General features: G+C 50.3%; 5 protein-coding genes, 2 long non-coding RNA genes and 1 other non-coding gene across 11 annotated transcripts; 5 read left to right on the top strand and 3 right to left on the bottom strand.

Moving 5' to 3' along the window:
* Positions 1 to 15398: 15398 nt before the first annotated feature.
* On the bottom strand, positions 15399 to 20578 carry Tmem92 (transmembrane protein 92). Of its 3 annotated transcripts, none has more exons than XM_074045992.1 (5): positions 20427 to 20578; positions 17400 to 17428; positions 16483 to 16548; positions 16156 to 16348; positions 15399 to 15939 (listed from the first exon to the last, which is right to left on the bottom strand). In XM_074045992.1, exons 1-5 carry the CDS (start codon positions 20508 to 20510, stop codon positions 15826 to 15828), a joined length of 486 nt encoding a protein of 161 aa, XP_073902093.1. In that variant the 5' UTR covers positions 20511 to 20578; the 3' UTR covers positions 15399 to 15825. The 3 variants fall into 3 exon arrangements, with proteins under 3 accessions (XP_073902093.1, XP_073902094.1, XP_073902095.1); XM_074045993.1 differs by having other exon boundaries at positions 16156 to 16270; XM_074045994.1 differs by having other exon boundaries at positions 16156 to 16267.
* A 48-nt stretch (positions 20579 to 20626) lies between these two features.
* Positions 20627 to 25332, top strand: LOC141413754 (uncharacterized). Of its 2 annotated transcripts, none has more exons than XR_012438626.1 (3): positions 20627 to 21420; positions 23002 to 23121; positions 24138 to 25332. It is a non-coding gene; the product is annotated as an uncharacterized lncRNA (long non-coding RNA). The 2 variants fall into 2 exon arrangements; XR_012438627.1 differs by having other exon boundaries at positions 20628 to 21152.
* A 22100-nt stretch (positions 25333 to 47432) lies between these two features.
* On the top strand, positions 47433 to 47596 carry LOC141414153 (U1 spliceosomal RNA). Its single transcript, XR_012439237.1, has one exon. It is a non-coding gene; the product is annotated as a U1 spliceosomal RNA (small nuclear RNA).
* A 27844-nt stretch (positions 47597 to 75440) lies between these two features.
* Positions 75441 to 92727, top strand: Col1a1 (collagen type I alpha 1 chain). Its single transcript, XM_020171384.2, has 51 exons — positions 75441 to 75672; positions 77156 to 77350; positions 77447 to 77478; positions 77577 to 77612; positions 77701 to 77802; positions 78559 to 78627; positions 78868 to 78912; positions 79062 to 79115; positions 79270 to 79323; positions 79815 to 79868; positions 79966 to 80019; positions 80346 to 80399; positions 80482 to 80526; positions 80651 to 80704; positions 80816 to 80860; positions 81017 to 81070; positions 81299 to 81397; positions 81490 to 81534; positions 81626 to 81724; positions 81853 to 81906; positions 82121 to 82228; positions 82331 to 82384; positions 82672 to 82770; positions 82924 to 82977; positions 83065 to 83163; positions 83947 to 84000; positions 84202 to 84255; positions 84356 to 84409; positions 84505 to 84558; positions 84998 to 85042; positions 85134 to 85232; positions 85474 to 85581; positions 86009 to 86116; positions 86334 to 86387; positions 86532 to 86585; positions 86817 to 86924; positions 87009 to 87062; positions 87177 to 87230; positions 87369 to 87530; positions 87632 to 87739; positions 87893 to 88000; positions 88101 to 88154; positions 88261 to 88368; positions 88691 to 88744; positions 88848 to 88955; positions 89324 to 89377; positions 89727 to 89834; positions 89925 to 90207; positions 90344 to 90534; positions 90830 to 91072; positions 91195 to 92727. Exons 1-51 carry the CDS (start codon positions 75576 to 75578, stop codon positions 91339 to 91341), a joined length of 4383 nt encoding a protein of 1460 aa, XP_020026973.1. The 5' UTR covers positions 75441 to 75575; the 3' UTR covers positions 91342 to 92727.
* A 6403-nt stretch (positions 92728 to 99130) lies between these two features.
* LOC109691406 (histone H1.9-like) lies at positions 99131 to 103949 on the top strand. Its single transcript, XM_020171383.2, has 2 exons — positions 99131 to 99269; positions 100721 to 103949. The coding sequence occupies exon 2, from the start codon at positions 103343 to 103345 to the stop codon at positions 103835 to 103837; it is 495 nt and encodes a 164-aa protein (XP_020026972.2). The 5' UTR covers positions 99131 to 99269; positions 100721 to 103342; the 3' UTR covers positions 103838 to 103949.
* On the bottom strand, positions 99254 to 108241 carry Sgca (sarcoglycan alpha). The gene is made up of 10 exons (XM_020171381.2): positions 108130 to 108241; positions 107484 to 107603; positions 107238 to 107392; positions 106958 to 107030; positions 106368 to 106566; positions 105722 to 105884; positions 104587 to 104795; positions 104284 to 104310; positions 99686 to 99878; positions 99254 to 99429 (listed from the first exon to the last, which is right to left on the bottom strand). The coding sequence occupies exons 1-9, from the start codon at positions 108164 to 108166 to the stop codon at positions 99698 to 99700; spliced, it is 1164 nt and encodes a 387-aa protein (XP_020026970.2). The 5' UTR covers positions 108167 to 108241; the 3' UTR covers positions 99254 to 99429; positions 99686 to 99697.
* Positions 108242 to 110884: 2643 nt separating this feature from the next.
* Positions 110885 to 113161, bottom strand: LOC141413752 (uncharacterized). The gene is made up of 2 exons (XR_012438625.1): positions 112660 to 113161; positions 110885 to 112402 (listed from the first exon to the last, which is right to left on the bottom strand). It is a non-coding gene; the product is annotated as an uncharacterized lncRNA (long non-coding RNA).
* Positions 113162 to 122508: 9347 nt separating this feature from the next.
* Ppp1r9b (protein phosphatase 1 regulatory subunit 9B) lies at positions 122509 to 138749 on the top strand. Its single transcript, XM_020171375.2, has 10 exons — positions 122509 to 124385; positions 128344 to 128476; positions 129715 to 129835; positions 131589 to 131693; positions 132680 to 132815; positions 133535 to 133687; positions 133771 to 133824; positions 136350 to 136579; positions 136880 to 136976; positions 137167 to 138749. The coding sequence occupies exons 1-10, from the start codon at positions 123012 to 123014 to the stop codon at positions 137218 to 137220; spliced, it is 2457 nt and encodes an 818-aa protein (XP_020026964.1). The 5' UTR covers positions 122509 to 123011; the 3' UTR covers positions 137221 to 138749.
* Positions 138750 to 138962: the final 213 nt, after the last annotated feature.

Genomic DNA, 138962 nt, shown 5'->3' with positions numbered 1-138962 from the left:
ATAGAGCGGGGGGAAATACCAAAACCATAGCTGTTAAGAACAAAATGTTACCCAGGAGGAAGGCTGACAGCTGTAGGGCTGTGTGACAGCTAACAGTGGGAGGGTGTCCCCAAGGGGGGCACAGTGCAAGGTGCCAATCCAGGCTGCAAAAGGCACAGACATCCATATGTGGCAAAGAAGGAAAAAACGCTGCCCCCCCTTGCAACAGCCCCCCCCATCCTGCTGCCTGCCTGGAGGAGGGGACCCTGAAATGTGGCTTGGAGATACATGGGAAAGGGGATATGGTGAAGCAATTCAGGCAGAGATCTAGGGACAGTGGCCCTGGACTCATTCACTGATCAACTGTGAGATTCCAGAAGTATTCCTGTGTCTGTGTGCCTGGAATCAAGATTTATTTGGCAAAGAATGCTGTCCCTGGGGAAGGAGACTGCCAGAGATGGAAAAATGAGGTGAACTCATTTCTCAGAGTCTTTGATAGGGCTGGGTTCGCCAAGGCTCTGGCATTTTTCTATAACAAATCATTGAATTGTCAGATCTGTGAATCTATCCTCCTGATAGCTGCCTCCTGAGTAGCTAGGATTACAGGTGTGTGTCACCAGCACTCAGCCCTGCACTGAAGGTATTTTAAATATTGTCACAATAAAAAAATTGTGTTAGAAGAGGTTGAACAGACCAAAGTAAAGTACACCCAAGTGGGCATGCATTGAGACACTCCTTTGAATGTTAACTTAAATATTAGTAAAGAAAAATGGGACTGTAAAATAGGCAGTATGTGGGGGGTAATAGTGTGGGGGGTACTAGTGAAGGAGATTAAGGTGAGAGTATATGGTGGATGGACTTCATATACTTATATGAAACGGAACAAAGAAACGTCTTGCAATTGCTTTAAGTGAGGCAGGGAGGGGTTTGAGGGGGAGAGACGATGGGGACAATGTACAAGATAAGTCTAATTGGAATTGTCACTATAAATACTGCCTGTATAATGAATATAGCCTAATAAAAATTTATAGGAAATTGTGGTCAGAATTTTTATAAGTACAGGAAGACACTGCTGTGATTTTCATTTGGAGATAGAAAACCTTTTTTTTTTTTTTTTTTTTTTAAGACAGAGTCTCACTGTATTGCCCAGGCTGGTCCCTAACTCCTGGGCTTAAGTGATACTTTCACCTCACCCTCTGAGTGCTGGGACTGTGCTCACTCCTAACTGTGCTCTGCTTAAGCCATCTCAACATGCCTCCCCTCCTAGAAACCTGGCAGCAGTATGTTCAAAATGAGTCCTCCACCTGGGGCCTGAAATTCAGGATGAGACATAGGTTTCTGGTGAGGCCTGATGCCCTGCATTTTGTTCCCAGGTGCCCCCGAGGCTACTGGTCTGAGGGCTTCCCTAGGATGAAGCTGGGACCTGGCTCTGGATTTAGACCTTGGAGTTCTGGGTCTGAATCCTGACTTGGTCCCCAGGATGTGACAGCCTTGGGAAAAATACCATCTGCCTTGGTCTTGGACTCCTCTTCTGTAGGAGGTGAGGCTAGAGCCACCCCTGTTAAAACGCCCCCTTTGTTCCTGAACTTTTCTGACCCTCCCCCCACCAGCACTAACCGGGGCCTGAAAACGGGCTTGTCATTTCACTCCACCTGCCTCTTCTTGAGGGGAGTTGAAAGCAGCTGTAGGTGTGCTACGCTCCATGTACCTGCAGTCCCTCTTGCTACCAGGAGATGGCAGCATAAGCCAAGGAGTCCTGGAAGGAGTCCTCCCATTGACTCAGTGACAGGTGAAGTTGTAAACTTTTTTTTTTTGTAGGACTGGGGTTTGAACTTGGGCTTCCCACTTGCAAAACAGGCTTTTTGTTGCTCGAGCCACACCTCCAGTTCATTTCCCTGTGTTTATTTTGGAGGTGAGGTCTCAAAAACCATTTGCCCTGACTGGCCTTGATCCTTGATCCTCCTGATCTCAGCCTTCCAAGGAATTAGGATTACAGGTGTGAGCCAATGGAACCTGGCTTTTTTTTTCTTTTTTTTTTTGTACTGGGAATTGAACTCAGGACCTTACACATGCGAGGCAAGCTCTCTACCACTGAGCTTTACCCCAACTCTCTCCCACCCCCTTTCTTTTTGTTTTGAATCAGAATTTTGCTGAATTGCCCGGGTTGGCCTGAATTTATGATCCTCCTGCCTCAGCCTCCCAAGTGCTGGGATTACATATGTGCCTCACTTTGCCCAGCTACTTGTAAACATTTTAAATGTCTATTTAATTGGCTACAAGACAAACTTCACCAATTCAAATTTACATTTTTATCTGTTGAGGATCTAGACACCAGTTTTTCCCCAGAAATGAAGCATTATGCCATGTGGAGAACTCAGGATTAAAAGTAGGTCGTAACTGGGTATAGTGGTACAGGCCCCATAACTCTACAACTGGGCAGGCAAAGGCAGCTGTATTGCGAGTTCCAAGCCAGCTAGTGCTACTTAGAGAGACCAGGTCTCAAAAGTTAAAATAAAATAATAACTAATGTCAGAAACCACGCAAAGATCTTGCTGGTGCTGAGCTCACTGTCAGGCACTAAATTTAGAGACTCAAGTCCATGAAGGTCACAGGAGGAGCACACTGGGCATTCAGAGCCAGGGAAGAGGCGGCCGTCATGGCCTGAGCCGGCCTGTGAGTCGGGCTGCACTGGGGCGGCACATTCCTTTTACGTCCTGTGCTCACCACCTGTGGGCTGTGACTCACCTTACCCATGTGAAACAGATTGCTGGGTGGCGCTGCCTCTCAGCTGTGAAGTGGCAGAGTCAGGACTCAAAACCTGGATTGATTCCTCCACACCCCTCTACCTCTGCTGGGTGACACGATTTTCATTTTGTGGCCCAGCTGCCATAGTCTCATTTACAGAGGAAGGGTTTTGTTTGCTTGGTTTTTTGTGGTTTGTTTTGTTTTTTCCTGAGATTGACTGATCAGTTGACTTGGTGACCGCAGGTGGGTTTATGCTAAACTACATTATAATCTGAGCAAGATAGGAGGCTTGAAATTCACTGAGAATGAGAGAAACTGGGTCAAGGCCTGTGTGTTTTTTTCTGAGCGTTCCCTTCGCTCCAACCATGCTGGCACCCTCAATGTTCCTCAAATGCACCAGGCCCACTTTTGCCATCCTGGGTTTCCTCCTGCCGTCACTCTAGTAGGGACAAACTTCCTCATACCCTTAAGACCCATTTCACCAGCACAGAGGACTTTGGAGTGGCCTCTCCCCATTTCCTTGTTCAGTTTAATCCACTCTGCCTGCCCTGGCTTATTCATGGCACTTTTCACTGGCTAACATGCTAATTTGTTTACTATACTTATTAAGCTATTTGTGTGTTTACTATATTATTATTAAGTTTATTGTCTTGAATGTGGGCTCTATGAATAACTGCTTTTTTGTCTGTTTTGTTCACTGCGGTATCCACAGAGTCTAAAATGGTGACTGCCACATAGAAGGAACTCACTAATGTATGAGTGAATGAAATATATGAGTTACCCCAATGGTTACATGTCAAATATATACCACGCACCTGCAAGGGAAATGCTAGCCATGGACAAGTGAGATTACATACAAAATTCATAACCTGACTGTGGGGACAGGGACAGAATGTGAGAGAGCACTGAAGGGAAGATGTGACATCTGAGTAATCCATGAGCAATGCAGGGGCCAAGCACAGAACCTGGGACCTCCCGTGCCCTTTTGTTACCGTGCAGAGGCATCTGTGCATCATGCCTGCCCCCAAACTTTTGCTTTCCTTAGTTTAGCAAAAAAGTTTGTGGATTTTCCCAAAAGCTGACTCATTTTCATTGATTTTTTCTTTTGTTGTTCTGTTCTCCATTTCATTTACTTCTGCTCTGATATTATTATTGCCTTCCTTCTACTAAGTTTGGCCTTAGGTTTTCTGCTTTGTTTTGTTTTTTAAGTTGCCGGTCTGGTCTCAGGACTCAAATGATCCTCCAGACTCAGCCTCTGAGCCCAGGGACTACAGACGCACTCCACTATGCTGGACTCTTAGTTTGTTCTGGTTTTTTTTTCTAGTTCCTTGAAGTGTAATATCAAGCTGTTTGAGATCTTTCTTCTTTTGTAGGCATTTATTGCTCCATAAACTACAGTTTATGGAACAATAAATTGCTTTTGCTCCATCTTTTAAGTTTTTGTTTTGTTTTGTTTTTGTTGTACAAGAATTTGAACTCAGGACTAAGCTTCCTAGATAAGGCCCTCTACCACTTGAGCAATGCCCCCAGCCCTTTTTGCTTTTGTTATTTTTTGATAGGGTCTTAAATTTATGTACAGGCCAGTCTGGACCTCAGTCCTTCCATGTACACTTCCCTAGTAGCTAGAATGACAGTTATGTGCCACCGTGCCCAGCTTTTAATGGCTGAGATACAGTCTCAAAAACTTTTGCCAGGCTGTCCTCAAACCTTGAGCCTCTGGATCTCTGCCTCTGGAGTAGCTAGGATTGCTGGTGTGAGCTACTTCACCAGGCTTCATAAGTCTTTTTGGTTGATGTTGTTATTTACAGTGCTCAGAACCAAATCCAGCACTATAAGCGTCCTACCACTGAACTACATCCAGCTCATCTCCCCAGTTTTTATCTGAGGTTTTCTTTTTTTAAGACAGGGTCTCACTATGTAGCCCAGGCTAGACACAAACTCAAAATCATCCTGCCTCAGCCTCCTGAGTGCTGGGATTACAGGCATGTACCACCACATCTGTCTTATCTGAAAAAATTTTAGAATTTTTTTTAGTATAAATTGATTGTACAAAGAGGTTTCATTGTGATATCTCCCTATGTGTATATAATGTATTTTGATCAAATTCACTCTCTCTATTACTCTTTCTTCACCCCTCCCCTTTTAAACAGCTTGAGTGGGTTTCATTATGCTATTTTCCTTCATATATATATATACATACATGGATGAATTTTATATATATAAAATACCTTCATCACATTCATCCTCCATCACCCTCTCCTTCTCCCTCCTGCTGGTTCCCCCACCAAATAGTCCCCTTTTACAATCACTTCATATACTACTGTTAATTATTACTGTTGTTACTTAGGTCAAGTTCTGCATATGGGGAAAAACATGCAATATGTGCTTTCTGAGCTTGGTTCTTCTCACTCAGCGTGATGCTCTCCAGTTCCATCTATTTTCCTGCAAGTGACATAATTTCCTTCTTCTGAAGACATCTTTAAATTTCTTTTTCAATTTCTCCTCTGGCCCACTGGTTGTTCAGGAGTATGTTGTTTAATTTCCACATAGTTGTGACTTTTCTGAAGTTCTTCCTCTAACAGATTTCTTGGTTAGCAAAGATACTCGATATGACTTTAATCTTCTTCAATTTGTTATGGCTTGTTTTGTGACCTAACGTGTGATCTAGGCTGGAGATTGTCTCCCGTGTGCCTGAGAAGAACTCTGCTGTTGTTGGGTGGAACATTCTGGGTATGTCTGGGGGGTCCGTTTGGTCTAAAGTGTAGTTCAAGTCCAATGTTTCCTTATTGATTTTCTGTCTGCTGCTGAAAATAAGGTAACAAAGTCCTCTACTCTTATCACATAGCCAATTGATTAGTATTTGCTTTATTTATTTACTTACTTATTGAGACACGGTCTTACCTTATAGCCCAGGTTGACCACAGACTCTCAATCCTCCTGCCTCAGACTAAGTGCTGGGATTACAGGTATCTGAATCATGTCTGGCTGCTTCACATATTTAGTTGTCTGAATGTTTACAATTGTTATATCTTTTTGATAAATTGGTTCTTTATCATTCTTTGTCTCTTTTTATAGGTTTTTTGGTGGTGAAAGTGATAGTAAAGTTTATTAGAAAAGGAATACACTTTCAAAAGACCGAAAGTGGTCTCTAGAGTGAAAATGAGAACCACCTGTTTACAGTGTTTGACTTAAAGTCTATTTGATCTGATGTGAGTCTCTTTACACAGTATATAGTTGGGTTTTAAAAAATCCATTTCCGGGGTGAGTGGCAGATTCCAGGAAATGGATCTAATGCCATCCATCTTGAGTCCTCTAAGATAGTTCTCACCTCCAGAATTCTATGTTCCTGTCAGATTGAGCATCCCGTCCTGGTTTGGGCTGTGGGAAATAGTGTAACTTTGCATAGGGATCACTATTGTGCTTTGGAGATGGGGACACAGTTCTTGCTGTCTTAGCACTTTTGCTAGGGTCTGGGAATTGCATTTATTGGTCCAGAACCAGGCAGAACTGCTTTGAGAAGGACCACTGCTCTCTGGGTTAGGAAAAGTGCCTTTGTGAGCATGTTGGTTTATGGAATACAGGAGGTGCAGGGTGAGAGTCAACATGCTCTTCCCAGCAGGCTGAGGCTGGATTCTGGGGTCTCCTGCCCAGCAGCATACAGGACTGGAGGAAGAGACAAGGTGGCCAGAATGGTGGCCCTGAGATGTGACTGTCTGAACAGCCTCTGCAAAGAATGGTGATGAGCTTCATCAGTTGTGGGAGGCTGAGAGGACAGTGGAGAACTGGGAGATGTCAGTGACTGTGGCTTCTTGGCTCCCCGGGGTTCCTGGGGTGGTGCCAAGGGATTCTGCCTGTCCTGGGTGAAAATGTGGTAAGTGGGACTCACCAAACCTGATGTCCCTAAGCTATCTCTCCCTGAAACCCTAGCATGATTGCCTCATGGAGTTGCAAAACCTCCTGTGGTGAGCCAGGTCACAGGGATGTACAACTGTTGTTTTGGACACCTTCTGGCATGGTCACAGACACCATCTTGCTCCCCATTTGCAGTCCAGGCTGATGGGGCTTCCATTTAGCAGAGTGGTGTGAGGGAGACCATACTGCAATCTCCACATGTTACCTGGCCAGGAGGAACCCAACCCTTGGAAACCTGCCATGGCCCCTCCCACCCTCTCCCACTATCCTGGACCTTCAGGAAGAGTCAGATACAAACAGCAGCTGGCTCAGCAGTGCAAGGGGGCAGTTGGAGCATGGGAGGGGGACTGTATCTAATATTGGGAGAGGGAACAGGAAATGTCACCTACAGGAGCTAGGGGTGCTGGCAGGGACATGAACAACTATGTGGACAGGACACCTGGCCTCTCCTGCAAGCCGTCTTATTTTATATTAAAGGGAAAGGCAAGCTCAGAGCTGGGTGATCCACAGGTCTCTGGCACTTGAGTATGCTTCTGACCTCTTTTTAGCCTTGGTTAGGAAATCTATTGGCTCAGTTTCATCTGGATCCTGCATGAGGCTTTTGCAAAAAATGGTGAAGATGTCCTTTGATCCTGCCTTCCTTGTGTGAAAGCCTAGCACTCACAGAGTGTGGTGCCTGCCAGGTCTTGCCTCTAATAAGGGGGACTTTGTTCTTCCAGCCTCGGTTTCCCGAGAGAACACCCAGGTCCCAGGTGTCTAGTTATGTTTCCATGGTCCTCTATTTTTGTCCATTCTCTTTTGTTTTGTAGATAGGAAATGGTACAGTTCCTCTTCCCTCCAACCGAGGACTTTGGAAATCTCCCACAGGCTTTGGAAATGTCACATGGCAGGACAGGAGCCGCAATTGTGCAGAAACAAATGAGAGTCACCTCTGGGAAATTTTAGTGTAGCCTAGACAGTCACTGATCTTAACCTTGAGAAAGTCATGGCTTCCTCAGAATCTGTTTCTGCTGTGGTAAAGTGAGGAGCTGGTCTATTAGGGTACTCTGAGCTCTTCGGGTTGCAAGTGACAATAAATCAATTCCAACTAGCTTGAGCAAAATGAGGGATGTGTTATTTTGATTGCTAAGGAAAGATGGAGTAGCTAGGCTACTGGAGGGTAGTTGAACCTCAGGAATGACCAGAACCAGACAGGGAGAGGCCATTAGAATGTTCTGCCTCGTACTTTCACTTTTCACTGAATGTTGCCTTTGTTCCTTCTCAACTAGGTTCACGTTCACCAAGTTCTCCATCTGACAGTTTCACTACCTGGAGACTGGACGGATTTTTAGAGTTGCAAATCTAAAAAGAGCTCATGGAAGGGCTCTGAGTGACCCAGATTGGGTCAACGCCCCACCTCTCAACCCAACCAGTCAACTATGGTTAAAGAAGCAGAGTCACACTGTGCAACATGGCTGTCCTCAGTCCCACAGTCATTAGTGATGGGGGTGGAGACAATCCCAAGAAAAGCCCGGAGTCCAGACACTGGTGACAACTTGTGCAGGAAAAAGCATCTGAATAAAATTGCTGATGAAAATTCTGCTATTGCTGAGTTCAAGCATGAAACTGTCCTCTTGAGACTCTAGTCAGAGCTGTTGACATCCTTCTTGCTGGGAAAACATTGGCAGGAAACTCAAGCAAATTTGGAGTCAAATACTGGCCAAATATCAGCTGACACAGTTTAATTTTCTCAAATGGATAAAATTAAAGCATAATCCTAGTGGGCATTGTGGTGAACACCTGTAATCCCAAACTCAGGAGGCTGAGGCAGGAGGATCTCAAGTTTGAGGCCAACCTGGGCTATATAGCAAGACCCTGTACCAAAAACATTTATATGCATATTTTTTCCTCAGGTGAGAAGACAGGAAGATCCATTGGTACATTGTCTTTCATTCATCATCATAGCTTGGCAAATTCTTACTCCCTGCTCCCAAATTACTGCAGTTTAAATATACTGCAACCCATGGAAAGCCATAAACACTGGGCACGGTGGCTCACGCCTATAATTCTAGCTACTTGGAAGGTAGAGATTGGGATCATCACAGTTTGAAGTCAGCCTAGGTAAATAGTTTGTGAGACCCTTATCTCCAAAATAAACAGAGCAAAATGGTGTAGCTCCAGTGGTAGAGCACCTGCTTGCAAGTACAAAGCCCTGAGTTCAAACTCCAGTCCCTCCAAAAATAATCATAATAAAAAAGAATGTCTAGGGATATATCCACTGTGGTGAGTCATATTGTGCTTCCCAAAAGCTCTCTCAGAACCTCAGATTGAAAATGTAGTTGGAAGAAGTGTCTTTGCAAATGTAATTTAGTGTCTCAAGATGAGGTCATGCTCGATTGGGAGCAGCCCCATATCTGATGAAGAGAGTCCTTGGCAGTTGGAAAAGTTGAGCACACAGAGACCTGGAAGAAAAGGCTGTGTGAAATCACAGGTAGAGATGGAGGGCAGCCCCCAGTCCCCAGCCTGGGGATGCCAAGGAATCCTGGCAGTCATCAGTAGCCAGGGTATGAACAGAATGTATTCCCCTCAGAGCCTACGGAGGAAGCAAACTGCCAACACTGCTGGCTGCCAGGATTGTGAGAGAACAGGTATCCGTTGTTCAAGCCACTCAGTTCCTGGTTGTTTTTATAGCAGAGCTGGGAAATGGACATATCCTCTGCTAAGAATCTTGGGGATTTTGAAGTAAGGGCGATTTCTGAAGTCTCTTGAGCCACAAAGCTGCTCCCTTCCTCAGGGCTTTTGCACATGCTGGCACCTCTGCTGAGTACCCTTTCCATGCTCCTTGCATGTCAGTCTACTTCTCACTTTTCTGGAATTAGCTCAATGTCATCTTGCAAAGAGACCATGCCCGGCCACCTCACCTCCTACAGTCACTGCCTCATGGTAGTTCTGTTTTGTCACACATGAATTTTTCTTCCTAGCACTTGGCACACAGTATACTCAAAGACTCTCTTCTTGAGTTATTTGATTAACTGTGTGTGTCTCCCATGAGGCCAAGGATGGCATCTGTTTTCAGTGGCTCCTGAACCCAGGCCTGGAAACAGTACCTGATTTCTGGAAGGGACTCACAGAGTGTTGATTGAAAAAGAAAAGGAAGAAGGCATGAGAGAGGAAAAAGGAGTACACAACACTTCCATTTGGGCTGTACACTGCTATCAGACAGAGGGCACGGGGGGTGTGTAGGGCCTGGGGCACTCACTCCTGGGCATTTTCCCTACAGGACCTTTTGGGCTCATCTTTTAAGGTAGCCATGACCACTATGGGCACAGATGGCCAGTCAGCCACCAAGCCATGATGTCTACCATGAACCCAACAAAATACTACTCTGAATGGCCTGTCTCCAAGGGAGCTTGAGTTTGGAGAGGGAAGATGGACTATAAATACATAAACACATAATAAGGTGACTTCAGGAACTTCAGAAGTGCTGTGAAGGACATAAAACAGGACAGTACATGGTTAGGGAGGGCTACTTGGAGTAGGTGACAGATGAGCTGGAGCCTGAATGATAAGAGGGCCTCCATGTGAAGCCCGATGGGCAAGAGAGAGATGTGTGTGTGTAGTGATTTCAAGCAGAAAAGCCAGCAAAGGCCATGAGCCAGGGTAAGACCTGGGAGGGTCAAGGCACAGGGAGAGAGAAGGCAACTGTGGCTGGGTTACAGGAGGAGGGAGAGAGAAGTAGGACATGGTGCTAGAGGGGAAAGGTGGGGGGCTGCCTCTATAAATCCTGCAGACTACAGGGTATTTTCTGTTTGTTCCAAGTGCCATGAGTTACCCATGAAGGATTCCAAGCAGAGTGGAAGAGTGGTTATCTTATATATGCTTTGTTTGTTTGTTTCTTTTTGTAGTATTGGGGATTGAACTCAGGGCCTTGAGTTTGCTAAGCAAGCACTCTACCACTTGAGCCATGCCTCCAGTCCCTTTGCATCTAGTTTGTTTCAGATAGGGTCTGGAGCTTTTGCCCAGGGCCAGCTACAGACCCTGACCCTCCTACCTCTGCCTCCAGAGGAGATGGGACCACACTCAACTACTCTTTTTATGTTTTAAGAAAGATCAGATCACTCCGAGTACAGTGCACAAGATGAACTGCAGGGGGCTGCAGAGAGACCAGCATGGTGGGGAAACAGCTGGAAGGCATTAGAACAGTCTGGGCTAGAGATGGGAGGCTTGGTGTGGGCTGTGACCCCAAGAATGTGGGTCTACTTTGGAGGTAGAACTGAGCAGGATGAGGGGGTAAGAGAAATAGAAACCGGTATACAGCCACACTTTAGTTTTTTGTTTTGTTTTGTTTTCCTGAACAGCTGGGAGGCTACTGGTCTAGCTACCTATGATGGCACACCTAGGAAAGGACTGGATTAAGGGGAGAGAGGAGGGAAATCAGAGCCCACTTTTGATGAGAGATGCTCCCTAGGCTTCCAAGGGGAGGCATTGGGTTGTAAAGAACACATGCCTGGAGTTCAAGAAGGAGTCTTGGCTGGGAGAGTCACCATCTATTGATGGTCTATGAAGGCCCAGAACTGGAGGACAGCCACAATGGTAATGAATGGAGATTAGGACAAGAGAGCTGAAGACCCTCACTGGGAGATGGTGGAGGAAGCGGGACAATGAAGGAGCCTGAGAGGGAGCAGCCTGTGTGTGGGAGAAGAACCAGGGAAAGTAGGGCTGGGGATGTCTGGGAAAGAAAGATTTTCAAGCAAGGGGCAGTGGCCAAATGTGTCAAATGCCAGCAAGAGCCAGAGACTGGACCTTTGGCTTCGGCAGAATTTAGGTCACTGATAATCTAGACAGCAACCATGTCATGTGACAGCGGGGGCAAAGGGCAGATGGGAGCAGCAGGAATGCAAATGGGGAGGGAGGACATGGAACAGCAGACAGCAGAGGGGCTGGGGGTACAACATGGGGTTTCAGAAAGATGGCTGGTGGTGCATTTATAGATGATGGTGAGGTTTCCAGGAGGGAAGAGAAAGGCTGCAGGAATGAGGTCTGAGACAGTGGGATCCCAGGCCCAACTGGAGAGCTCATGGAGGTATCTGCCCCTACAACCTGAGGGAAGGAGGCATAGGTGGGTCCTGACTCAGCAGATGGGGCAGTATCTTGGAGGCAGAAATTAAAGCTGCCTTTGTGTGATGGCCTCCATTTATTTTTTTCTCTGAAACAAGTGATGGTATTGCCAGCTGACCTTGAGGCTGGGGTGTAGGAGATTTGAAGACAGAAGGAGAACTGGAAGAGTTACCTCAAGGGTGAGGCAGCCAAGGAGCTAAAGTGTATCAGAGGAATGGGTACACCCCATGTGAGACTTGCAGGGTGGAGTTGGAAGCAAGTCCTGTCACAGAGGTGTGCTGGATCTAGGGCAAAGATGGATCCAACCAGAGTCTGGGGTTTTATCAGGTGAGCACAATGGATGGAGCAGGGTGTAAAGGCATTTGATTCGGTGCAGTGATTATTCTAAGAATGGCTCAAAGACATGAGTGAAGGCACTGAAAGAGATGAAGGCCTGCAGCTTGAAGGACTCAGAGACCGACTAAAAGACATACCTGAGCCAGACACTAGGAGGTGATTCCGAGCAGGAGGTGTGAGGTTGTCAGGACAAGGAGTCTGTGCACTTGATTGGGTGTGTGTGGGTAAGTGGTAGCGAAAGGCTACTGGAGTTAAGCAGGTTTTCCCATCCTCTCACTTAGTCCTTTCCAACGTGGGAGTCAGAACCACATCCTCCCAGAGCTGGAAGGGGCTAGATGCTTGTTATTTTTTTTTAAATTTAATTTTGGTGGAACCAGGGTTTGAACTCAGGGATTTGTGCTTGCTAGGCAGACACTCTATCACTTGAACCACACCAACAACCTAATTTATTTATCTATTTTTTGAGTCAGGGTCTTGCGATGTAGTCTGGTTTTGAATTCCTGATCTTCCCGCTTCAAACTCCCCAGAGGTGGGGTTTCAGAGTGTGCAACCAACCTTGGCTAGCTAACCTGTTTATTGTGCCAATGGGGAAACTGAGGCCTGAGAATGTTGGAAGCAGAAAGTAAAATGTCAGAAGCTGGCGATGTGAATCTTAGTGCAGGGTGAGGCAAGATTCTTGCTGGTATCACCCCACTTTCTCTTTCCCCAGCGGCAGCAGTTCCTTCTCCTCCCTCAGTCCCTAGAGCACCTGCCCTGAGCCCTTCAGCAGCCCTTGCACTCTCCTGTCCTCTGGGGAGCCGCTGCAATAAGAGGCACAGTTCACAGCTTGACAGGCTCTTTCATGATGCTAACCAAGCTGTGTTTCCTTACAAACACCTCACAATAGATTTCCTCTTCATTTATTCATTCATTCATTCCCTCATACACTCATTTAATCATTCTTCATTCACTCCATCTTTCATTATTATTCATGGGGGTTGAGCTGCCAAACCATACAAGGGATGAATTCTCATTTACTGGCAGACTGCTCACCCACCCACCCCACCAGCCAGACGCCAGCTCATTGCTTCTCTCATCCAATCGACACCCAGTGCCCATCACGAGTTTGGCTTCACATGTTTTTCATGTGCCTGGCAAGTGTCCAGGCTTTCCCGTACCCTCTATTTGTTTATCTCGTGGGTCACATACGTGCCATGTGTCTAAGTCCTTCTAGGCTCTTCCTCCATAGCAATGAAAATTGTCATTGATCAAAGTTCACATAATAAACACAAATGTCTAAAGCTGTCTGTAAGCAAATCCCAGTAAACAAATATCTTAAATTTACAAAAGCAAGGCTTTCTCACTGTAAAAACCACAACACCACTGTTTCTTGTTTTGGAGAAGGGGGAGTGTCAGGGTCTTTTGATGTAGCCCTGGCTGGCCTGGAACTGGTGATCCTCCTGCCTCAGCCTCCCAAGTGTCGGGTATTACCACGAAAGTGTATAAAATCACAAGTTCCCCTTACTCTTTGCCACCTCCACCTGGCTCCCGGGTGCTAACACCTGCAGTGTATGGATGGTGCGGCGTGTGGATGGTGTGGTGTGGTTCCTGTCCTAGATCTTGTCTAAATATTCACAAAGAAGAAAGTATACATACATCAAAATGTAATGACAGAGTCTGTGTCTACAAACTGAGGCTGTTGATTTGCAATTTGACTTTTCTCTGAACGCAAAACATGAGGGATGCTGTGCCGGGTCAGCGCTATAGACCCACTTGCTCTTCTTAAAGGCCACACAGCATGCACAGAGAGTGCACTTAGCTTATTTAACAGGCTCCTGTCCCCTTGGAAGGATGTTGACAATTTCCTTCTCCTCCCAGCCACAAAGTGGCAGTAAACACCTGAGGTTTGTTGTATGAGCCTTTCTGAAGGCTCATTGCTAGCAGTGGGTTTGTCATATTGTATGGTTCTGGGTACCCAGGAAAGTGGGAGATTTGGAAATATTGGTGGCATGAGCAGATGATGCCAGGTCACCTCTGGAAATGTCACATCCCCTTTGATCCTAACAATAACCAGGATAGTTATAGATCCCAGCCACTCTGGGGTTCAGGATAGCTACTGTCCTGCAGCCATGCCACTGTTGCTTGGGAAGAGAAGTTACAGGTCCTATACCATCTATGGTGACAGGAAGTTGACATTCAGGCTGAGGGCTTCTTCCTCCTCTAGGTCTCCAAAGCTCACAAGTGAGGGCAGCACCAGCTCTGGAACTCGTCTAATCATAGTCATTGACACAAAGCACCACAGATGTTCCTTCTGCCCGACCCCCCCACCCCTGAACTGTAGGGGAACTTCCACTTATGACTGGGCTCATTGCCCTAATGTCACCTCTGGCTCTTCTTGTCAGTACCCACTGCTCTCCCTCTGGGCCTTTTCTCCACCAGGAATCCCCATCTGGACAGCCCCTATTCCTGGCAACCTTGGGGGTATCTGTGCCAGCTCCTCAGATGGCCCTGCCACCTGCTGGGGTCCTGATACCTTAAGAATGAATATACTGAGAGCCCTGAAGGAGGCACCTGCCAGCACACCATACCACTTCCACCTCCAGCCTTCTCAGGAGCTCTGGCTAATACTGTGCCCTGTGCTTGGAGAGGAAGGTTGGCCTTGAGTGGACTGCAGGGCACAGTGCAAAGGTAAGAATCATATGGAAGTGCCTAGCAGCCCTGCAGGAGCCCAGAGACACTGGCACCATGGTCCCCTCACTGCATGGCCCAGGCCAGGCTCCCAGCCTGAGCTGGGAGATCCTGAGCCCAGAGAAGTCTCTCCCTGCTGCAGGGCTGAATCTTCTCCCTTTAGGGGTTAACCAGTGCAGAGCCCAGAACCCAGGCAGGCCTGGAAGAGGAGGGTGGGATCTGCCATCTCCTCTCCTCTCCAGAGGATTCCAGGGTAGGGCTAATCAAGGACCTGGGAAGCCCCACTCCACAGATGCCCAGCCACACCCATCCTGCCCCCTTCCACTTTCTCCCAAGAGGCTGTTTCCAGGTTGTCCCTGTGTTTCCTCAACACAGTGAGACAGTCACGTGTAGACTGAGCTCCATGTCTCCCGTAGACGGTAGAGTGAGGATGGGAGTGGGGAGCTCCATGACTGTCACTCACAGCCCCTTTCCAGCTCCAGGAACTGGGGGTCAAAGCATTTGCAACACACATGGGTTGTCCTCCAGGCTGACAGCCAATGACAGTACTCACAGAGGAGTCACCATTGGTGAGATTTGGGTGCAATAACATTCCACCTCACTCCCAGTGGTGTATGAGTTCATCTCCTCGGCCCCTCCTCCCAGTCACAGGCAGACTCAACAACAGTCAGCAAAACTTTAGTGAGGACATGTGTTTTGTGCATGTGTTGGAGTGTGTTTGCTTACAATGGGGTCTTCTCTGTTCAGGCAGAGCTGGAAGGTGGCTTTGTCCCCACCCAGTCCAATGACCCAGGTGTAGAATTGCCTCCATAATGTCTCAGAGCAGCTGTCCAGTCAAGACCTGTACACCTGCAGCAACAAGGCTCTGCACTTGGCAGAGGGGCGCCTCCAGCTGCTGATACTTTTCCTCCTGGCAGCCTCTAACTTGGGGTAGGGATAGACACCATCAATTCAGCCTAGCCCTCAGGACAAGAAGCAGGTGGCAGAAAAGCAGTAAGTTAAATCCAAGAAGGACCAAGATGGGTGGGGGCATTCCGAGAGTCCCAGAAGTCTCTGCCTTGCTCCAGGAGGTACTGGGGATGAGGTGGCTCAGAAGGCGGGGTTGTCAATGCCCCTCGGCATGCCAGCATGTTCTTCAGGCCTGAGGGTGTAGGGAGGGGGTGGTTCTGTGGGAGGTGGGCCCAGGGCGGGCTTTGGGATAACCTGCAGGCAAAAAAGGACATTGTGTCTGCTCAGGGCCTGGCTCTGGCCATTGCCACCCTCATGCTGGCTGCAGCCAGGGTGAGGGGTAACACAGTGCTGGTGGGAGGATTCTCCCCAGGGCTGAGTGGCCCTCCCTTTCCTAGCTGCTTTAACAATCTGGACAATAGGAAGGGAGAGCCAGTCAAAGCAAGTTAGGGTTGGGACAGAGATACTCACCTCACTGTAAGGGGGTGGGGGCCCAAAGGTGGGGGCCCAGACCCTATTTGGGGGGGCACTGGAGGGAGGATCTTGGGGCCCCTGGTCCACTGCAGGGTCTCGTTCCAGATGTCTGCTGTTGCAACAGAAGCGCTTAGCCAGGCCACAGAAGCACAAGAGGGGCAGGACAACCAGGAAGGTGATGAGGAAGATCCTGGGGTGGGGGCCATCAGCATCACCCTGAGTGCCCAGGCCACCCTACCACACTCCCCTCCCTCCTCCAACACTACCCTCAGGATAGCCAGGCCTGTCTTGGGTGGACCAGGCCACTCCGTGGACGGTACTCACTTTAAGGGGCCAGGGAAGACATCCAAGCAGCAGTCTGAGTCACAACACTTGACTCCTTTAGGACAGCTGCAAGCCAAAGACCAAGAAAGGGGACGGACAGGTTATGGGCACATGTGGCCGGGTAGAAGGATGTCAGCACCCCCAGACACCTGCATCCTGAGGACTCAAGCCTCCTCTCATGGGGCAGGGCACAGTTCCCATGCTGGCCTCAGTGGGAGGAACTGGGGCCAGGACTCAGGAGCTGGGTTCCAGGCTTGTCTTCAGATACTTGTACCAAGTTACTGCTTCTTACTGGGCCTCCCTTTTCTCATCTCTAAAATGGGAGCAATAAACACCCGCCAAGCTCACTGGCCAGGTGTGGGGCTTGAATGTTGCAGTGGTCACAACATCGCTCACTTGACTCAAAGGAGATGTGGAAAGACGGGCAATGCTGACTTGAGGAGCACCCTTGGAGTCTGAGGTGGGCAGGGAAAGGGGCTTCCAGAACATCCAGTGCTGACTTGACAGAAGTATTTTCTACCCTGACACCTCCACCCCAGCCCCTCTTCACTGTGCTCAGGCTTCTCAGGATTTATACATTAGGGTCAGCGCAGACTCTGCCCACTGCCCTCCTGGGGACCCTTCGGGGAGATGACCTGTAACTATTAAGAAGGATTCATTTACTATCCTGTCCCTAAACCTGCAACTCTTCATCATGGTTAGGTGGAGAAAGAGGACCTCTCTCTCTCTGATTGAGGTAGTAGTTTCTGGCTGGAGTAGGAGTGAGTGAGAACGATGGATGAGGTCACCATCCATTCCACCCAAGAAGACAGGCAGACATGATTTGGGTTACATGATTTGGGTTGCCCTCCCATCCACCTTCACCCCACCCCACCCTCACCCCAGATTGGAAGTTGTGGCTGAAGTCTCAGACTTACATGAAAGCACATCTAGACTTGAACGAAATCTGTGGAAGAAAAGAGACAGGTCAGGGCTCATGAGCTAGGGGGTGGCATCTCCATTCAGATGTTGCCTAGGGTAGTCACAGCCAGCAGGTCCCTAATGGACTCAGCCTCTCCCTCCCTTCCACCACCTTGTCCCCAGGTCAATGACTAGAACTCCTTGACCCCTGGCCAGCAGGCTCTCCTTCCTCCTCCCACCTCCACTAGAACATCTACTTATCCCAAGTCTGAAGTTCATCCTTCAATTCAGTTCAATTCAGTTCAATTCAGTGCCCACAATAGCTGTGGTCCAGAGACCAACAACTTTTCTTTTTCCTGCTCTGCCCTGGCCCTCTCTCTGGACACAAACTGCAGACAGGAGGACTCAGGCTATCATGTAAATCTGATCGTGTAACAACCTCATGATCAGAACCACCCCCCTACACCCAATGAGCAGCTTCAGCTCCTCTCCTCAACTTCCCCTTGTTCCCTCTCTTCCCCGGGAAAACATAACTCTGGGAGTTCCCAAATCACACCTGCTCTTTTACCCTTGCCAAGCCCTGCTCATCCTTCGATCCCTGCCAGGGATTCCTTGCTTTGCAGAGAGGCCTGGACCCCCTTTTCCCTCTGCCCACACGGCTCCTTCCTGCCTCCCTTCTTCTTCTGCACTAGCTCTGCCAGGCATTCAGGGTGGCAACAGAGAATCAATCCTGGTAATAGCAATTACAGCAAGTCCACCATATTAGCAGATTTAGTACATGTGGTTTTGATCAATGCAGCCAAGGAATAATAATAAATTTTAAGAATCAAAAGAAATTTTAAATTTCCACATGTGCATCACACATCTCACAGTTGATTCCAAGAAACAGTCAGTCCCCATCATCATCAGTTGTGTATAAATTGTCATGTGATCAGCTGAGTGTTTTCCTCTAAAAAAGCATTCCGTGGTGCCCCCAAAGTAAGGTAAAAGTCAATGTGCTTAATTGAAGTGATAAAGTGAAAATGTTAGATTTGTTGAAAGACTGCACGTCTTTAGCAGAAGTTGGGCAATGTCTGCAGTAAAGGACAGAGCTCTAGGCGTCCTGAGGATGCATGGATTTTCCTTCACAGTGATCTCTTTGGAACCATATACCCAAAGATCCCAAGGGCCTACTCTACATGTCCAAGTCTTAAATAGGACTCTCTTCTTCTGCATGTCATCAAGGCCGGCTGGGCATCTCCCTCTCCGACCACCTTATTTAGAATCACAACCGCTCCCCCAAAGCGCCCTCCCTCCCTAGCGAGTTTTACATTCCTTCACAGTGCTCACCAGTATCTAACATACTACACATTTTATGTCCTGTCAACGGCCAAGCAGAATGTAAATGCCATGTGGGCAGGGATTTTTCAGTTTTTAATCCCTGCTGAAAACCCGATGGTCAAAATATTTTCAGAATGTATGAGTTTTCAAATATTACCTAGTTTTATTTCATACTGTCTTCTTCCAGACTGTGGAGAGGGATGTAGACATGGGGACCCAGAAAGTGGGGGTGTTATCACCCCACCCTAGCCACTGGGACATTCAGGGCTCAAGAGTAAGAAGCCAGCATTGGCAAGACCACAGTTACCTTTACACCTTTAATTAAAGCAAAGTAGCATTTCACTTGCTAATCTCAACGGTAAAGATAAGAGTACCAATGATCGTAATAGTTAGGCTAATTCCCCTTTTCAAGTTTAGTCTCAGGCTGAGTACCTTCTCATCAGCTCTGTCCTTTAGTGGGGACAGGAGCAGGAAAGAACCCTGCAGTTTGGCCCAGAGAGGGTGTGAGTCTCTCAAATCACACAGCACACAAGGGTGACTACAGAGTTCAAGACAAACCAAAGGTTCCAGACACTTGGCCACACTCTTTCCCCCTCAGATCCCAAACTCTGTCCTTCTTCCTTCTTCTGGACCCCACCCAAGAAGCTGCAAATAACGAAAGGTTCAACAGTCCCCGTTCCTGCTGAGGGGGATCCCTTCTCCCAGTTTCCCTCTCCCCATTTTAACGAGTGGGTGATCTTGTCTGGGGCTGAGTTTTGTCAGAGGCTGAGTTTCCTGAAGCATCGGGGTGGTGCTGGGCAACTTGTTCACTCTGACTAGCAGTATCAACAGTGCCCGCCCCTGGGGTGTCTGGGAGAATCAACAGAGGATGCTCTGCTCAGCACTGACTCAAACTGGTGGTACAGAAGGAATGCCATGCTCTTGTGAACCTTGGTCCATGGAAGGGTTCCTCACATAGGCTTTGGCCAGGCGTGCCAGTCAGCACAATCCTGTGCTCTGTTCTGGAAGCAGGCTTGGGATTTCCCCAAGATTCCCAAAAGGAAGTGAGTTAGAAAGGTGTGTTCTGGGCCCATCTCAGCTCACAGGAGCATCTGTCATCTCAAGACTGGACAGCCCCCATCACTTGTAGAGTGTATGTTAGAGGAACAGGGGCCTGAGGCAGTGCTCAAACCCTGTCTCGCACAGTCACCCACTTCTGAGGCCACCCAGCCAGATGCTGGAACTCTACCCCCAGTTCTAGAAAGATAGAGAGCCTCCTCTCCTCTTGGGAACAAACACAGAAACAGTCGCAGAGACGGCTAGGACATTCCCAAGGTCACCCAGCCCTAAAGGAACAGAGTTGGGGAGACGCCTGACATACACCTGCAGACCTCAGTCCTGGCATTCTGATGCAGCCAGGAAGAAGCTAAAAGGACAAGCTAAGACTATACGTGGGGGTCAAAGTCCCCATTCAAGATGTTAGATGGGCCGTGGGTGGAGCAGATCCAACTAAACAGTAACACCCTCCCCCCAAAGATGAAGGGGCCTAGACTTTCCTGGGGCCTAGACTTTCCCAGGGCCCCTCTCCTCTGTCTTCACCTCTACCTCCCCGGCAAAAACAGAAAGGAAGTTGCTAACTGCATGTGGTCACAAGGAAATCCTGACAAGGGAAGGTGGTGACCAGGCTCAGAGGCAGGCCCCTGTCCCACGGCGAAGGGCGCGAAGAGCTCCACAGCCTTACTCACCTCCCGGGCGCTCACCCGTTGGAGGCCCGCCAGCAGGCTGAGTAGCAAGGCGGGCGCAAGACCGGGGACCCAGACTTCTGACATCCTGGCATTGGGGGCCGCTGGGCTTCCGTGAGTAGAAAAGCATGGGAGAGGCGGGGCCGGGACCTCTCCCTCTTCTCTCCACCTATGGGGCCCCGCCTGGGGATGGGGGCGGAGCTGGTGCACCTGGGTTGGGCCAAACTTGGGGCTGGAAAGGGCATGCGGGGGGAGGGGGCGGAGAGGAATGGGGGAAGAGGTCTTGCTTAGGTTTGGGAAATTGGGAGGCAGAAGAGATGAGCTGATTTAAAAATAAATTTGAGGGGTCAGCTCAAGACTACTGAGTTACGTCTTGCTACCCCCTCCCCAACCCTCAGTCTGTGTGTCCCAGACATAAGGGAGGTGTGCTGTGCCTGGTAGGGTGGGAGAGGGGATATTAGAGGCGGGCCTGAGTTTGGAAGTCCATTCTTATCTGGATTTCTGGAGGAGGCAGAGGTGCAGAGGTTGAGGGTGATGGGGCTAAAAGCCTGGGGCAGACCGTGAGGGTGGCATGGAGTGGCGGGGAGGGTGTTGACACCTTTTTAAAGCCAAGAAGGAAGGATTGGGGAGGGCAGCCTTCCCGGTGCGGAGAAGGAAGACTCAGAGCAAAGCGTGGGTACATTCGTGTCCCCTCCCCTTGAAACCCAGAGCGGGGTTTCAGAGCTGTTGGTAAGTTTCCTCTCTGACTAAAGGGGACCGAAAGGGTCAAGACATGTCCGCCGGGGCCTCCCGCAGCAGGCGAGCCGGGGCGCTGGTGGACAGGTCCGTAGGGATTTCGGGAAAGACCCCTTGCGGCGGCCGGGCTCTAGAGGGGCGCGGCGCTGTCGGAATCCGGCCACCAGGTGGCAGCATCGCCCAGCGCGGACCCCGCGAGTCGAGGCTCGCGATCTGGGACCTGGGATCTGGGACCCGACCCCGCAGCTGGCAGGCGAGCAGGGTAGGTGGCAGGCAGGGGTGAGAGACGAGACGTGTGGCAGCCCGACTGGAGGTGGAGAGATGAGCCGAGCCCGGGAAAGGGACTAAATGAAGGTGGCGGCTGGGCGCTGCGCTCTGGCCTCTGGGGACAGAAGGAGGTCGCCCTGGGAGGCCCAGTTGTCAACGTTTGCGCGTCTCCTGCTGCGTCTCCAGCTGACTTTGCCTCTGAGTAATATCCCTGGCTTCTTAGAGAGGAGTGTCCTCCTCGTTCTCTTGTTCTGCCTCTCACCTCTTTCCCTCTGCTTTCTTGCTCCCAGTCCTGCCATCTGTCGTGCTGAACCTCTCTGTGTCCTCCCCTTTTCTTCCAGTCTCCCTTTTCCTGTCTCGGCTTCTCCCTATCTCCATGGCCACCCCAATGTCTCCCAACTTCTTGTCTCTCTGTTTTCTTGTCTGTTTCTCCCAGCCCTCAGTGGAGTAGTCTGGTTTTTCTCTCTGCCTCCATATCCCTTGCCTACTTTGGTCCTACAAACTCCCACACCCACACATCCACACCCACCCCCCCCACACACACACCGTATCACCCTGGTCTCTCTCTTTCCTGTCTCTGTTTCTCATTATCTCTTGGCCCTTTTTGGCCCTTAAGAACAGAATATTCCACTCCCTTGAGCCAAATGCAGTTGGGATCTGGCCCTGGGAGAATTTCCTCTATTCTCAGTTCCTGGCGACTGAGCTTGGAGCAGGCAATGAGTGGGGTTGGGCACGTTTTGCCTCTTCCCCCTGTAGTTGGCAGTAGACCCAGACTAACCTCCTGCAAAGGGGACCTAGTCAGTCTAGAGAGTGCTGGAACCTTCTTTCAGCACCATGCACATTTCTGCCTCTTTAGTGAAATTGTTGCTAACTTGGACTTCTGAGTCGCAGCTGCACCAGCACCTGTGGCTTGGGATATACATATATCCCTTCCATTCCTAGTCGCCAGCCACCCTGCCCAGGCCTGGAGCCCTTAGAGGTACAGCCTGAGGGAACAGGAGCATAGCTGAATTTGGGGAGGAGTGTGTGCTGGAGACTGAGAGGGCATGGCGAGAGGTTGGCAGGGTGGAGGAAGTGAAGGGACACAGCAAGCACCAGTGCCCTTAGAAAGGAAAGGGGCAGGGAGGCTGATGTCACTGCTCTCAGGGTCTCTGTATCCACCTAACCCAGATCTAAGGTTGCCAGAAAAAAATGTCTAGCTAATTTTGAATTTCATTTAAACAACAAATAATTTTCTTTTAATTTAATATATCCCATGTGACATTTGGGATGTACTAATACTAAAATTAATTAGTTGTTTGTCTGAAATTCAAAGTTACTTGGGTGTTCTGTATTTGTATTTGTTAAGTCTGGCAGCCCTGTGCACATCCCTAAAATATCACAGAGACAGACTTTTGAGAACAGCTAATCAAACTGTCCCTATGGAGAGCTGCCCCCCACATACATCTGCCCAAAAGAGAAAGTGAGGTCCCTTGACTGGACTCACTGGGCAAGTCTAAAGTGTCCCTAGAACTTGCTTTTAGACCCCCAACTTTGTCCATGACACAAAACCGCCCCTTTGCACTCCTTCCTACAGATGGGAAGGGGATGAGGAACCTGGAAGTGAGTGGCCCTGTGCAAGGCCTTGGTGCAAGGCCAAGACTACCAGGCCCTGGTCATCATCCATCATGGTTCTGGAGCCCAGCATTCCCGATGGGTGAGGCTGGGTGGATGTGGGGCTGGGTGGGGCCCCAGGCCAAGCAGAGAGGGGCCGTTCTTGCTTATGGGGATGAAAATCCCATACAGGGACAGCACCTTCTGTTCCACACTTGACCTGACAGTGAGAAGGAGGCAAGCACATGCCTGCATGGGTGTGCTCAGGCATGCAGAGACATGGGGGTGGGAAGACCCAGAGACTTCACAGTTAGTGAGTCCCTCTGCATTCCATGCCAAATTCCATCTGGGGTTTCCCAAGAGCAGCAAAGTCAAGATGTCTCCATACGCACTCACTTCTCCACAGCCCGCTCACTAAAGAATGAGCCGATTGTCTGTGCACCCTCCAAGGGCTCAGCTGAAAGGCCTGGGAGGTCCAACTAGCCACCCACTCCTTCTCAGAGAAGGCAGCTGAAGCCAAGAGGCCAGGAAGGCCAAGGCACACAGGACACCAGGGGGTGCGTCACGACCAAGACTACACAGGCCCCGAGACCCCACACACAGTGCAGGCAGACACACCTCAGGCCATGGGACCCACTGCTCAGATGGAGGAACACTCCTCTGGGAGTTGGACTGGGAGGCCTTACCCAGACTGGCCCGACCCACCCAGGGGGAAGGGCCAGATTGAGTTCTTTCTGGTCCACTTAGCATGCCTTCATTCCTAGTACTCAGGTGCACACAGATACCTGGATACCTGTAATAGTAGCTACAGGGCTGGGGTGGGATCTCTTCTAAGGCTGCAGAATGCTTGACTTTAGCTGGGCTCTGCCTGTAGGGGCAGTATTGTGCCACGCTAGTAAGTATGTCACTTACTGTGGTATGCTGTGTGGCTTTAGACAAGAAACCACACTTCCCTGTGCCCCTCCAAACTCATCTACAAAAGGAGGGGAGAAGAGTCAGATAGCAAGATCTCCCTCTTCACACAGTCTGACACACACAATAGCAAATAAACATTAGCTAACAGTTTTTTGTTCCTGGAAAGGAAAATGGCCAATGATCCCTTCTCTCTATTCCACACAGAGGCAGAGTGAGGTGCCCAGGAATTAGGGGTCTTGCTTCCCTCAGAACACCACGCGCACTCCCATGCAGGAGACCAACCTGGACTCCCCCAGAATGTCAAGCTCACTGGCTCCCTCTGCTGTCCAGTAGATGTTCTGCACCCCACCTAAGGCCAAGTCAGGGTGCAGGGTGGGTGACCCATCTGAAAGGATGACCTGGTACCGACCACTCCTGGATATGGTGTTGGGACTGTAGGCTTGAGATTTCCACTATTCCTGGTTCCCCCAACCCATGGCCCATTGAGCATTGCATCCACCTCTCCCCAGGCTGACGGTCTCACAGAGACTGGAGACTGTCACAGTTGTCTCCTTCCTTCATCCCCATGGATGTTCCTGTGGAGTACAACCTGGTTCACCAAGGCCATCACAGTCACGTTCAGGAAGACCTCATTTCTGGTCTCCCCGTTGTCCTTATTGGGACATGTCTTTCTTGCTCCCTAACCTTCAGCTGCTCCCATGGCTGGCTTGAATAAACTTTTAGGTTCCCCTCTTTCAGTGTGCTCTCTCTGCCCCCTGCCATGTTCTAGAACCCCTCGGCCCACCCTTTCCGCTTCCCTCCTGCCCTCTGTCTGGGCAGTTTTCCCCACCTGAAATACCTTTCCCAACCCCTTTCTGAAACCTAGCAAATTCTTACCGCCTTCTCCAGAAAGCCTTCCTGGACTTGGGTCTTCTTGCAAAAGTGGTTGTCCCCTCCCCACTCCCTCCCACCCAGGCCTCTCCCTGGGCCTCTCCAACGGTCCTGGCCCCTCTCCCTTGAAGACGTGTGGACATGTCCTCATGTTCCCACCAGGCTGCGGGGGCTGACCAGCTCTGATTCAGCCTTCATTCCCCATGGCGCTTTGTTCCAAGTAAACACTGGCTGTGTTGTCACTGAGTCAAAGCTTGATGGGGGCCTCCAGGGGTCACAGTCCAGATTTCCCTAAGGAGAGAGGGAATTAATTTCTAAAAGCTGTTGGTTAAGGGGGTCCAGACTGGTTGGGCTCCCCATCCCACTGGCTGTGTTTGAGGAATCCACCTCTTCTGCTTTTGGCTCCCAAGGGTAACTGGTGCTTGTCACTCCCCCAGCAAGAAACCCCTGGACAGAGCAACTTGTGAAGGATGCTGCAAAGGATGTTGGGTACTATCTACCTCTCTGCCCAGGAAGGCAGAGAGCCAATAGGGTGCTGCTGTGGGATTTCTGAGCCATGGGATCTGGGTCTGAATCTTCTTCCCAGCATTCCTTTAGGAATGGAAGCCCACCAGCCTTCCTCCCGGGGTGATGAGAGTGCCGGTGGGGGAAATGGCTTCTGAAGTTGACCCCAAGTCAGAGCCGCCAACCTGTGGGCCAGGAGGCTGGAGGGAGGGCACACCACCTGACAATTAACATGCAGAGAGCTTATTATCCTAATGAGGGGTTGGACCCAACTAATGCTCACCTTCCCTGAGGCTTAGTAGAGACAAAAAAACGGCATTCTGGAACCATTATCCTTCCAAAGTGTAGGTTTCTGGGGTCCCAGGCCCAGGGTGGAGAAGGAAAGACCTCAAGGAGATGGGGGGCATGGGGGAAGGAAAAGTTGAACTAGTGAGCTTTGGCTTTCTAGGGTGGCAGACAAGCAGAGTCACCAAGACACAAAATGGAGAGGCTGATCTAAGACTGGGCAGAAGTTCTCAAGGACCCCCTTCTCCTCCCTCTGGGATGCCTTTCCCCCCAAAGTTTTCCTGCTCTATTTCACTGTCTGCAGCACCTCCCCCACCCCTGCCTTCACTGTTTACTCTTTGAGATAGCTGCTATAGCCAGAAAGAAGAAAGGAATTTGGGATCCCCCAGAATCCCCACTTTCCAGCTCTGCTCTTATTGATCCCTTGAAAGAAGGTTCTACTGCACCCTATTTGTGGGTCCCTCTGTCTTATATCCAAATGTTATTAGAGACCGTGGTTAGACTTAAGAGAACCTCCCAGCTCCAAACAAGCAAGGGACTCAGAGCAGCCCTTCTGTGGGTTGGGTGTTTTGAAGGGAGGGTCTTTAAATGGTCTAGGGGCTCAGAGTAAGGCAGGACGCAGAGACGGTCTGGAAACATCCAGGAAGAAAGCCCTAAGTGCAAAAAAAAAAAAAAAAAAAAAAAAGAGTGCGGAGAAGGAGGAAGAAGGAGGCAGGCAGAGACTGAATTCTTCTCAGATGCTGGCTCCTGTAAGCAGCCACATCATCTGATTCCCAGCTGAGGACAGACTTGGCATGCACACACGTGAGGGTGTGCATGCGAATACATACATGTGCTTGTGTGTGTTTTGTGCACACCAGCTGTCCTTTCCTCTGTGCTGATGTGGCCCATCTCCCCATCCCAACCCAGCTTCCTTATCTCCAGGCTGGGCTGGCTCCAGGATCCCCTCTCTGCAGTGGCCCTGTTAGCGCCTCCTCCCTCCCTTGTTAGCGCCTCACGGCCCCTCTCCCTTCCCCTGCCCCTGCTGTCCCCCACAGAGGCCCCCATGGCTTGCAGCCCAGTTCTTGCCTTCTGATTTCATTTCAGCCTCTGTTTTTTGAGGCTTGGTTCTCCTCTCGGCCCCTAAGCCCCCTACCCTCTCTGGTTCTCCCTTGTCCACATGGAGAGGATCTTTGCAGAGCAATGGAGCCTGGGGGAAAAAGTTGGTCCCTCCACAACTTACCAGCACTCATCTTCCAGGCTGTGGCTAAAAGGCTGGGGTATAGACAAAGTGACCCCCATCCCCCTTCCCTGCCTAGAGGGTGAGGAGTTACTGAAGAAGGCACACACGTTTGGGAAGCAGCCATGTGCTAGGGGCAACAAGCTAAGACCTGATGCCAGCTGCGGGGTGGGGGAGAACTTGAACCACTGAAGGCTGAATAGGGGATGGGGGTCCAGGCAGAAATGTCCCTTCCTGCCAGACTGCTGCACCCAGCCTGAGCCCAGCCTGCTGAGTGGGACAGGGTGGCCCTGTGCCCAGAGCCAGGTTGTCAGAAGGCCAGTACTGCAGGTTTCCTCTACTGAAGGACCCCTTCCCTTCGGACTTTGATGTGTCTGCAAGGTTAGTAGAGGATGTTTGACTTCAGGGCCCCAGGCCAGGATAAACTCCTTCTGCCTGCTGAGCCAAACCGCTGCCTCCTCAGCGCCTGGCTTCTGCCTCCCCCAGCCCTGTGCCTGGCCTCCTCCAAGGCCAGCTGCCAGGCCTGCCCACTGCAGTGGGCACCAACTGTCTGTTGCTGCTGCTACTGGGTATAGACCCTGTGGGCCTGTGGACGATGGATGTCCTGGCCCCAAGCTGGTACTGGGTGCTTGTCTGCTAGGGGATCGAAGTCTGCTTTATGTAAGGGTTGAGAGGTCAGACCCCAAATGCTAGTAGGAGTGGGGGCGAGATGGAGTGTGTGGCAGGGGTGTCCACGTGGAGCTGCCTGCACAGGCTGCAGTGCTTCCAGATGGGCCGGCTCCTGATGTGGGGATGACTCAGCCTGGAATGGGGAGGGGAGGGAGGTCTGTGGGGGGATGTGGAGCAGGGGGATGTGAGGCCTGGAGCCATTGCTAGCTCCTGCTGTCCATCCTCTGTAGCCCCCAGCCCCTCAAACCTCAAGAGTAGGTGAAGTGGGAGTTGCTCAGAGTTGCCCAAGGGTGCAGCCTTCAGATTTCCCACTGTGTGCCCAGAGATGAAGGAGGAGAGGAGGCCTGGGACAATGGTCCAGCTAGGAGATTGAGAGAGGGAGAAGGTGGAAGGTCAGTGAGCCAGAGAGGGGTGAGCAGAAGAGACAGGCTGGAGGACAGAGAGGAGAGAATCTGGGAGAAGCTCGGAGCAGAAGTATTGGGCTCCCCATGGGCTCACTTTGGAATGTGGCACTGGGAAGAGGGTATTGGGGTGCAAAAGACCGTGTGTATGAGTGTGTGTGTGTGTGTGGCCTCATTGCTGGAATGAATGTCACTAGTGCAGAGGGGCCACATTGGGTGAGCGTTGTGTGTCTGATGCAGGTAAGCAGTGTTTGGAGCTGGGGCCTGGAGGATGCTGTGTATGGTGGCGTGGTGGGGTTTGGAGCCTGGTCTTCAAGTCCGTATGATGGAGAAAGATCACAGAGACAGCGTCTGCATAGTCATTGATTCTAGTGGGCAGGAGGCTGTGATGAGGTGTGCTTAAGCCAAGTCACACACCGAGGGTGAGCCTTTCCTCTGGGAAGGCAGAGGCAGAGACACCAGACCAGAACCTGAAAGACCTAAGGTCCCAAGGGTCTTATCCCAGGTGTGTCACCCAGCCTCCTGCAGCAACTCCTTCAGGGCTCCTTTGGGACAGCTGGAAGCCCCGAGCTTGGCCAGTGCCCTGTGAGCTGCAGTGTGCTGTGTACCAATGGGCTGGGTGCTCCACCCCCTGCCCTCCCACCTCTGCAGAGCTCCTGTCCTGGCCTCCTCTTTGGCCTCCAGGTGGCTTGGCTGACAGGGCCACCAGCCGCTCCCTGGAGAGGCCCACCTGTGCCAGCCACCCAGGCCAGGGTAAACAAGACACTAAGTGTCTGGGCGGGTGCCTGGCAAGCTGGTCACTGCTTCTTCACACAGAGCTCGGCTGCCAGCCCGGCCGGGTTGCCTTCTCCAGCTAAATGACAGGCCTGATGCCCCAAGCCCATAAACAGTGTTTGCTGGGCAGGTGGGAGGTCATAGGGGATGCCAAGCAGACAGATAATCAACTTTAATTGGGAGACAATGTCACCTCCTCCAAGGAGGGGAAGAGATGCAATGACCTTCAACTGCCTTGCACAAACAGCCTTGCTCCTCACAGGCAGCACTGTTGAGTTCTTTATTTCCCCAAAACACACACTCTCTCATTCACTCACAATGCATCCCGAGTCCCCTCCTCCAGGTTTCCACATGGCTCTCAGCACACATCCCCGTGAGTACACATACACCCATCAGTGGCTGGGACATGGTCCGCTGCCCGGTGCTATGTGTTCCTTCTTTTTGCAATCCAGGGGTGAAGCCCAGAGAGGATGAGCCCCATCCCCTAAATCACCAGCTTGACTACAAACTTAGATATGAACATAGTCTTCCAGACCCTACGATGCCACCGCCCCGTCTTGCCTGAACACTGCCTCCGTCACTCCTCCTGGGACACAGTTCTGGGAGTGGCTTGCCAGGCTCTCCCATTTTCTTCCCTCCCTTCCTCTAGGGATACTTGATAAGCATTCCAACCACCCACTGGACTGGTGCCAGTCTTTCACCCCCCAGGGCAACCCTTCAGGGAGGACAGTGCAGAGAGAGACTAGACCTGGGGAAGCCAAGCCCACTGAGGGGGAAGTTGAGGCAGAGAGGAAGGGCAAAGCAGGGGCCAAACTGTCTGCTGCGACAGAGGTCAGAACAGAAGTTCCAGCCCAGCTGGAAAGAGCAGAAGGAAGTCCTGCTACTCCTCAGCCAGAGAGGATGGGGAACAGGAGACTGGGGCGATGAATGATCAGGAAGAGAGGTATCCCTGGGGCTACCTGCAGACAGAGGCCCTTCATCCTCATGGGGTGGTGTAGATGAGAGCAGGGGACAGTGGCCAAGGAGCCAGTGGGCAGCAGGCAGGCATCCGGGCAGATAAGGAGGGCTGCTTCCAAGCCAGGGACTCCAGTAGCCCACTCCTCACCTCTCTTCCCTGTTATTAGCCATTTCTGTTTCTGACTTTGACCCTCACTCTCTCTCCACATTCCTGTTTCCCTTCCCTCTTCACAAGGGCAGCAGCCCTAGTACAGCTACAGGGGCCAGGTTCCCAGAATGGAAGTTGACTTTGTCCAGGGAGGCCTTAACCCAAGACTATGGTTGTGGTCTCAAAATAGCCACATCAGCTCCCTGTTTTGTCTGGGCCTCCCCAGGACTCCCCTGTGCCTGGGGGTCCTTGGAGCCAGAGCCTGACCTTGCCAGGTAGTGTGGTGGGGGGCATAGCTAGATCTGCTTGTCTTGGTAATAAGGTAATAAGGCTGAAGGAAGTTTTCTCTCTCTTTTCTCTCTCTCTCTCTCTCTCTCTCTCTCTGCCCCCTTCCGCCCCCCCCATCCCCCTCAAGTCATGAACCTGGACAAGGATGTGAGTCTGGAGTCTGGACCCCATCTCTGGAAGACCAGATGCCTCTGTCTGGGAAAGTCCAAATCTGTGCCACGACCTGGGTGTAATTATTAAGTGACCTAAAGTATCCTGGTTTGGACCATAAATTATGCTCTAATCCAGTAGACCTTGAGCATCACACACGCACACACACACACACACACACACACACACACACCCTCCCTGTGGCCTCCCAGGAGAGCTGCAGAGCCTATTTGGGCCTCACCCTAGGACAACAGAGCCAGACAGCAAAGAGGGGAGCTGGAGCTGTATAAATAGCCCTTTGGGGGGAGGTCTCCCAGCATTGGGTAGGGTGAGGCTGCTTGCTGGAGGGAGAGGAAGGAAGGAAGGAGAATTGTGGTTGCCCCCAAGCAGCGTGTAATTTAGGATTTATTTTGGGGCACTCTCTCCAGCTCTGGGTGGGGCTGAGGTTAATTTAAGGGTTTAATGGGGTGGGGGTTGGATGGCAGGAGGAAAGGGAAGCCCAGCTTCTGGGAACACTGGGTGAGGCTCTGTCGACAGGTATATGTGGCTGGTGGTGCTAAGGGTGATTTCAGGAGCCAGGAGGGCAACCAGGAGCTAAGGCAGGGGGTGGCATGAAAGGCCCTTGAGAAGTTGTTGAGTCTCTGAGCAGAGAAGACAGGCAAGCACAGAGACAAAGAGCGAGGGGACATTGAGGGGCAGAGGAGAGAAGGACTGCAGCAGAGGGAGAAGAGGTTGGAGGACAGAGAGAGGCAAAGGCTTCTTGGTTGCTAGACCCCCATGTCCCTCCTCAGGCCCAGGTTGCTTCATCCCTGGCCTCTGACACTGTTGGTCATGCCTTCTTGGGGACCTCTGTGGCTCTGGTTATTCCTTCTCCAGCTCCCTTGCAGGCTGTGGTTTCTCCATCTTTTCCTGGTCTGGTCCTGGCCTCCTCTCTGCACTTTCTTTTCCTTTTCTTTTTTCTTTTCTGGAAGTACTGGAGATTGAACTCAGGGCCTCATGTTTGCTAGGCAAGCGCTCTACCCCTTGAGCCATGCCCCAGTCTTTTTGCTTTTATATTCTGTTTTTCAGATAGGTTCTTGTGCTTTTGCCCAGGCTGGTGTCAAACTTTATTCCTCCTACAACCACCTCCCAAATAGCTGAGATAACAGGCATGTACCATACCAGGTTTGTTTTTGAGATAGGGTCTCTCTAACTTTCGCCCAGGTTGACCTTGAATCTGATCCTCCTGTCTCCACCTCCCAAATAGCTCAGATTATAGGTATGCACCACAATGGCCAGCCCCTCTGTACACTTCCTCCAGGGCACCACCACATATCCAGCCACCTTTCCTCTTGAATGCCTTATACCAGACCATGTTCCACAGTGTGCTACCCTGTCAGACATTCAAACAAGAAGTTGGGAGTCAATCTTAGTGCACCCCTGTCCCTTATCCCCTGTCCCTCATCCCTCTGTCAATCAGTCAGAAAGTCCTATGGCTTCTGACTCTCAACATCTCCATCAATGTGGCCACCTCTTTCCACTTTGCTGTCACCAGCCTAGGCCACCATCACCTTTCACCTGGACCTCAGCCTCAGCCTCCGAGGAAGCCACTTTCTGTCCATGCCCGTCACCCTCCAATGAATCCTCAATCTTCCTAAGATGCTTCCTAACAGCTCCTGCAGCTGCCAGTGCTCTGGCCTCTCTACCCTGGCCTATGGTCCCATGTGCTCTGCCCTACTTCTCCCCCAGGCTGTACTGAGCCCTTAGATGCTATAACACTTTTCCTCCAGGGCTCCACCTGGTTGTCACATACTCTGGGAGGCCTCCCCGCTTCCTCACTCAAGGCTGGATCAGAGTCTCTTTGCAGGAGCTCAGTGAGATGAATGGCTCTTTACTTTCCACTTCTGGAATCTCTGCCACAGCAGAGGCCATAGGCGCCATAGTGAGGAATGGGACAGTGTAGGTGTCATGGCATCATCTTTATGGAACATTCATTCAGGGGAGACTTGTAGGGCAAGAGACAAGACAACAGATGGCTTCTGGCAAATTGGGCCTCTGAGGGTTCAAGGACTGGGGATGGAGTAGAAAGACTTGGTTGGGGGTGGCTGTGTGGTAACCCTGGGGCCAGAGTTGAGGCTACCCTGTATCCACACTGTGTGCCCTGTACCCACACTGTGTGGCACACAGGTGCTACAGAGAATCAGCAGAGTTCAACTCTGGGCCTTGTGGTGGGAGAACGCCTCTGCAGCCCATGAAGGGCCAAGGCTGCCGGCCACCTGCCCCCAGCATCTTCAGTGACAGCCGGGGCTCTGAACTGGCCACAAACAGATATGACTGCAGATGGGGGGTCAGGCCAGGGAGAAGGATGCTACTCCCTGGAGTCTGTAACAGATCCAAGTAGAAATCTTCTCCTTCTCCTTCTCCTTCTCCTCCCCCTCCTCCTCCTCCTCCTCCTCCTCCTCCTCCTCCTCCTCCTCTTTCTTCTTTTGGGAAACAGGGTTTTGCTACGTAGTCCAGGCTGGCCTCAAACTCTATGTAGTCTGGGCTAGCTTTGAATTTGCGATCCTCCTGCCTCCTCCTCCCAAGTGCTGGGATTACAAGGGTATACCACCAGGCCTGGCTGAGATCTTTGAGAATTTGTTTTCTACCTTAAAAATCCATAAGCATTTTACTTCATACCCCCTACAAGGTCCTTGTATGTTTCAATGTCAGCATAATGTTTTCAATCACTTACCATGGGGAAAAAGGGGAGGTGAGGCAAATTGTCAGGGCTATTCTTGCTCCTCCTAGGCCTAACTCTGTCCTGTGCAGACTGTGGCTAAGTCATCCAGGAAATGGGGCGGTGAGCCTGTGGTGCCTCACTTTAAGACAGTGACCACCATTAAATGGAGCAGAGGGTGTGAAGGTGACATTACTCACGCATGGGACCAGAGGTGCCAGGCTGGATGCCTGGGAGCTGGGCCTCTCTCCAGGCCCTTTCTGGCCGCAGAAGCAGGATGGAGCAGGAAGGCCAGTGCCCGGTCTATCTCCCACCAGGCTTCCCGGGAGCAGGCTGGCACTGGGGTCCTGGTGGCTGCCTCCTCTCAGGCTAGAGGAATGGGTGAACTCACACTCCAGCCCAGGCAGAGCCAGGGGGTAGGAGACATAATTAAAATGCCAGAGGTTAGGAGGTGAAGTTACAATGGAAAGAATGAAGCCCCAGCGCTGCTGCTCACCCGCCGGCTGCTTCTCCCACCCCGCTCCCTCTGCCAAGCCCACATTTGATTTTTATTTCGGGAGCCGCCAGCACAGCACTTGGAAGGGAGTGGAGAAACCTCACTCTTCTCGCCCTGCCACGTCTGGAGCTGGGACTGTGCGGGGGAGGGCTCTTGGGACCAGAGAAAGAGCCAGAGGGCCCCCACCCTAGGTCCTTCATGGATGGGGCATTAGGGAAGGGTGATACAGGGAAGCAAGAAATGGAAGACCCAGAAAGAATGAAGGCTGTTCCTCACGGTCTTCTGGACCTTTCCCCTTTCACCTCACTCCTGAGGCTGCAGAAAGAGAAGACCCGGTCTCTTCTCTGCTCCCTTGCTCTGGCTGGGAACTTACAGTGCTCACTGATGTATGTACATATATGGAACTCTGGTCTTCCTCCCCGTGATTCGCTGTGTGACCCAGGGAAAGTCACTATCCCTCTCTGAACCTCAGTCTTGTCTGTGAAATAGGAAGAGTGGTAAAATAAACAGTTTCAAACTGGGTTCTGCGGAGGTGTCCAGAGAGAGGCCTAGACCCTGCCTTGCCCAGGTCACCCTGTCCTGGGCACATCTGCCCCCCTGGGGACAAGGAGGTGGGAGCAGCTACTGGTCCATTCCCTGAAGAGCATGGAGCCCCCTCCTGTAGTCGGGACCTGCAGGGCCAACTCCCATTTTCCTGCGCTGCACTCAGCTTTCTCCTCTGCCCATAATGCAGTCCAGATGGTGCCTCCATCAGAAAGCCAGGCAGCAGATTCCAGGGAAAGTGGTTGGGCTCCTCTTTGCATCAGGCTGGGGAGGGGGCCAGGGGCTGGGGAAATGGAATGGGGGCGTTAGCTCCAGAGGAGGGAGGATGGAGGGGGACCTCTGAGGCACCTCACTGCCAAATAAGGGGTTGGAGACAGGAGAGAGGCAGAGGAACTGAGCAGAGACACAGACCCGGCTACAGGTCCTCAGGAACTCCTTCAAGGAGCTCTGCCCTTCCTGTCATGGACCCTGGGGTGGGGGAAGGACAGCCTTCCTGAGTTTCCTGTGTCAGCGAAGCAGTCAGGCACACCTGGGTTCAAATCCCAACTCTGCCTCTGAGACGCTGCACAGCCCATGATGGGGCACTTGACTTCTTAGAGCCTCAGTTTCCTCACTCAAAAAACGAAGGTGGGGGTTGGGGATTTAGCTCAGTGGAAGAGTGCTTGCCTGGCAAGTGTAAGGCCCTGAGTTCGGTCCCCAGCACCGGAAAAAAGGAAAAAATAGAAAAAAAAAAAAGCAAAACAAAAAAAAAACGAAGGTGACATTAGATAGGGTAGAGAAAAGGATTTGCATACCATGGGGTGCCCATCGGTAGCTGGGGTAGCACACAGTTTGCCTACCTGTTGAGGAAAAGCCCTGTATGGTGAGAAAGCTTGTCCTGGTCAGGCTTACAGCCCAGGACAGTTGTACCTTCGCAGGATTTCCTTCAAGGACTCCCAGGGGACTTGTAGTCACCCTCTGGAGACTGGGAAGGGAGGATGCTCTGGGCAGGGAATCAACCCAGGGCACCTGGGCGGGCCCCTCCTCCTCCCATAGGCAGGACTCATGAGTCCAGGCCTCACGCCTGGGCCTGGACAGCCACGTAGGAATTAGGAGAGGGTGCTGGGCTTGGGGCAAGCTGTGGGGGGAAGGGGAGCAGGAGGAGCCCTGGCCTTGACATCCCTGCCAGGTCGGCCTCCCAGCCACGCTCACCCGCTTCCCCTCAGCTTCGATTTTTCCACCAGAAGAGCCAAGAGCAAATGAGAAACAAATCCAGACTGAAGCTGCCAGTTCCCTTGCCTAGGCCTGTGATCAGTGAAGGGTAGTTTCTTCCTTCCTTCCTTCCTTCCTTCCTTCCTTCCTTCCTTCCTTCCTTCCTTCCTTCCTTCCTTCCTTCCTTCCTTCCTTCCCTCCTTCCTTCCTTCCCTCCTTCCTTCTTTCCTTCCTTCCTTCCTTTCTTCCCTCCTTCCTTCCATTCTTCCTTTCTTCCCTCCTTCCTTCTTTCCTTTTCTTTCTTTCTCTTTCTTTCTTTTGATGTTACTGTCTCTGCTCTCATTCCTGTCCTCCAGGACCCCAGGGGCAAGAAGCTCAGCCATGGGGCAGGAGGGAGGGACCCTCACCGCTGTCTCCCACTCCCACCATGAGGTGAAAAGTGGCCCCATAGACTTGTCACTCTCCCCACCCCCCAACTCTGGAAGAGCAAGGAGAGAAAGAGAGGCCGCTCCTCTGGGCTGGGGCCTCTTTGTCAGAGGGGAAGGAGTCACTGGTTCAGAGGGTCCCTGGCTAGATAAACTGATGGAACCTCTGAGGCCCCTTCCACTTAAGCCTCCTGTCCCTCCCCTCTAACTGATCCCTTTCTCTTAGCAAGCCCTCCCCCAGACTCCTCCCCATTCAGCCTCCCCTGACAGAGCCCTAGTCTCCACTACATCCGGTTCCTTCTCTGCTCCTCTCACACCTGGGCTGCTTCCCTGTGCTGTGACTTCCTCTCCAGCCACTCCCAGGACACAGAAGCCACACAAGGAGGCAGAAAGTTTCCCACCCATGATCCTGTACACCTGACAGACAAGTCTGATCTTTGCCCCCTCAGCCCCTCCTGTCAAATCCCACCTCTGCTAAGCTCTGGGCCCCCCTCTTCCTCCTGCCATTGACTATCCCTGTTCTCTTGGACTTACACCTCCTACTCAGTGAACTTCCTTCTTACCCACACATGAAAACACACTAGTGTCTCTCACCTCCTACCCTCCAATTCACCTTCCACTTTCTCTCCTCATCTTCGTAGTTTCCTTTTTTTCTTTCTTCTTTCTTTCTTTCTTTTGATGGTACTGAGTTTCAAACTCAGAGCTTCAACCTTATGCTTATTAGACAGGCACTCTACCACTTGAGCCACTCCACAGTCCTTTTTGTGTTGGGTATTTTCTAGATAGGGTCTCTCAAACTATTTGCATGGCTGATCTTGAACCAAGATCCACTGGATCTGCCTCCTGAGTAGCTAAGATTGCAGGCATGAGCCATTGGCTCCTGGCTACATTTCTTATAAGGGTGGTCTCAATTTCCAATTCACGGCTCAACCAGCTGGAATCTTAGAAACAACCCAAGAACAGCAACTTGGAGCTAGAGCAGTTTTGCTGCATCAAGGTGACTTACCTATACCCGTCTGGCTGCCAGAAGAAATGAAACTCTCTTTGAAAGAAAAAAACATCAATCAGAGCTTCTAGAACCTGTCACACACAATACCCAGCACACAATCAAAAATTGTCAGACAGCTCCCTTTTTCTTTCTCCTTTTCTCTTTCTTTCCCCACCTCTTCCTCCTCTTTTCCCCTACTTCTTTTCCAGCTCTTCCTTCTCCTTCTTCTTTCTCCTCCTTTTCTTCTTCTCTTCTCTTTCTTTTTCCTTTCTCTTCTCTTTCCCATCCTTACCTCCCCTCCCCTTTGCTTCCCTTCAAAGACAATCCTTTCCACACTCAAGGTGGAGCCAAGCAAGGTAGGGGTTTTCAGAGGTTGGGGTAGAGGGTGAGAGAGACACAGTGGCCCAGCACACAGTTTTGGAGCTCAAGTGAAGAAAGAAGGGCATCTTCAATGGGGGACATCCAGAGAAGACAGAGAGGGTGTATCAAAGGAGGGCGTCCAAGCAGGAAGATAGCCTGGTGTGGGGAATCAAAGTGCAAACAAGGTGAGGAGGATGTCCACTTGGGGCCCAGCTCAGCAAGGGTGATCAACTCATGAGAGAGGTGAGGAAGGCATCTGACCAGGACAGTGACCAAGCAACAAGAAGTGGAGACTGACAGGGATGAGAAGGGCAGCTTCCTTGGGGAGGTTGGTGTTGGAAGGCCACAGCCTGTTGAGGTGAAAGCGTGTGGGGGTGCCCTGGATAGGGTGTCAGAGCCCTCAGGAACTGAGGACCATTTCCCTGTGGGGACTGAGACATGGCATATGGGAGCCTGAGCAGATGAGGGCATCTAAGTGGTGGGTGGGCCCAGTGAGAGTACCAAAACCCAAGAGAGCTGAGAATGGATCTGTGTGGGGTGGGGGGCAGTGGAAATGGGTCATTGGCTAAGTAAGGTGGGACTGATCTAATAAGGATATATTATCTAATCAGTACAAGTGACACAGGTTTTTCACTGTTGGTAATAAACGTCATGAATGTGGAAGAGGAGAAGATAAGAGTGAGCCTTGTGGTGTTCCCAAATGCATTCTCATGCACCTGGATTGGAATTGGAGGTATTGGTGAGAATTTGTGATTTCAAAATAGCTATGCATAGAAATAAAGATTGAAGTAAATGTGTGTACGTGTTTATGTTGTGATCTGTTTTGGTGTATGTGGGTTCATGTATATGCACACATTTATTTCCTGGCTTCATCCTCTCAGGGGGCTGGGAGCAGTGAGGCCCTATTTAATAATATTGAGCTATAGCTACCACCCAAGTCTTCATTTCTTGATGTCCTCATCTGCTGAAGCAATCAGGACTCCTTGGGGAAATGGTTGATTACAGGGTTAGGGCAGGGAGAGTACAAGATAGGCCTGAATCATTTTGTGCCAGAAAGAAAAGCACTCAGAAATGATGAAATGGAGTCAACATATGACTCAGCAATTCCACCTCTAACTGTACTCAAAGGAAATGAAAGCGTATGCACACACAAAGACTTGTACGTGAATGTGTATAACATTACTCATAATAGCCAAAAGGTAGAAACAACTCAAATGTCCAACAACTGATGAAAAAATAAACAAAATGTGGTATATCTATACAATGGAATATTATTTAGCCATAAAAAGGAATGATATAATTATATATTAAGTAATTAAGTAATATACAATAATTATGAAGTAAATTATATAATCTGTATAAGTCTCAAAAAATTATCTAAGTGGAAGGAACCAATTGCAAAAGTCCACACATATTTTGTGATTCCATTTATATGAAACACCCAGAATAAGGAAATTTAGAGAGATAGATTAGTGATTGTCAAGGCCTAGAGTGGGGATGAAAGGAGGTTTGTTTCTGAGGTGACGGAAGTTTTAAAATTGTGATAACAGCATTCACAGTGGCACATACTGTGAATACATTTAAAATCATTGGACTATACATTCATTTTTTAATGGTACTACAGTTTGAACACAGGGCCTTGTGCTTGCTAAGTGGGCAGTCTAGCATTTGAGTCACTCCGCCTATCCTTTTTTGTGTTAAGTATTTTCGAGAGAATGTCTCACAAACTATTTTCCCAGGCTGACCTCAATCCTTGATCCTTCTGATCTCTGCCTTCTAAGTACCTAGGATTATAGGCATGAGCCACTGGCAGCGAGTGGACTATGCACTCTTAATGGGTGAATTGTATGGTATGTAAATTATGCTTCAATAAATCTGTCTTTTCAAAGACGTGCTCAAGGAACAATGGAGATCTGTCAAAAGACTACAGAAGCCAGATAAAGAAAATAAAACCCACCCTAACCACAGAGGAGCAAAGGTTGCAATTACATCTGAGTTCTCCAAAACCATGTAATGAAGACAAAGGTGGAGTAAAATATGTAAAGTGTTGAGAGAAAAGAGATAAAAGAACCCATAAATCTCGAAATCTGTGCCCTGTGGAATTATCCTTTTAAGGTAAAGAAAAAAGAAAAAGGATTCATTGTCCTCAGACAAACAAATATTGGAAGAATTTATTCCTAGTAGACCTGCCTTGCAACAAAAATGTTAAAAGAAATTCTTTAGAGATAAGGAAAACGATATAGATAAGAATCCCTGACCCACATAGAGAAAGGAAGAGCATCAGAGAAGAAAAACTAAATAGAGAGATGTCCCATGTTCATGGATGGAAAGACTCAATATTGCCAAGATGTCAGTTCTTCCCAGGTTGATCTATAGACTCAACGCAATCTATAGATTGCAATAAAATTCTCAGCAAGTTATTTGGTGGATCTTGATGAACTGACTTAAAGTTTATATGAAGAGACAAAGACTCAGAATAGTCAACATGTTCTTGAAAGAGAAGAACCAAGTCAGGACAGTAGCACTATACGACTTTCAGACCAACTATAGCAACCAAGACAATGTGGTACTGGCAAAAGAATAGATAAATAGATCAGTGGTGCAGAAGACTATGGAAGGAGTCATAAAAATATGGTCTACTGATTTTTTTTGTGTGTGTGTGGCACTGGAGTTTGAACTCTTGAGCCACTCCCTCAACCCTGGTCAACTGATTTTTGAAAAAGGAACAAAGGTAATAAAATGGATCAAAGATAATCTTTCAACAAATGGTGCTGGAATAACTAGACAACTACATGCAAAAAATGAATCTAACCCAGGTATGGTGGTACATGCCAGTAGTCCCAGCACTCAGGAAGCTGAGTAGGATCTCTTGAGTCCAAGAGTTCAAGACAGCCTGGACAACATAGAAACCCTGTCTCAAAAGGAAAGAAAAGAAAAGAAAATTCTGAGTTTCATCAGCACTAAGGAAAAAAAAATCTAGACACAGGCCTTCCACATTGCACAAAAATTAACTCAAAATACGTTATAGAACTAAATAAAAAAATAAGATGGAAAATCTAGATGACTTTGAGTATGGCAATAACTTTTTAGATACAACATCAGGGACACAATCCATGAAAGAAAAACTCTATAAACTAGATTTAACTAAATTTTAAAACTGTCTTGTGAAAGACACTGTCAAGAGAATGAGGGTCTAGAAAACTGGCTTAAGTGGTAAAGTGCCTGCCTAGTAAGTGTGAGGCTCTGAGTTCAATTCCCAGTACTGAAAGAGAGAGAGAAAGAGAATAAGAGGAAGCCAGGCATGCCTATAATCCCAGCTGCTCAGGAGGCAGAGGCAGGAGGATCCTGAGTTTGAGACAAGCCAAGGTAAAGTTAGTAAGACCCTATTTCAGAAACCATACCCAAACAAAGGAGCTGCAGGCATGGATCAAGTTGTAGAGTACTTACCTAGCAAGCATTGGACTCTGGATTCCATCCCAATACCACACACACACACACAAAAGACAAGTTATAAGAGGAAGAAAACATAGTTGCAAAAGATAATTCTGATGAAGGGCTCTGATCCAAAATATACAAAGAACTCAAACTCAACAATAAGAAAATAAATAATTCAATGTAAAAATGGGCAAAAGATCTGAACAGACACCTCACCCAGGAAGATATATAGATGTCAAATAAGCATATAAAAATATGCTTAACGTCATATGTCAGTAGATAATTACAAACTAAAACAACAGTGAGATAGCATGGCTAAAATCCAAAACACTTACAACACCAAATATTGGCAAGATGAGGAGCAAGACCTCTCGTTCATTGCCAGTAGGAATGTACAGCGATACGGCACTTTGGAAGACATCTTGGCAGGTTCCTACAAAACTAAACATATTCTCATCACACGATCGAGCAGTTGTGCTCCTTGGTGTTTACCCAAATGAGTTGAAAAGTTACTTCTACACGAAAATCTGCACATGAATGTTTATAGCAGCTTTATTTATTCTTGGCAAAAGTTGGAAGCAACCATGCCCTTCTGTGATGGATAAATAAATTTCAGTACATCCAGGCAAGGGAAATAATATTCAGTGCTGAAAAGAAATGAGCTATCAGGCCATGAAAAGACAGGCAGGAAACTGAAATGCATATTATGAAATGAAAGGAGGCGACCTGAAAATGCTGCATTCTGTATGACATTCTGGAAAAGACAAAACAATGGTGACAGTAAAAAGATCACTGGTTGCCAGGGGGAGGGGGAAGGAGACATAAATAGGCAGAACACAGAGGATTTTTTAAGAACAGAGAATTATTCTGTTTGATACTGCAATGGTGGACAGATATCCTATACATTTGTCAAAACCCATAGTAGAGCCAGGCACTGGTGGCTAACGCCTGTAATCCAAGCTACTTGACCTCCTTGAGGTCAGAAGGATCACAGTTTGAGATCTGCCAGGGTAAATAGTTTGCAAGACCCCATCTCCAAAATAACCAGAGCAAAATGGATTGCGAGTGTAGCTCAAGCTGTAGAGTGACTGCTTTGCAAGCATGAAGCTCCTGAGTTCAAATCCCAGTCTCCCCCCCACCCCCGCCAAAAAAAAAAAAAAAAAAAAACCATAGACTACACAACAGCAGCAATGACCCTAATGGAAACTATGGGCAATGGGTGACAATGATGTATCGGTGTAGGGTCATCAATTGCAACACGTACACCACCTGGTATGGGATTTTGATAGTGGAAATGTCTGCGTATGTGGGGACAGGAGGTGTGTGATAAATCCTTGTGCTTTCTGCTTGGTTTTGCTGTGATTCTAGAACTTCTCTAAAGCATAAAGTCATATTTAAAAAGGTTAGAGGCTAAGAGAGACTTAAAGACATTACAATTAAATTTAGTGGATGATTCTTGACAGTGTCTTTGGGGGAAAACAGATATAAAAACACTTTTGAGACCAGTGTAGAAATTTGAATGTGGATTGGGTAATTGGTGATATTATGGGATGATTTTCAGTTTTGTTGAGTACGGCTATGGTGCTGTGGTTACGTAGGAAGACATCTTTATGCTAACAACTTAGCGGGGAGATGTCATGATGCCTCTAATTTACTTGAAATGGTTTCAGGACATACACATCAGCGAAACAAACATGGCAAAATCTCGACAGTTCTGAATCTAGGTGATGGATATTCTTTGTTGTACTTTTACCGTCTTTATTTGTGTGTTTGGGAATTTTAATAACAAAAAGTGTGAGTTTATAACTCTGTGCGCTACTTGGAAATAAGTTAAATGAGAGTTTACTAGATTCTTGAACTCATAAGTTGATGACAACACCAACTGAATAATTAAATTATTTAAATATACATAAGTTTGTTTTTAAAAATGAAGAAAAGAGATATTTTATGGCCAGTAAAAACTGAGAGTATTCACTCATCATTAGCAACTTTGCTCTTAAAAAAAAACTTAATGGGCGGGGCAGAGGTGTCTCCCGTCTGTAGTCCTAACTTCTCAGGAGGCAGAGATCAGGAGGATCCCAGTTCGAAGCCAGCCCAGGGGGGAAATAGTTTGAGAGACCCTATCTCAAAAATACCCTTCAAAAAGAAAAAAAAAGGGCTGGTGGAGTGGCTCAAGGTATAGGTTCTGAGTTCAAACCCCAGTACTGCCAAAAAAAAAAAAAAACTTAATGTATTAGTATTTGTTTTATTCTCCAAGTAAAAGCAAAATGATCCCAGATGGAAGCAGGATAATGCAAAGAAATAAAAATCATCAAAAAGGGAAAATATATGGTGTGAAGCCGGCCTCCAAAACAGTCCCTACCTCTCCTGCCTCCTGGTATTCACATTCTTGTGTGTTCTGCTTCCACACGTGTGTAGTTTTTCATCACATGCAAAACATCTGTGATAAACAACATAAGGAAGGAAAGACTTATTTTGGTTTATGATTCAGAGGTTTTAAGTCTATGGTCACTCAGCCTAATGCCTGTGGGTTTGCAGTGAGGTAGAACATCATGGTGGGGACAGCATGGGAGAGCAAACCTGTTTATTTCATGGCAGCCAGGAAGCAGAGAGCAAGAAAGATAGGAAGGAGCCAAGGACCCCCTTTAGTGACCTACTTCCTCCAACCAAGCCCAACTTCCTAACAGCCCATTCAGTACGAACCCATCAATGAATTAACCCATTGATGAAATCGTGACCTCAGGATCCAATCACTGCCCAACACACCAGCAGGTGGGGACTAGGCCTTCCACACACAAGCCTTTTGGTGAACACTTCGCATCCAAACCACAGTGGCTAGTCTGTGTAGCCAATAAAATATGGCAGAAGTGATCACTTCTTTGCCTAGTTTATAAGATACTGTGACTTCCTATTCTCTCTCTCTCTCTCCTTCTCCTCTCTCTCTCTTTCTCTCTCCAATTTGTTCTTTCTCCACTCATTATGGGAAAAGACATATAGAACAATGAAGTCTCTAGCCAATAGCCAATGAAGAACTGAAGCCTCTTGCTTCAGGAGAATGAACTTGGAAGTAGCTTCTTCAGTAACGTTTACAGCAATTGTATTAGAAGAGAAGGAAGACTTCAAATAAGTGATCTAAGCTGCTACCTTAAGAAAATATAAAGAGTGACTTGAACCCAAGGTATGCAGAAAGAAGAAAGTAATATAGATAAGAGTGAAAAATCAAGGAAACAGAAAACATGCAAACAATACAAACAATACAGGTAGCAATGAAACCAAAAGGTAGATCTATGGAAAGATGAATAAAATTGACAGACTTTTAGTTAAATTGATCAGGGAAAATGTTTTATTAATCAGATTGCCAGGCATGATATAATCGCAGCATTTGGGAGGTGGAAGCAGGAGGATGACGACTTTTAAGACAACCTGGGCTACATAGTGAGACCTTGTCTTTATAAAAAGGGGGGTGGGTATGGCTGAGGGTGTGGTTCAAGTGGTACAGAACTGCCTAGCAAATGCAAAGCCCTGAGTTCAAATCCCAGAACCATAAAAAAAATGGGAAAAGCTTTTTTAACAGACGTGACAGTTTCAAAACAAGTAATAAGATGATAGATTTCTAACTAAATACAGCTATGATTGCCTTAAATGTAAATAAGCTTAAACAAAGATTGTCAGAACAGATTTAGAGAAAATATTATGTATTAACTGCTTCCGACAGAGGAGTTAAGCAGGGAATTAGGAAATCCAATGTTGAAAACCATGACTTGGATGTTGATTAAAAAACCCCACACATCCTGGCCCATTGACATTAATGAGATGACTTGTGACATACAGCAGGGTCTTGATGACCCGTGGCCCCTTTAGCCTTCAGATACTGACAGCCCTGGTCTGACCACCAAAGGCCAAGAACTGCCTCCCCCTTCCCCACAACATGTGGGAGGAGTCGATGATGTACTACTTTTGGTCTCCAGGAGTTAATGACACATGACCCAGCTTTCCTGGAGCGGCCATCCCCATGCACACAGACTGAAATAAAAGCTGGGGTCTTGGGGCCCTCAGTGCAGCCACTCCTTGAGCCTATGTGCCCATCCACTGGTGTGTGCTTCTGCTTTGCCTGCGTTAATAAACCTGCACCTGCTTAAATCTCTTCTAGGTCTGGCCTTAAGTTCTTTCACTGGGGAAGCCAAGAAGCTTCTGGCCTCTGACCTGATGTGAATCTGGGGACACTATGAGAGAGACACTTTAAATATAAAGACAAAGAAATACTGAAAATAAAGGATGAGAAAAGTTGCACTAGTAAGTTCTAACCAAAGGTATCATGTAAACCTTTGGGGTTTGTTTGTTTTGGTGTTTTTGAGACAGAATTTCCCTATACAGTTCTGACTGAATTCTAACTCACAGTCTTCTTACCATGGCCTCCCAAGTACAGGGATTACAGGCATGAAACACTCTACCTAGCCCATACCATGCAAATATTAACTGCTTTACTCTTGTAAATGGAGCAGGCTTTAAGTCAAGAAGTAATACTAGTAATAAAGAGTGCTCTTAAACTAAACTTGGTGGCACATGTCTGTAATCCCAGCACTAGGGAGGCTGAAGTAGGAGGATTGTGAGTTTTAGGATAACCAGGGCTAAACAGCAAGTTCAAGGAGACCCTGCCTTAAAAAAACAAAACAAAACAAAATCCACAAGCAAACAAACAAGAAAGAGTGATCTTTTCAATTTTAGAGGAATAAAATATAATAATATAAACATCCTTCATTTCTATGTCTCTAATAATGTCTTAAAATATAAAAAAAAGAAAGAGAAACCTCTATATGATTAGACAAATCCCCACTGTGGAGTAGAGATGTTAATACACCTTTCTCAGTCAATAGTATAAGTAATGGAAACCACATAGTCTTTGACAACCATGGAATTAGGCTATTAATAACAAAAGGATAACTTGAAAATCTCCCAAAGTTTCAACATTAAGTAATATTTTTTTTTTGATGGAGTCTTTAGGGCATTTTAAGTATAGGATCATACCTATCATCTGCAATAGGGATAATTACTTCTTCCTTCCCCATTTGAATTCTTTTTATTTCTTTCTCCTGTCTTATTGCTCTGGCTAGGAATCCCAGTACTATATTGAATAAGAGTGGGGAAAGTGGACACCCTTGTCTCATTCCTAACTTTAGAGGAAATGATTTTAGTATTTTTCCCATTCAGTATGATGTTGGTTATAGGTTTGGCAATACTACCAAAAGCAATCCACAGATTCAATGCAGTTCTTATCAAAATTCCAATATCATTCTTCACAGAATTAGAAAAATCAATCCTAAAATTCATAAGGAATCATAAAATACCCTGGATAGAAGTAATCCTGAACAAAAAGAGCAATACAGGAGGTATCACAATACTTGACTTTGAATTATACTACAGAGGCATAGTAACAAAGACAGACACACAGCCCAATGGAATTAAATAAAAGTCCCAGAAACAAGCCCATATAGCTAATGATTTTTGACAAAAATATGTTGAAGAAAAGGCAGCCTATTAACAAATGGTACTGGGAAAACTGGCTATCCACATGTAAAAGACTGAAACTAGACCCCTATCTCTCACCATGTACAAAAGTCAATTCAAAATGTATCAAATATCTTAATGTAAGACCAAAAACTTTGAAATCACTACAGGAAAACATGGGGAAGACTCTTGAAGATATAGGCACAGGAAACTGTTATCTGAATAGGACTTCAATTGCCCAGGAAATAAGAGCAAATGGGATTGCATCAAGTTCAAAAGCTTCTGCACATCAAAGGAAGCAATGTCCAGACTGAAGATATAACCCACAGAATGGAAGAAAATCTTTGCCAGCTATCCATCAGAAACAGGTTTAATATCCACAATCTACAAAGAGCTCAAAAAATTAAACACTAAAAGAACAAATGATCTAATTAATAAACAGGCAAATGAATTGAAAGGACAGTTCTCAGAAGAATTAAGCATGGCTAATAAATACATGAAGAAAGGTTCCACACCCTTAGCTGTAAAGGAAATGCAAATCACGACAACACTGAGTTTCCATCTCATCCCAGTCAGAAAAGCTGTCATCGAGACAGCAAACAACAGCAAATGCTGGCAAAGACGTGGGGGGAAAGGAAGCTTTACAAACTATTGGTAGGAATGCAAATTAATGCACCCACTATGGAAATCAGTTTGGGGGTTCATCAAAAAAAAAAAAGAAAAGAAAAGCTAGATCACCTTACGACCCTACTGTAACACTTTGAGGGTCATATATCTGGAGCTCAAGTTAGAGTACACTAGAGATGCCTGCACACCTATGTTTATTGCAGCACTCTTCACAATAGCCAAGCTCTGAAATCAGCCTAGGTGCCCAAAACCAATGAATGAATAAACAATATGTGTACGTATACATGATGGCGTATTATTCAGCCATAAAGAAAAATGAAATTATGTTGTGTGTAGGAAAATGAATGGAACTGGGGATCATTGTGTTGAGCGAGATAAGTCAAGCTCAAAAATACAAATACGTTTTCATGCATATACAGAATCTAGACCTAAAATGATGATGATGGTGGTGGTACACAAGTATAAAAGCGGGAATGACTGAGGGGAGAGCCAACAGGAGGGAAGAGGGAAAGCAGAGGGTGCGGGAGGAGGTGAACGTCAGCGAAATACATTACACACACAAACACACACACATGTGAATGAAGAAGCATTACGAAACCCAATAAGTACTGTTTTAAAAGGGTGCAGGAGGGAGGCAGTTGAGAGAATAATAGAAGGGTGAAGATGATCAAAGTACATTGTACACATCAATGGAAATATCACAATGAAACACCTTTGTACAATTAATATACACTAATTTAAAAAAGAAGAAATCATGCTAGAAGTCAGAAATGTTTTAAATAAATTATAATGAAATATATCAAAACTTGTGAAACATAGATAAAACAGTACTTAGAGAGAAGTTATGGACATATATGCACATATTGGAAAAGAAGAAAGGCTTAAAATCAAAATAAAAAATAGCAAAAGTAAACCAAGTAAATCAGAAAGAAGAAATAAAGTTCAAGAATTATCAAGAAAATCTGGATACTTAGCTGGCAGGGAAGATACCATGATCACAAAGGTGGTTTTCCCAGGGCGAGGCTTATCCATTACATTCCGGATGTGCTGACCCCTGCAATTTCCCCAAATGTGGGAAACTCGACTGCATAATTTGTGGTAGTGGGGGACTGCGTTCGCGCTCTCCCCAAAATATACATAAAAAAAAAAAAAAGAAAGCCTGGGTACTGGTGACTCATGCCTGTAATCCTAGCTACTCAGGAGGCAGAGATCAGGAAGATCGAGGTTCAAAGCCAGACTAGACAAATAGTTCGAGACACCCCATCTCGAAAAAGCCCATCACCAAAAAAAAAATAAATAAAGAATTACAAATGTCAGGAATGAAAAAGAGGACACCACTATACACTCTATAGACAATTAAAATATTATGTTATAATGATTTTTATGTCAATGAATTTGCAATTTTTGATGAAATGATTAGAATAAAAAAAATTAAAAAGCCTACCAAATCTTACAGAAGACAGTACATCTTCCCACAAAGAAAACTTCATGTCCAGATGGCTTGACTGCTAAAGTCTTCCAAATATTAAAGAAAGAAAAAACTCAAGCTTGACACCATCACTTACAGAGAATAGAAAAAAGAACACTTCCTAACTTTTTCAATGAGGGCAGCATAACCTTGATATTAAAACCAAACTAGAACATTTTGAGAAAGGACAACTGTGGAGTAACTTCTGTCAAAGAAAAGACACAAAATCCTAATCAAAATATTAGCAAATAAAATCCAGTGTTATATAAAAGTGATAACGCATTGTGACAAATTTGAATTCATTCCAGGAATCACTGACTTCACATTTGAAAGCCAATTATGTAACTCACCACATTAAAAGTACACTAGCAACATAGAATCATATTTAAATAGATGTTTTTAAAGCACTTGATAAAAATCTAACAATTATTCATAATAGAAATTATTAGCAAGCTAGGAATAGAAAGAAGTTTTCCTTCGTTTATATTATGCTACAGCAAATTTTACACTTAAATGGTACACAGTACTGAAATCTACTCCCTTGAGGTTGGAACAAACCAAGGAGGTCCACCACTCCCACTTCTATTCAATGTTGTGTGGGAAGTGCTCACCAGTGCAATAAGATAAGAAAAAGAAAAGGTGTGGTGGTTGGTACAAGCCTATAGTCCCAGCACTTGGTAGGCTGAGACAAGAGGATGGAAAATTTGAGGCCAGCCTGAGTGACGTAGCAAGACCTGTCTCAAAACAAAAACAAACAAAAGGCAAAAAATAAGTGAAAGGCTTAAACTATCCTTTAATGAGACTTACTGAGAAGTTGCAACACTTAAAACAGTACTTACAAACTTACAGCTAAAAAGACCAAGGTCACACAATAAAGAGTCTAGAAACAGACCCCCATCTGTACAGGCCAATGAAATAACGTGGGAAAAGGATGATCTTTTCAATAAATGATGCTGGATAAATTTAATATTCCTTAGGGAAAAATAACTTTGACTACCACCACACAGTCAATAGAAAAATTGGTCCTAGATGGATCATTAACCCAAACATGCTTTCAGTACTCTGAAGGAAGGGGCTGGGTGTGGTGGCTCACGACTGTAATCCTAGGTAGAGATCAGGAGGATGGTGGTTTGAGTTCAACCCAGGCAAAAAGACCTTCAATCAGTAAACTGGATATGATGGTGCAAGCCTGTTATCCCAGCTACATGGGAGTCCATAGGAAGAGGGATCATAGTCCAAGGATGACCAGGGCAAAAACATGTGACCCTACCTGAAAAATAACTGAAGCAAAAAATAAGGGTGGGGCATGACTCAAGTAGTACAGCTCCTGCCTAGCAAGCACGAGGCACTGAGTTCAAACCTTAGTACTGCCAAAAAAAATTTTCTGGAGGTCAATTTCTTGTTACTTAGACTTCTATACTGAGTAAAATTATCAAGTGTGAGTTAAAGACATTATCAGACGTTCAAAGTTTCAGAAATTGTACCCCAGGCATCTGTTGGAGGATGAGCTCCTAAAAGACAAGAGAGTAAAAGAAGGAAGAGGAAGACATTGGCTTCAGAAAATGAGGGAAGAAAATCTGAGAAGCAGGCGGAGGATCCCAGGAGGAGGTGGAGGAGATTCCAGCATGAGCGTTTCACCTGGGCCAGAGAACAAACCAGTCAGGACCAGGCTGAGTAAAAGATTGCTTCAAGAAGAGGAAATTAATGGGTTACCTGACATGTCTGAACATCCTGATAGGGGATTTGAAAAACAGGGTTGAAAGAGTGGTAATTAGGTAGAAAACTAAATTAATATCATCAACAACAAAACCAGACAACCATTAACTTCAGCAGAACAAAAGGCAAAATTGATCATGACCCACTACACAGCTCAGATAAGAACCACAATTATGTAGTAAGGTAAGCACTGAATACTGATCTAACCAAAATGATTATGTACCCATCCTGGGAGTTTGATGGATCTGGAAGTGACTGAGTATAGTAGAGGGGAGTAGGAAGTCAAGAGATATTGTCCAACACTGAAAAAAGTCAAGAATTCGCAACAAAAGCATAGCATGTACAGGTATGGAGAACATCTAAAAAATAAAAACAGTCAGCTGAGTTGAAAATCGCCAGCCCTGGGCAGTAGAAAGGAAGTATGAAGGAGTACAGGATCGCAGTTTTTCTGGATATGTCCTGTAGATCCTTGACCTTTTAAACCATACACATATATATCACTTTGGTAAAAATTAAAACTATATTTTTTTATGGGGCTGGGGTTTGAACTCGGGGCTTCACACTTGCAAAGCAGGTGCTCTACTGCTTAAACCACACTTTCAGTCCATTTTGCTCTGGTTATTTCAAAGATGGGGGTCTATTTGCCCATAACTATTTGCTCAGACTGGCCTTGAATTGCAATCCTCCTGATCTCAGCCTCCCATATAGCTAGGATTACAGGTGTGAGCCACAGGTGCCCCACAAAAGCTACATGTTTTTTTGAGATGGGGTTTTGCTATGTTGCCAAGGCTGACCTTGAACTTCTGGGTTCAAGTGATCTTCCTGCCTCAGCCTCCTTAGAAAGGTGTCTTACCACAGCCAGTGTTAAAAAGTAAATGCATTGGGAAGCTGAGGCAGGAAGATCCCTTGAGCCCCAAAGTTCAAGACCAGCCTGGGCAACATAGTGCAACCCTATCTGTAAAATAAAGAAATAAAAATAAAAGTAAGTGTGAATTTGAAAATAAAAAAAGAAAAATTTTGAAGGAACCAGAAGAGAATATATTTATATTCGTGATTTGAAATTAGCCAAAATATTCTGATTTGTTGTTGTTGTTTGTCTGTTTGTTGAGACAGGATCTTGCTATATAACCCAGGCTGATCTTGAACTCATGACTTTCCTGCTTCAGTTTCACAAGTGTTGGGATTATAGATGTGCATCACTATGCCCATCCAGACAAATAATTCTTAAACAAGACACACATATATATTTAGAAACACAACTAGCCATAGGGAAAATATTAATAAGTTGAATTTTGGTAAAATTAAAGATTTCTATTCATCAAAAACATAGCTGAGGCCTGGAGGTGTGGCTCAAGCAGGAAAGTGCCTGCTTTGCAAGTGCAATGCCCTGAGTTCAAATCCCAGACAACCCCCCCAAAAAAGATATTGCTGAACAAAAGGGCAAGCCTCACAGTGAGATATTTTCAGTATATATATTTGTTAAGGGGCTTATTTCCACAACCTATTAAAATATCCTACACAAAAAGAGGAAAAGACAATTCAATGACAAAAACAAGGCAAAGGATTTGGTACGCTTTTTACAAAGGAAGATATTGGAATGGCTAGTTTAGCATATGAAAAGCTAATCAACTATTCAAGCTATTCAATAATTATCACAGAGATGTAAATTATTGCCTCAATGAGATACCACACCTCATTCACCAGAATGGTTAAAATTTAAAAGACTGATAATACTAAGTATTGGTAAGAATGTGGCAAAAGGAATTCTCATACTGCTAGGAAGAATGTATTTTTGTACAACTCTAGAAAAAAAAGAAAAAGAAAAAGAAAAAACTCTAGAGCTCGTGTAGTAGTCACACCTGTAATCCCAGCAGCTTGGGAAGTGAAAGTAGAAGGACAGTTTGCAAGACCCTACCTAAAAAACAAGCTAAAAACAAAAAGACTGGGGGAGAAGCTAAAGTAGTAATGCACCTGCCGATTGCAAGGCCCTGAGTTCAACCCCCGGTACCACAAAAGAAAAAAAAAAAAACTCTAGCAATAATTATGAAAGCTGAATATCCAGCAGTTTCACCTTTGAGTTTATCAGACCTCATGAGGAAGACATCCCTACATGGGGGTGACTTGAAATGGAAGTCAGAACCTAAAGAAGGATTTTATGAGAAGGGGTGGCCAGGTATGGCATAAGTACCGAAGAAGAATGTGAAAATTTATTTGTTGCATTCTTTGTACTCATGGTAAAAAGCTGGAAATAGCTGGGTGTCGGTGGCTCACACCTGTAATCCTAGGTACTCAGGAGGCAGAGATCAGGAGGATCACAGTTTGAAGTCAACCTTGGCAAATAGTTTTCGAGACCCTATCTCGAAAAACCCATCACAAAAAATTGGGCTGGTGGAGTGGCTCAAGGTGAACTTCCTGAGTTGAAGCCCTGGTACTCCAATAAAAAGGAGGGGCTGGAAATAATGCAAATGGGCCATTGGTGACAGAATAGGTCAACAAATTGCAGTACATCCTTTCAATAAACTATGATACAATAATGCAGGCAGACGAAGTACTGCTACTTGACATGCAAAGACATGACCAAATCTCACAAATCTGGTATTGAATAAGTGAAACCAGTCACAGACAAAATGTTCCATTTACATAAAGCTTAAAATCAACCAAAGTATTCCATAGCAATAAAAGCTAGTTATCTCAAGGAGGGCAAGAATTAGAGAAAGGGGACAAAGGAGACGTCTAAGGTACCGGCAGTATTCTACATCATCTGTTCAGCTGTCACATGGGTGCGATCACTTTGTAAAAGTCACTGTGGCATGCACTTAAAATTCCTACACTTTACAGTGTGTATATTGTACAGTGTCTGCACTTATTAAATTCCTTCTTCCTTCTCTCTTCCCTTCTTTCAGCCCTGCAGCCGTTAGGTGGGCTGGAACAAGGTAGGCACCACGGTGGTAGTGGTGGGGACCACAGTGTCCAGAGCAACGTGTCTGAGCCAGAGTAGGGGAATGAGGACACTCACCCTGGGGGAGGGGCTGCTGGAACAGTCATCAGCCAGAAGGAGGGTGACCACACATTGCAACGCCCCCAGCAGTTGATCAGACCCCATGAGTAGGGCATCCTTACATGCGGGTGCCTTGGAATGGAAGTCAGAATACAAAGAAGGATTTTATGTGAAGGGGTGGCCAGGTGTGGCACATCAGAGCCCTAGGAGAATAAAGAAGACATCCACGTGAGGAGGGCAGGGAGCAGAGATAGATGGTTACAAACAGAAGTCGATCAAATATGTGGATGAATTAAGGTTAACGGAAACTGGGTTTCTCACAGTTGGAGCAGGAAGTTACCAGTAGGGAAAGGGAGAAAACTAGAAAGAACTGTGGTGTTGGATTGGAATGGGAGGTATCTAAATGAATCCATATGGGTTTGTTTGTTTTCTTTGCAGTACTGGGGTTTGAACTCGAGGGCTTACACTTGCTAGGCAGGCATTCTACCACTTTAGCCACTCCATCAGTCTTTTTTTTGTGTTGGGTATTTGTTTTCAAGATAGGGTCTCGCAAACTATTTGCCCAGGCTGACTTCGAGCCTCCATCCTCCTGATCTCTGCTTTCTGAGTAGCTGGGATTACAGGTGTGAGCCACTGGCACCCTGCTGAATCCATACTTTTTGATATGTACAGATAACTGCAGGTAGATGTGAATGAGCCCTTGCTCCTACCTCTTGGCTTCTAGGCATGTGTTCCACTAAAAAGAACCAGAACTCTGTGGAGAACTGGCTGGTTTTGTGTCTGGGGCAAGGAATGTACAAAATGAGTCTGGAACATTTTGTGCCAGAAAGCAGGGATGTACTCAAAGAACAGTGGGGACAATCTTAGTCAACTCAGGCTGCCATAACAAAGCACCACTGACTGGTCGGCTTACATGACAGACATTTAGTTTCTCACAGTTCTGGAGTCCAGAAGTCCAAGATCAAAGTGCAGACAGGGTTGATCAAAGTCTCTGCATCCTCTCTCCTTGGCTTGCAGATGGCAGCCTTCTCAGGGTGTCTGCCTGTTACCTCTTCTCTGTGTGTGCCCTCTCCTGGTGTCTCTTCCTCTTTTGAGGGCATCAGTCCTATTGGATTGGGCTCCATTTAACCTTGGTTACCTCTTGAAAGGCTTTACCTCACACACTGGCAGAGGCTCCCACCAGCTGCATCTGAACATTTTCAGCATCTAAGTCATGACCTTAATATTAGCAGAAATAAAGAAAAGAGAAAGCTTTTCCATTAAGGAGAGTGACAGGAGGAATCAGTGAATTATATCATCACCATTTAGCAACTGTCAGGCACTGAATGTATGTGTCACCCTCTTCCCAGATTCATATGTTAGAATCCCAACACACAATGTGATGACAGTAGGAGGCGGGGCCATTGGGAGGTGATTAGGTCATGAGGGTGGAGCCCTCCTGGAAGGAATTTGTCCCTTATGAAAGAGACCCCAGAGAGTTTTCTTGCTGTCTTTCTGCCATGTAAGGAGAGAATGGGAAGTTGCCTCTGGGTGAGGGAAGAGGGTCCCTACCTCAACCTGATCTGCTGGCACCCTATTCTTGACCTTCTAGCCTCCAGAACTGTAAGAAGTAAATTTCTGTTGTAGATAAATCACCCAGTCTATGGTGCAGCCCAAACTAAAACAGCAACTGGGTTAATAAAGAGCATTTTAGCCAAGAGATATTAATGGCTGAAAAGTAATGGGCACCAGATGGATAAAGAATGGGGCTGTACATATTCTCAAAGTTCCTCTCCATGACAAACATACTAACTACGATGGGAAAAAGAGTAACTGCCTAGTGGATGAAGCTGGTAGACACCATCTCAGTCAAGCAAAATTAATGCCACCAGTAACAGGACAAACTGAAATCATACACCACTCAATAAGATGCAGTAAGAACACAGCATCACTTCTGTGTTTCACAACTTGAACCTAGCCATGTGGAAATATTAGACAAATCCAAACTGAGGGCCACGCTACAAACTCAGGGCTGTAAACTGTAAGACTTGCAACATGATTGGGTCTTTTTGTTGCAAAGGACATTATTGTGGCAAATGGAAAAATGTGCACAAACTCTAGCACTGAAGCTAGTGTTATGGCTGCTTTGTGGGCATTTAGGAGAATGTCATTGTAGGTTTTACACACTAAAATACTCACAGGCGTATGGGACATCATGGATGCAATTCACTCTCAAATGCTTCAGAAAAAAACGTTTTTGCAGTATTCTTGGAACTATTCTATATATGTGAAATTATTTCCAAATAAAAAGAAAAATGGGACAAAAGAGTTAATAAAATTATGTGTATGGAAAAATGCATATATATATAATAGGCTGGCAGCCAAGGGGTGGGATGTTTGGACACCCATTGTTTCTGCTTGCCCTGGGGTTCATTCTTCTGCATTCCGGAAGCAGCATCTAGGTTTTATTTTGGAGAGCCTCCCCTCCTCCACTCTGGTCCATGTGTGGCTGGGGGAGCATGTGCAGAGTCAACCAGCATACTTTATCCCTCTGGCTGTGATCATTGGTTTCGGCGAGGGCATATGACTTAAGTCAGTTCAATATGGGTCAATCTTGAGACTTTTTTTCTGAAACTATTGTGAAAGAAGTTTTGTTTTTCTCCTGGAGTTGTTTAGCTTTTAAAAAATAGGCCAAGGTGGCGCCTGAGACCACCACATGGAGCCAAACTGCGGGGGGCAGGGGAGCCATTCAAAGAAAAGCCAAAATAAGAGACATAGAAAAAGAGCTCTCTGATAGCTCTTTAGCCCGTGGATCCTGCAATACTGGCCTATTTGGTTAAATAAACCAAACACCTTTAATTTTCTGCTTAAGCCACTTTGAGCTGGCTGTTGGCACTTGCAGCTGAAGGAATCATGACTAATATTAGGAAATTCCTAATTCGGCTGGGCTGGAGTTCAGAGGAAGGGAAGGAGGGAGAGTTGTAGCTACAGCCAGACTTGGCAGGGCCTCTGGGCATCAGGATCCAGTGTAAGTTCCTGGGGCCCTGAGAAACACTGGAAGGTGCTCTGGAGAAGTGGGAACAGGTGGCAGGGGGACAATACCAACCCGAAGCTCTGGAGTGACTTTGGACAAAGCTGGGGCCTAGGTTTATTCCCATTCAACCCCACCCTGTAACATCTTGCTGCCCAGCTGGGAGCCCAGTGGCTACACCCTTGGCATGGCTCTGAGCAGAGATGCCTGCAGGCCTGGCCCCATCCTCCCCTCCAGCACTATGGTAACCAGGCCTTGCATTTCTCCACTCTGTCTTGGTTACAAAGCACTGGCTCTCTAGCCTGCAACTGAGCATCTGGATACCCCCTAGGGAGGGAGGAGGAGCTGGGATTATTCCCATTTTACACGGATGGAAAGTGAGGCTCAGGGAGGCAAAGCAACCTGTCCAAAGTCACATGGCTATCTAGTGGCAGAGCCAGGACTGAGGGGACAGGGCTCCTCCTTGCACATTCTGGGGCTCCTTGACTGGGGTTTTCTGAGATGGGGCTGAGGGTGGCACATCTTGACTGGTTGTGGAGAATGGGGAGGAAGACAGGCCAGGCCCCTCCTCTTGGATTTTGAGACTATCCTTTTGAGTGAATGGGGAGGAGTCAGACTTTCCCTGGGAGAGGGAAGGGAGGTGAGAACAGGGCTAGGTGCCAGGATGCTGACTGAGAGGGGGGTGGGGGAGTGGCGGGGTGAGGGGGTGGGGGCTTCTCAATAGACGATTCCATTCCCAGAGCAGGACACAGGGACAGCTCACAAAAACCTGAGGGTAAGGCTCATTATACTCATTTTTAGAGAGGAGGCAACTGAGTGAGGCACAGAGAGGGGAAGTAATTTGCCCAAGATCATGCAGCAGGAGAAGGAGGAGCCAGGATTTAAAGTGGAAGTCCAACCCAGAGCCCATGTTCTGGAAAGCTCTGTGACTCTGCTCCTCCAGTCCTCTCTGAGTATCCAGTACTGGCCAGCCATTGTCCTAGGACCAGGACAAACATGACAGCAGACCTAGTGCTCCCAGGGCTGATCAGTGGGAGGTTGGCGTGGGAGGGGCAGCCCACAAGGGCACTGTCCAGGGGAGCCAAATTCGGGCCAGGGTGGCCAGGGTGGGCAGAGGTGGGACTCAGGAGAGGTGAGTCAGAAAGGCATGGGGAGAGTTGCTCTGTATAGCAGGGAGAGAGGGGAAAGGGGGCAGCTGGTGATGCCTGCCTGGGATGCAGGGTCTGCGCTGCGCTGGGTGCACCCAGCCTCGGGTTGCTAAGAGAGGGCTGTGGACAGAGGGGCCAGGCCACAAGTGCAACAACCAGACACTGCGCTCTGCATGTCGCCAGATCGGATCAGGAGGCAGGGCCTGGGGGTGGTGGGGACGTGGGTCCTCCCAGGGGGCAGAGCTTGGAGCAAAGATGAGACCTGCCTTAGGAAGACCACCCTGAGCTGGACAGGAGGGGCGGGGGACTGGGAGAAGGGAGGCTGTTGCCAGGGTTCCCAGAGACTGCGGGGGCAGAAGGAAGGAGACAGCAGCTGGATATGAGCCCACAGATGGAGAAAGTTTAGGGGAAGAACTCCAAAACCCATTTAATGGCCAAGTATGGTGGGAATTAAAAGCCCTTGCTTAGGGCTGGCGAAGGGGCTCAAGTGGTAGAGCACTTGCCTAGCAGGTCCTGAGTTCAGACCTCAGTACTGCCAAAAAAAAATAAAAAAGCTCTGTCAGACCTCAGTTTGAAACCTATGTTGCTACTTGGCAATGTGACACAGGGCAAGTTACTTAACCTTTCTGAACCTTGGTCTCTTCATTTGTAGAGTGGAACTAAGGATCCATTGGCCTCATGGAGTTTTGTCGTGAAGATTGACAGGATGTAACCAGGGACATGGTACCAAGTCCTGTGTTAACTACAGGTGTTATTACAATTCTTTAGGTTGTTTTGCAGGTACCTATAGAGACTTTGGGGACACATAAAGTCTTGATTCCTTTGGTAACCCTTCCTCTACAAGTAAGGTGGCTTGGAAGGAAAGCCTCTGGGCTCTGGGTCCTCTTATGTCAAATAGGGTCACCAGTGTCTCCTTCCATGGACTTTGAGTAGAGCCGTTGGAACCTTGTGTAAAACCTGGTGACCTACCAGGACAGCTGTGATGAGGGTCAGCCCAGCGGCTCCAATGGTACTGCTCATGGAAGAGCAGGATTGTGGGGATTTTAGGGGCCTCCCTGGATTCCCTTCAGGGACTTTCTTATCTGCTGTGGAATGCAATCCAGGCAGCTGGGAAACATTTTTCTTTTGCTAAACTCTTAACACCAGCAATCCCTTAACAGCACAGAGCTCACACATCAACCACCAAAGTCTAAGCTCATTTTAAAAGCATGAATGTCTAAAATAGTTTTAAAAAGCAACTTTGTAAAAATCCAAAGGATGATTCCTTCATATCAGTGAAGGAGATGTACATTCTGAAAAAAAGGAGCCAACAGGAGATTTTTGCTGTCAGTTGCTTTTCTTGCTCCTATTTATACTAAATTAGAAGATTCTAAACCACAATTACAGGTCATTAGAAGTGGCAGTATATGTTTGATGCCTCTGGAGTCAAACCAAACAAGAATCCAAAAATCATGGAGTCATTTGTCTCTGAAGACCACCGTCTCCCTCTTGCACACCAGGTCCAGGTACAAGGCTTCAAAAGGGAGAGTAGCAAATAGAGCCTTAATTTGTTCTTGGGTTGAATTTTACTCTGGAAAGAATTCTTTAAGTTCTGATGTAATGTTCGGATATGGTTTTTAAATAGTCTTAATAATATGTCATTTATTCCTTTCTCCTGCTCAGAAACAAAATCTCTGAATGTTAAGAAAGAATCAACATCCCATAATGGAACTGTCACACTGCAGTTGGTTTTAAAGAATTCTGCTAGGGTGGGGATATAACTCAGTGGTAGGGCCTACTTAGCATGGCCTGGGGCTCTGGGTCCAATAAAAGAAAAAAGAATCTATTAACTTGATAATTAACAAGAAACATTGTAATGGTTTGGTGAGGTCCATGCCATCCAGTTGTTGACCATATTACCTCTGCCAGCACTCAGTACTAGAGAAACCTTATCACGATATGAAGAAATGATTCTATTTCGGCAATTCTTTCAAAACTCCTGGTAGGAACCCATTTCCTCCAGAGTTAGACTATCTTACAGGGGAAACATTGAATCTGGAGCTTGCTGCCTGTGTCTTTGTATAGCATGCTGAAAGGAAGTGCGCTCAGTGAATGGGATTCCATCATGATGGCAACTCTTTCAGTATTTTCAGCTTTGTATTGGGTAGGATTTAGTCTTGGCCCTTCATTACTGAGATCCAAATTAAAATAACAGCTTTTTTTTTTTCCTTTTTTGGCATACTGGGTTTGAACTCAGGGCCTCACATGTGCTGGGCAGGCTCTTTACCACCAGCCCTTTTCTCCTTTTAGTTATTTTTCAGGTAGGGTCTTGCGTTTTTACCTGGGACCAGCCTTAGACTGAAATCCTCCTACCTACAGCTGGGATCAAGGTGGATACCACTGTACTCAGCTTATTGACTGAGTTAGGGTCTTGCTAACTTTTTGCTGGGGCGGCCCTCTAATGACAAAGAATTCTCCCAGTGTCACCTCTTGAGAAGCTGGGATTGCAGATGGAAACCACTGCTCCCAGCTAGATAGCATTTTATGTCTTTCTCATCTAAAGTTCAGAGACAGGTGTTCCAAAGCTGAAATAGTGGATCTCCATTAATTTGTCCAGAGACCTGGTCTCCTTTTATTCTATTCTTCTCCCAGCAGGTCTTGCCCTCATCTGCATTCTCAAAGGTGGCCCACATCTTTGATACACAAATTGTTAAGCAGCAATTAGAGGAAATTGGTGGGGAATGGCATGTCCTCTTCCTTAAGGACCAGAAAGTCATACTTTAGTTCATATCCCATTCCAGAACATAGTCACGTGACCCCATCTAGCTGCAAGTAAGGATGGGAAATACAGTTTTTATTCTGAAATAAGGAACACTAGTACTATGAGAGAGAAGAGGAGAAGGGATCCTGAAGGACAATAGCCAACATTACCAAAATACTGGAGGAGGACCAGTAAACAGCTGTGAATTGGCTTTCAAGACAGCCTTTCTCATCCCTGAAAGATGCAAACACAGCTGATACTCCCCCAGCCATGAGCACCAAGCCGTCTCCATTCATATCATGATTCACAAAATAATCACTGAGAAATGAATCTTTTTTTCCTGAAGCATGAGTGTTTCAAGATGGAATTACAAGTTATCAAGTCCCTTTCTCTCATACATGCACCACACATACGTCAAGCATGTCTGGGCTCTGTACACCATCAGTTTTGAACCAACGTCACACATGGGCCATGTGAGTTACTGAAAAGAGGTGTGATGAAAGCATTTCTTTAAGTCATTAATTGGGTAACTGGAGACCAGCTCCTAAGATCTTAAACAGTTCATTTAAGACAATATATCCAATATCTGTGACAGTTCATCCAATATCTTACAGGAACAAAATTTTACCATTTTCATGAACAATAGAAGATAACAGGATTTATTAAAATCAAATATTTTCTCATAATGTCTGAAATTGATGTCAACACTGTCGTATGATAAAGGAAAATTGCTAAAAGTTGGTTCTTCCTTCTCTTGGAGAGGAATGTGGGTCATTTATGACACAACTGTGTTACCAGTTCTTCAGAACACATTGCTTCATATCTGTGTTTAACTAAGAGGAATGCAATTTTAAATGCTGCCTCTGTAGTTTGTTTTTCTTTCTGCCATTAGTAGGGGGGGGGAATTCATCAATTTGTCCTGGAAAGCTTATTTTGCCCTTGTTCTTTAAAAATGCTCTGATGGTTCGCCAGTAAGGTCACTGTGCTTTGTTTGAAAATGATGTGAAAATCTTAATGGCTTTCTGCCACTATTTGACAAAGTTTCATAACATACAACACTCAGGGGATTAAAATGGAATGGGTCAGCTGTCCAACAAGGTCCAGTTTCTGATATTCAGCACCACACTCACTATTTATATTTTCCTTTTTCTGCTTCAGTGTGAAATTATCCAACAGGTTCAGTTCTTAGAGATTTACATTTTTTGGAATTAGATTCTTGTTCACTGTTTCCTTTTCTAATGCTCTTCTCAAGTCCTAGTATTTGGGTTACTATTTCCATCACTCCTCTTAAGCCTTAATGAATTACTTTAGAATCAGTGACTTATTACTTAGGTTGAAGATATTATACATCACAAAAGAAATAACCAAAAACTCTTAAGTGACATGAAAGTATATGGCCTGAGACAAACTGCCAAGATAGATAAACCAAATCCAAATTAGTGCATGCACAATGTCAAAGGATGTGACAGTTATTAAGAACATAATGGGATTACTGTGAAATTTTTAATACATTTTGCATTTTGAATTTAAGAGTAAAGTAATTCCATCCTTTCTTTTCCTTTGACAACATTCAACACCTGTGGACCACTTGTAGATTTTGAAGGACGCCCCAATGGTCCATAGAACACAATTTAAGAAAATTCTCTAGCCATTAAATCTGCTGTCTAACCCATGAAATGGTGGGGGTGGGGAGATTTTACCCTGGTCTCTGGTCACCTACGAGAAGGTTGTGTTCTTGGCTGAGTGACATGTTTAAGTGGGAGGGACACTGGTGGACACATAAGGGAGCATCATAAGGGAGCATCCAAAAAAAACCACCCAAATCCTGGGCACTTCAGTTTGAAGGAGACTCATGGAAATATGGAGGGTCTATCAGAACTGGCTCCTGATGGGCAGCTCTGGCCACATGGTCACCTGATGGTCCTGGTTATGTGTTCTGACTCCACCAGGACCCCGAAGCAGGCAAGAAGCTGTTTTATGAATAGTGTGTAATCTTTCAATGCACACAACCCTGCCCGAAAACTTCTCCCACTGGAGTGTCAAAGTCTTTTGGGGTGGGAATGGTTGGCCCAGACTGGCCTTGAACTTGCAATCCTCCTGTCTCAGTCTCCTAAGTGCTGGAATTACATACATGAGCCACCACGCTCAGTTTCAAGTCTTTTTTGATGCCACAAACATCTCTTAACACCACAGGGTTTGCAGATCTTATGGTCCAAGTGGCAGAGCCACTTCACCATTCCTGGAATTGTTGTAGGACTCTTTCCTGCTCTTGGTCTCACTCGATTTGGCATCATTTCACCTGTAAACATATTTCTGAGTGCATTTCTCCAGAGCTGGAGGATGCCAGTCGAGTGTGCTTTCTTATTGTGATGAGAAGTACAAGATGCAATCATTTCTCTTTTTCTTTGGAGGGGATATCCAGGCATACCCCAGACTACCAGACCCCTAAAAGTCTCAAGGATGTTACAAGCCTCCAAACCTTTGTCCAGTTTGTTCTTCCCACTCTCTGGAATGCCTGTGTTAAGGCTCCTGCCACTTCTTGCCCTTCTGGTGGTCAACTAACATGATGTCATCAAAACAGAAGATCGATGTGCTATTCTATAGAATGTCCAGGCGATCCAGGTCCTTTCAGACCATATTACGGACATGGGTGGAAGTTGAGATACTCTAGACCTTGCATGTATACTGCTATCCATCCCAAGTGCATACAAATCTATTTCTACTTCCTCACCTTGGCAGGGATGGAACAGAATGTATTTTCCTGATCAATGGCCACCTATCGGACACCTGAGGTATGTTAATCTGTCTTATGTGTGTGTGTTGTATGTTAATCTGTCTTACCAAAGATAGCATACCTGGCTCAGTAGCTGCCATTGCAGCTGGTCCTTGGCTATGTTTGAAACAGTCACCTATGACCCTCTAGTTGCCCTCTGGTGGATTTTTGGCTTTAGCTAAGATATCCACTCTAGCATGTGTGATCCTCTCAGGTTGTTTCTTTTTTTTTAATCCCATCCTCTATTGCCTGCTGAGACTAATCTTTCCAGAGGATGAAGCTGTAACTGAATGTTACTGAGGGTGAAGCTGACTGGTGGGTGATCCAGGTCCGAATTCCCATTGGAGGGGCTCCTTCTGTAGACTACTCCTGGCACCAACTGTCTTGGGTCAGGTCCCCAGAAGACAGGCTCTGAGATGGAGACTTGTACACTGGAAGCGGCTAGACAGCGAATGAAGAGGGACAGACAGCAGGGACTCCTCAACTGCAGTGTGTTCACACAGGAAAGGCCTCCGTGGGTCCCATCAGGAGCTCTGGAGCTGAGATCATCCTTGGGAGTTGTCCCCCTTGAGACAATGGCTTTGGGCTTTGTACCTTCATGACTGTCAAGCCTGGGATGAAGCTCCCTGAGGAGGGAGAATGACCATGGACAAAGTGACTGTCTGAGAGGGATGCTTGGAGAGGGATGAACAGCCAGCAGCCCCCAGCATTCATATCAGCTGAGGCCAAGGGGATCTCAGTCCTGAGTGGGTGTGGAGTCCTGCAGCGGTCTCTGCAGCAGAGTCTGGGGGAAGGCAGACTTCAAAGACCTTTCCAGCCATCAGCGCCTCCTGTAAAGTAGTGATGGCCCAGTCACCAGAATTATCTGAGCCTTAGTTTATAATGATCTACACAGGCTTTTATAGCATAAAATCATGTACTGAATTGGCTTTTAAACTGACTTTCCTGGCACTCTAGAACTTTCATATATTGCTCAAGACTTTCCTGTGAAGGTCATATTCAGGTCACCTGGCCCGCCTTGCATCCTCTCCCATCACTGCTGTGCCCAGGACAACTCCACTCTTACCTGTTCTTGTGGTAAGACCCTGTGGAAGATTTCATTTGAGGAAGGTTTTACTGCTTCAGAGTAAGAATGGGACAATCTACAGACTCTCCTCAAAACCATCAAGATCACAAAAAACAAGGAAAGACCAAGAAACAGTCATGAACCAGAGGAGACCAAGGAAACACAGAGCTCAAGTGCAGTGCAAGATCCTGGATGGGATCCTGGAACAGAAAGGGTCATTAATGAATAAAAAAAGTAGTGAAATAGGAAGAAAGTCTGGCATTTAGTTCATAGTAATATCTCAGGGTCTCGGTTTTGGCCACTGTACCACTGTAATGGAGAATGTTGTTAGGGCAACTGAACAAGGTATGTGGGAACTTTTTGTACTCTCTTTGCAACTTTTCTATAAATATAAAAGAATTCAAAAATTAAAAAGTCATTTTTGTTTGTTTGTTTGCTTTTTGGTACTAGGGATTGAACCCAGGGCCTCATGCACCTTAGGCAAATACCATGCCACTTGAGCCATACTTCCAGCCCATTAAAAAAAAATAGTGTTAGGAACTCATCAGACAAATAAGCCCTAAATATACCCAAGCTGACACAGACAGGCAGGCCACGTTGGTCCAGGTAGGCTTCCTAGGGGATGCCAAGCTTGGATGGCGGTAGGACTAGGATCCCTGGGCATTTCCAGTATGCCTGCTCACGATGTCTTTGTAGAATAATGGGCAGCCAAATTCCTGTCTGTCATCATCTCCAGTTGCCTCAGAGAAGTAAGGGCACCTCTGGGAAGGAGGGGATAGGACTGAAGAGAGACTTGAGGAAGGTCCCTCTTCTTGAGGAAGAGGACATTAAAGCATCAAAGTAGATCAGGCTTTGGGGACCCAACTGAGACACAGATTGGTGATGTCTGGACTGACCTTTAGACACTAGGACGCAGGGACAAGAAAAACCCAGGAGGAAGGCTGGAGGAGGAGGAGGCCTGTGGTCCTTTGTAGAGGAAAGGACAGGGTGAAGACCCCTGGGGCAGAGTTAAGTGCTTCCCCCAAGGGGAGTGGGCCCTGCTCAGACATGAATGTCCACTCTGGTTATAGGTGACCATGCCCCATAGGGAACTGAGAGCAACTAATAAGCAGTGGAGGAACATGGAAAGGCAGGAGGTAGACAAATGGACACACAGAGACAGATAGGGAGATCAGAAATGGAGCGTGTCAGTCAGACTCTCGTCTCTGAGACAAATACCTGAAAGAAATAGTGTAAAGGAAGAAGTTTATTTTGGCTCACAGTTTCAGAGGTTTCAGTGCCTGATTGACTTCCTCCATCGCTATGGGCCTGTGGTAAGGAAGAACGTCATGGCAGCAGAAGGGTGTCACGGAGCAGATCTGCTCACCTTATGGTGGCCAGGAGACAGGGAGGGGATATCTGTGCTAGTGGGCTTCCCCCTTCTTCCCCTTTTATTCTGCCTGGGCCCCCAGCCTATCAGAATGGTGCTGCCACATTCAGAAGGTGTCTTCACCCTGAGTTAATCCTTGCTGGAACCAACTTCAAATACCCCCAGAAATACACTTTACTAATCACTTGAGAGCTTTTCAATCCAATCATCTTGACAATCAAGATTAACCATCACAGAGATACAGAACAGATGAGAATGAAAGACCCAAATGGGAGGCAGAAGCAGAAAGCCATCCCTACCCCTGCCCCCCAGCCCTGCCCCCCAGCCCTGCCCCCAACTCCAGGCCAGGGATCACTCATTGCATCTCCCTGTCTCCACACCCTATTCAGGCACTTCTCAGCATTTTCCCTAGGTGTCAAGTGCAGCTGGGGCCAAAATCCACACTTTCTAGTGCAGAGGGGTGGATGGGGTGGGTGGAGGAGGCTCCTCAGGGAAAAAGGAGAGCAAGAGCAAGCATGGCCCTTCCGCTATGGAGCTTACTGAGCAGGGGCAGGTGGAGGAGGGCAAAGGCCCTGTGCCTTGTTCACCTCTGTGTGCTCACAGCCTATACAGATGAGACACAACAGGGCAGTCATAACAGTTGTTGACTGAACAGAATAGTACCCAATCAACATTAGAGGACTATAGCACAGTGGGTAGAGCCTGCATTCCAATCTCAACTCTGCAGTGTCCTAGCTGTGTGATGTCCTAGCTGTGTGACCGTGGGCAAGTTACTTAACCTTTCTGAGCCTCTCTCTTCATCTGTTAAATGAGGATACATCTAACAGATGAGAATAAGAATATGAACAGAACCTACATCAAAGGGTTGTTGTGGGACTTCAGTGAACTAACTTACAACAGTGCTTGGCACACAGAAAACACCCAGTAGCCCTTAACTTGTACCAGGGGTACTACATGGACGTGTTTTCCCTAGGATTTATCCTTGCACTTGTGCTCCTGGGGCTGCGGTGAGTGCAGCGGTGCTTCCAGCATGATAGCGAGGACAGCGGTGGGGAAGAGCAGGACGCAGGTAGGCATGGGCTCTAGGCACAGCTTCACCACTTCCTGACTGGGGAGAACCCCAGCAAGGGGCTTTCCCTCCGTCACAGAAATGGGTAGAAGACCTTCCTGGGGAATTTCAGTGAGAAGGAGCAAAGGACTGCTTGCATCACCGCTGTGAGCTGTCGTTCTCTCCAGGTGCACATAATCTGATGTGCACAGTTTTGTGGTGTGCACACAGGGGACACATGGGGCCATAGTAAGAAGGCTGCTCTGTCAGGCATCTGGGGGTCTCCCATCTTAACACTGCTGCCTCACAGCGATCCTCAGCAGATGGGAGGGAGGAGGAGCGCCGAAACCTTCCAGCTGCTGGTGGTGCCCAGGGTGGGTTTCCAAACACATTTCACCGTGGTCCTGTGTGCACAAAGATGCAGAGAGCCTGATTATGCACGTAGTCACCTCATCAGATGAGGTGGCATCCATCCTGGGTCTCTGGGACCTGCTGAGGGTGACAGTTAAGCAGGAGGGCTCTGGAGCCAGGCGGCCTGGGTTTGAATCCCAACTCAGCCACTTCCTGGCTTTGTGATTTCAGGCAGCTTACTTGACCTTCCTGTGCATGTCTTTCCTTCTCTGAATCTACAGAAGCAAGAGCCCCCACTGCGGGGTACCATGTGAGGAGCCTAGACTGTGCAGTGATGGTAGCGGAACCTGGGACAGATGTTTTTGTTAGTCCTGTGTTGGCCGCCCAGTTCCCATGCCTTTCCAGGCCAGCAGATAGCACATCCTCTGGACCATCCCATCTGAGCTCTGACTGACCTCCCTTAGGCAGAAGTTCCTAGAAGTGTGCAGCCTGGAGCAACAGCCAGGGCAAGCTTTGCCCTGATCCATGTGATCAGGTGATCACATGGAAGAGGAGGTCTCAGCAGATGGAGGGGATAGGTTTTCCTAAAAGCGAATGCTAACGATGGGGACAGAAGTGAAGGGACATGGCTTCTGCAGGGCCCTCCTGGACTCCTTCCCCCCAAAACCTCAGAGGAGCCAAGTGCCCTGAGGGGAAAGGGAGTAGTCTTTGGAGGGCCACAACCACTGTTCTGCCTTGTCTTTGCCCTGCCAGTGACCCCAGGAGGAGGAAGATGTAAAGGGATGGTAAGAGGAGTTATAACTGGAAAGACAGAAGACATGGTGGCTGTCAAAAAAGAGGAAAATGGAAACTGTGAGAAACTTTTGTATTCAAAATAGGCAGAAAGCCATGTGTGTGCAAACGTGTACATGAAAGAGTGTGCCCTGAGTGTGGCTATGTGTGTGTGTTGGGGAAGGGGTGTCCAGGCACAGATGCACACTTGGAGTCTCTCTCATTGGGAAAACACAGTCACCTGAGTGCGGGAATTTTTTCCATCCAGTTCCCTTGTTTCAGAGATGAGGAAACTGAGTCACAGGGAAAAAAAGTTAGCAAGCAAGTCAGGCACAGGACCCCTGGTCCATAGACAACTAATCCAGGGCTTAGGGGGAAAAGGTGAGTGAGGAGATAGGAGGCAGTGGGAAGACCAGGCACTTTCCTGGAGGTCTGTTCTCCTTTCATGTTGCAGGGCAGACACTGGCCTGGCACCTGGTCTGTCCTGAGGAAACACAGAGAAGAGGGGTGGGAGGCAGCCTCACAGGGTGCAGGGGCTCTGTGGGAAGGGTCCAGGCATGTGGCGTCCCCCTCTTCTGCGGACGTGGACTCTCCACCCCAGCCAGGATGTGTCATTCTTGGAGTCACTACAGGCAGTCCAGCTTTCCTGCCAGGCCTAGCCTTGAAGGTGGGGAAGGCAGTTCCTAAAGAAGTTTAGGCAGGCTCCCAAGTCAGCAGACAGCAGACCTGAGCCCTAAAATAGGGAGGCGTGGGGGGAGCCCATCAAAGTTCTCACTCTCCCCTACCTGGCCCTCCTCAGTTTTCCCACCTAGGTAATGGGAGGCAGGACAAGATATCTGCAGTGGGGGAGGTGGCATCAGGGGAGGGCCAAACTCCCTAATCCTGTCCTGACTTGTGGGGGAGCAAAGTTCAACACAGTCTTGCATTTGCTTCCTCCCCACCTTCAGGGCCCCTGCCTGGGAGAGGGTCCCTCTGCTCTGAGTTTGGGGGAGGAGGAGAAAGAGGGTCCATGGCTAGGGGTGAGAAGCTGTAACCAGAACAGACATTCCGGATGACTCAGAGGCACGGAACGCCTTGGGAGCCAGCAGGGACAGCCCCCTGTTCAGTGGAAGCAGCTGGAGACCCAGGCCTGGAGGCAGAGAGATGGAGGGAGATAGAAACCTGGAAACTCCAGCCTGGGGACAGCATTGAGAAGGTCTCTGAGGTATTGAGGGAGGGGACACCATGTCCCTCTCCTCTGTGGCTTAGCCATAAATAGAATAACCATCCTGACAAAGCAGGTTGGAGGAAGGCAAGATCTCACAGAGGGCGCTCAACTTCCTGGAACTCCCTTTCTTGTGAATGATTTGCTCCTGGCCCTTCCTGGGTCTGAGAGTAACACCCTCCTGCCTGGAGGAAGCATGGAGATGACTACAGTGATCTCCAGGAGCCCCTTTGACTCTTGTCCACTTCAATCTGCTCCAGATCCAGCTCCTCCCATAACCCCAATCTGCTCCATTTACTGAGCCTCATATTTGGGAAGGAGAAACTGAGGCCCAGAGTGGTCACAAATGCCTCTGGGCTCTTCCTCACTCAGCAGGGCTCTGTGCTCAGGATGCCTGGATCCTGTTCTTCCTCCCATGGAGGATGCTGCTCGGCCTCCAGTCTACGTGGCAGGCACTTGAGGGGGCTGTGCGGGAGGGAGCTGGGAATGAGGTCAGCGGGTTGGATGGGCCAGGCCAGCGGTGGAGGCATCTGGGCTGCAGCAGTCTGGAAGGTAGGGGCCTCCAGTGGCCACTCCCAGCCCCAACCGCCATCCACCGCCCACCATGGCCTCCTGCCCGTCTCCAGCCCCTCCCTCCCTGCAGCCCACACTCCCCGCCCAGGCCAGATGGTTCCCATCAAGCCTTTTCCATGTGGCAGCTCCTCCCTACCTACCAGGCTCCCTTCCCCCTCTGGCCACACAGCTCAGCTGAGAGTTGGGGAGTTGCTCTCTTGGACCACCCCTCAGACTTGGACTTGAATTATATGGGGGTCCCTTTGTCATGGTTCCCCACACACACTTGCTTCCCCGGTCTGTCAGCTCCTCAACCTTGACTACACAGGGTCTTAAAGTGACTACAACAGCCATCTTATCTCTGAACCCTGAATCCCAGCTATGTGACTTCAGACAATCACTTGCCTCCTCTGGACATCATTGTTCCCATCTGGGGAGGGGGGAGGGGCAGAATGATCATAAAGTTTCCTCCTATTAAATTTCCTCTTATTCTGTGATATTTCCACCTCCAGACTCTAAAATACCAGAATCCAGCAGAGGGTGAACCGCAATGTTGGAGAGGTCATCTGGTCTACCTCTTTGCCTGCTCTCCTGCTGTTTTCTTATTGATCCTTGGATCTACAAATCCTAACCACTTTCCTCAAAACTCCCACTCCTCCATGAACCCAAGCTTTTTACTTGAGTCTTTCTGCTTTCATCAAGGTAAAGGTTCTTTGGGCAAATCCTTGGCAAAGGAGTCACAACCATGCCCTGCCAAAAGCAGTCACTGGCTCTCTATGGTCACCAGGCTGAATCCAGAGACCCAAGTCTCTAGAAATTGGCCCTAGTGGACCTTTTGCTTTTCTCTCTCTCTCTCTCTCTCTCTCTCTCTCTCTCTCTCTCTTTCTCTCTCTTCTTATCTCCCATGGCATTCTCATTACCTACGGGGTCCTTCTGGACGCTTCCATTTACTGAGCAAGATATAGGCTAGCAAGGTGGATTTATCACTACCCCATTTCACAGATGAGGGAAATGCGGTTCAGAGAGACAAAGGAACTTACTCAAAATTCCACAGCCAGTGCTGCCTAGGCTGGGAGGCATTTTGGTGTGTATTTTATTGCCTGCCCTGGCTCCCCTCTCTCTGAGGGTGGGAGCTGTTGATCCAAAACCTCTCCCAGCACAGGGTTGGCCTCAGGAGGCCTACCATACTGTCCTTTCAGTTAAGTCAACTATAGTGTCCACAATAGGTGCAGAGATCACAATCCTCTGCATCAAATACGGTCCTTGCCCAACCTCCTCCCTTCCAGTCTCTCTGGACAGCACAGGAGATATCCCTGCCTCTTACCACCCTACCCCTACCCCACATCCAATCCAGTCCAATACCTGTAAATTCTCCTCCCAAAGGCTCTTGAATCCATCCTCTTCTCTGTTTCCATTGGCATCAACCTAGTGCACTCCCAGTCACCTGGTCACCACAGCAGCCTCTCAGCTGATCCTCCACCATCACACAGCCATTCTGCACATAGCACCTACCCGCCCCCCCCCAGGGACCACAGTGACCCTTCACAAACGCAGACCTTACTGTGTGACCTCCCCTACTTTGGACCCTCTACAAGAGTCTATAGCTTAAAGGAAAGACTCACACCCTGGACAATGCTTCACTGGCCTGCCTAGTCTGCTTTCTGGGCATCTGGAACATGCCATGACCCTTCCTGCCCCAGTCTTTGTGTATGTGGTACCATTCTGCGAACTCAACTCCCACCCTCATCAGCCTTTACCTAATTTAGCTCCACTCAGCCATCAGGATGCGAGGACTAAGATGGACCCTCCTTTGTAGCCTTTCAGTTTATACCCCAGTAAACCTCATGTTTATTTATAGGATTTGTTCATGTCTGTGTCTCTACCAGACATGAGCTCCACAGGATCAGTGCTGTTCATTGGATGCCCAGGGCCCAGCAAAGTGCCTGGCTCATAAGTATTGTTGAGTGACTATATTGATAAAAGAATAGGATTCCTCAGCAAAATGAGGACAACTTTGGGGCAAAAGGCAGAGTCATCTTATTGGTACTAGATTTTGTCTGCTCTTAGTCCCTTCCTGAAGAAACTTCAGGATCCCAGGCTGGCCAGGGGGAAGCACTGGAACTTGGTGCAGAAGTGGAAGACAGGAGACTGTGGCTGAGGCTCACCTGGGGACCAGAAGTCAAGGGAGTGAAGGAGGTCAATATCTGGACAGGAACCTCTGCCCAGAGACAGCCTCCTCATCCCCTCTCTTGTTTTTCAAATTTTAAATTCAGGCTTCAAAGGAATCTTTGCATTTATGTTCCTACACTTCAACCAGACATCTGGTTGTGATGCAAGCTCTGGCCCCCTTGTCCCCGCCCCTCTACTCATGTAGCCACGCATTTGCCTCTGATGGAAGCAGGGCTGGCCCTGCATTGCACCCTGATCCTGAATGGGGAGGCCGTGGGCAGAGCACCACCCCCTCAGGATGGGAGGCAGGCACCAGAGAACCAGAGACTGGGAAGCAGAGATGCCGGAAGAAAAGATGAGCGAAAAAGGAGGAGGGAGAAAAGGGAAAGGAGCATGTGGGTGGAGGGGTGGGACAAAGGGTAGAGGCAGAGGGAAAGAAAACTAGGAAAAGGAAGAAAGACACATAAAGAAGAAAGAGGATAGAGGAGAGAGGTTCAGAGTGGGGAAGAGAAAAGAGTAAAAGAATAGCAAAAAAAAAAAAAAAAGGAAGGAAGGAAAGGAGGAATCCAAACAGGATAAAACAAGCTCAGAATTGAGTCACTGAAGAAAGGAATAAATAAAAATGCAATCACCTGATTCATCGAAGTCTTAAAGTGACCCTACTTTGCCATCAGACTCTGTGAGGGACTAGAAATGCTGGGAGAAAAGTCCTGGCTGGGGACTCACCCCGGCAGGAAAGATGGGGGCTGACCCCACTTATGATGACTACAAGGATAGTGGAAGTAAAGAAAGAAAAAGAGGAGGAAGGGAAGGAAGGGAAGGAGGCCTCCTCTCCCTCTGCTCCCCTTCCCAGCCCAGTTCCTTCTCCCACTGCACTCTACCCCCAATTCCAGCCTCCCGCACACCCTCAGCCCACTGCAGCGTCGCTTCCTCACCCATCACTTCACTAAAGCATACAACACCCAACACACACCGGGGCAGTCACCATCAAGTAGCTGAGTCCAAGGAACATTTTCTGTGGAGCATCTACCTGTCTCTTCTTCTGAACCACCCCATGCCCTTCCTCCTTCCCTTCCTTCTTCTCAGTCCACTATTGTCCTGTGTCCTGTGTGGCCTTTTCTTCTAACCAGACTTCAACCTGAGGGTCTTCAAGGCTCAGCCCTCTAGGGCTTTCTCCAGAAACAACTCCATCCACACCTTCAGCATCAGTCACCTTGTCCTGGGGTCCCCAATGCCTCTCTTCTGAATGTCAGACCCAGGCAACCAAGGGCTTTCTCCACATCTCTGTCCAGAGCTCTCACAGAGACCCACTCAACATGGGCAAAACCTAATTCCTCATGTTCCCCCTAAACCTGGAAAGGAGGGATGGAGGAAGGGAGGGAGGGAAATCTCAGGAGGCTGAAGGGCTTGGGATGTGACACTGTACCAAGAGCACCAGGAAGGGCTCAGACTGGGCAATGCTCATGAAAGAGAAGAAGGGGCCACACACACCTGGGGTCTGTTCCCAGACTCTGCTCCAGAGTCCTTCTGTGATAGGGACTGAGGACAGTAGTCTTCACTTCAGCCTCAGACTTCTTCTGCTTTCTGTCCCAGGAGACCCTTTCTCTATCACTAGTCTGGTGACAAGAGTCAGGGAGAGGAGCATTCTGGAGGGCTGGAGTGAGAAGGAAAGACAACAGAACCTCAAAAGGGGACCAGAGCATCTGGCCTGATGTGCGGGGGTTAATGCTCTAGGTTTATTGACACCTGGACTGCTCCTTCATACTGCTCCTGTCCTTGTCCCAACCACACAGTCCAGACAGAGGCCTTCCCCCTCACTCTTTTGGGGGGGGGGCATTTGGGAAACTTTGAAGAGGGACAGAAGTCAGAGCTCAGCACTTTCCTCTTTCTGTTTTTCTTCTTGAGGAATTTTTTTCCCCAACTGCTGATGACTTTACCATTCTTGGGGGTGGGCGGTAGAGATTCTGGCTTTTGCTCTCCCCACACTCCAAGTGCCGGACAAAGTCCTACATTCCACAAGAAGCCAGAGCTTCAGAGTTTCCTAAAGATGAGGTGGCGTCTCCTCCCCTCTCAGCCCAAACTCCCCCTCCCCCAGTCTCCAGCCCTCAGCCCAGGCCAGGGAGGCCCAGCCAGGCTGGGAGGAGACCCCAAGCACATTCTTCCTCTCCCTGTCATGCTGCAGAAATTAAAGACACATCTTTGGGCTGGGCACCCGCCAAGTATTTCAAGTTGAGAAGTGGCAGAGGAGGCCCTGGGCTCCAGCTCTGTGCCACGTGTAAAGGATGCTTGGATCCATCTGCCTACATTTCTGGGGCAAGGGCCTGGAACTAGACAATGGGGGTGGCAACATCACACAGCACACACTCAAAGTTCCAGTCCCTGAATACCCATCAAAGCCCCAGACCCATGATGTAGCAACCCCCCATCCACACCTGTGAGGCTTCGGCTCTTCTTCCAGGTGAGCCCAAAGAGGTAGAAAGGGAGCATGTGGGGAGAGGGCTGTGGACATGAGCCCTCAAAATACAAAAACCCAATAAGTGGGGATCTGGACAGGTCACACCAACCCTCACGTCGAGTCCTGTGATACCCACCCTAGACAGCCACTCTGGGAAACAAGGCCCTTGTCCTCTGTTGGGGAGGGGGCTTCCCTTGGAACTAGTCTCAGTGGAGGGTTGGACTTTGGTGGGTCTAGGAACTGCCATCTCAGCACCTCAGCCCCCAGTCCTGCCCTGTAGTCGCTGGCACTAGGTGGGGGCAGGTCCTGGGCCACAAGTTACTGCCACATGGTTGGGATAATTGATGAAGGTCCGTCCTTCCATCACTGTCTCCAGCCCTGCCTCTCTGGAAACTCTATATTTTCCCGTTAATTATAGCCCCTTGCAGTCTCCTCCACAGCCCCACCCGCACAGCTCAGCCTAGCTGCCCACGACCCAGCCGACGTGGCTCCCTCCCCTTCTGGTCCCTTGGTCTTTTTTTTTTTTCCTTTGCCTTCGTTGCACAAAACCAGCTGGGGGAGGGCGTGGAGAGGGGTGGGGGGGGGCAGAGGCAATGGAATCTTGGATGGTTTGGAGGAGGCGGGACTCCCTGCTTCCACGTTTGCAGCTCTAGAGCAATGGGGGAGGGGGAGAGGTATAGGAGGGAGAGGAGCTGGTGAGATGCTCAAAGAAGACCCCATGGCCTTCACTCAGACCCACAGATTTTGGCAAGATGAGGGAACTGGATAGATTGGTGGGAAGGTAGAGCACTGCTGGGTGGTTGAGACATGGGGAGAGAAAGGACACTGACTTCTAGAGGCATCTTCCCCAAATATAACCTGATGTTCTTGGGGTCCCCACTCCTTTTCCTGGTGCAGATGATCCTCTCCTGATTCCAGGGGCAGAGACCAATAGCCAGAATTTTCAAGAAAGTAGTGCGGCAGTGGGAAATCCCCTCTAAAATAAGGCCACTCAATCTCCTCTGCAATTCCATCTCAAGCCCCCAAAGCATGTTTTCCCCCAACAATTCCCCTGAAAATGCTCCTTGTGTCCTCAGCCTGAAAAAGGCACAACCAGAAAAGGGACTTATGCAGCTTCTAGAAAGACATGCTCTGTGGCCAAGCACCCGCCAACTCAAGTTCTCTCTGGATTCTCTATGCTGAATAGGAGGGTCTCTAACCATTCCCCCAGGCCACAGCTATAGCAAACACAAGACCCTTTACTAAGTCATTAATGATCACAGTCCTCCCTGTACAAACTCACCCCCCCACACACACACCCAGCTCTAGGATGGAGAAGTTTAGAGGGTGAGTTTATGGGGGATGGCAGACCCCAACACACACTTCTGCTGCCCTATTACTGGATACCTAAGCTTCTTTCTGGAGAGACCATGTAGTCAAGTTCCTCACCTTGAGCCTCAGCCTCCCCATCCCATCTTTCTCAGTCATGTCTACGGGCTGGAGGAGGGCATCTGAGTCTTACAGTCATAGGTTTGGCAGAACTGACGTCCTCAGAATAAATCCCCTTGGATTTATTGTCTATAAAGGAATCTCTCATTTGGTCCCCAAATAGTCCTAACTTCCAAAACCCAGCAATACCCCAAACAGACACATCTTTTTAGTTCTCTGGTGCTTTGGAGAGGTCCTTAACTGGCCTCTTCAGGCCAGGTCCCTTAGTTCCTTCCAAGGACATCAGGAGGGTGATTAAGGCATGGCCAGAAGGACCCTCTCCCAATCATCAATAACCCTACCCCTTTGGAAGTCTCCCCACTCATCTCTCAAACTGCATTTCCTCCACATTTGAGGTCCCAGGAAGAAAGTGCAAGGGGCACCCCTACCCACTCTTTAGCCCATACTCAATATACCGAGGACCCAGACGAACACCAGCGGCAGCATCTCTGGCCCAAGCTGGTCTGGGGGGCTGGGAGACAGACCTGCAAAGGGGGGTGATGTCGGGTGGACTCCCTTCCCTTCCTTTCCCTCCTCCTCCCCATCTCTGTTCCAAATTGGGGGCCGGGCCAGGCAACTCTGATTGGCTGGGGGACGGGCAGCCGGCTCCCCCTCTCCAAGGGGCAGGGTTCCTCCTAGCTCTCCCTCAGGATGGTATAAAAGGGGCCCAGGCCAGTCGTCAGAGCAGACCGGAGTTTCTCCTCGGGGGACGGAGCAGGAGGCACGCGGAGAGTGAGGCCACGCATGAGCCGACGCTAACCCCTAACCCCAGCCGCAAAGAGTCTACATGTCTAGGGTCTAGACATGTTCAGCTTTGTGGACCTCCGGCTCCTGCTCCTCTTAGCGGCCACCGCCCTCCAGACGCACGGCCAAGAGGAAGTCTTGCGCCAACAGGAAGACAGTAAGTTCCAAACTTTTGGGAGTCCAAGGCTTCTTGGTGTCGCGTTCTGAGCTTGGCCTCCGCCGCCGTGGCTTAAATGGAAACTCGGGCTGCTGAGAAGACTCAGGAATAGAAGGGAGATGGTGGGGCTCCTCCTCGGCGCCCTGGGAGAAGAGGGAGTTCACTCTGGGATGAGGATGAGGATGAACACCTCCCTCCCAAGAGTGGGAAGTGAGGTTGAAGCGCGAGGTGAGGTGGTGCAGGAGGAAATCTCACGCATGGGAGTACAAGAGGGAAAGTGAAGATCTGTGCATGGGTGGGGGCACAGCACGTCGAAGATGGGATAGGGTCGCCGAGCTGGGGATTTGAAGCCCTAGCTCCAACATGCAAAAGCGATCAGAAGACTGTGGGATGATTCATAAGGAAAGATTGTTTGCCCTCTCTGCAGGCTAGACAGTGTTCCTGGGACCGCGGGGTGCTGGGCTGGAGGGGGGGTGGAGAACAGAGTGGGCGGGTTAAAGGATGAGAAAGTTTGGCTCAGACTTGACAGGGCGGGGTCCTTGCGCCCCCTGCTGATCAACACCGAACACTGCGTGTCCTGGTACACCACTTTACCGCGCGCGAACTGGAGCGGGAAGACCGGGATAATTGCTCGGCGTGGACTCCCACCTCTAGATCTGGAAAATAAAACCAGGGATGGGGTGATCTCTGCTTTTAAAAGAAGTAGCCAGTGCGAGGGAATTGACCCAGCTGCGTCCCCATTGCTTAGTGTTGCCCGCCACCTAGTGGCTCTCTTAGTAGATGCTAGCGCCGTGGGCGTGGTTAACTAACCATTACTATTTGTGGACTTTTTGGTCTGTGGCTGAGTGACCCAGAAGCACTGGCTGGTTTGGGGGGTGGGGGTGAGGTTAGCCCCGAGAGCAAGCTTTAAGATATATGAGACCTGGAAGTTAGTATGTATCCTGCTCTAGGGATACATTTAAACGTATGGATGGGACCCCACTCGAACCCGCCCCTCTCCATTCTGGCCTGGCTCACGCCATCCCACCTGCTCTGGGAATAGGGGCGGAACGAGGGCGGGAACCCCTAGTCTCTCCGCCCACTCCCTCTTCCCACTCTAAGCAAAACCACTGCCCTGAGCCTGCTCTCTGGATGGGGCCCCTCCTCCACGCCGCCCTCCTCCACCCCCTATTGCTTTTTATTTCACTTGGCTTCAACGCCCATGGCCTGAGGTTGAATTTGGAAGCAACCCCAGCCTAAAGCTTTGTTTAAATTCCTGAGAACTGGGAAGAGTTATAGCCTCCTTGGCCAGGAGCCGCGGCGCTGTCACTGGGGCTGATGCGGAGCAGACCAACATTTAAGAATTTGGGGAAAGAAAAAAGGAGGGAGGAGGCGGGAAGTGGAAAATCTGCGTGTTAGAGGGAAAGGGCCAGTAGGGCTGGTGCACCCCAAAATGGGGTCTCGAGCGCCGCCCAGAGCCCTCGTCTTCTCCTACTTTGCCCAGTCCCCCAAATCAGCTGCATACACGATGGCATCAGGCACCCTAACAACGAAACGTGGAAACCCGAACCCTGCCTAGTCTGTATCTGCAACAACGGCACAACGTTGTGTGATGACGTGATATGCGAAAACGTCTTTGACTGTCTGGAACCCCAAATCCTTGACGGCGAGTGCTGTCCTGTTTGTGTTGAACACTCGGGTAAATGGTTCGGGGCCGGGACCTAGGGAGGTCAGGGTCATTTCCTCGCCTGCGTCTGGCAAACCTGCCTCTAACTGCCGCCTCTTCTCTCCCCAGTAACACCAGACCAAGGAGGCCAAGGAGTTGAGGTAATCCCCTGCCCTTGACTTTTGCCATCGCGTCCCTGACGACTCACTGCCCTCCTTTCTCTAACCAGCCTCTTGTTTCTTCTCCCTCAATCACATAGGGACCCAAGGGAGACACTGGCCCCCGAGGCCCAAGGGTAAGCTTTGCACTCTCTGGGCTTTGGAAACTGGAGGTGGGCGTGGCTCCGGCCTATGCTCATCCGGCCCTGCGCTCTCCCGGTGCAGGGACCCTCCGGCCCCCCTGGACGAGATGGCATTCCTGGACAGCCTGGACTTCCCGGCCCTCCCGGACCCCCTGGACCTCCCGGACCCCCTGGCCTCGGAGGAGTAAGTGGAGTGAAGACTCATGGGGAAGGCTTTGTGTGTTCCCTCTCCCCGTTTTGATTGTTTTTTGGCAGGTGACATTATATTTTGAAATGATCTCAAACCTTCAGAAAAGTTGCAAGAGTAGTACAAAAAACTTTCATTTACCCTTAACAGTTTGTCACATCTGCTTTACCAGCCTCTGTTTACACACACATCATTTTTTTTCCTGTACCACCAGGGGTGATGGTACATTCTTTGCATCTGATACTGGTTTCCTACAAATAAGAGCATTCTCTTATGTGACCTTAGCACTGTGATTAAATTTGACATCGATCCAAGACTGTTATCTAAAATATAGTCCATATTCAAATTTCACCAATGTCCCCAAAACACCCATTATGGCATATTTTCCTCCTGATCCAAGGTCCTATCCAGGATCATGAATCATACTTAATTGTCGTAGCTCTTTAATTTCCATGAATGTACACTGTTCCCGAGACCTTCTTTGTTTTTCACAACACTGAAAGTTTTTGAAGAGTCTAGTTTTTTCACAGAGGCCAGTTATTTTGTAGACTGTCCCTTAGTTTGGCATTGTCTGATCAGATTAGATTCGGTTGATATCTTTTTGACAGGAATATCTCACAGGCAATATTGTCTTATTAGTATGTCACATCAGGAAACACATGATGTCAGCTTGTCCCATTATTGATGACGTCTTCTGCCTTCAATTTACTGTCCTGACACTGATTTCTCATGCACTCTTTCTGATTTTTCTAGAACTTCGCTCCTCAGATGTCTTATGGCTATGACGAGAAATCAGGTGGCGTTTCTGTGCCTGGCCCCATGGTGAGCCACTAGGGGGAGCAGAGAATATGGAAGAGGATGGGAATCCAAAGGAGATGGGCAGTGATGGGCATATGGGGTGGCACAGATGGCTTGGAAGGGGGTATTAAAGACTTTTGGGACCTCAGAGTCAAGAGAGGAGGCAGAACAGCTGTGGTCCCAACAGGAACCCATGGAGAATAGCAAGACACTCTCATGACACCGGTGTCACCATGACTCACCCCTTTTCTTTTCCTTCTGTAGGGTCCCTCTGGTCCTCGAGGTCTCCCTGGCCCCCCTGGCGCACCTGTAAGTATCTTCATATACCAACTTGGCCTTGGGATTGTTGGAGGGAAGGTTGGGATGAGGCCAGGGAAGGCTAGCAAAGATGTCTTGGTCAGATGGGGGCAGCTTGGCACCTGCCTTTCTGACCCCACCCTTCTCTTCTTGTTCTCCAGGGTCCCCAAGGTTTTCAAGGCCCCCCTGGTGAGCCCGGCGAGCCTGGAGCATCAGTAAGCACTGTCTATGTGGATACACCTTCCTCTATAGGCACATGGACTACTCTCCACCTGAGAACTTCCTCACCTCCTCTTTCCAACCCCAGCCTTCGCCTTCTTTTTTCCTTATCCTGGGGACTCTAACCACCTCTCCTCCTATGTCCTCTAGGGTCCCATGGGTCCCCGAGGTCCCCCAGGACCCCCTGGCAAGAACGGAGATGATGTAAGTAGCACCAGGATAGGATACTATGTGACTCCAAGGTCTTCGTGGGTTAGTGTCCCACCATCTTTGGGGCTGATACCCAGAGGAAGGAGAGAAAGTTCTCCCTGGTATATGGGACTGCCCTGAATCAATGATCTTTACCCTTAGTGGGATGCTTTCCCATTTGCCCAGCTGGGGTGACAGTTTCTTCCCTCGTCCCAGTCACCATAAGGCAGTCCACAACTACATCCCTCAGAGTAAATGATTCCTCAGGCCCAGCACCGTGAGTGTATAGATGGTGAATTAAAATGACGATGACAGAAACAGAAATTCTTTTGGGGGGACTCAAATCTCAATAAACAAGTGTTTCATGGTAGATCTAAACTGAACTCTAGATTCAAAGTAAAATTCCGAGCCCCTAAACCTGACCTTCAGCAATCCCAAGAAAACAGGGACCTTCCACTCTTTCCCAGCCCCGAGCGTGGGCACAATGGGCTTTTCTCTCCCTCTAGGGGGAAGCTGGCAAACCTGGTCGTCCTGGTGAGCGTGGACCTCCTGGGCCTCAGGTGAGCAAGAGAGTGACATTTCAGAGCTTCGCTGCATGCAGGAGCTTGTATTGGATTCTAAAGGCCTTTCCTTGACCAACTTTGCTTTTCTCTCCAGGGTGCTCGAGGATTACCTGGAACAGCTGGCCTTCCTGGGATGAAGGGACACAGAGTGAGTCCCCTTTAAGTCATCTAAAATCCTAAAGTCCCAGGCATCCCACCATGTCAGACCCTTCCCTGAAAGATCCTGGTGTGTATCATGGTGGGTAGCAGCTTTAGAAGTCCCAAGGGATATACAGAAGATATCTGAAAGAACTTCCTTCCATGGGAAAGAAGTCCATCAGGGACCAGATGAAATGTTGGGCTAGTTCCGGTCTAGTCTTAGCTCAGAGAGAGGGGTATGGTTGAGGTGACCTCCCAAGCTCCTCAGATCTGGATAGTGTCAAAGTGATGCACTCCCTCCGCAAGGTTTCACTTTGTCTCTTCTTCCTTTCTTAGGGTTTCAGTGGTTTGGATGGTGCCAAGGGAGATTCTGGTCCTGCTGGTCCCAAGGTAAAAGAACATCCTGGTCCTCCCCACCCCTTCCTAAAGACCCACTATGCACAAATTACTCACTTTGTTCTTTGTCCTGTAGGGTGAGCCTGGCAGTCCTGGTGAAAATGGAGCTCCTGGCCAAATGGTGAGTTTGCCAACTTCTAGAAGGAGTAGAAGCCAGATGTAGGGGCTAGACAGAGGCTTGGGTGCTAGGGGTTGTCTGTCCCCCCATTCCCTGCTCACCTGGCTCTTCTTGTTTTGGTTGTCAGGGCCCCCGTGGTCTTCCTGGTGAGAGAGGTCGCCCTGGAGCCCCCGGCCCTGCTGTAAGTACTCCTGGCCCCCAGGAGAATTGCTGCGGTCTGGACAGATCTCCCCAGGAGTTGCAGGGATTGGCTAGCACTCAGTGAACATAACGGCGCATCCCTCTCTTACAGGGTGCACGCGGAAACGATGGTGCTACTGGTGCTGCTGGGCCCCCCGTGAGTATGGCTTCCTACTTCAGGGCCTGGAAGCGGGGAGGGGTCTTAGCATCAGCACATGCTGCTGACACCAGCAGCGGGCCGTGTTAGTCTGACAGCTAGGACCTTTTCCGTCCTAGGATGTGCCTTGCGGCTAACTCTGCGTTTCATCCACAGGGTCCCACTGGCCCCGCTGGTCCTCCTGGCTTCCCTGGTGCTGTTGGTGCTAAGGTGAGACCCCTGTCCTCTTCTGAGCACAGCTCTCACAGGCCAAAGGCTGGATGTCTCTTTCTCCCCAAACCACAATGGCAAGAGAGAAGCTCATTCCCTAATCCTGTCCTGAGGTCCCCTTCTCAGCTCTTAAGAGTCTGCTGTCACTGTCTCTCCCTCCTCCTGCCATTTAGAGGTAAAGTTGGGCTCTCCACAATGGTTTCTGATGTGTTCTTTCCCCTAATCCAGGGTGAAGCTGGTCCCCAAGGAGCCCGAGGCTCTGAAGGTCCCCAGGGTGTGCGTGGTGAGCCTGGCCCCCCTGGCCCTGCTGGTGCTGCTGGCCCCGCTGTAAGTGTCTCCCTTCCCCTTAGTGCCCCCTGTGCCACTTTTCAACCTCAGAGTCCCTGCCTGTCACTCACCCTCCTTTCTCTGGGCTACAGGGAAACCCTGGTGCTGATGGACAGCCCGGTGCTAAAGGTGCCAATGTAAGTCTCCTGCCCTACCTCAGGCCCACCCCTGTGTGCAACTGTCCCCTGCCCTCCGCCCTGGTTCAGCTGTCTATTCTGCTTCCCATAGGGTGCTCCTGGTATTGCTGGTGCTCCTGGCTTCCCTGGTGCCCGAGGCCCCTCAGGACCCCAGGGCCCCAGCGGCCCTCCTGGTCCCAAGGGTAACAGTGTAAGTAGAAACCTCTCCTTTCTGCCTGTGCACTTCCTCCAGTGCAGCCCCTTCTAGGGAGTATGAATTTGCAGGCCAGCTGAGCACCCCAACTCTCAGTTCATCCTCTCCTCCTTCCCCCCACACAGGGTGAACCTGGTGCTCCCGGCAACAAAGGAGACACTGGTGCCAAAGGAGAGCCTGTAAGTCCCCTACCATTCTTCTTACAGCTCAGCCCCTGGGACCTGGGAACCCCTTAAGAGAGATCCAGGGAGGAAGGGAGACCTCCTCATCTGCTGGAGGAGTCCATGTCCCATGTCCTTAAGCCCTGGTGCTGGAGGCAAGCATCAGCCAGACTCTGGAGACAGCTCCAAGATAGCCCCTCACCAAGGCCACCCCCTCCTCTGCCTACTCCAGGGTCCTGTTGGTGTTCAAGGACCACCTGGCCCTGCTGGGGAAGAAGGAAAGAGAGGAGCTAGAGGTGAACCTGGACCTGCTGGCCTGCCTGGACCCCCTGGCGAGCGTGTAAGTGCCCCCTGCCACCCCTCCTCTTCTCTACCCCCAGTGTCTGCCCAGTGCCCCGGAGGTGAGTGTCTCTGAATTCACTGACCACCTCTCCTCCTGCAGGGTGGACCTGGTAGCCGTGGTTTCCCTGGCGCAGATGGTGTTGCTGGTCCCAAGGTAACTTCTCTTCATGGTGGAGAGGCTGACCCGCTACTCTCTGGCCTTCACCTACCTCTTGCAGTGCAGTCAGCCCCCTCCCAATGCTACCTCCAGTCATTAGTGCGCCCTTCTTTCTTTTCACATTTGCTCTTACTTTGGCATCCTGTCCCCACCAATGGCCCTCAAAGCCCACCTCAATGCCCACCTCCCCTATCCCCATCCCCCAGAAGGAAGAGGACACTGTCCCCTAGCAAAGAGGCCCAGGCTTAAGACCATAATTTTCTCTGTGACTTTCCTCTAACCAGGGTCCCGCTGGTGAACGTGGTTCTCCTGGTCCTGCTGGCCCCAAAGGTTCTCCTGGTGAAGCTGGTCGCCCCGGTGAAGCTGGTCTGCCTGGCGCTAAGGTGAGAGCCCCTCAGCCAAGCTTGGCCAGGACCCTGCCTGTCCTGTGGAGTCTGGGATGAGGAACGTTGGACCAGCCCATGGGTCTGCCTTTCAGAGTCCTGCCCAAATCATCTTTCTCCCTCACCCCTACTCACACCTCTGCCTCCCCTTAGGGTCTGACTGGCAGCCCTGGAAGCCCTGGTCCTGATGGCAAAACTGGCCCCCCTGTAAGTATTTCTTCCCCTGGACCCCCTACCACCGTCCTGTCTGCCCACCTCAGTCCTCACCACCTCCTTTGTGCCTCCTATCCTCAGGGTCCCGCTGGTCAAGATGGACGTCCTGGACCTGCAGGTCCCCCTGGTGCTCGTGGTCAGGCTGGTGTGATGGGATTCCCTGGACCTAAAGGTGCTGCTGTGAGTATTCAGTGTGGAATGATGCAGAACCAGGAATAGGCACACCCTGGGGATGAGAGTCCTGGGCTGTGGCTCCAGGTCTGCTGACTTGCTGTGTGACCTTGGGCCTCTCACTTCCCCTTTCTGGACCTTAGTCTTCCCATCAGTAAAAGGAGAGATTTCTCCTGGCTTCATGATCATTGCTCTGTCCCTGGAAATAAATACTTCCCACACACAGATAGGATAGGTCTTTTATGTGATAGCCCTAAATTTGGTGGGTTCTTTGAGGTTCAAGAAGAGATCCCAGAAGAGATGACAGTCCTTTGCAGTTCAGGTCACTGCAGGCGTGTAACAGGAAGAAGGAAAGGGAGAGAAAGAAGGAAAAGGAGACTGAAAAGTCATCTGATTTGGAGGGAGGCTGAAGGACCAAGCACTGGAAGCCAGCAAGGCATTCCCAAGAGGTCAAATTTGTACACAGCCTGAAGTCTTTCTGAAAAGAAAGCCCTTTGAAAAAGTTCCACTGTAGCTGGGCATGATAGTGCATACCTGTAATCCTACCTAGTCAGAGGTGGATGTAGGAGGAGCATGGTTCAAGAGCAGCCTAGGTCAAGTTAGTGCAAGACCCCATCTCGAAATAAACTAAAACGCAAAAGGCCTGGGAGCATGACTCAATGGTGGAGCACCTGCCTAGTAATCATAAGACCCTCAGGTAAATCCCTGGTAGTACCAGAAAAAGTTCCACTCAAAGTGATCAGGAGTACCCAACTTCTCCTTCGGTCCTCAGTCCCGACTCTTTCTTCACAGGGAGAGCCCGGCAAAGCTGGAGAGCGAGGTGTTCCTGGACCCCCTGGTGCTGTTGTAAGTATCTCCTTTGAGTCTCTGTCTCCTTTCTGCCCCTGTCCATGACACATGCACTGTCATGGCCCTTGCCAGGTCATCAGAAGAATCCTCTCGTGAGATCTGCTTTGTCCCGGAGCCCCAGGCCCCACCCACTGTGCCCTTTCTTGCAGTTCTTCCACCTCCTTTGCCACCCTGAGTTCTTTACCTTCCCCCACACAGGGTCCCGCTGGCAAAGATGGAGAAGCTGGAGCTCAGGGACCTCCTGGCCCTGCTGTAAGTGTCCCTGACTGTGAAGCCTGGGCAGCAGGCAAAGGGAGACCTTCCCCTCCTCTCCTGAGAATACCCATGAGCGCAGCATCCTCTCTTTTGATAGGGTCCCGCTGGTGAGAGAGGTGAACAAGGCCCTGCTGGCTCCCCCGGATTCCAGGTGAGGCCTCATGGCTGCCAGAGGATTTTCAGGGAAGTGAAATCTCTTCTAGATTCTAGACCTTACCTCTTCCCTCCTTTATTTCCCACCTACAGGGTCTCCCTGGCCCCGCTGGTCCTTCTGGTGAAGCAGGCAAACCTGGTGAACAGGTATGTGGCAACAACTGGCCAGAGAGGTGGGGGATGCAGGAAATACAGAGGGACAGGCTACAGCCCCTAGCTAACCAGCTAGAAGGATAGAGATTAGACACCAGGAAGGACTTCTTACAATGAAGGGAGTTACATGAAAGGAAGCAAGGAGCTAGCTGTATGATATGATCTGGAAGTTGCTACATGGCTGCTAGAGGTAACTTCTTTTATGAACTGCTGGAATATTCTGCCCTTCCCTCAGCCTTCTGATTATAAGTTTGGAGAAGAAGGAGGTCCTTGACTCCTCTTGAGGAGGAAGTAGAGGGGCTATTTGGGAAAATCCCTTGCTCAGAAGGGGTTATCTCTAATTATGGGCCCTGAGGGCCAGCCCTCAGAAAGAGGGACATGAGGAGGACCCAGCTATGTTTTGCTCACTGTTGCTCCTCTCCCCCATCCCCAGGGTGTTCCTGGAGACCTTGGAGCCCCTGGCCCCTCTGGAGCAAGAGTAAGTAGAGTCACTCTTGCTCCTATCACCATGTCCTGGGCTTGGGCTTGTCTCTGGAGCAGCCATCATTTGCCCTATCCTTCCCTTATAGGGCGAGAGAGGTTTTCCTGGTGAACGTGGTGTGCAAGGCCCCCCTGGTCCTGCTGGTCCCCGCGGATCCAATGGTGCTCCCGGCAATGATGGTGCCAAGGTAAGAACAATCTAGGAAAGGGGTTGATGGCTGTGACTACAGCCTTGGAGTTATGGAGGGTGGGGGATAAGACAAAGGTGGAGGCCCATAGGCAGGCTAAAGTCTGGGCTGTAAGTCTGGCCTCTCACTGGCACTTGTCTTTGGCCTTGGAACCAATCCTGGAGACACTAAGTGGGGGCTTAGAGCTTTGAGCTACTTCTGGGACTCCAGGCCTCACTCCAGTCTTTCGGTTTACACATAGGGTGATGCTGGTGCCCCTGGAGCTCCCGGTAGCCAGGGCGCCCCTGGTCTTCAGGGAATGCCTGGTGAACGTGGTGCAGCTGGTCTTCCAGGCCCTAAGGGTGACAGAGTAAGTCAAGCTTCCCTCTCAAGTGAGTCCTTTGTGGCCCCCATCTCCCTCCCTGCTTTGGATCTTCCAGTGTCTTTTCTCCCCCAAGACCTTTCCCACTTCTCTTTAACCCTCCCTTCTTCCCCTCTGTCTGCTTTGCTGGTGAATCCTCTGCCTGTGGTCCAGGCTCTTCTCACCGTGAGTTACTATGGTGATGAGGTGGGGCATTTCTTTGATGGAAGTTCCTTGATTCATCCCCCTATACAAGCCAGGGGCCTCTTAACCTACATTCTGCTGAATTCCCAGGCAGGCATCTTTTCCCCTGAAAAGATCTTGCATCCTTGGCACAGGTGGGGAGGGCCTCTCTAGGGGTTCCAGACATAAGCAGAACACTACAGGTCACTTCCTGGCCCCACACTGGAAGTCTCAGGCTTTTCCCTGTTTTTAGGGTGATGCTGGTCCCAAAGGTGCTGATGGTTCTCCTGGCAAAGATGGCGTCCGTGGTCTGACTGGCCCCATTGGTCCTCCTGGTCCTGCTGGTGCCCCTGGTGACAAGGTGAGTGGCTGTTGGCTACTTCCCCATCTTCTTCCCTAACATACAACTTCCCCAGCAAGCCCAGGTGTGGTTCTGTGGGATAGACAGCCCTGGTCTTGCCAAGCTCGTGACCCAGGAAGCGGGAGGGACCAGAAGGGAAGGGAGGCACTGCTGGTGTTGTCTGCCAGGAGTGTTCAGGGTGGCACCCTGAGCCTGAACTCTTGTCCCTCCCTCTCAGGGTGAAACTGGTCCCAGTGGCCCTGCTGGTCCCACCGGAGCCCGTGGTGCCCCTGTAAGTACAGAAGACACTATTAAGACTCACACTCAGCCTTTCTCCTCTTGCCTTCTTTTTGTCCTCCTCCCCTGCCCCTCTACCGTATCCCCTCCTCATCTTCGCAGATGTTAGGGCTCTACAACGTGCCTCCTTTTCTTCTAGGGAGACCGTGGTGAGCCTGGTCCCCCTGGCCCTGCTGGCTTCGCTGGCCCCCCTGTGAGTACCAAGATCTCTTCCAAGATCACCAACTGAGCTATAGGGGATGGGATCTTAGGTGACTAAATGAGCACAGAGATGTCAGCCTAAGTGGTGGGAGAAGGGTGGGAGGGATTGTTTTCCTCCTAAGTGTCTCCCTGTCTCTAGCTGTTTCCCCTCCCCCAGCCCAGTGGGCCCCCCTGTTCCCTGGCTGCCCTGTCCTCTTCACTCTCCACTCTCCCTCCTGCCCAGGGTGCTGATGGTCAACCTGGTGCTAAAGGCGAACCTGGTGATGCTGGTGCTAAAGGTGATGCTGGTCCTCCTGGCCCTGCTGGCCCTGCTGGGCCCCCTGGTCCCATTGTGAGTCTCTCACCTTTGTCGCCCCAACCTGCTGCAGCCTTCCCAGGGCTGGCCTGAGTCTCACATCTCCATGCTCTCCTGCAGGGAAACGTTGGTGCTCCTGGACCCAAAGGTGCTCGTGGCAGTGCTGGTCCCCCTGTGAGTACCACCCACCTCTCTGCAGAGTCTCCCCCCACCAGACATCATTCAAAGGGGGCAGGGCTAGGTAAGATGGTGCTCCCCTCTGACCACTCTTGTGTTTGCTCCTGCCAGGGTGCTACTGGTTTTCCTGGTGCTGCTGGCCGAGTCGGTCCTCCCGGCCCCTCTGTGAGTATCTGGTGGAGTCCACTGGTCTGAGTTGGGGGTGGCTGGCATGCAGTGTGAGAAAGACAGTGAGCTCACCTGAGACCTCTCTGATGTTCCAGAAGCCACTAGAGTCTGATAGTCCTTCTTGTCCCCATCCAGGGAAATGCTGGACCACCTGGTCCTCCTGGCCCTGTTGGCAAAGAAGGTGGCAAAGGTCCCCGTGGTGAGACTGGTCCCGCTGGACGTCCTGGTGAAGTTGGTCCCCCTGGTCCTCCTGGCCCTGCTGGCGAGAAAGGATCCCCTGGTTCCGATGGACCTGCTGTAAGTACCAGCTCAGATCTCTGCAGCTCTGGAGGCATCCAGAGCCGAGAAGTGGTCCCTGTGCTGCTGTAAGGCACCTCATCCCTGTCTGCCTTCCATAGGGTGCTCCTGGCACCCCCGGGCCACAAGGCATTGCTGGACAGCGTGGTGTGGTCGGTCTGCCCGGTCAGAGAGGAGAAAGAGGCTTCCCTGGTCTTCCTGGCCCCTCTGTGAGTGCTCCCTCATCTTGGGGGTCCCAAAGAATTGTTCCAGGACTTGGGGGGTGTAGAGTGGAGGTGGTGGAATCAAAGAACACAAATCTGATAGAGATGGTCCCCAGCCCCTATGCCCTGTCTCTGGTCTTCCTCATTCCTCTTTTTTAGGGTGAACCCGGCAAACAAGGTCCTTCTGGAGCAAGTGGCGAACGTGGTCCCCCAGGGCCCATGGGCCCCCCTGGATTGGCTGGACCTCCTGGTGAATCTGGACGTGAGGTGAGAAGCCCTTGGCCCTTGAGCCAGTGGCAGGGCCACGCTGGCCTGTGCCTGAGCTTCTCTCTGGACCAGCTCTGACTTCTCTTCCCTCCCTCTGCAGGGATCTCCTGGCGCTGAAGGCTCCCCTGGAAGAGATGGCTCTCCTGGCCCCAAGGTAAGAAGGCCACTTTATAGGGCTGCAGCCCTGTCTGTCACAGCCCTGCCCCAACCTAGAACCTTCAGCTGGGGCTGATCAACATTTCCTTGTCCACCCCTCCCAGGGTGACCGTGGTGAGAGTGGCCCCGCTGGACCCCCTGGTGCTCCTGGTGCCCCTGGTGCCCCTGGCCCCGTTGGTCCCGCTGGCAAGAGTGGCGATCGTGGTGAGACTGTAAGTAGCTGGACTGCACTGCTTAGAGGCCTAGGGAAGGAGCTGACATTACTCAGGCTAGGAGAAGAAAGGCCTTGTAAGATGTCTGGGCCTTCAGCCTCCCTGGAAACCCAGCCTCAAGGCTTCTCTTCCAGACAGGCCCCTATCTCTCCCAGGGAATGGGATTTGCCCCAGCTCATATGAAGTGTAGCTCTGGGGAGGTTTATCTGGGGGTCAGGAGAGAGGACCACAGTGGGAGGTATATGGGCCAAGGAAAGTGTTCAGCCTGCAGTTCTAGCTCAGCTTCGCCTGACGAGGATCTAATGTTTTCTGCTCTCCCCAGGGTCCTGCTGGTCCTGCTGGCCCCATCGGTCCCGCTGGTTCCCGCGGTCCTGCTGTAAGTGCCCCATACCAACCACATGCCATCAGAATCCTTGTCCAGATGTACAGAGTATCCCAACGAACATCGACAGAACTTCAACCTGTCTGCTCCTCTCTAGGGACCTCAAGGCCCCCGTGGTGACAAGGGTGAGACAGGCGAACAGGGCGAGAGAGGCATGAAGGGTCACCGTGGTTTCTCCGGTCTCCAGGGTCCCCCCGGCCCTCCTGTGAGTATGCTCAGCCTCCTAGTCCCCAGTTGCCATGGAGCCTTCTCTATCATCTCCCCATGCTGCAAAGTGTGATGTAAAGGCTGAGAAGAGTTTGCCTCAGTTTCCCTCTATGGATAGACATTCTGACTTCTCCCTGGTGGGGACTAAGGTCCTAAGATTTATAGACATTTCCAAGTAGTTTCTGAGAGGGCTGGGTGCACAGAGAGGGAACATGGCGTAGTCTCAGCATACAAACATCCTTGGGGCTAGATTTCCATGGAAAGAAGGGGCAGGAGTGGTGCACCCTGTCCCTTGTCTTCCCAGCCAGCATTCAGGCTGCATTGGCCCCACACTGGGCCTGAACTGCTTTTGTGTCTGTCCTTTAGGGCTCCCCTGGTGAACAAGGTCCCTCTGGAGCTTCTGGTCCTGCTGGTCCCCGTGTAAGTCACACCTTCCATCTCCTCTTCCTGGGTATGGTCCCCTGCCCAGGCTCACCCTGGGGCTTTTTGCCAGGGGCATGGGCATCCCTTAGCTCTCTGCAATGACAGGGAATGGGAGTAGGGAAGAAAAGTCCTACAGACTTATCCTCCCCATTCCTTCCTCCCACAAACTGTTTCCTGGTTCAGCTGAGGAAATAAGTGAGAGTACCTCTGGCGGACAGAGGCTGAGACTGGGTCTGTGAGGCTCTGGGAGCCAAAACCAGGAGGGAAAGTGGTGGGCTGCTCATCCAGAATCGGAGTTGTCTTGGGTTTTCTGTCAGGCTTTCTGCATCGATCTCTTCCCCTCCAGGGTCCTCCTGGCTCTGCTGGTGCTGCTGGCAAAGATGGACTCAATGGTCTTCCCGGCCCCATTGGCCCTCCTGGTCCTCGTGGTCGCACTGGTGATGCTGGTCCTGTTGTACGTAGCCTTGCCCCTCTGCCTCGTGGCCCTGCAACCCCAAGAGCGTTTGGACACCGGTAATCCCTGACCTCTTCCATCTCTGTGCAGGGTCCTCCCGGTCCTCCTGGACCTCCTGGTCCCCCTGGTCCTCCCAGCGGTGGTTACGACTTCAGCTTCTTGCCCCAGCCACCTCAAGAGAAGTCTGGCGATGGTGGCCGCTACTACCGGGCTGATGATGCCAATGTTGTCCGTGACCGTGACCTCGAGGTGGATACCACCCTCAAGAGCCTGAGCCAGCAGATCGAGAATATCCGCAGCCCTGAAGGCAGTCGCAAGAACCCTGCCCGCACCTGCCGCGACCTCAAGATGTGCCACTCTGACTGGAAGAGCGGTGAGGGCCTGCCCTGGCTGAGCCCCATTTTCCTCCTCCTGCTGTGCAGGCATCCCAAAGCCTTTATGTGCCCCACCTCCTATATGGTGCTGGGTGTTCACCTCCCCTGACTCCACCTTGTCTTATCCCACCACAGGAGAGTACTGGATTGATCCCAACCAAGGCTGCAACCTGGACGCCATCAAGGTCTTCTGTAACATGGAGACAGGTGAGACCTGCGTATATCCCACTCAGCCCACCGTCGCCCAGAAGAACTGGTATATCAGCAAGAACCCCAAGGAGAAGAAGCACGTCTGGTTTGGCGAGAGCATGACCGGTGGATTCCAGGTACCTGAGCTGGACCCTAGAGCCACTTTTAGGAGATGGGCTAGTCAGTGCTCAGAAAGCAGGTGAAGTTCTGGGGAGGATGGATCTCAGCTGAGTGTGAGGGGCAGAGCTGGGCTGGGTGGCAGGAGGACTGGGTCCTCGATAGTGGCTCAGACTCAGGGTGCCTGTAGGCAAGTGATGCCCCTCTGAGATGAAAGTTAGTTGAGAATGCTCTTAGAGGACTCTGGAGCGGGGAGGACAGGGACCAGAGGGACCACAGGATCACTCAGTCCCCATTCTCTCCCCACCTCTACAGTTCGAATATGGCGGTGAGGGCTCCGACCCTGCTGATGTGGCCATCCAGCTGACCTTCCTGCGCCTGATGTCCACTGAGGCCTCCCAGAACATCACCTACCACTGCAAGAATAGCGTGGCCTACATGGACCAGCAGACTGGCAACCTCAAGAAGTCCCTGCTCCTCCAGGGCTCCAATGAGATCGAGCTGCGGGGTGAGGGCAACAGCCGCTTCACCTATGTCACTCTAGAAGATGGCTGCAAGGTGAGTCCCCCAGGCCCTGCAGGGCCTGCCTCCCTGTGCTTTGGCTTTGGGGCAGGCTGAGTGCCCCTTGCTCCATCACCCCCATTGGTAACGCCCTCTTCCATTGTCTTCCCTCACCCCAGAGTCACACCGGAACCTGGGGCAAGACAGTCATCCAATACAAAACCACCAAGACCTCCCGCCTGCCCATCATCGATGTGGCCCCCTTGGACATTGGTGCCCCAGACCAGGAATTCGGAATCGACATTAGCCCTGTCTGCTTCGTGTAAACTCCCTCCACCCCAATCTGGCTCCCTCCCACCCAACCCGCTCTCTCCTTACTCTGGAAACAAACAACCCAATCCGAATCCCCCAAAAAGCCAAAAAATGGGAGACAATTTCACATGGACTTTGGAAAACATTTTTTTCCTTTTCATTCATCTCTCAAACTTAGTTTTTATCTTTGACCAACTGAACATGACCAAAAACCAAAAGTGCATTCAACCTTACCAAAAAGAAAAAAAAAAAAGAATAAATAAATAACTTTTTAAAAAAGGAAGCTTGGTCCACTTGCTTGAAGACCCATGTGGGGGTAAGTCCTTTTCTGCCCGCAGGGCTTCTGATACCCCAGTGCTACCCTCTCCTACTCTTTTCTCCATCCCCTCTTGGGGCCTCTCCATCGCTCCCCAAATCCAAGTCTCCCCAAAAGACACAGGAGATAATGCATTGTCTGCCCAGCAAACAAAGGCAATGCTGAAACATCCAAATAGCCCCCAAGCCCCAGTTCACCCCCCCACCCAGCACCCCCAAATTCAGGGGGACCTGGGGCTCTCAGACTGATGATGGAGCCTGGCTATCTGACATCCTTGTGGCCTCTGCGACACACCCCACTTTGTTTTCAAGGGGCCATGAATGCCAGGGAAGCCACCAGCCCCTCCGGGATGTGGAGTCAGAGAGGGTCACAGCAGAGTGGAAACATCGAATTTGGGGAAACATGTCAATCTCTCATGCGTGCGCAGGGCTGGGTGGGAGAGATTGTTCTGTGCCTTGTGTAATTGTGTTGCTGAAAGACTACCTCGTTCTTGTCTTTTTGTGTCACTGGGGCAACTGTGTGGGGACAGGGAGGGGGCAGGGGGAGCAGCGGCGCCCCATTTGATATCAAAGGTGCTACATCGATGTGATGGGTGGGGTGGGGAAGGAATCTCTGGTGCTATAGAAGTTGAGATGCCCCCCTAGACCAGCAAACTGTTCCTTTTGTTCAAAGTCCTTTTTTTTATTCTTTGGGTTTTTTTCTTTTTTTTTTTTTTTGTGGTTGGGGACTCATGTGAATTTTTTTCTAACGGTGCTATTTAACATAGGGGGCCTTGAGGGGGTGCAGGTCCCACCTGCTCACTCTCCATCCTCTCTCCACCCCTCTGACTTCTGGGCCTGTCGCTCTCTGACCGCTCTCTCTTCTGAAATCCTCCCCTCCTACAGCTGTGACCCATCCTGAGCCTCTCTCCTAGTCTCTCCTGCATTGGGGTTTCAGAGCACGACTTCCCAAAGCACAAAACAGTTTTTCCCTGTGGGGTGGGAGGAAGCAAGAGACTCTGTACCTATTTTGTATGTGTATAATAATTTGAGATGTTTTTAATTATTTTGATTGCTGGAATAAAGCATGTGGAAATGACCCAACACATCTGCAGTGGCCTCCTAATTTCCTTGCTGGGAGACAAGGGAGGGGAAGCTTGGGGAGGCGGCTTTGGGGTAGGTAGACTCACCTTGTCTCCCCTGCTCTCTCTTCCCCTTCTCGTCTGGATCCTGTCGTTGTTTCTCCCTCTTCCTCTTGCCTCTCTTGAGCCTTAACCCTTTGTCTTTCCCATTTTATTCTTCTCTTGCAATCTTTCATGCATGTTTCCAAACCCTCTTCTTGCCTGCAATGCCAAACAGGCAGCCATGTGTGCAGCGACACACGCATTCATGCACATTCGCACACACCTCTCTTTCGGTCCCAGGTTACCCAAACCTCAGGTCTACCTGCCCATCAATGAGCATCAACTGTCCGTGTTGTGGGCACCCTGCAGGATGGGGGGCTGAGGGAGGTGCTGCCCATGGGTCCTGGAAGGAGGACGGACATGGGATTGCTAAGGAGGGTCTTCTGAAGGCCTCTCCCTGGACAAACATGAATCGCCATCTGGCCCCTACCCTTCCTCTTCTCAAGAAGCAAGTAGTTCTGCATGAGAAGGAGCCTGGGAGGTGACAAGGGGAAAGGATGCTCCAGGGTCACTCTCCCTAGAGGGAGGCAATGGACCCAGCCCTCAAGAGAATCTCTTAGGGCCCTTGGAAAGTTGCAGTTAAAGTGTCTGCTGGGTGCTACCCAGAATGACAGAGACCTCAGCCCCATAGAGCCACTTGGGTCCCTCTTGGTCTTCCCATGCCCAGTACACCAGCCAGCTAGGCTTGGGGAGACCTGTGGAGGCATCCTGCCAAGCCCCTATCTCCTGTCCATTTCTTTCCTTTTCCATTTCTTATTTCCCCCAATTCTTACTTCCTCTTCCTCCTTCTTCCTGCCTTCTCTTTTCTCTCATCCTCTGCCTGTTCCTCACTGAGAACCTCAGGCCCCAGAGGAAAAGTGACTGATTGACTTCGTCATCTCAGGGAATGGTGACAGTGGTGACTGGTCGGTCAGTGGGGGGATGGAGAGCCAGAGTCAGAAGCGTGGAGCAAACTGGGTACCTGAACACAGGGAGACAGGAAGATGACAGCTGTTCCCCCTCTCATTCAAATTCTGATGGCCCAAACCACAAAAGAATGAGAGGCCTATGTTCTGTGTCCTTTGTCCCTCCCTTGGTCTACAGAGAGATAGACACATCTGCAGAGACCACACTGTGGCTGTCATTAAGTATTTCTGCTTTCTAATTATGGCCTTTAATAATTCATCATTAGCACTTCTACCACATTAGGACTGTGTAAAAAGAAATTAATAGAGAATAATAAATTATAGCATATAAATGAAGACTTACTCATATACAAATTGTCCAGCATTGTGTGGTGCCCATTCATGGACTTATCAATGCAGTGACTGCTTGGTGACATCTGCCTGCCTGATCTACTGCCCAAGACCTCTGGTCCTGGGTCTCTGAACGTCTAGGCTCCATCTCTATCCACCCCTGTGGAGATCTAGAATTATCCTAAGCTCAGCATTCAAGGTTCTACCTCATCACTGTCCACCTGTCCAGACTCACTGTCTCCTCCACATCTCTTATCTGTCATAACAGCCCCGAAGGGTAACTGCCATCCCCACATATGCACCCCACTTCCCACTTCATATACCTGATGTCCCTTCTCTCTGCCTACTCAACCCCCACCTTCCAGGCCAGGTTCAAATGTCTCATCAGCCCCCTTCCCCTGCCCAGCCCAGACTAAGCTCAGCCCACAGTTCCCAAAACTCCCAGCCCTCCACCTAGAGATGGTTACTGTGCCTTGTGGTCACGTTCCACCCTCAGGACAGAGGCCAGTGGTGCCACATAGGGCTGGAGAGACAAAAGAACAAAAAGATGAGATAAGCCACTGGGTTGGTGTGAGTGTGCATAGGTGTGGGCAAGTGTGAGAGGAAGGGTTAGTGACAACCAGCTCTGTGGGGGACCAGATGAAGGTGGCAACTCTAGGCCAATGCTTTCTGTGGTGCCAAGCAGTTCTGTATCTGTGCTGCCAGCCCTGCGCTGGCACTTGAAATGTGGCTAGTGTGACAGAGGAATGCAATTCTCACTTTTCCTATTGTAATTGATTTTAATAGCCACATTTGGTTAGTGGCAGCACAGCTCTAGGCAAGAATGAGAATGCCTCTTGCTACATATACGCGAGTGTACCCATGGGTCCATGCACCTTGTACGTGGGCTGTGGAGGTGGCAGGCCTGTTGCAGTACCACACCATGTGGTTCTGTGTCTGTATCATGTGGTACAAGGCCAATGTGTGGTTTCAGTGCAAGCACAGGACTGGAGGGGAGGGGGACAAAGGAGCCATTGTACCACACTCCCAACCCAAATCCTCGTTTCCACTGACATCACAGCTACCATAAATACAGCTGCCAGTCCCTGAGACCCTCACTGTCCCCTGCTCAGTGACACAGGGCTGCTTCCAGTGCTGCTCTGAGGGACTCGCCTTTGTCTTTGTGGAATTAGGTTCGTATGGCTGATTTTTCAGTCAAATAGAGACAAGAAATTTTAGAACTGGAAGAGCTTTGTTTGGATTTTTCACTCTTGCTGCTCTCTCAGAATCCTGGTCCCTTTGGGGACCTGAGCCCGTCTATCTCCTGGCAAGATTTGTTATATCCAGAATATGGTGAGTTTTCCCTCCTTTATTTTAGCCTCTTAACCCTCAGGTTTCCAGGTGTTGAGACATCCCCTAGAAAGACAGAGCTGGATGAGGAGCAAGAGCCAAGAACACTTCCAGCTGGAGCATGGGGGCCTTGGTGTGAGGGGGACAAGGGGGTTGTATGTGGAACGTGCAGGTGCGTGGGACTGTAAGCGGAACTATGTAGGCTGCTCACAAAACCACACTGGGAGGCCTGCATGATGGCCGAGGGAGTGAGGCAGGTTCCTCTGAGAGGTCCTCACATAGGTGAGGGGGCTTGGGTAGATGACAATGTACTCACTCTGTGCTCACCCACCCCAAGGTGTCTGTTTGCAGGTGCCCAACACACATATGAGCGTATGTATGTGGGAGGCAGCTTCCACACACAGGGACAGTGGAAGAGACCTGTATGAGGTGTAACAGGGCATGGTCTGTGGTGTTTGAAACACATGTGTCCATAGGCATAGGAGGATAGGAGGATCTGTTGGTGTGAATGTCAGAGATGAGCAGGGAGGTTTGTGGAAAGCTTAGGAGAGGCTGGATGTGGAAGGAGACCACCACCCAGAAATCCCCATACCAGTGGGAGCCCTGGTGCTGGATTAAGTCTCTGTTCCTTCCTGAGTGTGAGCTCCAGAAGGTACCCAGTTGTCCTGGGGACATGTCCACACCCCAGGAGGTAAGACCGTAGAAGAAGGCTAGCCTTGCTGGAAGGGCGATGGACCCTGACACACACACACACACACACACACACACACACACACACACACAGACACACACACAAACACACACACACACACACACACAAAGTTCAATATTGTGCAGAGGATGTACAAGGCCAGGTCAAGAGAGAAGTAGATTTGGTATGTGTGAGTGCTGGCCAAAGTGGGAATTCCCCTGCCTAAGATGGTGGAGAAATTGAGAAGGAGGACAGTTGAAAGAGGAGAACCGAGAAGAGAGAAAGAGGAAGAGGAAGATGGATCCATGAGGGGGACCAAAGCATGTTTTAGAGCAAGGTAGCTACATATTCAAGTTCAAGGGCAAACTCTTCCGTTTCACAGAACCTCTTAGATGCAAGCAGGAGGCCTGGGTGAGTTGGCGTGTTCTGTGGAAAGTAAGGAAAGGGGTGAGTTCTGGGTCAGTGAGACTCTGGAGTGGAGATACAGAAAGAGCCACAAAACTGGCAGTGCCCCATAAAAATAGAGTGTGAGCCATGTATACAGCTCCTCATTCTCTGACAGCCATGTAGAGGAGAGGGAAATAAAAAGTCAAAACAAATTTTAACAATGTCTTTTATTTCACCTAATATACTTCCAAATATCATTTCAGCCTTACACTTACAGCAAATCTTGATTTGGACCAGCTGCATTTCAGGTTCTTGATGGTCCCATGTGACCAGGGGCTGCCTGCTGAACATTTATGTAGCACAGCTATGCCAAAGAGCATGCGAACTTGAGCCTGCACCCTAAATTCACACAGAGAAATTGAACTGTTCCTAAGACTTCAATGGAAATGGAATCCATCTAGTCTGGATCTTGGGGGCAGGGAGACCCCATGAACCTCTCATCTTGGGGAGTTCATGCGAGTGCTTGTGTATAAGTGCTTGTGTTCCTATTCCTGGGAGAGGCTGGCATGCCCAGCCTTCACAAATTCTCACCACAACCCCAAGGCAGGGATGACTATCACTTTATGCCAAACCAACTCTCAACTGGTTCAGGCAACCCTGATAACATAAGAACCATGATTCAAGTTTCATCTGGGCAAGTCTGCCTCTGGAACTGAGACCAGCTGGAAGTGGTGCCCTGTGTCCCCAGGTCTGACCAATTGAAGGTGGTGAGGAAGTGTCTGGAGAGTCAGGCCACACATGAGAGCTGTGTTTAGGATGAAGGTGGAAGCTATACATCAGGCCACCAGGGCAAGGCCATCAATGGGACTGGAGGGGATCAGGGTTGAATTGGGGTAGAGGTAGGGTTTCAGGACACCACAACCTTTGTCAGGGATTGTGGGGAGCAGGGAGTAACTGTTGGGGTTGTTTCCTAGGGGGATAAGTTTGTCTGTGTTCTCCCTGTATGCGGCTGGGCAGCTGGGCATTCGAGTGTGTATGACCAGGCACAGCTCTGTGTTCTCTGAAGTCACGCCACCCTCCCAGCTACTTGTCTGGGCCACTTCCTCTCAGGCAGGCAGCCAGGCTCCTGTGTGCTCCTTGGAGCTGAGCAGGGAGGAAAGCACTGCCAAGGATCCAAAGCAAGGCGGAGAAGCAGAGGGAAGGAAGAAGTGGCCTTGTACTCTCCCGTCACAGGCCAGCACAGGAAGAGCCAGCAGGAGACTAAGGTTGCCTGAAGAGGGACAGAGATGAGGGCGCCAGCGGGCCCCTCCTCAAGGGGCCAGGGACCCAGGGCAGCCAGCCAGGCAGCAGGCTGACTGCTCTAGCCTCCAATCTGAGCAGTTGATGCACCCCAGGAGAAAAGAAGAAACAGTGAATGAGAAATCAGCGACACCTGTCTGTTTGTCAGCAAAAAGCCTGTTTGGTTAGGGGCTGGGCACTAAAGAGACATTTCCTTAATACCTGTCCATGTCAGCACTGTGCTTCTGCCAACTCAATATATGCTTATGGACTCAATGCATTAACTAACTAGCTAACAGCTATGAAGCACCCAGCACAGGAGAGCACCAGAAGCTAGTATAGAGCATTGCTTCGGCAATGGCCTTGCTCAGCCTTTTGCCCAGAGAGGAAAAGCAATCTGCTTAACAAACTTAGTAAACCCAGACAGACAGCAGTCAATCCTTCAGGTGTCTCTCCGGAATAGCTTTCCCCAGCACCTTACGTATGCAGGCGCTGCGCCTTCCAGCGCAGACAGAATCTTGCTTTCCACTGTGGGAAGAGGACTTGGAACGCCTGAGCCTGGACAGCAAGGAGGAGAGCAAGGAGGGCTTTGAAGTGGCATTGGAGGTCATGGGGCCAGGGAAGGCCTCTGTGAGGATGTCCTGTTAGGGCATAGACAAAACTGCAAAAAGGGGGAAGTTGTGTGGATTTGGGGAACTGTTGGCTCCCAGCAAAGGAAAAAAGGAGTGAAGAGGGTGAAGATCCCTAGTTTGGATTCTCTTGGAGATGCCATCTGGGCCACGTGTCCTCTGCTATCCCTCTTCCATAGAATCCTCTCTCAGGCTTAGTCTCCACCTGTCCCATGCAGGAGTGGTAATATGTGGGACTGCATGTGACTCAGAGGGCAGTGAGCAGGGGCAAAGCCAGCCAACTTTGGTGTAATCACCTGGCAAAACAACCTCTGGCAGTGCTGAGCTCTCCGGGGCACATGGGGACAAGCCACGCTGGCGACACTCAGTTCAACAAACTCCTTAGGCAGGCAGATCCTCTGGATCTCTGCCCTGTCTTTGGAGGAGCCTCCAGGAGGTAAGCGAGTGTTTACTCAGGCCTTCTAACCTCTCTCCAGTTCTAGATTGGCTTCTCTGCCAACATGGCATACAAAGGGACTCACTCTCCAGAGGATCTCAGCAGGTAAGGTCCTGGGTCCTCTACCTTGTGAACCTCTAACCCTCCAGAAGGCAGTGTGAGGTAGGCATGTCAGGCTCCAGTCCAAGCTCTGCACCCACTTGCTCTGTACCTTGGATAGTTGCTTACTCTCCATAGGCCTGTTTCCTTGTCTATAAAGTCGGGATGAGGATCTAGTCATCCCTCACTGTCAGGTTCATGTGAGGGCTGCATACAGCAGGCTCTTCCCTCTTCCAGAGAATTTGAGAAGATAGCAAAATGCCATGAGTCCAAGGGCAAGCTGGCAGCCCCTTCTGCAAAAGGGGAAATGGAGGCAGTGAGAACTGCATGGAGGCTGCTGAGAGGAAGGCGCTGGCAGCAATGAATAAGGAGAGCAGCAGGTATTTATTCTGGGGTCCTGACTCCAAACACCCTCATCCCTCCCGCCCCATCCCTCTGCTTGTTCAGTGTCTGAGGTCCGAATGGTTCAGGAGCCAGAACCCACTGGTGGATTGTGGCCATGGGTCAGCAGTTCTCTGGATGGAGAGGCTGGGTCTGGAACTAGAACAGAGTGGAAGGGCAGAGGGGAGAACTGAGGGGGCAGATCCTGCTGTTCCTGCCTTCCCCCACCCTGCCCCTCTGGCCCCAAGAGCTTAGCAGTGGGAGACATAACCCTAGCACTGCTGAGCACCCCTCCACACCACCACACAGCTGCCTTACAGGGCAGGGCAGGCCAGCATGCCCTTTCCTGACTTCCCCCGTAGATGGAGGCTACCTATTTCCAGAAATGAGGCTGGCACTGTCCATCAGGACCCACCTGGCAGAGCCCTCAATGTTGATCCAGGATGAGAGGCACCTGGGCGCTGTCCACACAGGGAGGCAGCCGCTCACCCGTGCGTACATTGAACATGGGTAGAGTGGAGAGAGGCCGGGGCACCTCGCGGCTGGCTGCCATCTGCCGCAGCTCCTCTGTGTTTCCATGAATGGTGCAGTGGTGAGCCATCTGGATGCTGGAGGCACAAGGCGAGGGGTCAGCAGCTCCCAGAACCATCACCCAGGGTCTGGCCTCTGAGCCACCCTACAGTCTGCTCCACCAGCTTTGTGTGTGTGCCCGTGTGCGTGTGAGTGTGTGTGTGTTGGGGGTACTCAAACATACCATAAGGAAGCAGAGAACAAACAGAAACTCTCATGGTGCCTGCTTATTCTCAGTGACTGAGACAGGCTTGGGGTTCAGACAGCCTGGATTCAAACCTGTATGTTCTGAGCAAGTTGCTTAACTACTTTGGACCTCGTTTTCCCCAACTGTGGGGATAATCATGACTACCATCCTAGATGGGTGTGAAGATTAAGTGAAAAAAATGTGGCTTGCAGTTTAGAACAGCAGTCAGCCAGGTTAAGAGCTCCTGAAATACTAAGACGTGTGCAGAGACCAGCATTTACTGGGCTTTAGACTCTGTTTTCTTTCTTTTGCAGTGCTGGAGTTTGAACTCAGGGCCTCACATTTGCTAGGCAGGTGCTGTACCACTTGAACCACTCCACAGCCTAGATTCTGTTTCTCTATTCTGATGCTCCTCTTGGTCCATTCTAGCACTCAGCTCTGTCCCTCAATATCGACTCGAAGCCCTGATTTTGCCTTTCCTCCCTGTCCATATATCAGTATGGTGAACCTACTTTCTCCTTGACCTTCTCTCATCTCCTAGCTTTTTCCCAAACTGTCTCCCCTTCCAGCAACACCCTCCCCATGCCCTGCCAAGCTCTGGACACCTCATCATTTGGCTCCTTGGCCTGCCCTCTGCTGCCTTTGAATTCTGACTCTCCTCATATAGACTCTTGTCTCCTGTCTCTGTTTCAGACCAGAACTCCTGGAGACCAGCACGGAGCTCCACCCTCAAGCAGCCTTGAAATCCCAGTGTCCTGAGTGGCTACACCCTTCAGAAAGTCTTTCCTAAACTCTAGCTCTAGGTCCTCTTCAGGAGGCTCAGTCTATTCTCATGTGACATTCTCATGGACTTGCTCCAGGGTTGTCCAGGGGAAAACTTGAGTTCCTTCAGAGCAACAAGATAGCACAGTAATTAAGCATGAGGACTTGCTTTGGGTTTGAATCTGGACTCTCTTGCTTACTGCTCTGTGACCTTGAGAAAATTACTTAATCTCTCTGTGCTTCAGTTTCCTCACCTGTAATTCAGTTATGTGAATTAAATGGTTAATCTAGAAAAAGCACTTAAACCATCTCCTGGCCAAGCTTGCAGCCAGCAGTAGTTATTATTATAGAATGCTACAACATCATCAATGTCGTTTTACTACAGCAAGCCCACCAATGAACTTGGCCTCTAGGAAAGGTGTTTTCAAGCCCCATTTGCACAAACCCACCAATATTTATGGGCCATGCTAGTGACATTTTCCCAGACTACCTGGTTGCCAGGTCAGACAGAGCAGGAACTTTTTCTTATAAACAATAGGAATTAGTTTTCTTAAGGAGGCTAGGGTCCTGGGCAGGCTGAAGCCACCCTACTTGCCACTGGGCAGGCTGAAGCCATCCTACTTGCCACTCCATTCCAATCAAATGGGGGAGGTGGCCCCCACCTGTGTCCGGGCCCAGTTAAAGCCCGAGAGGTTAGACTACAGAAAGACATCCAGCTTTGTGAAGAATGGGCCACACTCCTCTGGGGGAGTGGGACCGAGCACTGTCTAGCCAGGGGAAGAAGCAGTCATTGTCTAAGGCCAGGGGAGGGTCAAGATGAGCTCTTGAATCTGGAATTTAGCAAACTGGGTTGTTCAAAACACAATTTTCCATTCCCCAGCAAGACTCAGTCTTCCGGGGAGTCTGAGGGGAAGGAGCAAGAAAGCTATGGATGCTGAGTGGAGTCAGCCGGGCAGGTGATACCCCCTCAGGAGGAAGACCCTGGGCCCACATCCGGGTCTTATTACTCTGGCAACATACAGGTGGAAAAAGTGTTCTGAGGATGTTTTTCCAGGAGAAGAATAGATGCCAAACTCCAAGGTGCCTTTCTCACAGGCTTTCCACACCAGCACTTGGGCAAATGGAAGAGCAGAGAGGCATTCCTACACACGAGTACACTCACGCACATAGGCATGCATGCATGGCCCAAGGTCTCACCCACATCCACTCCACCATGACACACAGGATAGTGTCACTGAGGCCTGGAGGAACTCGAGACCAGTAAAATCATACAGGTGAAAAGCAGGCAGCAGAATCACAACTTGTGGCTAATTTGAAAAATGACTGACGTTGAAGGCTGGAGATGTAGCTCAGGGGTAGAGCACTTATCTAGCATGCTTGAGGCCCTGGGTTCTATCCCTAGCACAGCAAATAATAATGGAAATAATAATAACGACATTAATAATAATAATAAACATGGCATTGACCAAAGCAGAACCATTGAATTTTATAGGAAACCCAAACCAACGAAGGTGCATGGCAAAATTGGTTACTGACTCCAAATTGATGGGAGAAGCAGATTTTCCTGAAATTATTGGGGCTACAGAATTGACCCAGGAAAGATGGAAGTGGAGAAAATACTGGTCACAGACAAAATTCCCAATGGCAATGGATGCAACTGATCAAATTTGATCCAGTCCCCCCACGCCATTAATAAAATTCTCCTTGTGAAATTTATGTGGAAATTCTCCTTGTGAAATTTATGTGGAAAGTATTGATCTTTATGAGAGGAGTCTATAAAATGAAATAAGAAATAAAAGTGAAGTCTTGTCATGCCTTTGTGGTTTGGGTTTTTTGTTTGTTTTTCTGGTGCTAGAGATGGAACCCAGTGCCTTACTTGTGCTAGGTGAGCACTCTACCACTAAGCTACATCCACAGCCCCTGTAACTGCTTTGTATAGAAAGTTAATTGACTTACATAGATCGAGGGATTTCAATTTTGTGTACTCTGGAAAGTATATTCCCCATAAAAATTATGTTAGTATAATTCTGATATTTAAAACATATACTTTAACCCAGAGGCCCAAAGGTTTAAAATTGAAGGCTAATTGCCCTGAAATTGGCTCAGGCACACGTGTTCACATGTGTGCACGTCCCATGTGGGTCCACCTTTCTAGCCCACACAGCCACAGCCTTCCTTTGCAGGGCACCTGGCACTCTGATGCCCGGTTTGGTAACTCCTGACTTCCCCTCCCAGGAGAGGAAACAATAAGGCCACTGTGACCCCCACAGGATTCTGGTGGCCTCACAATGGCCCCCTGAGGTCACTGCAGGATAACCTCACCACCCCCTGAATCCACAGCACAAGTCTGCTGAGGCCAACCATAGGGTGATCATCCTTGGTCCTCCCTCTGGCCACTCAGGGGAGGCGTGGGTCAGACCCCTACAAGGAAGCCTCTGAAGGAAACAGAAGCCAGGACGAAGCTCGCCCAACACCAAGAGTGACCAGTGGAGACTTCCAGCTGCCACCCTGGAGGTCCTGGCACCCAACTCTCTTCAGCTACCCCTGGGAGAGATGCAGAAAGACACTTCACCGGTGCCCCCGTCTATGCCCTTGGCCTCAAACACTGCCATGGGTGGAAGTTGGGAGGCCAGCGCATCAGGGGTCTCCAACAAGAGCGAGACTGGGCCTCGCACCTGCCCCAAAGCCTGTCCGAAGCCCAGCATGTCGAAGGTGATCCTGAGAACTGTGGCAGACAAGGGGGTGCACAGCCGTGTGTCCCTGGCTGTCATAAAGAAGGCCCTGACCACCACAGGTTATAACATGGCCCGTAACACCCGGCGTTTCAAGCGTGTGCTCCAAAAGCTGGTGGAGAAGGGCTTGCTCAAGCAGGTGACTGGCAAGAGGGCCACGGGCTCCTTCCGCCTGGGCAAGAAGCAGCCCTCCAAGTCCAGACTCAAGGCCAAGAGACGGCGGCAGCAGCGACGGCAGCGTGGGCAGCGCCAGTCTGGACAGTGCCAGTCTAGACAGCGCAGGTCACTACTGGGCTCCAGACAGAGCCGCAAGTGACTTTTCAAGAGAGTCCACAGGGTGGTCAAACGCCGCCGCCATTAATAAGGCAGGCCAGGCGAAGAGGCAGGGGTGACAAGCCTGCCACCGGCTCAGTGTGGTGAGAATAAAAGGAGCCCAACTTATTGTACATCTGCCTAGTAGAATCTTTGGGGTTCAGGGTGTGGGAGAGAAAGAGAGTTATGAAGGAGCAAGGAGAGAGGAGAGGTCATGGGTAGGGGGAAGCTAGGACAAATGAGAGTGAGATGGATTTGGGAAGGGATGGTAGAATTGAGCAGTTGGAGCTTCCCTGGCTCCCAGAGCCTGCCCAGAGCCAGGGCTCAGAGAACAAAGTGGTCCCCATCAACCTAGAGGACTCTGGCTTGTATCTCTGCTCATAGAGGTGGGAGGGTCCAATGTGACAGCCTAGGAAGTTCCCACCCAGCCCCCAGGTCTTCCTTACTCACTCAGAGGTGGCCAGGTCTCTCTTCAACCTGTGGAAAAGTGGGGGAGAAGGTTGGTTCCCCTCTGTTTTTGCCCCATTGCCTCCCCACGGTTCAGATGAGTGGGGAATTTGTGTTTTCTTATTCAGCATCCCCCTGGTGCTGGGCCAGGTAGGACTCAAGACTCTAGGTTCCTAGAAAAGCCCCCCTACTCCTCTTCCTCTTGAGAACCTCACTCCCTGAGAGGTCTGGGTTCCCACACAACACAAGTGCCACCCACTGGGGGTCCCCTCGTTGCCCTCCCTGCCCTCCATCCCCCACCCTCACCTTCCTTCCCTCCTGCAGCACATGATGTAGGCCAGCAGGAGGGTGAGCAGCAGAGCCACCAGAAGGGGCACCAGGAGGGTGACCAGGGCATCTGTCAGGAAGTCTCTGGTTGTAGCCTCAGTGGGTGGGCAGAAGAATGGGTCATGCTCCAGGATTCCATCACCTGGGGTGAACACCTCATCCAGGGGTTCTGGCACTGACTTATCCACCTGCACAGAGAGCCCATGGCTGACCCGGAAGAGGCTGGCTAGACACAGAGACCCCCAGGGAACATGGCAGAGGTTCAGGGAACACCCTACCTATTGCCCCATGCAACCACTGGGTCTCCTCCTTCCCTAGTTCATGTGACCTCCCAGGACAAAGACTGAATGAGGAGCCAGGAGAGGCTAATTCCAGGAGAAGCAGGACAGTACTATAATTAGTGCCAACTCTAGGGTCTGACTCCTGAGTCAGCTTAATGCTTTGCTGGGGTGACTTGCCTCTGCATGCCTCAGTTTCCTCAGCTGTAAAGTCAGAGTGACCATAGTATACCTGCCTCCTGCAATGATTGTGAGGATAAAACCTATTGAGGGTACTGTGCCCAGCACGTGGCAAATATTCAGGATATTATCAATGGCCAGGCCCTGACTGTGCAACCCTGCACTGTTGGTCAATTCCCAGGAGTAAAGCACACCTGAAATTCCCAGCCTGGGAGTCAGGCTCTCTGGGGACACTCAAAATACATAAGAGCTGTAGGGGGCCTCTTGGATTCTTAGCTTGGAAAACTACTAATCCTTATTGCAGGTGGGTTTGCTAAAGCAGACTGAGCTATTACACCCTGACCCTTTGTGGGGAAAGGGTTTGAGAACTGCACTGTAGAGTGTGATTGGTTGGTGTAGCTGTTGGGCTGAACAGATTGAGACACCAGGTCTATCTGATAATAGAGTGTGGATTGTAGACTCTGTCGCCCTCTTGTGGGAAAAGGAGAGAGAGAGAGAGAGAGAGAGAGAGAGAGAGAGAGAGACAGAGACAGAGACAGAGACAGAAATGACAGTCTAAGACTGGAGTGGAGTGGGAAGCAGTGGGGAAGGGAGGGAGGGGAGTTGATGAGAACCATGCCCCCACCCCCAGCCCTGGATTTAGGGCTGCTCCTCACCAGGGACACATTGCACCAGTCAACACGAAAGTGGGGTGCCAAGGTGTCATAGCAAGACAGAAGTGGAGGCTGGCCATGGGCACAGCGGGCATGGCTGTCAGGAGATGCCACCATCTTCAGGCAGGTAGAGAAGGGGAAGGCAGAACCCACCTTGATATATACCCTGGGTACAGATAGAAGCCACTATAAGCAGAGTGTGGGAGGGGCACTGGACACCACTCTGCCTGGGAGTGATGAAGCTATCCTGACGGTAAGGCAGGACACTCAGGGTGTGGTATGGGGAGATGGCTTGGAGTGGGGGTTAGGGGAGACAGGTGATAAACTGGGGCCTGGCAGGAGAGGTCACAGCCTCCTTCCCCTAGTTCTGGGGCCCCCAGATCACCCCAGTCTTTATGCTCTCAAGACTGTCCTTTGACATGTGGATGGATCTCCCATGTTCTCATGGATACCAGGAAGTACAGAGTCCAGAGTAACTAGGATTGGGCTCAAGAAGGACAAGGAGATGAGAGGATGGCTGGAGGGGGGTGGACAGTGGTGTGAAGCCGAGAGGAGGTGGACATAGTAAGTGTGTGCAGTGGCGGAAAAGCCCCACCAACAAGTTAGGGAGACTTCTGTTTGATGGCCACCTCCAGGGTTGCACACCTACCCTTCCTTACGACCTTCGATGGGAAGAGGGACACGACCCCCACGGTCCAGTGCTGAAGTGATGTTAAGCAGTTGGAGTTCCCCCGGCTCCCAGAGTCCCCCCAGGGCCGTTAGGAAGCGGTTGGCAGGTGTGGAGGGCAACACCTCCTCCACATCATGGCTGCGTACCAAGAACTCCACATGGTATGGCAGCTGGGGGCCTGGGGAAACCAGGTGGGCACTCAGCGGATCCCCCACCCCTTGCTCTGGCCCCCAGATCTTATCCAAGCCTCCCCAAAGCTCCTCACCTCATCCCCCACACTCCTTCTGTCCCCAGTACCCAATAAATTACAGGTCCCAAATGCCCTTCCCCATCATCCACAGCCCAGTGATCTGCCCAGGCCCCAAGGTCTGCAGGGCAGATAGTAACAGAGCCTGACACTAGAACTACAGTCCAGAGCACATTCCCTAAAAACTGTCAATGTCACATCTTCCCTGAATCTCTGCTCTTCAGGATCCCCTGCTCCTTGCTGCTTCCCAAGCCTCTCCCTTCCAGGAGAGGTCCCCCAAGACTAGCACTGGTGGGGAAGGGTGGGGCAGGAATGGAGGTACCTTCTGGGTCCTCAATCAGCAGCACCAGCCTCTGCCTAGTGGTATCAAAGGTGTTCCGATTGTAAGCTGTGATCTGAGGAGATGGGAAGAGGGTGGAGGGGTGGGGTTAAAAGGAAGCATGGTACAGTTGGCCCTGGCAGAGAGCACCTATACAAATTAGATCTATATAAATTATATGTAAGCGGACATGCATGAACACCCAATCCTGCTGGCAGGGCTGCTCCTAGGAGGCCATAGTGACCCACCCCTTGGAGGGGGCTCTAAGGGTCCCCGCTGGCACCTCAATGACTTGGCGCCCCCGATCTTCTGGGGTGGCGGTGCCATACAGGAAGCCAGGGTTGTAGGGGCTGCGCTGAGTATAGCGGAGCCACCGGGGCAGGTCAGGATGTCCCTGGAGGTGGGCATGGTAGGTGATGTGAACGGTGGGTGGGACAGCTGGTAGAAGAGAAGAAGGAATTAGAGGCTTACAGGAGCCTTGAGCCGGGCACACTCCAGCCTGCTCAGTGACCCATCAGGCCCCTCTCACCAACACGCTCTGGAAGGCTCAGGAAGGTGGCGTGATCCAAGGTGTGCACAAAGAAACGGCCCACAAGCGGGTATAGGGTGGTCTGCTGGAATTCGGTGCCTCCCAACCCTGCCAGGAGACCTGTAGGGACCCCCACAAGCCCCAAAGACACAGATAGCCTCAGTCCTGGCAGGGATGAGCTCCTTTCCTCACCAAGTCCCCTGTGCTCCTGTAAAGGCTTAAGAGAAGGGGGCTCCTTCACTGGCTCTGGGGAACCCCCCACCTGCCTTCCTTAATATACAGGGAGGATCAGAGCCTGCACTAAAGGTCAATAGGAGCCCAACAAAGCAGACCTGCCCAAGCTGCCCTCCCCCTAACTCTTAAGGCCAAATTTAGCCTGGGCCTGACAGAAGCAGTGTCCCAGACAGCCCATTAAAGGACGCACAGCCCTAGGACATCTCCACCCTTAGAATTCCCAGCCCCCACACTCCGGAGCCCAGTTCCCAGCTATTAGATCCTTGACTGCCTGGACATTAGCACCCTGAAGCCCTTTGAGCCCCTCCCTCACCACCCCACACCCCTCCCCTGAAGATGCCCCTTTCTTCCACCTCTTCACCCCATCCCACCTCTCACTCTGGGCCTCCTGGTGAAGAAGGCCCCAACTTACCCACCAGGAGAGGAATACATATTACAGCGGCTACCATGGCTGCCCAGCCTGGCCTATGCCTGTGAGTGACAGAGACAGGGGCAGGGAGGAGAGAGGGAGGAGTGACTGGGAGGTGTCCCAGAGCAGCTGGGGCACAGCCTTGGCCAGCTGGGCCCTCCCCTTTCCCCGCCCAGATGAGGCAGTGAATCTGGAGGGAACCCTACTCCCATACAGTGTCCCTCCAATCATCCCTTCCCGGTGGCCACATCACAGTGTGTGTGTGTGTGTGTGTGCCTCTAATCACTTGGGATTATAGGCATGCACCACCAGGCCCAGCTCCATAGTACGTTTTCTAAACTATCAACCTGACTACCTGGGCCCTCCCTTAAAACTTTGATGGCTTCCACTGATGAGTTCTCAGTTCATCCCCAGTTGATGGTTTTCTGACCATTCCTATCCCCAGCCTTCCTGTCTAGAATGCCCTCAGACACACACACACACACACACACACACACACACACACACACACACACACACACACACACACACCATGCCGGGCTCCTCCGGCTTCCTCTGCTCCTCTGTAGCTTAATATGTTCTCTTAGGTCTCCTAGCTTTTGTCCAAGCCAATCCTTCCCTGGAGTTCTCTTCCTGCTTTTGTCTTTCCCACCTCCTTTCTCCTTCTAGGCCAGTTGGGTGTTCCTTAGCCCTGCCCACATCCCTATGCCAACCCAGCCTCACAGATGGGGTGGTACACATGCTCTGGGTTCCTCAGAGAATCTTCCTATCCCTGCACCTGCACAGAGGGCACAGCATCGAGTAGATACAGGGAACTGTGTGATAGCTTCCTTAACAATGAACAGAGTGCCTGTTTCCCAAGCCTGAGCCCCAGGCTAAGCATCCCCCATGGGTAGATCCGGAAGGAGAGAGCCCCGGATGGGATCAGCCAGGAGGAGACAAGTGAGCAGCGGAGCTGCCTTCTCTGGTTCACACAGCTGGGAATAACTGCACAGGACGGGAGGCCTGCCAGCCTGGACAAGAGTCCCACCTTGACGCTTCCTGGAGATGTGGCCTTGAGTGACTCATGTGCCCTTTCTATGCCTCTGTTTCCACAATTACGAGTTGCATGAATAGTGCTCACCTCTTGGGGCCATTGTGAAGAGTCCACAGAATAATTATTGCAGCACATGCATACAGAGCACCTACCTCGTGCCAGGCTGAAGATGCAGGATGCATGCGGCTTGCATGTTAGTGGGTAGGGGCAGCTGACCTGCCTGTCTCTGTGCCGAAGAGCTGACGTATACTTATGTATATCAACCTATTCCATACACATAGCAGTTCCATGAGGCAGATATGACTGTCGTCCCCATTTCCCAGATGATAACCCTGAGCACGGGTTTATGACTTCTCCAAACCATGCTGCTGATGAGTTCATTGCATCTAAAAGTGTGTAGCCCACACGTTGCTCAATAACAGCCATTGATGAACTTGCTTGTGAGCACCACAGCCCTTCCCCCACACACACACCTGTCGAAGGCCGTGGGTCCAGGTATGAAGGGGGTAGATGCCCTTCTCTCTCAGAGCCTCCCACTCAGAGGGGCTTTCTCCCCAGGTACCCTGAGGAAGAGGTGGGGCTCCAGGGCCATCAGCATTTTACAGTCTCTGCTGTCTTTGTGAACAACCATGGGTCTTATGCTGAGGGTGCAGCCCACCTCACCCCACAACTAAACACCTGGGCAAAAGCATGTGGGATCAGGGATCAGGATCATGGGTCAGGCTGAGAGTGTGGGCCTGCAGATGGGATAACTGGCAGGCAGCTTACTTAGTTCTTGTTCCTTCCTCTCTCTCTCCCCACCTGACCACCCCACATCTCCTTGAAGAGCCACCAAATTCCAGAGTCAGCATCTATGGGGCCTCTCAGGCAGGTGCTTGTCCCTAATTCACCTTCTCAGAAATGGAGAAGAAAAGAAGAGAGGTTTTGGAGGTAGAAGGAGAACTGAAGGCCCTGGAAGTAGGTGGAGGTGCAGAGCAAGCAGCTGCCCAGGCCCAGCCCCTGAGGTTCTCCATGTGACTCCCTGCATCCCCTGCTGCCTCCTCTGCTATTTTTGGAGCCACCTACTCACATCCTCAGCCATCTGAAGGCCACAGTGCCTGTGCCCAGTGTCATGAGGCCCATAATGTCACCAGGCCCACCTCAATGGAAAAGACACAGCTACTTCCCCTCTGATCCTCTCCCAAAAACCATCCCCATTCAGGAGAGCCAGGGACTGTCCCAGGAGCCAGCTGGAGTCCCTGAAAGTATCCTCAGGCTCTTGGTCACCAAAGGATGGTCCCTGCCTGAGAGCTGTGTGTGTTACAACCTGTGCTGTAACACACAGCACTTCTGTCTCTTGGGACCTAGGGCTTTGGGAGGAGGGGTTCACAGGACCCTTAAACTTCCTATTCTTGAAACTGTTGAAATATATACAGAATAATATAATGAGGCCCTATGTATCTATCACTCAGCTTCAACAACGATCAACTCCTGGTCACACTAGTGTGATCTAGGCTCTCCCAATCTCCCTCCCTCATTTAATTTCATCTGTCAGTGTCTCAGTGACTTGCCTCACTGAGTCAATTGTCCCTTCCTCTCTCTCCCAACTCCACATCTCACTGGAGAGCCACCAAATTCCAGAGTCAGCATCCTCAGGGGCTCTCAGGCAGCTGTTTGTCCCCTAATCACCTTGGCATCTCTCAGCCGTCTCAGAGATAAAGGAGAGAAGAAGGGACTCTTGAATCAATGACTTGATGACTCTTTTTTAATATAATCACAAAGCACAATCAATTATTAACATCATCACTAATTCTTCAGTATCAAACTTCCTGTATTCAAATGTCCAATTTCTGCCGGGCGGGTGGCTGGTGACTCATGCATGTAATCCTAGCTACTTGGGAGGCTGAAATCAGAAGGACAGAGGTTTGAGCCATTGGAGGCCAGCCTGGGCACATAGTTCTAGAGTGAGTCCTCTGTCTCTGAAATAATCAAGCAAAATGGACTGGAGGTGTGGTAGAGCCCCTACTTTGCAAGTAGGAAGCCCTGAGTTCAAACCCCAGTCCTGTCCCACCCCCCAGAAACAAAGAAAAAGAAACCTTCTGGGTTCTTTTTTTGGGGGGATGGTACTGGGGTTTGAACTCAGAGCTTCATACTTGCAAGGCAGGTCCTCCAAGTTTTGAACCATGTCCCCAGCCCGAATTTCAATTTCCTTTTTCCTTCCTTCCATCTTCCTTCCTTCCACCCTCTTTTCTTTCTTTTCTTAAGAAATAGAAGTCTAGTTCTGTGGTTCAAGTGGTGGAGCACCTGCCTAGCAAGTACAAGGCCCTGAGTTCAAACCCCAGAACTACCAAAATAAAAAATAAAATAAAATTTTTCTTTCTCTACAAATACAACAGAGATGGTCACACGAGTATAGTTGAAAGAAAAGAAATATTTAAAATAAAATTAAAAAAATGGAACCAGGCACTGTTGTCCTGCCTATAATCCTAGCTACTTGAGAGACTGAGATCTGGAAGATCAAAGTTCAAGGCCAGCCTGAGCAAGTAATTCGTGAACGCCCATCTCCAAAAAGAACCAGAGCAAAATGGACTGGAGGCATGGTAGAGCACTTGAGTTCAAACCCTAGTCCCATCAAAAAAGAAAAAAATTAATAAAATGGAGTCTCACTATGTTGTCCTCCAATTCTTGAGCTCAAGTTATCCTCCTATCTCAGCCTCTAGAGTACTTCCTTCTCTTCCTCCCTCCCTCCCATCCTTCTTTTCTCTAGTTCTCTTCTTCCTTGAAGGACTCAGATCAGTTGGGCAGTTTTCCACAGTCTATATTTGCTGGCTGCATTTCACTGGTGTTCTTTAACATGTTCCTCTGACACAGGCACTTTCTGTACATTGTAATATTCTGTAGATTGTTGTAAGAGCTAAAGTCCGGGTCAGGTTTAGGTTCAATTTTCTCTAGCAAGACCACTTTTACGTGGTAGTGGTGTTCTTCCATCCAGAGGCATATTACATGCCATCAGCTTTGATAGTTTTTGTTTTGAAAAATGGTGACATTTTAATTCCATCACTTCTTTCTTTATTAGCTGAAATACTTCCAGATAGAGAACCTGCTCTTCACTATGCCACGTGGCACAGTTCATATAGGAAAGGAAAATTAAATGTTAGATTCTTTTCCTGTATTTACCAGTTTCAAACTAATGGGTTGAGAGCTGGAGGGGTGGCTCAAGTGATAGATTTCATGTGGTCCTGAGTTCAAACTCCAGACCTACTAAAAAAGAAAAAGGAAAAGAGGGTGAGAGGAGGGGTTAAGAAAGAATAAAATATAGACAAGGTGAATCTGATCAAAATACATTATATGCCTATATGTAAATAACACAATGAAGCCCCTTTGTACAATTAATTCATGCTAATAAAAACTTTTAAAAAAATAAATTAAACAAGTAATGGACTGGTTCCTTAGCATCCAGTGACCAATTCAATTAACACCTTTTTTTCCAATATTATGAATTTATGGTTTAAACATACTTGATTGCTTCAATCCATTGCAGCTAGCATCCCTCCTGGTGTTCACATCCCATCGTTAGCTCCTGATTTAGTCCTCATCAGTTGGAGCCAGGAGACTGTAGAATCAGATCTCTGCATCTCAGCGTTGTCCTTGCAAGCTCAGCCGGAGCTTCCAACGCTTCTGCTTCACTCCTGCGACCCTCTACTGCCTTTGGGTAGCTAGATCTCTGTCTTCGCTTCTCTGCCATCCGCAGCCATCTCCCCAGCTTCCTACCTCTTCCCATACCGGTGAACGTTTGCTGAATGAATGCATGCATGCATTCATGCATCAATTATCTCCCCAACTCAGTCTCATTCCACTCCAGTCTCCATGAATCTGTCTCCCTAAGTCTCTTGATCTGAGGGCCATATTTCCTTTATCTGCTCCTAAAACAGGGGATTATACTTTGTCATGAGGGACAAAGGAAAGACATCTTCGTCTTTGTGATCTGATTCATCTGCCCCCAGACTCCACCCCCATCTTTCTCCCCCACGCCCTTCGCCGCGCACAGCCCAACAAAAGAGTGCGACTCGGACGATCAACCACCAGAGGGCGCAATCGCCGGCTCCATTCCGGGTCTGCGCCTGCGCGATTTGGGGGCGGAGCAGGGAGCCAGGAGGCTGGAGGGCAGCGTGCGCCCTCCGGGATGCGGAACTGCGGGCCTGCGTGCCGAGCGGGGGGTGAGAAGGGCGACGCAGGGCACCCAAGGCCACCGTGCTTTGTCGTCTTCCTCTCCCCTGTCCTGAGGATTTGCTTCCTTAGGGGTGGAGGACCCGCAGGGAGGCTAGGGGTTGAACATACAATCTCTCCCCCACTCACCCATCGTCTGTCAATCCTCCGACTTCCCAGGACCTTCCCCCAACCCCGCAGACATGTTGGGGTGCCAGCCGAAAGACCTGGGTCTACCCAGAATCTCCCCCCTCTCCGTTTTATTAGGCGGAGGTTTGAACCTATGACTGCCCAAATCCATCAGACCTGAGTTGAACAATGCCAGACTACTCCTGGCCAAACTTTTTAGGAGAAACAGAAGGGGAAGGAGGGTGTCCGAGGTGACGAGATCATTTCCCCTGAGACTCACCCTCTCTGTAAAGTAGGGGCACGAAGGATCAATGATCATGGAAACGAAAGTGCTTTGTAAACTGTGAGGCTCTGGAGAAAGTAAGGGCTCCTTTATGTATTTATAACTGACGATGCAAAGCAATAGCTTCTCAGGACCAGCCCACCAGCAGGGCCTGAGAACTGGGAGAGGTCAGATTTAGAAGCCACCACTAGCTGATAAAAGGATTAGGAACATAAAAGAAACAGAAATCTCTGACATCTTTTGTAGACTGTATGGCTATTTATAGAGAAAATCCAAGAGGGCCCACTGCTGAGTGTTAATAACACTCAGCAAGGTGACTAGACGAAGATCAGCATGGAAATAACAAATAAAACCCAAAATTCCATAGTGTTTCTACACACTAGCAGTAATTATTAGACGTTATATACATAAATGTTTTGTTGTCATGGTTTTGGTGGTACTGGGGTTTGAACTCAGGGCCTAGCACTTGCTAGGCAGGCCCTCTACCAGTGGAATCATTCCCCCAGCTTTTTTTTTTTTTTTTGCTACTTTTTGGATTAGGTCTCTCACTTTTTTCCTCAGACTCAGACTCTGATCCTCCTACTCATGCCTCCTGTGTAGCTGGAATTACAGGCTTGACCTACCCCACCTGCCCCTATCATGTTTGTGTGTGACACAGTCTTGCTGTGTAGCCCAGGCTGGCCTCAAACGCTCCATCCTCCTGCCTCAGCCTCCCAAGTGTTGGGATTACAAGTGTGAACCGCCATACCTGGCTTAGAAATTACATCTTTTAAAAAATAAACCATTCATAGTAAAATTTAAATTGTAGAAAATCCAGAAAAAAAGTAAAGACATTTCAAGACATTTATGAATTAAGTATGTTTATAATCTAAACATTATTATAGTCTAAAGGAGTAGATGGGTTGAGTTCAAGGATGAGAAACTTCAATGTCATTCTCGAAGATGATTCTCTCCACATTAATCTGTCCATCAATGCATGACCAATAAATCTCCCAACAGGAGCTAGGCAAACTCACTCTAAACTTCATAGAGAGGGCCAAGAAAAAGCTAGACATTTCTGAAGAAGAATAAGGAAGAGGACCTTCCCCTAACAGATACCAAGACTTTTTTTTTTAAGCAATAGTAATTAAAACAATGTGGTATTGGTGCCGGGCTGGACAAAGGGATCAATAGAACAGTGCCCAGAAACAGATCCAAGCATAAGTGGGGATTTGATTTATGTTGGGGGTGGCATTGAAACTCAGTGAGAGAGAGTAGTCTATTTAATAAAAAGTGTTGAGACAATTGGCTTTTCATGTGAAAACTCTTCACACTGTCCACAAATATTAATTCCAGATGGATTAAAGACCTAAAAGTGAAAAACAAAACTTAAGTAGGAGAAAATGCAGTAGATCCAAGGGTAGGAAAGCAATTCTTAGACTAGAGACAAGTCACAAAAGATTGATTGATTTTATTACATTACCCCCCAAAAGCCCTCTGCTATGTCAGTGACATTATGAACAAAGTTAAAAGACAAGTGACAGCCTGGGTGGCAATATTGGGAGTTCATAAAGTGTTAGTATTCAGAATGTATAAAGACCTCCCACCAATCAACACTCAGGAAGCATAGGCAAGAGGATGGAGAGTTTTAGGCCAGGCTGGAGACCCTGGCTCAAAAAACCAAAGTCTGGGTGGGTGCCAGTGGCTCACACCTGTACTCCTAGCTACTCAGGAGGCAGAGATCAGGAGGATCGTGGTTCAAAGCCAACCCGGGCAAATAGTTTGTGAGACCCTATCTCAAAAAAAAAAAAAAATCACAAAAAAGGTGTGTGTGGGGGTCTGATGGAGTGGTTCAAGGTGTAGCCCCTGAGTTCAAACCCCAGCACAGCAAAAAAACCAAAACAAAGGCTAGGGCTATAGCTCAGTGATAGAGCACTTGCCTAGCACATACAAGGCCCTAGGTTCCATCCCCCAAACCGCTACATAACAAAATAAAACAAAACCCTCTCAGAAGTTAACAAGGAAAGGACATATCTTTGGAGTGCCACCCTGAATGGCATTCCTTCCCTTCTTTCCCTATAAGAAAACCCTGATCTGATTCAGGAGTTTAGGCTTTGGAGGAGGACAGGCCTTCCCTATCCCCATCAGTGAACTGTGATTGTTCTAACTATAGCAACAATTTTGTTCCTCTGGTCAGTGATTGATTTAGATGTGGACATGTATGCGATTCTGATCATGAAGACAGGACCTTTCCTTTGGCCGAGGAAACTTCTGAGAAAGCCACTGTAAGAAGAAAGCACCCACTTTCTTCTGCCTCTGAACACTGTTGCCAACACGAAATACCCAGAGGTGAGACATCAGTTGGTTTAAGAGGCAAGCCAATATAATGAAAGGGGCATTGCCTTCATGAGAGAAAAATGGAAAAGAGAGATAGAAGAACTGGTCTTTGATGTCACAGTGTGTCTCTGAATTAACTGGCTTCTGTACTTCCTGTTATGGAATTCAATCCTTTTTGTTTAAACTAGTTCTAGTTGGGCTTTCTATAACTTGCACCAAAAGCTACAATAGGAGAACAAAGGATATGGACCTAAGTGATTCATCCAGAGGAAACTCAGATGACCAATGAGCATGGTAAGATGTTTGACCTCAGAGGCAGGAAATGCAGATTCAAGTGAGATATCACTTCACATCCATTACACTGGCGAAAATAAAAAAGTCTAGGCTGGGGATGTAGCTCAGTGATAGTGCACAAGGCTCTGGGTCTGATCCCTAGCACTGCAAAAAGAAATAATAATAATTTAAAGTAAAAAAGTCTAACAAGAGCAAATGTTGGCAAGGATGTGGTCAGATGGGACATCTTGTACAATTGCTGGTGTAGGAAGATAAGTGGGTTCAGCGGCTGTAGACAGCAGCCTGGCAGCACTAGTCAAGTTCAAAGTTTGTCTGCTCTGCCACCTGGCTTTCTGCTTCTAGGTAGACAACCTAAGATGGGTTCAGAGAAAAGTCCAAGGGTACTCATTGCAGCCCAGCTTACAATAACAAAACAGAAACAACCTAAACACCCATCAGTAGGGGGACTGACAACTAAATTATGGCTTATGCACATGATAAAATAATAAACAGAAATTAAAATGAACAAACCAAAGCCATAAGTATCAACATGGCTCCATTGTGAAAAACGTGGGGGGGAAAACGCACAGAACAGTACACACAGTACAGTGGTTGTTATATAAATTGTAAAAATACAGAAAGCACTACTGTTTATGAATACTTAAATGTGTGGGGGAAATATAAAATAATGGGTTAAACTTTAAAAAGAAGAAAATTCGGACACATGCTATAACATGTATGAACCTTGAAGACATATGTTTCACGAAATGAAGTAAAATAAACCAGTTACAGCAGACTAATTCCCATTTATATAAAGTACCTAGGGTAGTCAGATATATACACAACAAGTAGAATGGTGGTTGCCAGGGCAGCAGGGAGAGGGAATGGGGAGTTGGTGTTGGATGTAGATGAAGACGAAAAAAAAGTTTGGGAGACAGATGGTGGCGATGGCTGCATAACAATGTGGACGTGCCACTGACCTGTACACTTATGAATGGTTCAAAAGGTGAATTTTATATTATGTATAGTTTGCTACCATTAAAAATACAAGGATGTATTCCAAATGTGTGTGAGATTTGGGAGGATAGGTTACAGCTGGGAGAAAGGAAGGGGAATTTTACTCCAACTGGAATGTTCTTTCAGGGGCTGGTGCAGTGGCTTAAGTGGCAAGAGCACCTCCCTAGCAAGCATGAGGCCCTAAGTTCAAACTGCAGTGCCACCAAAAAAAAAAAAAAAAAAAAAAAAAAAAGGTGAAATGTTCTTTCTTTTCTATGGGAAAACCAGAAGCAAAAATGACACAATGCTAGCATTTGAAATTCTGTTTGTGATGTGGTTCTCTGAACTTTCCTTACTTTTAAAGAAACGTTTCAAACTAAAAATAGATAATAAGGGTTGTTGTTATTATTATTATTATTATTAATTATTATTGTTAGAAAGAGTTCTTGGACTAGAACTGTCCTGGAGTGGCAGAATTGCTCATCCTCACTCCAAGGCTAAGGCCACCTGAAGTCCAAGAGGCTAAGTGTGAGTGAGCTGAGAGCTGATGTTCTGGTGACTGTAGGTGTGCCAGGTGCCATGCAGGCCCAACAGAACTTAGCAGAGCCATTCAGGATGGGAGATGGCAGGATGCCCTAAATCCAGAGCAGGTGAGGCAAAGGCCAGTGGAAGAAGGTGATCTAAGAGTCAGTCCTCTTCTTGGGCACCCAACTGCACGAGATCCAGAAAACAGTTGAAAAACAGAAAGTATCAAAACACAGAAATGTGTATTATTAGCAGTTGGTGCAGGCAGTGGAAAGAGTTCTTCGAATCTGCTGATGACAAAGATGTTGCTTAATCTTTCTGGTTATATTTCTTTCTTTCTTTCTTTTTCTTCTTTGACCTCCCTGCATGTCTCTGGAGCTCCCATGGCTACAACTGTCTGCGTTGCAAAATACATATTTACAGGCCTCTAAGCCCAGCTAAATATAGGCTTTCCTTTAAAGTCACTGATGATTTGGAGAAATCTTTGCTGTGTTCCATCCCTTCCCCCAACCCCTAACACACACTCACACACCCCAACTCCTCTTCCTTCTTAGTTTTCAAGACCTATGGGAACTTTCCAAGGGGAACTAGAGTGCAGTGTGGTGACTGGTGGAAAGAAAGGGGGCACCCCAAAAAGAATAGGCAGTTGTGGGACCAACCCACAGCCCCTCTCCCTGCAACTGCCATGGGGGACTGAGGTACCAAGAGGCAGGAATGGAAGAGGCTTTGGGAAGTACAAAAGGGAGGTCACCTTCACTTCAAGAATGATCCTGGGGCTAGTGGAGTGGCCCAAGTGGTACAGCACCTGCTTAGCAATCATCTGGTGAGTTCAAACCCCAGTACCACCAAAAAAAAAAAAAGTTAAGCATGATCCCAGGGGCTTGAGATGTAGCTCAGTGATAGAGTGCTTACTTAGCATGCATTGAGAACCTGGGTTCCATTCCTGGCACCACAATTTAAAAACAAAAGAATCCCAAAAGATTTGAAGGAGCTAAAGGCAGGAAGCGCTTATATTTCAGAATTTCACGTAATGGACCCTAAAAGAAAACCAGAGGCCCAAAGTCCCAGGAAGGCAGACTTAAAGCTGTAGACACCGATGTTCACACCTGTCCACGCACATGCATACGCATACACACACGTACACCCATACCTGCTTGGATACTCTGCCAAACACTGAGCGGGGGACACCCACGTTCACCTGTGCTCAGAAGAAACTCACACAATCAAGTTGAGCATGTTTAGGAACTGAGGCTTAGGAAACCAAAATGACCAAAGGTCACTCAGCAAGTGGGTGGAGCTAAGACTCAATTCAGGCCTCCCAGGATCCCTAGCCTGTTCTCTAAAACTTGGTAAAGGACAGCTCAGCCCTCCTTATTCCCCTGTGAAGAGATCAGCCAAGAGCCTCAACCGGCTTCTCCAACACTGCCACACTGGGGTTGAGCTCTCCAGTAGGTATCCTACCCTGTATCCTAGAACCAGTCCAAGGCCCTCTAAAGAAGAGGAATTAGGGCAGGACTGCTGGCTTACCATAGAAGGGCTGAAGGTCAGGGTCTAGGCCAGCCTCTGCTCTGATGACCATAGCCAGGAAAAAAAACCATTTTCAGAAGCTGTCTTAGGCCCCAGGGTTGTGAAGAGCAGTCAACCTTGGCACCCAGCCTGGGCCTGAGCCCAAGGCGCTGAAGGCTGAGGACTTATCGCACATCAGCCCTCCCTCCCTTCATCACCATGTTTGCTGTTTCACCTGGTGTTTAAAGCCAGCAAGCCAGGAACAGTCCTAAAAGGGCACATCCCAGAGGGCCCTCAGCTGATGGGGGTGTGGGAAAACAGGAGAGAGCTGGGGTGGATTATCTCTAGCTATTGCAGAGATCTCTAGGAAAGCTCCTTCCCCTTCCCCCACACCCACTTGTCTGGGTTTCAGCCACTGTCATCTCTCCTGAGCCTCAGTCCATCTTCTCAGAGCACAGAAAGGATAAATGACTTGTCCAATGTCATACAGCTAGTAAACCGCAGAACCAAGATCTGAACCCTGGCAGCCTGGTTCCTAGGGCAACCTTGGGAACTATTCCACCCTCTCTGGGCCAAGGCAAAGGAAAGGAAGGACCCTGAGGAGAGATTTATCCTGGGGTGCTGAGCTGGAGAGAATAGGCGAGTATTATAGCCTGAGAAATGAAAATTGGGTGAAAGTGTTCAGTTTTGAAGGTAACTCTCCCAATGGAGCTCTCTCCTGGTTTGTGGGGTCATTCCTCCAAGGCTGGCTGGGCAGAGATGGAGGTGATACCCTACTCTGTACCCCACGCATCTCCCAGAACAGCTGCTTGGTGCCTGACTCCAGGGAGAGAGTAATGGTAAAGTACTTATCGAGCAGCTCCCTAAAAGCTTCTTCGGGAATTCCAGCTTGGGTGATGCTCAGCCAATCAGACATCCATGAAATTATAACACCACTCATTAGTGTCACCCAAGCTCTGGGTTGACTCCACCTTCTCACATCCCAAAGCCCTTAAAGGGGTTTCACCCTGGGAAAGCTCTGGCTGAGGGAGACCTGAGCGTTCCAGTTCCAGTAAGTCTAATTCACTCCAAGCTGCCACCAGAGATGTTATTGGAGGGTCCCAGGGTCTCTGGGCCTGACACTGGTTCTCAGCTCCTCTTCCTCCCCTCAGAAGCTGGGGGCTCCTCCACCTGGCCAGAAGCGTGGGCACAGACCCCTTGGGCTGGGACCAGTCAGGATGACTCACTACAAAGGGTGTGGGAGATTCTGGGCAGAACACCCAGGGGCCTGCGCCCTCCTCCAATCCACACAAGAGCTTCTGAGGACACTCTGCCCAAATTCCCAACCCCCAACGGGGTGAGCTTTCAGGCTTCTCCCAACTGCCATAGCGGGGAGGAGGCGGGGAATCAAGTCACAAACTTGAGGTTTGAAACCCAAGTCCTAAAGTCTGTTTCAGACAGAGGCCTTCTGAGACTGGGAGGAGCCTGAGGATGATTTCTGCACTTTGACCCATCCCCAAGTGCAGAATTGGGGTAGGGGAGGTCTCCAGGGCCGCTGGGCAAAAATGTAGGTGGGCACTGGGGAAACCTGAGGTCTGGGTTCATTTCAGGCTCCAGATCAGAGCCCAAATCCCCGCCCCCCCCCCAAAAAAAGCCTGAGGATCCAATCCTGTGGTTCTTGGCACCTCCCCATCCCAATATTCAGGGTTCCCAAGCGGCTTCCCCACACCCCATCCCCCACACCCATGGCTCTTCTGCACGTGCTGATGGGTTAGTATCCCACAAAACCACACCCCCCGACAATGGAGGGGTAGGAGGGCTCCCTTCACCAGTCCTGCCAGGCCAAGGAAGGAGAGTAGAGATTGGGAAGAGGAGGAAGAGGATGGAGGGGAAGAGGGAGGGTGGGGAGGAGGCAGAGGCTGCAGGAAGGCCTGAGATGCAGGAAGCAGCTGGGAGTGTGTGGGGGGGAGGCTTTGTGCCTGAGTTGTTCTCTGGGTCCTAGAGTCCACTCTTTCATTAGTTTCTGGTATCTGCATACGGAAGTCACACATCTGGAGCTAGCCAGAGGGTGGATCTTTACCCCCAGGGCTCAGGCAGCTGGGGTGGAATAAAGGGCAACCCTACACTTCTTGTTGTGTATGTGAGAAATGGGGGATCTCCAAAGAAGCTTTCTGGGTTTTCAGGACCAGAAATGTGTAGGTCACTCACCCTTCCTATTCTCACCCTCCACACTTGCACACTTGTGGCCAGGATCCTTTAACTCAGAGACCTAAGTGAGAACTCCCGACAAGAAAACTTTGGCCCCAGGCCTGTAAAATTCCTCCTCCCAAACCTCTTCTTCCTGTTTGAGAGACAAGACTGCCCTGCCAGGGTGTAAAAACCGGGATTCGATTCCCTCTCTAGCTTGGTAGGCAGACCAGGCAGCCCACAGGACACACTTCAGATTCCCAAAGGGCAAAGGCAGCTTTGGGGGAACCCCTGCCATTTGGGTAATGGGCCACTCCTTTCTTCTTCTTCCTCCACCACCTCAAGGTTGGCAACACTGAGGCGAAGGCTTTTCACCTTTAAAGGTGCAAAAGATTCTCTATGGCAAGTTGTTAAAATGCAGATTCCCAGGTCCAGCCTTCATAAGGTTTGGGAAGAGGGCCTCGAAATCTGAATTTTTACCAAGCGCCCAGCGATTTTTGATGCTGATAGCCCTGAAGCACACTAAGAACTCTGAAAGAAATGATCCTTGGCCCCTCCCCTCAAAACCCCCTCTACTTTGAGGGAGGGCAGGGGAAGCCCTAAAAACCACCGAGGCTGGATTGCCTCCCCACCAAGATTAAATGAGGATACCTATGCGGATTGTGATAAAGCACTGTCAGACGTTGGGCTGGCAGGGTCGAAGAGGATTGGCCAAAGTCCGGGGGCAGCGGAAGGATCTCGGCCAGAGATGGGCAGGGAAGACGAGACTTTAGAGTGGAAGGGAAGGGGAGGGCTCACAGGCTCCGGCCCCGGAAATCCGATCATTTTAGGACCCAGAGGTGCCAGTCCCCCAGCGGCGGCGGGGAGAAGGGCAGCCGCTTGGTCTCGGGCAGCCGCTGCTCCGGGAGAGCCAGAGAAAGACCGAAGCTCGGGGCGCGGGGGGGAGGGAGGGAGGGAGGGAGGCGCGGCGGAGCGGCCCGGGCCGGCCGAGCAGCCATGGGCGCTGGGGTGCCGAGCGCCCTGAGAGCCGAGGCCCCCGGCCGGAGTGGGGGGCGCCCGTGCCGCCAGCCCCGCTGACACCGCCTCGGACGATGTGAGCCGGCGTCGCTGTCGCTGCTTCGCGGGCTGGGCGCGCGGTCCCAGCGGCCCCGGCCGCCGCTTTTCTAATTTGGGTGGGGGCGACCGCACCAGGCCGCTCGGGCTTTTGAAGGGGGGCTGGCTGTCTTTGGCAGCTTGATTGGAGGAGGCGACCCACACTGGGCGCTCGGAGATATTTTTTTTTTCTTTCTTTCTTTCTTTTTTTTTTAGCGGGGTTAACTGTTTTGGGTAGCTTGGTTTCTGGGAGACCCTAAAAAAGGCCTTTCGGGGTTTCTTTCTTGGGAGGGAAGGGACGGTGGTCCCGACTTGGCCAGCCGCCTGCTGGAGGGGGACAGCAGGGAGCGGGGGGATGCAAACCCGGCTCCCCCCACAATGATGAAGACGGAGCCGCGGGGGCCCGGGGGTCCCCTCCGGAGCGCCTCCCCGCACCGCAGCGCCTACGAGGCGGGCATCCAGGCGCTGAAGCCGCCCGATGCGCCCAGGCCCGACGAGGCACCCAAGGCGGCCCACCACAAGAAATATGGCTCCAACGTCCACCGCATCAAAAGTATGTTCCTGCAGATGGGCACCACCGCGGGGCCGCCGGGCGAGGCGGGCGGCGGCGCGGGCATGGCCGAGGCCCCGCGGGCGTCTGAACGCGGCGTGCGCTTGTCGCTGCCGCGGGCCAGCAGCCTGAACGAGAACGTGGACCACAGCGCCCTGCTCAAGCTCGGCACCAGCGTGTCGGAGCGCGTGAGCCGCTTCGATTCCAAGCCCGCGCCCTCCGCGCAGCCCGCGCCGCCGCCGCACCCGCCATCCCGGCTGCAGGAGACGCGGAAGCTGTTCGAACGGAGTGTCCCCGCGGCCGCGGGCGGCGACAAGGAGGCCGCGGCGCGGCGGCTGCTCAGGCAGGAGCGCGCCGGCTTGCAGGACCGGAAGCTGGACGTCGTGGTGCGCTTCAACGGCAGCACCGAGGCGCTGGACAAGCTGGACGCAGACGCCGTCTCGCCGACGGTCAGCCAGCTCAGCGCCGTCTTCGAGAAGGCCGACTCGAGGACCGGCCTCCACCGTGGGCCCGGACCCCCCCGGGCCGCGGCCACAGGGGCTCCCCAGCTCAACTCGAAGCTGGTCAGTAAGCGGTCCCGGGTGTTCCAGCCGCCGCCTCCACAGCCCGCCCCGTCGGGGGATGCCCCGACCGAGAAGGAGCGCGGCCCTGGAGGGCAGCAGCCCCCGCAGCATCGAGTGGCCCCCGCCCGGCCGCCTCCCAAGCCCCGGGAGGTGCGTAAGATTAAGCCGGTGGAGGTGGAGGAGAGTGGGGAATCGGAGGCTGAGTCCGCCCCGGGGGAAGTGATTCAGGCCGAGGTGACGGTCCATGCGGCCCTGGAGAATGGCAGCACCACGGCAACCGCAGCCAGCCCCGCGCCCGAGGAACCCAAGGCCCAAGCGGCCCTCGAGGAGGAGGCGGCGGCAGTGGCGGCGCCAGAGAGGGGGGTGGGCAATGGCCGGGTCCCGGACGTGGCCCCGGAGGAAGCCGATGAGTCCAAGAAGGAGGACTTCTCGGAGGCGGACTTGGTGGACGTGAGCGCCTACAGTGGGCTTGGGGAGGACTCTGGGGGCAGTGCCCTGGAGGAGGACGATGAAGAAGACGAGGAGGACGCAGAACCACCCTACGAGCCCGAGTCGGGGTGCGTGGAGATCCCGGGGCTCTCGGAGGAGGAGGACCCGGCCCCAAGCCGGAAGATCCATTTCAGCACCGCGCCGATCCAAGTGAGTGAGGCCCCATCCGCCCCCGCGTCGCCCCCGCGTCGCCCCCGCGCCTCCCCTGCCACGTGCACCCTGTCGCCCCCGCCTCGTTAGCCGGGTTTGGCAGGCTGAGTCAGCCCCTGCCACCCTGCCCCCTTCCCAGAAGTTCCCACCCTGAGGGGGGCGTAGGGAAGTTCCAGCTGTTTGTCAGAGGGGGACTGTTTTCAGGTCTGGGACTGCGGTGGCCTGCTGCGACCTGCCCTCAGGTTCCTCCTCTGCCTGCTTCCCTGCTTGCTCAGCCTTAGCACCCGCCCTGCCCCACCTGCCCGTCAGTTTTGGGACACCTGTTTTCCCTGCCTCTTTAAGACATTCCTTCTTCCGGAGGCTGCCAGAGCCTGGGGCTTGGGTAGCATGAAGGGATGTGGGTGTCCTCAGGAGATTCCCCACGTTGTCATACACTGGGGTGAGGGGATTTAGGGGGGAGATGTCCAGAGCTTAGAAACATTTCCTGCTTTCCCCTGTGTGGGAGCTGGCTTTGAGGTATGGGGGAGCCAGGAACTTTCCACAACCAGGGTACAGGGAACTGTGGCCTTTCCTCCTCCCTGTGTGTACCCCTAACCCCAACTTTGCAGAAGTGAAAGAGGGAAGCAAGCAGGCTGAGAGGGTGAACTGGGCCTTGGCCATGTGGTCATGCTGAGAGAAAGGTCTGCCACCCTGGAGCCTGTGCCTGGCCAGTTTCCCAGGTCCCGCACTGTACAGGGAGGTGACACTTTGTGTGCCCCTTGAGGGGGTAGGCATTCTGTAGACCTTGGAGGAAGGGGCATGGGGCCAGGAGCTCCCCCAGGGTTCTTGGCCAATGCTGAATACCTTTGCTCTTGGCTGTTCAATAGGACAGACTCCTATGGCCCCAAGAGCTCTTGCCACATTCTCTAGGTGCCCTGAAAGAGGGTAGGAGCTGCCCTTGGTGGTGGTGGTGGGGTCTCAGTTTTCTATCCCCACCCCTACCACCACTATTTGGTGATTGGTTTGTGGGTTGTGCCAGTCAGTGCTTTGAGATCTTCAGAACAGTGCTGAGTAGGGAGGGATGTCCCCTGGAGAGAATTAAGAACCTGAGGCCACTGCTTTTCCTCTCCTCTGCCCTCCACCTGACATGGCACAGCCTTGGTAGTCCTTTCTCCCTGCCCCAGGTTCTGCTATGCCCAGCCCCAGGTCTGGCCCAATGAAGTGTCTAGATCCTAGGACTTTTCTTAGCCTGGGACCTTGCCCAGCGTTTGCCCTCCCCAGCCATCTGTTTGCTTGTGGTTTCCATAACTACTCCTGGACACTGAAGCGGCCCAAGGTTCTCTCCCACCCCAAGTATGAGAGTATGATGGGAATATCTCACTCTCTGCCCTCTCCCACCTCCCAGAGTATTTCTCCCATACTTTGCCTACTTCCACCTCCCTGCCCAGAGCTAAAAGAGTGGCTGAAGTTCCCCTCCCAGGCAGCCTCTTCCCTGGCCTGGACCGGAGGAGCCCTTTTCAACCCCCTGACTCCTCTGCAGGCAGCAGGATCTTGGAGGGCGTGGAGGACATGGTGCCTCTGGGAAGGCCCTAGCAGCCCTCACTGGTTCTCTGAGCAGTCCAATGCCCTCAGAGAGGGAGTGTGGCCTGGGCCTCTGGCTGTCTATATCTGATGCCTTACCCTGATTTTTTGGTAAAAAATAGCACATGATTTAGAGCAGTGCTCCGGACTCCCTGGTGACTGTGAAGCTGGCCGCCAGCATGAGAGCCACGCTGGATGGGGCGGCTGAGTGTCTGACTTTTGGCCTTGCTGGGGATTTCCTCCTCCCCACCTTGGCACAGGGGCCTCAGTCTTCTCCTGCCCCCCACTTCTGCATTGATAATGAGTCCTGGTTTCTCTACCCCTCTGTGACCCACTTGTAACCCATATGGAGCTAGAGACTTCTGCTGAAAGCAGAGTACCCAATTTCAGACTGTCACCTGGAGAGGTGGAGCCAGGACCTTCTGATAGGAGGGGTGATGTGTGTCTGGGGCCTCTGGGCCTGAGGCCTGGGATTCCTGCCTGCAGGGAGCAGGCTGGGAAAGGTGGACAGAATTTGACAGACTAAGAAAGTGGAAAGGCAAAGCCCAGGACAGGCCTGAGGGTGTTTCGGAGGTCATAGTAGGTATATGTCTGTGTCTGTGTCCTCCTCTTCTGGAGCATAGGGTGAAAATAGGGACCACGGATGCAAAAATGGGCCAAAGTCAGTTTGCCAGCCTCTGACCCAAAGCCTGGGCACTTGTGCAGTGGGGACAAAGTCACTGGTGACCCACTTGCAAGAGCTCAGCTTGATGCATTTCCATCCTGCCCTACCACGGGCTAACCCTCGTAACCTTGGGCAGTGGATCCCACTGTGGGATCCATGGCTTTTTGCTCCAAGCGACTAGGGGCTGCTGGCCAGAAAGAACAGTCCACTGACTACTGCACAGGGGCTGAGTGAGCTTTAAAGGCCCGCACAGAGTGTTTCTGATGCATATTGTTAAGGTTTTTTGTTGCTTTTTGCTTTTTTGGTGGGTCTGGGGTTTGAACTCAGTACTTTGTGCTTGCAAAGCAGGCGTTCAACTGCTTGAGCCACACCTTCAGTCCTTTCTGATGCAATTGAGGGCACTGAGCTAGGTGAGCACATAGGCCTCTCCCAGCTCTGTTTCTAGTTAGTCCTCTTAGTGCCCTCTCCCCCTCCCCCATGGCACTGAGCTTCTCTGTGGGGCATGGGGATAACATGGGGCAAGTCCCAACAAAGTCTGGGACACAAGAGTGTCCCTGTGCACCCAGGTGCCCATGGGTCTGCTTCTGGTGCAGAGGAGCCCTGGAGGGCCCTTGGGGAAGGCAGTGTCCGACTCCAGCTTCATAGGCCTTAGGCCCAGCCAGCTGACAGAGTTGCTCCCACCCTCCCACCTCCGCTTGGCTCCAAGTGGTACCAACCTGTCGCTGCTGGCAGTGAAGCTGAACAAGTCATAGTACCCCAAATAGTGCTTGCTCATTAACCACCCACTGGGGCACCCTGCCTGGGCCCAGAATTAGACATTCCTGCAGAGCCCCTGCCCTACCTTTGCTGGTCTGTTGGGGAGAGTGGGAGCTAGAGAATTCTCAGCTGGAGACCCAGGAGGACACACAGATAGCAAAGGGGAACAGGGGATGCCAAGGCAGGGGCTGAGAGGCTACCATCTCCCCAGGATTCATGGTTCTCCAGGGTGGAAGTCCTGAAGCCTCTGCCTGGGCCTTCTAGTGCATGTGGATGGGGGCATAACTCAGCTGTGTTCTGTAGGACACAGGCATAGGCATGTGGGAGGGACCACAGCAGCCTAGCTTTACCCCTGTTCCTGTCACCTGAGGGGAACTTGTGGGTGGAGGGGGCCTTCCTTTCTCCATGGGGGTAGAGGGGATCCTTTCTGCTTCCCCCTCCCCCAGTGCTCATCCACCTCAGGTATAGGGCACAGCAGAGCCATGGGTGACTCTCTCCATCCCTCTCTCCTGCTCCCCTCCCCCTCCTTCCCCATCTGGCATCCTCCAGCGTCTTCTCCATCCCTTCTCCCCTCCTTCTCTTCCCCTCTGCTGTTCAGCCTGTTCCTCCTCTGTGTGTGTGTGTCTTTGTGTCCACCCTCGCCTGTCTGGCTCTTGGGTCCTGTCTCTCACTTTCTGCCCTGGTGTTGAGGTTCCTGTGCCTGGCAGTCCTCCCAGGAGTACCCATCTATTCCTGCACAGTCCATGCTTTGCTGATCAGAGCTGCGGTGTAGATCAGGCAAGGCTTGGTGCCTTGCTATTTTGCCCTCTGAGCTCCAGAACTAGGAAGGCCTTTGCTCAGAGCTAGGATCCTTGTTGGGCAGGCATGGGGGAAGAGCCTGTGACAAGAGATGCCTCAGAGGATCAGTGGGACTCAGCCTCCTCCTGCCAGTTCTGCCCTTCCCATCCTGCCAGCCTCTGACAAGCTGCCCCTCCCCAGGTGTTCAGCACCTATTCCAATGAGGACTATGACCGTCGCAATGAGGATGTGGATCCCATGGCAGCCTCCGCAGAATATGAGCTGGAGAAGCGAGTGGAGCGATTGGAGCTGTTCCCTGTAGAGCTGGAGAAAGGTGAGAGGCTGGTCCCAGGCCATGGACTTACACAGTCCCATTGGGCACACTGGGCTCACCTGGTCTTCTTTGTGGCACCAGCCTCTGACCTATACCACTGGGGGCTCCCACTGACATGCTGGGCTTCTCCCATCAGTGCCCCAGCCCCAGTGCACAGCCACCATCCACCCTGCCACAAAATATTTGCTTATTCAGGTAACAGATCTTTCCAACATTTTGTGCTAAGGCCCGGGCTCTGTTGGAGGGATGGTGATGAGCAAAACTAGGCTCCCTCATCAGACCTCTCTTTGGGGAGATGGACAAGGGATGGGACCTGGTGAACAGTCCTTCCACCTGTGTCCTGTGCTGTCAGAGGTGCTGGGGAGGGAAAGGAGGCTACTGGAAGGCATTTAAACAGGGGTTGACCAGACTGAGGTGGGTCCCCAGGAAGTGCTGCTTATACTGAGCTCTGAAGAGGAGGAATTCGGGAGTGCAGGATAGACAGAGGCGCTGTCTTTTCACAGTAAGGGCAGGAAGGGTGTGTGAGCAAGGCTGCATACACCACAACAAGAACATAATCTTTTCTGAGATGGATAGAGAGCCATTACAAGGCATGGGAAAGGTATTCTAGAAAGACTGCCTCAGCTGTGATGCATGAAGGGGGTGCTAGTGGATGGAGGGACCACCATGATGTGTACAAAGTGAATCAGGGCAAGGAGTGGGTGGACTTGGGACCTGTGGTTATTTGGCTCAATGGAAACAGTGAGGGGGAGGGCGAATCTAGGTGCTTCCCAGATTTGCCAGCTCCCAAGAGGTAGTGTCTGTGGATATCAGAGGCCCATAGAACATGCAGGACAAGTGTGGCTAGGGCAGTGGACCTCGGAAGGGAAAACCAGATTTTTGGTCAATGAAACTCTGGGTATAGAAGAAGCTGCTTGGGGAGGAGCCCAAAAGACTTAGGACCAAGACCTGTCATAGCCCCCATCCCAGTCACATACCTTATCTACATAAACAATACTCTGCCACACCCAAGCTGCCCCTGGCACACCCTGCTGAATGTCAGCTCATTGAATGGGACAAAGGGTAGGGAGTGACACTCCCTAGAGCCATCCAAGTTGGTCTGACAAGGAGGGGGAGGACAGAACCATGCCCCTTCCCCCTACTATAGGACATTGCCAAGGTTAGGGGCTGCTCCTGGAGTGAGGACTCAGGATGGAGGCTCTCCCACCAGCCCTGGCGTCTCCCTCTCTGCTTCACAGACTCTGAGGGCCTGGGCATCAGCATCATCGGCATGGGTGCTGGGGCCGACATGGGCCTGGAGAAGCTGGGCATCTTCGTCAAGACTGTGACTGAGGGCGGTGCAGCCCATCGGGACGGCAGGTACCACTCTCACCCAACCCCATCCACCAGGCATCACCTGTGAGACAGCCACTGGGTGGCTGGAAGAGCCTCCTGTTCCCTGGGAGGCTGGTGTGCTGTGTGTTGTTGAGATGTTTAGGGAACACAGCTATGTAGGACTGTGCCAGGCCCCAGGCGTTTAACAGCAGATGGAACCCTTCTACAGGGTGCTTGCTTGAGGGATGGAAATGGGGGCTGTACCTAGTACAGAGTGTTCTGGCCTAGGGCATGTGTTGGCCTTCGTGTTGGCATGGGCTGTGTGTCTGTCTAGAGCACATCTGAGCATTTCTTTCCCTTAATGCTGAGGTCATGGCTGTCGTTGGGCTGATGCCAGCCCTGGGAAGTCAGTGTCAAAGGCCTTGCCCTCAGGAACTGGGCAGTGTAATAAGGTAGACAGACACCAGACAAGGGACACACAGAAAGTGGCTATGTGGAGGAAAAATAGACAAAAGTATAAAATAGGAGGGCTTGACCTCCCTGTGTATGGGGAAGGCTTTCTGGAGGAAGTGATGTTGGAGCTGAGAGCTGAGGGCTGAGCAGGAGTTAGCTAGGCTAAGTGAGTACAGGAGGTTCCAGGCCAGGAGCTGGAAGAGGAGGCATGGCTGAGCATAGGCAGTCTGGGAGGCAGGTGTTGTGACTAGACCAGTGTGTGTGTGTTGCGGGGAGGAGGGTGCTCTGAAGTTTGGGCAAGACTGTGCTTGTGCTTACCTGCATGTTGCCTGTGTTAAGCTAGAGGGATGAATTCTGTATGTCAGAGCAGTCAGGGTGGGTGTCCTGGAGCTCTGGGCCAGCAGGTGCCCCTCTGCCAGCTGTTCTACCGTGTATGGGTTGCAAAGGGGGGTGCTGTGACCTTCCCTCAGGAAGTTCAAGAGAAATTGACATCAGGGTCATTTATGGTGATACCTCCAAACCTAGACCCCCTCCATATGACAGAGGCAGTAGGTATCTTTGTGAGGGCTCCATGACTTTGGGGTCACATTGTTACAGGTGTGGTGCTCCATTCAGGTGGCTTCTACCTGCTGTGGCCCAAATAGTGTGGAGGGAGGCAGGAAACAGAAGAGGTGACAGTCCTTGTTCTCTCACTTACCCCTCTCCCTCCTTTTCCAGAACTTTCCCCACTGTCACCTGCTGGTTTGGGGAGCATGTGTCACATGCATAAGCACGTCCACAGGTTCATGCCCACAGGGGGCTTGGGTGTGGGATGAGATGTTTACAATAGGCTGGAGCTCCTAGGAGGTGGCCAGGGACCCTCACCTCCTTCACCCCTTAGTAAGTCAGGTGGCCACCCCATTTTTCCTTTTTTTGTGTGGAGGGTGAGGCTTCAGGCATCACAGCTGTAGAGTGCAATATGGAGGGAGGTTTGTAAGTGGGCGGGGGAGCTGCCCAGATCTCTGGTGGAAATGTCCATGTAAGGGGGTGGCATGAGAGATGAACTCTAAGGATGTCATACCACACTGTTGAGTGTGGTGGGGGAGAGGACAAGAATGTGTCACAGAAGTATGCCTGACACCCCTCCTACTTCTGGATGCCTGTGACTACTTGGCTTACCTGGTGCTCCCTGTCCATTCAGGTGGGCCTGGATGATACCTACTCCTCTGGCGTCATGCACGTTATACAGGTAGACAGAGTACAGGGTCCCTGTGGGGACTGAGCCTTGAGTTTATAATAGGAGGAGCTCTCTTCTGCCCCACCTCCACCATTCTTTCATGACCCCATAATCAATGTCACTTCCTAGGATCCAAGTGAATGATCTCCTCGTGGAGGTGGATGGGACGAGTCTGGTGGGAGTGACCCAGAGCTTTGCAGCCTCCGTGCTCAGAAACACCAAGGGCAGAGTTCGGTGAGAGCCTAGGGTAGGGAGCAGGCAGTAGGCTGGCCCTCCTATGGCCACTTCGCCCACATCTGGCTGTCTGCCTTGGGGAATTGCTGTGTCCATCCATGTCCCCTGCCCCTGACCTGCCTTTCTATCCATTCCCAGCTCTTTGGTTGCTGCTGGCCACAGTATTCAGGTTTCTAGACCCTGGCCATACCCTTCCATGCTGTTTTGGGCTTATCCTCCTTTTCCTCTGTCTGTCTGTGGCTCACTCATTGAAGAACCACAATGTGCAGGGCGAGTGCCAATCAACTGGGCTTCCCTCACTTGGAGCCTCATCCTTCCCTCTTGACCGGCCCCAAAGAGGAAGAAGGCTTCCTTTCCTAGAAGCTCAAAGTTGGAGTAGAAGCTCTCTGTGCGCATTCAGTCTGTAGCACAGCACTCAGGGATCACTCCCTGCCCTCCCCACAAGAGGGGCACCCCAGGAAAGGGTGGTAGAGAGAAACAGGAGGTGGGTAGCCCTAAGGAGGCGGGGCTGGTGCCCGGAAGTTCCACTATTTCCTCTCCATCCTAATCTCCAGTCTCCATCATCCCACCCCTTCCTGATGCTCAGGGGCTTGGCTTGCATTCAAGACCCACCTCTACAGCCCCAGGCCTGCTAGGATGGTCACCTTTCCATCCCCCTGCCTCCTGTTTTCCTGCATAGTGCTGGAAGAGCCACCTGCACTGACAGCCCCTGAGCTCCTGTCCCCTGAGGCCAAGCCCAAAATTCAGCAGCTATCTCTCCTTCACCAAAACTGGCTGGGAGGGCTAGTGGGCCTTCCTGCCTCCCCTGGGAGGTAACTCAGTAAGGGCCCTGGCTCCCCCATTTATTATTAACAACATACACTCAGGTCTAAGCCTCTCAGTTTGCCTCTCCTGGGAGGGCCTGCCTTTGGAGAGGGGACTGCTAGCAGGGAGGGGGTGGCATTCCCAGCTGAAGACAGACTAGGATAACACTGGTACCCCTGCAGGTTCATGATTGGCCGGGAGCGGCCGGGAGAGCAGAGCGAAGTGGCCCAGCTAATTCAGCAGACCCTGGAGCAGGAGCGATGGCAGCGGGAGATGATGGAGCAAAGATATGCCCAGTATGGGGAGGACGATGAGGAGGTATGGACTCCCAACCACGCTGGGGCTGCGGTCGCCCTCTGGTGGCTAGAGGAAGCAGTGCAGTCATCTGCCTCTACCACTTTCCCAGGCCTGATAAAGAAGCCCAAATCCCCTGGGGGAGCCCCCAGTCTGAGGGAGGAGAAGCAGACGCTTCCTTCAGAGAACCTCTAGCTTTGATGGACGAATAATACCCTCTGTCTTCAGAGATCTTTTCTGGTTCTATAAGGAAAGCACAGTTCTCTCAGAGTCCCTACTCTGAAGGCATGGCATAGCCCCTAACTTCGGGAGACCTAATCTAAGAAGGAGGACAGATATAAACCTCAGTGGACCTGTAGTGTGAGGAGGATAGTACAGGCTGTTTCTTAAGAATCTTGAAGGGGTGTTCCTTCCTATTATTGCTTATACTCTCCCTACAACAAAATTAGAAATAAGGGCAAAATAGTTTCTGCTGGGTATTGAGGGGGTGGGGGGGAGAGGGAGGGGGTGGAGTGGGTGGTAAGAGAGGGGGTGGGGGCAGGGGGGAGAAATGACCCAAGCCTTGTATGCACATATGAATAAAAAAAAAAAAAAGAATCTTGAAGGGGCCCTACCCCTGCCCTTGAGACTTCCCTGGCCAGCTCCTTATCTGACATGGGCAAGACTGCTGCTCTCAGGCCTTGTCACAGGGTTGCTGAATGGCTGGGGTGGATAGGTTTCACGCTGCCTATCTCCTTTCACAGACAGGAGAGTACGCCACTGACGAGGATGAGGAGCTGAGCCCCACATTCCCTGGTGGCGAGATGGCCATCGAAGTGTTTGAGCTAGCAGAGAATGAGGACGCACTGTCCCCTGTGGACATGGAGCCTGAGAAGCTGGTGCACAAGTTCAAAGAGGTGGGAGATGGGCCTTGGGGTGGTAAGCCAAGGCAGGCAAATATGTTTGCCCCTTGGAACTGAGTGCTGTCCTCTGCCTACAGCTCCAGATCAAGCATGCCGTGACTGAGGCAGAAATCCAGCAGCTGAAACGGAAGGTGAGGGTGCACGTGGGTGTGTGTATGTGCATGCATTGAGGGGCAGGTCACAGAGCTGGAGGGAGGAGCCCTGCCCTCATACGACCACATGCTGACATTTGTACACCACCCACGGGCACAGGTACCTACAGAGCAGACTACCGTCAGGTCAGGGTCACAGTTTTAAGAGTCTGAGCTCTGGACCCGTCTGCTCCACCACTGGCTTATCTGGACCTCCATTCCCTCATCTGTAAAATGAGGCAAAAATACTGTTACCTCCAGAGGTGCTGTGTATGGGTTGAATGAGATAAAACATGTAAGTCCTTAGCACAGTGCCTGACACAGTGGGTGCTCAGTCAAAAGTCCGAGTGTCAGTGACTACATGGAGGCACACTAAGTCCTACTCTCCATGTCTTTGTGTCTGGACTGTTCACGTATGTCCTCTATACGTAGGCCCAGGGATAGATATAGACTACCCAGAGGCACGCACACTGACACATGCCAGCCTGGACGATGGTGTCTGCAGACCCACTCAGACACCTGGACACTGCACTCTGCAGACACAATCTCTGGGACCCCTGTGATTCCTGTGACCCTCCCCTTCCATCCCAAGCCACCAGCCTGGATATATAGACCCATTCTATCCTCAAGGGCTCTGTGACACACAGGCATGACCATTGTCACAGAACATACACATCCTCACCTGGGCAAGCCACAGAGGTGCTGGTAACCTATGACACTCTGACATGCACACATGCTAGATGCTTACAAGCTTACTGCATGTTTGCAGGCATGTGGATATGCAGATTCCCTATTAACGGAGTCCCAGCTCCCATGGGGCTTCCAGCGTGGTGAAAGAAATGGTTTCTAGGGCCATGCAGATGCAGTGCCCCTGGTGCACATATGTGTGCCCTCTCCTTGTAGGTGCAAGAGGGCAGAGTGTAGGTGGCTGGGACAGAGAACAAATACAAGCCTGGAGGCTGGCTTTGGGATAAGAACCCCCAGGCTGTGGCAGAGAGGAGGGATGCAGGCTGAACTGCCGGGTGGTTTGTGGCTGGTAGTGTGCTGACTCCCCTCAAAGGACTCTAGCCTTGGTCCTGTAGTCACCGTGGGGCTATGTGGCCACTGGGGTTTCGGAAAGGTCATTCCCTAGGAGGTTGGGAGGGCACAAGGGTGGACAGGACTTGAAGGCAGGCAAACTAGTTGGAGATCTGGCAGTGCCAGGAAAGCCTGTGGCCGCTCTCTCTGGCCCCCACCAACCCAGGGTTGCTCAGGGTTGCCAGGTCTGCTCAGGGTACAGACTGAGGGTGGAAAGGAAGGGCGGATAGAGCCACATGTCTAGGGTGGAAACAACAGGCTGTGTTCTTGGATGTTTGCCGGGCACCAAGAGGAAGGACTGATTGGTTTGTTCAGAGGCACAGATATCTGATGAGTACCTTCTAGATGTCTGGCACTACTGTTCCAGTCACAGCCATGAGCAAAAGCAGAGTTGTCCTTGTGCAGCTTAAAGTCTGCACACCAGCTACTGCGTGGTACAAGCTAACATGGAACTCTGTGGGAGAAGACAGGATTACTGAACCCCTACATCAGAAAGAACCCCATCCAACTGGGCTGTACTGCTGGAGTCCTGGGGTGCTTCTCTGAGGAAGTGATGACATGGGACAGGCAAAGGGAGGGTAGTTAGGCATTCCCAACAGAGAACAGCATGTGTAAAGGCCCTGTGCTGAGTGAGGGTCTGGAGGAAGTCCTGTGCGGTGGTGGCACAGACAGCAAGGGGCATTTGCAGCAAACAAGGGGACAGGGTCAGCAGGGGCTTGAGACTGAATGCTGGTGTGGCTATGAGGTGGTGTGTCTTCTATCAGGTAAGCAAGTCAGGAAAGCAGGCATTGTTTGTGCAGATGGGGGGGTGTCCAGTTTCAGACATGATCCCTCTGAGGAGCTGGGAGGTGGGCTGGAAGTTGGTAGCGAGATTGGGCTGGAGCTTGAGATTTGAGGCTCAGTGCACAGAGGTGGTGTGGGAGTTGGGGCCCTGACCAAGTAGTGATTTGGAAAAACAAAGGATCCAAACGAGCCCTTGGGGGCTGGGGAGAGACCAGATTGTTTAGGAAGCCCCAGGAGCAGGGAGTAGTCAACAGACCAGGGCTGCAGAAGGAACAGAGCAATGGTGACCCTCACCTGCTCTGCTCTTTCCTATCTACACTCTCACTAGCATCTGAGAGCTTAGGAGGCAGGTGTCACTCCCATTTTCCAGGTGGGAGGGCTGAGCCTCGAGACAGAAGGTGCCCTGCCCCCAAGGTCCAGATCTGGTCAGTGACTAATGGAGAGACCCCCCCCCCACCACCCTGAGAGTGTGCTGTGGTGACAAGGAGGCTGGCTGGAAGCTCTGAGGCTAAGGTTTCCGTTCTGGCTCAGCCCAAGAGAGTTAGTGGTTGGGTCATGGGTTCTATATCTGCAGGAATCCTCTGAACACTATGGCCCTGGTGCCAGCAGGAAGGCCTGTGGCTCTCTCTGGCCCACACCAACCCAGGGTTGCTTCTTCCTCTCAGCTACAGAGCCTGGAGCAGGAGAAAGGGCGCTGGAGGGTGGAGAAGGCCCAGCTAGAGCAGAGTGTGGAAGAGAACAAGGAGCGCATGGAGAAGCTGGAGGGCTACTGGGGTGAGGCACAGAGCCTGTGCCAGGCCGTAGACGAGCACCTACGGGAGACCCAGGCCCAGTACCAGGCTCTGGAGCGCAAGTACAGCAAGGCCAAGCGCCTCATCAAGGACTACCAGCAAAAGTACGTGGTGGGGCCGTGGGTCCAAGCCCAGGGTGGATGAAGGCCTCAGGGGCAGTCCCTTCCACACAGCTAAGAAGGGAGACAAGGAGCAAGCAGGCTGGAGGACCCATAGTGGAGTTACCTGGGTTCTAGCATCAGCATAGGGTCAGAGCTCAGAGGTTTTGGAGAAACTTGGGACCTTCTGACCCTGGGAGGAGGAAGAATGGCAGCGCTGGCCAGGTGGAGCTGAGGACCCTGCCTCTCCCTGGGTTGAAGCCAGACTTCACACCCTTACTCACTGTCTGCCTTTGCCTTCTCCAGGGAGATTGAGTTCCTGAAAAAGGAGACTGCCCAGCGTCGAGTCCTGGAGGAGTCTGAGCTGGCCAGGAAGGAGGAAATGGACAAGCTCCTGGACAAGGTAATCTGGGGTACCCTGGGGGTAGAGTCCTATGGAGGGAGCAGCACATAAGCCCCCATCTAGCATCCACCCTGTGGGTCCTGGGTTGGGGCACATGCTGCTGTCTGGGAGCTCAGGACCATGTCTTCACCAGGGGCGGAGGGGACAAGGCCCATAGACGTGCATGACACCACCCCTCTTTGTTTTTCAGATCTCAGAACTGGAAGGAAACCTACAAACACTGAGGAATTCCAATTCTACTTAACAGGAATCATTCCTTGACCGGACAATAATAATCCCTTCCCATTATCCTCGCTCCCAGTCCTCAGTACCCCACCCCGCCCCCTACCAGCCTGGGGACAGGTGCCCCGACTCCCCCCACCCCTCCACCCCACCTCCCCCAGCTTCAGGGACCAGAGGGCCCATATCACAGGCTCCCTTAAGGTGGCCTGGGCAGACACTGGTGGCCAGAAGGGTGACCTCCTTGCCCCATGGGGCTGAGGCATAGAGGCTGAGGGAAGCCGAGGGCTGGCCTGGGTGGTGGATGGACCCAAGGACCTGCAGACCAAACTGCCAGAGTTTACAACCTCCAGCATTTGTCTCTGGACTGGAGTGGGGCTGGGGTACTCCCAGCATCTCGCCAACTGGAGGCTGCTCCCTGCCCATGGGGCTCTTGGGTGGGCCCCTGGGCCTCAAGAGATTCTACCTTCTTGGCCCTTCCCTCTCCCTGTCATCGTGCTGTCCATTGCATTCCGACCCTCCTGCTTGGGGGTTTCCTCAACACAACCCATTCCTGTTCCCCGTCCTGGGAGGGATAGAGCCCACCCTGAGCCCCAAGGCTGGGCCTGGCCCTGCACTGATTTCTCGCACATCCTTCGGGAAAGGGGGGAATGGAAGTAGGAAAAGGGAAAGTCCAGGACACCTGGTCCCCAGCGTCCCCTTTCCTAGAAAGGGCAGCAGCCCTTAACTTCTCCTTGTGCCTCCCCTCTCCCAGGTGCCAAATAGCCATAACCTCCTCCTAGAACTGTTTTTGGCCTCTCTGTGGTCCTGGTTTCCTGGCCAAGCCTGGGAATGCCAGCAGGGAGGGAGGTCAGTCACCTTAGGGGACTGGCTGCAGAGCAGGGACAACGTTTCTCACTGGAGAGTCAGGCCCTGCCCAGGACCACACCTGGAAGCCTTGTACTAACATGGCAGAGACTCAGCCTCCCTTACCCTACCCCGACGGTTTTCCAATGTTTTGACTGGAGGGCAAAATTTTACTACTTTTTTGGACACCAGGGCTGCCCTGCCGGTAGTCTACTTTCTAAATGAAACTGACTCCGTTTCCCCACTTTAACCCCAAGTTGGAGCTGGGACCAAGGGAGGTGAGACCCCCTCTCCCCCAGGGTCTCCTCCTTGTGAAAGATCCATCTCATTTTGCCCCTTCTCTGCCAAGCTTGGGTTTTTCATTTTTTAAAAACATCCCCGTTAATTTGTTTCGGCTTCTCCTTGTCCCCTGTAAATAAGCGATGCCATCGATCAGTATTTCTTGCCCCCTCTCCCTTTCCCAGATGTACCCCCACCCCCTGAAAGAGCTGGCTGTCTCAGTGCCCGGCCCTGCACCCGGGCAGATGGAGGGGGCGGAGCCGGGTGGGCGGGGCCGCAGGGCGCTTCCGGTTTCCTGGACCGGCGGCGCCCCTGCCCCGCCCGTGGAGGACCCCGTCTCTGTATATAATATATATATGTATGTATTGTTCCCGGTTTTGTACGGACCATGCCCTCTGTCAGGTCGTCCCCATAAAAGCAGCCCCCAGAGCCTTCCTGCCTGGTTTCTTGATTCACTGGAGGTGGGGAGGGTCAAGGATGCCGTCGGTCCGTTGGTCCCTCGCAGCACTTGGTGTAAGAGATACCAGAATTTGTCGGAGAAAAGCTCTGGTGAGTTCCAGAAGTGAGAGGGTCAGGAAACTGCAGGAACCTCTACAGTTCCCAGAGCAGCCCTTCCTTGCCCTAGGTTCTGGGAGGCAAATC

The sequence above is a fragment of the Castor canadensis genome, chromosome 11, assembly GCF_047511655.1.
Source record: "Castor canadensis chromosome 11, mCasCan1.hap1v2, whole genome shotgun sequence".
In the NCBI taxonomy this organism is placed as follows: Eukaryota; Metazoa; Chordata; class Mammalia; order Rodentia; family Castoridae; genus Castor; species Castor canadensis.
This window is presented reverse-complemented; position numbering and strand designations above follow the sequence as displayed.

Excerpts from the sequence above, each read along its gene's own strand:
- Tmem92 (XM_074045992.1), bottom strand. The coding sequence starts at position 20,510 with ATGTCAGAAGTCTGGGTCCCCGGTCTTGCGCCCGCCTTGCTACTCAGC. Across the intron at positions 16,349-16,482 it reads GTCTTCCCTGGCCCCTTAAA|GATCTTCCTCATCACCTTCC; the intron begins GTGAGTACCGTC and ends CCCCCACCCCAG. Across the intron at positions 15,940-16,155 it reads CCCCACCCCCTTACAGTGAG|GTTATCCCAAAGCCCGCCCT; the intron begins GTGAGTATCTCT and ends TTTTGCCTGCAG.
- Col1a1 (XM_020171384.2), top strand. The coding sequence starts at position 75,576 with ATGTTCAGCTTTGTGGACCTCCGGCTCCTGCTCCTCTTAGCGGCCACC. Across the intron at positions 81,071-81,298 it reads CTGGTGCTGTTGGTGCTAAG|GGTGAAGCTGGTCCCCAAGG; the intron begins GTGAGACCCCTG and ends CCCCTAATCCAG. Across the intron at positions 84,559-84,997 it reads CAGGCAAACCTGGTGAACAG|GGTGTTCCTGGAGACCTTGG; the intron begins GTATGTGGCAAC and ends CCCCATCCCCAG.
- LOC109691406 (XM_020171383.2), top strand. The coding sequence starts at position 103,343 with ATGCAGAAAGACACTTCACCGGTGCCCCCGTCTATGCCCTTGGCCTCA.
- Sgca (XM_020171381.2), bottom strand. The coding sequence starts at position 108,166 with ATGGTAGCCGCTGTAATATGTATTCCTCTCCTGGTGG. Across the intron at positions 107,604-108,129 it reads ATGTATTCCTCTCCTGGTGG|GTCTCCTGGCAGGGTTGGGA; the intron begins GTAAGTTGGGGC and ends GGGTCCCTACAG. Across the intron at positions 107,393-107,483 it reads GAGCCTTCCAGAGCGTGTTG|CTGTCCCACCCACCGTTCAC; the intron begins GTGAGAGGGGCC and ends CTCTTCTACCAG.
- Ppp1r9b (XM_020171375.2), top strand. The coding sequence starts at position 123,012 with ATGATGAAGACGGAGCCGCGGGGGCCCGGGGGTCCCCTCCGGAGCGCC. Across the intron at positions 128,477-129,714 it reads CCCTGTAGAGCTGGAGAAAG|ACTCTGAGGGCCTGGGCATC; the intron begins GTGAGAGGCTGG and ends TCTGCTTCACAG. Across the intron at positions 129,836-131,588 it reads GCAGCCCATCGGGACGGCAG|GATCCAAGTGAATGATCTCC; the intron begins GTACCACTCTCA and ends GTCACTTCCTAG.